This window comes from Diplotaxodon limnothrissa, linkage group LG10 (genome assembly GCF_057381915.1).
Source record: "Diplotaxodon limnothrissa isolate DT_005_m linkage group LG10, D_limnothrissa_male_GT1.1, whole genome shotgun sequence".
Classification (NCBI taxonomy): domain Eukaryota; kingdom Metazoa; phylum Chordata; class Actinopteri; order Cichliformes; family Cichlidae; genus Diplotaxodon; species Diplotaxodon limnothrissa.
This window is the reverse complement of record NC_140605.1, coordinates 5025029-5146924: the sequence shown is the minus strand read 5'-3', so window position 1 is coordinate 5146924 and position 121896 is coordinate 5025029. Positions and strand designations below refer to the sequence as shown.

The 121896-nt window shown below is 40.2% G+C and overlaps 4 protein-coding genes across 4 annotated transcripts in view; all 4 read left to right on the top strand.

The window, feature by feature from the left end:
* The first annotated feature begins 14490 nt into the window (after nucleotides 1–14490).
* msantd2 (Myb/SANT DNA binding domain containing 2) lies at nucleotides 14491–18814 on the top strand. The gene is made up of 4 exons (XM_085363355.1): nucleotides 14491–14922; nucleotides 17361–17616; nucleotides 17707–17770; nucleotides 17893–18814. The coding sequence occupies exons 1-4, from the start codon at nucleotides 14491–14493 to the stop codon at nucleotides 18812–18814; spliced, it is 1674 nt and encodes a 557-aa protein (XP_085219481.1).
* Nucleotides 18815–24606: 5792 nt separating this feature from the next.
* On the top strand, nucleotides 24607–76112 carry LOC146623780 (endothelial cell-selective adhesion molecule-like). Its single transcript, XM_085364289.1, has 7 exons — nucleotides 24607–25030; nucleotides 69585–69736; nucleotides 72721–72913; nucleotides 73018–73173; nucleotides 73360–73482; nucleotides 74359–74494; nucleotides 74970–76112. Exons 1-7 carry the CDS (start codon nucleotides 24961–24963, stop codon nucleotides 75505–75507), a joined length of 1368 nt encoding a protein of 455 aa, XP_085220415.1. The 5' UTR covers nucleotides 24607–24960; the 3' UTR covers nucleotides 75508–76112.
* Nucleotides 76113–92736: 16624 nt separating this feature from the next.
* LOC146623779 (endothelial cell-selective adhesion molecule-like) lies at nucleotides 92737–107033 on the top strand. Its single transcript, XM_085364844.1, has 7 exons — nucleotides 92737–92791; nucleotides 93160–93311; nucleotides 95775–95967; nucleotides 96072–96227; nucleotides 96414–96536; nucleotides 105280–105415; nucleotides 105891–107033. Exons 1-7 carry the CDS (start codon nucleotides 92737–92739, stop codon nucleotides 106426–106428), a joined length of 1353 nt encoding a protein of 450 aa, XP_085220970.1. The 3' UTR covers nucleotides 106429–107033.
* Nucleotides 107034–118797: 11764 nt separating this feature from the next.
* LOC146623778 (endothelial cell-selective adhesion molecule-like) overlaps nucleotides 118798–121896 on the top strand; it is a 6944-nt gene continuing 3845 nt past the window's right edge. The window contains exons 1-2 of the mRNA XM_085364843.1: nucleotides 118798–118915; nucleotides 121396–121502. Of these exons, the coding sequence (XP_085220969.1) occupies nucleotides 118798–118915; nucleotides 121396–121502 (225 nt within the window). The remainder of the gene's footprint in view (nucleotides 118916–121395; nucleotides 121503–121896) is intronic.

The following is a 121896-nucleotide window of genomic DNA, read 5'->3' as shown; positions in this document are numbered from 1 at the left end:
TGCTTAAAGCTGTAGCGCACAGATTACTTACAGCTACTTCCGTGCAACTGATATAAACTGTGGTAACCTGAACACAGCTTCAACCGTCTGTTTGTTGAAAAATAGTAACGCCACCGTGCCACTTGTTGTTAGTAATGGTAACGGCGTTGTAACGATAGGAATAGTAATTCGTTAGATTACTTGTTACTGAAAAAAGTACTTGTAACACCGTTATTCCCATCACTGGTTGCAAGTTCATTCAACTAAATTTGCAAACCAAGAAAGTTCTTCTTTCTGAGACCTAAGGACCTAAGCTAGGCTTCAATCGCCCCACTCCGCTAAGTGAATCCTTTGCCTGTCCACCCTTCACTGTCACTACCACCTGGTATCTTCATTGCTTACAAATTCACAAGTTCACAAAGAAATTTCAAACCTCTGGTGTCCCCCTACTTGGATTACTTTCTGCAATAGTTCACAAGAGAAAAGGTAACATTTGCCCTGATGTCATTCTTGGTTGTGTAATTAAAGAACTTAAACCTGCATTGAACATTTGGGTCTTGTGTTTGAGTACATCTGATCTTGCAGATATGACAGAAAAACATCGGTTATGAAGACTTTGTATCATTTGGTTTGCCACGAGTCAAATGATACAAAGCCTGTGTGTGTTTGTCAGTCGCTCAGACTCTGAATGTTCTCAGAACTCTCTAGTCTCTCATTATTCCAGTTTTTTTCCCTCCAGTCTCCTTTTTTCCGTCTTGGTTCATGTAGATTCATAAATATGGGATGCTTTTTGTCTCAGTTTGTTCCACCCCAAATTAATTTGAATCTAATCAGTTTTGTGTACAGTGTTACCCCCTTTAGTTACTGTGTGTGTGTGTGTGTGTGTGTGCGTGTGTGCGTACGTGCATGCGTACGTGCGTGCGTGCGTGTGTGTGTGTGTGTGTGTGTGTGTGTGTGTGTGTGTGTGTGTGTGTGTGTGTGTGTGTCCTTGCAGCCTGAATTCATAGGCGTGTGTATGTGTGTGTATGAGACTGCAATGTCTCACTGTTCATTCTGATGATTTTGGGTTGAGATGAATTAAATATCCATTAATTACTGCGTTTTCACACATTTGTTTTTACATCACAAATTATAATACCTTCAGTATTATGCAGCCTGAATTCACAGGCATTCTCACCATGTTTGTGTGCAGCTCCAGACAAACTAGCCAATATTAAGAGTGGGCTATAAACACCTACATCCAGCCATCATTACTAACCACAGTCCTCAAAGCACCTGTTGTATTTTCATGCAAGTATGTTTATGAGACCGTAGTGTTTCATAGTCAAATGCTGCTACAAAATGTGAAGGTCCAAGGTCCAAAACAAAAGAATAATGTGCACAAATTTGTGTTCTGTAGAGAGCACACTGCCAGGGACTAGGGTTGCCAACCGTCCCTTGAAAAACGGAATCGTTCCGTATTTAGAAACAAAAGTATTGTGCTGAAAAGTGATGCACTTTGTCAAATGGTTAAAAAAATAATTTCACACACAAAAACAAGTGCTAAAAAATTCCCCACACTGGGAAGGGTGAAGACAATCGGGTCGCCCAGCCCTGGCCATGAGGTGTCCCTTATTCATTTTTCAGGGAGTTGGCAACCCTACCAGGGACCGAGAATTTGAAATAAATAAGTAAATAAAAATAATGCTATTTTACTGGCATTCTATCAAATGAAAATAAAACCATCATATAGTGCCAAAAATACTGCAATAAAAACTAGAAGGTAAGTTAAAATGTAGTTTGAGTAAATGTCTTACATTTTGTAGGGTATCACAAAAAGGAAGGAAAACATTGTATGATGATACAGATACTTTATGATATAAATGTAGTGTGTTCAGATATCCGTGTATGTGCTTGGGAAACATCATTACTATATCACTACTGTGTATTACGTTGTTATATTATGAAAATGAGCACTTCACTCCCAGAGCAAACATATTATAAACTATGAATACAAACATCCCTTTATCTGTAAAACCCAATTAGAATTAAACAATAAAAGAACAAAACCATCACAGTGGGTTATGATACACTTAAATACATAAATAAAAACATACATAGCTCACAAAACCAGGCCGGTTTAAAAAAATAAGAGCAGAATAATCAGCTGTCAGTGCCAACTAAAGCAAGTATAAAGTATTTTAAAGCAAAATGAAGCTTACAGTGCTCTCACATAAAACACTGAATTGCTGGTTCTAGTCCTTGCTAGAGTTGTTTAATTTAAAATCTATTGTGGTAATGTACAGACCCAAACTAGGAAAATGTTACCTCTGTCCAAATATTTATGGACCTGACTGCAGAAGTGGCAGCCTGTTTTCATTCTGAGGGTGTCAACTAAAGTTGCTGGTGTTACTTATTTATTCCTAAGGTGTCCTTGTGCCATGGCACACAAGCTCATGCAATTTTTGTGACAGATCTTTCATTTCTAACTTGTCAAATATGGATACAAAAATGCACTGGTACTGCTGTCATTTAAATTTTACAACTTAGTTTTGATGTTTTAAGTTCCATAATTAAGTACATTTATAAATCTGCTGACATGCCATCTACAAACATGGTCAGTTGTTACTAGCAGTCTCACATAATGCAATTAAAATGATTTCTGCTTCTCAGCTTTGCTTTGTTTTTTGCAGATTATTAAGAAGGCAGTCTAAAATTACAAAACACAATAATGAAATGAAGTGCAGTGATGCAGTAAATACAGATACACTTTCTCCTACATCCTCCTGTATCACCAGTTATCATTTCTCGCAATGCCGACGACGAGTTGTGGCCACACTGATCAGGTCAGCTGCAGAGGTTAATGGTGTATTGAGCAGTGGACAGGCTCTGGGTCAAGAGGCTCTGGTGGTTCAGCTGTTCCACACCTGCGCTCCACACCGAAGCGCTTCTCTTCACCATGAAAGGATACATTCAAACCTCAACGGTCTATCTCCACAGCCTTTTTATGAACCCCACTTCTAACCAAACAACTGTCACTGATTAGGCTGTGGATCAAAAGACAGCAGTGACCATTAGCAGTCCTTTGTTCATTCATTTCAACTTTTTTCCTTTGACTTTCCACTGATGCCTGATATTTGGGAGAAAATACCCACACAAACTTCTCATATTGCTGATTGTAGAGATACATTAGGGGTCTCATTTAAAAAGATGCATAACCAAGGCTCGTTATAGAATTGCATTGTTAACTGGACATAAAATATTCCACTGGTCTGTTCTATAATAAAATTCAGCTGTGTACCACTGGAATAACCTCACAAGTCAAACAAAAGCGTCACTTCTGCATTGTGATTTATAGATATCCTCTGTGGTGACATTGCAAACTATATAGACACAAACCAATTATTTGCATCTTGATTTGCCATTCATGAGATGTTAATGAACTGAAAAATGTCCCTAATTCAAAAAGCTGTCTGTGCTATTTTGAGTTAATTGGGTAATGGTACGCAGCTGCCGACCATTTTGGATTGCATAAAACTTTCAGCTGCACTGGTTGGAACATATTTTTTTAGGTCCATCGTGGAAATTTGCTTCACTAACAAGACTGAACAGGCTGATTTTCAAAGAGGTGATGCAGATACTTTTTGGTGCTTTTCCATTAACACTAACTCAAGGAGCATAAATCACGTGTTTGCTGTTAAACAAGAAAGTGCAAACCTTAAACTGAAACCTGGAAAGACTTAGCTAAAACGATAGCTGCAGTAGCAGCTTTGAAGCATCCAGAAAACAAGCGTTTACCCTCTGAAGTGCTTCAACTTGGATTCCCTCACCTGGACACACTTCCTTTAGATGCAGGGAAGCATGACATGACTTTGGCCCTGACCCCAGCCCCTACCTAGATGTTTTGTTTGGACCGGGTGGAGATCAGATGTTTCTGGTCATTACACCACCCTTCATTATGTCTCCTGTCACATCCAAACAAACTTAATGAGACATTGTTTAATGTCCAGAGTCCCTCCCTGCCCCTGATCTGTGTGTGTTTGGGTGCATCGAGCCAAATTAGCTCAACGTCTCATTCAGTGAGGGCACCTGGGCCCCCTTGTCGCTCGGGGGAGGTTAGCTCAGGATAGGGGAATCCACTGGGAAGGTTGGGGCAAAGCTGGACCCAGCTGGAGGAAAGTAAAGAGCTAAATGCTGATGGGGAGGCTTGGATGAGAGAGGCTTTTGAGTTTCAGCATCAGGAGACTCAGCGGGGGGCTCATGAGGGTTCTTTTGTTAGAGGACATGTGGGAGAATCCAACATAATTGTAATCTAGAAAATGCCAGAGCCCGGCTCAAGTCAGTGATTGGACAAACATTTTAGTGGAGTTGGAATAAAATAAAGAAAAAAATGCATCTTAAACAGATCAGAATCTCACTGTGTGTGTGTGTGTGTGTGTGTGTGTGTGTGTGTGTGTGTGTGTGTGTGTGTGTGTGTTCTTAAAGTATTTGTGTAAGTAATTTCTATATCTTTTTTTCAATAATTCTAATAATGAATTCGCTCTTACAGCACACCACTGTAGCAATACTATATGTCTATAAAACATTTAATGACATGCAATATATCAGTCGTCCATATGATTTATTTTTATCTGCTCCTATTATTCCAGTTTTTTGTTATTCTGCTCTCTCAGTTCTACATCACAGTGGAGGATTTTACCAAATAAAACTTTTGTTTATTCGAATAATTAATCATTATAAAGTGTATACCAATGAAGTAAATTTCATTTGGCTTGAAATTTCATTTCAGAAAGATTTCTCTCTTTTATGGATTCTCAGAGTGATTTTGCTGTCAGCTGAAAAGCAGATGGCAGAGGCATGATTTCCTCTGTTTCTGCACTTCTTTTCACTGGTGTCTTTCAGACTGTGAGTCTACTGCAATCAGTGTCACTGAGGCAGTCTGTGCACTGGTCATTTCACACCTATCAGGTAAGGATCCAATCGGAGCTCTGAGATGATGATGACACTGAAATGGATGAAGATGGTGAAAACGCTTCTCTGAGACTTCCTCTTAGAGCTTTTTAGGAAAAAGAGGGATGGAACATTTTTGTTATTTTACTGAACAAAAATCTGTTTTAGCACCATTTTGAAGTTGGGTGAATTTCTAATGTGATGATAGAAGACCATAATGTGCTGCAAGAGCTTACTGGTGACTGGGTACTAGTTTACTTTTAATCATTAATCAAACTGCCCAATGTTTCCCCTTTACCATCAATTGATTAAGTTATGTGAAACAATTACAGCGGCATTTTGTATTTAAGCCAAACACTCATAATTGAATCACAGTTTTAAAGCAGTAAAAGAGACAGTCCAAGCCACCTAATTAATAAACATGAAATGTTATTATGTATTATTATTATTGCAGTATTCGTACTCAGTGTTTTATGTTGTTTCAGATTATTGCCAAGTGCAGCTTGAACCTAATCCTTTCAGAGCCTCATTGAAATGCAAAAAGGTTGATGAGAGCATCTGAAAATGGAATATAATGAGCGTAGGTGTTTAGCCATTCCTAATACATGAATATTACATTTTTGCAGAAGGCTAAGAGGGCTACATTGGCCAGTTGTAGTCTCACAATCAGCCCATATTAAGAATTTTGAGCTTGAGTGCTTTCTGAAATATTTGAATGTGTCAGTCAAAGGCATGAAAGTAAACTGAAGAAGATGTGCAGGCACGTGCAAATTTGATAGTGTGATTGGTAAAAACGCCATCAAATTTAAGCTGACAGGTCACACTTTAACTTCATAATCATTACGTCACCTAGCACATGTAAAATGATGAGTTTGGAGCGGTAAGTAGGGCTGCACTCAGATACGCTTAAATCAAAACACTGGAGGCCATTCCTGGCACTTTCATTAATACTGAGGCTCATGGGTAACAGATGTGGCCTAATCAAAGATGAGCATGGAGACAAAAATAAATCCATCACCTGACTGAAGGGGGAATCAGTCTTGCAACCTTCAGTAATATAAAAGTTCATTTTTTTTTACCTCCTTTTATAATTGCCAGGTTTAGAACAATTACAGATGGATGACACTTTTTTTTTACAGCCAACTGCCAGGTCAATGCGTCTGAATTGACAAGAAAATGTTTAGTTTTAAATGTGCAGTGACAGAAAACAAAAACATCTCGTTCAACTCTAAAAATAAATAGCACGAAAAAACATAATTTCCTTATAATGTTCTCCTTTATTGCTATCATGTCCAGTGAATTAACAATCAATTACAGTTTGAAATAATTTTGACTTTAAATTCATTAGGCATCCACAAAGGAGGTGATACTGAAAGGTGAAGTCAATGTCCTGAAATGTGTAAATAAAGTCCCATCTCATTAACTTTAAGTTATGTCTGTACATGTCCCCAGAATATAATGGCTCTCTCCTGATGGTAGATTAACACAGATCCTTGCTATTTTGTTCAGATGTGCTTTCAGGAATATTAAAACACAAATGAGGCCCCAAAGGGCTTGACCTTCCTGCTTCACAGCCTGGCAATGGCATACACACTTTTCTTATTATTGCTTTCTCACTGAGATCTCAGCTAAGAGAAATAGTTAGCAATGACACACCAATAGAGTGTGTCACTGAACATTTGAACTGAATTAATTTGTTGCAAAAGGAAAACCAGTTTTCAAAAGTGCACTTATTCACTTATTCTGCAGCTGCAGTTCACAGATGTCCTCTAAAGAGCAGCTCACACAACGTTACTTTTTTTTCTTTTGTTTATTACATAATGCTAGCATATCCTGGGGACTATTTTCAGCATTTTCCAACTATTTTCAACAGTCTTGATGAGTGAGTCATATTGAGGTGAAATATACTAATGTTTGTGCTCTCTTTAATACTACATCGCCAATACTTCTACTACTACTCTTTAGAAATTTAAATTTATTCCCATTTAGACAATTTTACTGACCACTCACAGGGCTTTATGCTTGTTTTATGATGCTGCACTTGTGTCCATTTTGTTTGCCTACAGAGAGCCTACAGATGTCTGCACAGAACAAACATGCTTCTATGCAGTCTTCTGAAAATCCAACATAGCTCAACTGTGAATAGGTCGAATGCTGATTGACTGACAGTCCAGCCAGAAAAGGAAAGGGAGCAACAGTTCACCAGGATCAGTAAAAGCATGAAAAAAGCCTTCAAGGGTCAAAACATACAGTATAAGAAGTACGCATGGTGTAGTAGACATTTTTCATTGTTTTTAGCATTTGGTGATGAGGAACAGTTAGAACGACCAAGGCCCTGAATGGGATGTGTACAATCGACAGAAGTGACTAACATCAAGTAATCCTACCCGGTTAAGAAAAGGACAGCACAAAGGCTCTGATTGTGGCAGCGTAAGAACATACTGTAAGCAACAGAGTCTACCACAGCTGACAGCACCCAAGTAGACTGTGTAGGGATCTGTGTTAATCTACAACAGGGATAGGGTAGGACTTTCTGTAGCTCCGGAGGTAGAGCACCTCATCTACAAATACTAAACCCCAAGGTCCTCTCTGATGCATTCATCTGTGTGAATGTTAGATAGAAAGCACTTAGATAGAAAACATGGAATACAAATGGGTGAATGAGGCAAGTTGTTTAAAGTGCTTTGAGTGATCAAATAGCTTCATAATAATTGTGTATATATTTTTTATATTAAATTCATATTATTTCATTTCAGTTCAAACATGAGCTACATTCCCAGAAAGTCTAACCAGTAAAAATACTAAACCTATTGTCATTGTTCCAGGATACTTCACGCATCGTCTTATCCTGACAGGAAACATGACATGTTGTGTTATTAGAAGCTACTTTTTCACACTGAAAGTTAGACTGTCGATTGTTTCCTGTCTCTGACCTTTAAATAGACAGCAGTCCACAGACCTCATTCAAAGAAAATTAAACAGGGTCCTGACCTATCTCTTATCTCTTTGGCCAGGTTAGGACTATGTTGACCACACACACACACACACACACACACACACACACACACACACACACACACACACACACACACACACACACACACAGCCAAGCACTGGACAGATGGCAGAGCTGGACTGAATGACCTGCAGTCCCTGAAGAAAGCCAATCAAACACTGTCACAGAGAAGATGAAGTAAATAATGCCACAATCAATCAATGGGGCCATGAAATAACCAATTATATACTCAAAATCCAATAAAAATTCTTGTTCACTGCCCTCTAACTGCTGTGTCATGTTACACGTTGCCCTCTGGGTGCAGTAGTGAGGATCAGCAGAAAAGGCACTCTGTCCCTATGTTTGTTACTCTGTTTATTTGGTGCTGTGATGTTTTTCACAAATATAGAATATAAAATCTTGAAGTAGATACTGCATAAGATCTAAAAATGACTTCAGTTTTACCTTTGACATTCATTTGCCCATAATGAAGTATAACATTGTTACAGTGGATACATAGACTGTCTGTGTAACATATCTGTCATTAATTACTGAAACTAACTGGTGAGATTTTTTGGCATAAAGGAAAACCACTTTAGGTAACACTTGATCCACTGAGAAAGAACGTGTAGATAAAATTTGTACCATTTTTTTAATCATTTTCATCAGTGACATAAAATATAAAGGAGATTGTCATTGAGACAAACTAAGCAAATCAACAAATCCATAAAATTATATCAGAGGGTTCCAACTTCGGGTGCCAATATACAGTGGGGCAAAAAAGTACTTAGTCAGCCACCGATTGTGCAAGTTCCCCCACTTAAAATGATGACAGAGGTCAGTAATTTGCACCAGAGGTACACTTCAACTGTGAGAGACAGAATGTGAAAGAAAAATCCATGAATCCACATGGTAGGATTTGTAAAGAATTTATTCGTAAATTAGGGTGGAAAATAAGTATTTGGTCACCTCAAACAAGGAAAATCTCTGGCTCTCACAGACCTGTAACGTCTTCTGTAAGAAGCTTTTCTGTCCCCCACTCGTTACCTATATGAATGGCACCTGTTTGAACTCATCATCTGTATAAAAGACACCTGTCCACAGCCTCAAACAGTCAGACTCCAAACTCCGCCATGGCCAAGACCAAAGAGCTTTCGAAGGACACCAGGAAAAGTATTGTAAACCTGCAACAGACTGGGAAGAGTGAATCTACAATAGGCAAGCAGCTTGGTGTGAAAAAATCAACTGTGGGAGCAATCATCAGAAAATGGAAGACATACAAGACCACTGATAATCTCCCTCGATCTGGGGCTCCACGCAAGATCTCATCCCGTGGGGTCAAAATGATCATGAGAACGGTGAGCAAAGATCCCAGAACCACACGGGGGGACCTGGTGAATGACCTGCAGAGAGCTGGGACCAAAGTAACAAAGGTCACCATCACTAACACACTACAACGGCAGGGAATCAAATCCCGCAGTGCCAGACGTGTTCCGCTGCTGAAGCCAGTGCATGTCCAGGCCCGTCTGAAGTTTGCCAGAGAGCACATGGATGATACAGCAGAGGATTGGGAGAATGTCATGTGGTCAGATGAAACCAAAGTAGAACTTTTTGGTATAAACTCAACTCGTCGTGTTTGGAGGAAGAAGAATACTGAGTTGCATCCCAAGAACACCATACCTACTGTGAAGCATGGGGGTGGAAACATCATGCTATGGGGCTGTTTTTCTGCCAAGGGGACAGGACGACTGATCCGTGTTAAGGACAGAATGAATGGGGCCATGTATCGTGAGATTTTGAGCCAAAACCTCCTTCCATCAGTGAGAACTTTGAAGATGAAACGAGGCTGGGTCTTCCAACATGACAATGATCCAAAACACACCGCCCGGGCAACAAAGGAGTAAGAAGCATTTGAAAGTCCTGGAGTGGCCTAGCCAGTCTCCAGACCTCAACCCCATAGAAAATCTGTGGCGGGAGTTGAAAGTCCGTGTTGCTCGGCGACAGCCCCAAAACATCACTGCTCTCGAGAAGATCTGCATGGAGGAATGGGCCAAAATACCAGCTACTGTGTGTGCAAACCTGGTAAAGACCTATAGTAAACGTTTGACCTCTGTTATTGCCAACAAAGGTTATGTTACAAAGTATTGAGTTGTATTTTTGTTATTGACCAAATACTTATTTTCCACCCTGATTTACGAATAAATTCTTTACAAATCCTACCATGTGGATTCATGGATTTTTTTTCACATTCTGTCTCTCACAGTTGAAGTGTACCTCTGGTGCAAATTACTGACCTCTGTCATCATTTTAAGTGGGGGAACTTGCACAATCGGTGGCTGACTAAATACTTTTTTGCCCCACTGTAAAACCTTATCTCAAAGAGTGACTGTTGGAATCTAAACCTCTAACACAGGGTGTGCTGTTGCCATACCAAGATCTAAAATGCTTTCAAGCCTTCAGAAAATAGATGTGCATGCACATGAGTCTTGTAGGAGATTTCATTTCTCCAAATTATTCAAACCATGTGTACAGATCTCGAAAGACAGTTTGCACAGGACACACTTCCCAGGAAAAATGTTTAGTGTCAAAGTCTGTGTGAATACAGTCAAAGGATATTGTAAAAATGTGACCTGCTTTGGAGATGTGAAGAAACAGACCATAACAGCTAAACTAAAGTTTAAATTTCAGTTTTAAAAAAATCACTATTGTGTTTTCACTTTTTGCTACTGAGACCATTTTAGTCTGCTGTATTAAACTCTTTTCCAAACCTTGGTGACTATATTTACAAACTGAACTGAAAATGAGCAAAAGTCTCTGTGATGTGTTTATTGTCAGTTTATGCTGGGACAAACACTTCCTGAATGGGAAATATAGTTTTGCATTGGATCAAATTGGACTCTGCACCTTATTAACTTCATGTTCACAAGATACTTGAAATATTAATGTAATTTTAAAACTGATAAGGTTTATTGTATAGTACTTATCAAAACCAGCAAATCAGTTAAAAAAGGCTAATAAAGACATGTGGAATGTCAAAATAAGATACAATGTGATTATTATAGTGATGAACAACTTAAAATTAACATAAAAATCTAAAAGAACTGAATGTTGTTAACCAAAGAATATCAAAAAATTTATTTTTTAAAGAACAAAAAAAAGCGTATAATATGAATGAGTCTTTAATAAAGATTTAAAAGCAGACACTGATGACATGTGTCAGAGTTTTTTTGTTAAACACTACAGCCAACACAAAGTCCTAGAAGGCTTGTTACTCTTACTCTCTTACTTTCAGCAACAGCCTATTTGTTTACTCGGCTTATTACACCCCAATTTAGTCGCCCTAACGCACTGGGACGGATGATGATCACACATCGCCTCTTTGTCTACTGCAGCAAATTGACACTGAGAATTCAATCAACTTGGTGAACAGCCAATTTAGATAAGCTCAAAAGTGCACATTTTGGTTTAACAGGTGGTGCTTTATTTCAAAATGACCCGGTTCTCTGTTCGCTTTGCTGGTTGAGCTCCCAGATCGCACCCAATCTGTCTTCCTTAGCCTCCTATCGGAATCCTGGACAAGCCCCCAATTGTAAATATCAACACTTCACCGAGTTCTTTTGATTCCTCAGAGGCATCCGATGGAAGACAAAACACTGCTCAGTAGAAAATTTAACACTTTATTACTTCTAGAAGGGAGATGCCTCCTGCATGACACATTGTCGCGGATCTCAAAATGGTGGTGGCATAGCATTATTGAGGCACTGCAAATTATTTAATCCCAACACCAATCAGCATCTCCAGAATTGATGAAGTCACTAAGGAAGCTGCGACTCCTCTAAATATATTTCATCACGGGCCACGTACAGCTGATTTTGGCCTTCCATGAGTCAGACCAGTGAAACTGCACATTTAATCCCTATGATTAATTAGTATAAGAAAAAAAGTGTAATTTTAACAATGCATGCATTTTTTTTCTGCATGATGAAATAAATGTGTCAGACTGGCTCTACGGGCTTAAATTGTAAGAAGAAAATGTTTAAAATTTACTTCTGGTAGCTCTTTGCCCAGACTGTCTTGTAATTACGAAACAGAAAATTGTTTGTTTCACAGAAAAAGTCCAATTTTTTCTACTACAGTCCCATTATTTAAAAAAACAAAACAAAAAAACTGTGAAAAATCTTTTCTGTTAATTAATTGTCTATCACTTACTTTACTACTTTAGTGTAGTATGAATGAAGCCTTGTGCAGGTCAATTAAGTCACAGTTAAAAATCTTATATTTATGCTCTCCTTTACTCCCAAAGCCATTCAGTAAGGCTAAATTAGAGTGTTTGCTAGGCCACTTCTGCTTCCTGTGGCCTTATGTTTGACACAGCTAGTCTAACAGCCAGGGGACTGGATCTATCAGCTGTGTTTGAGCTGTTTTTGATGTCTAGATCATTTTTAACAGAATTGTTATCTTTTATCATTTTTGTAAGTATTATTGCTGACTGTTTAGTACCGACCATACAAGTGCGTGCATTTGTTTTAACTGAATGTTTTTTTAGTTTATCTGATATGTGCATTTGCAGCTGTAGGTAATATCCTCCTGAAAAACAGCCTATTCATTTATGTCCTCTGAAATGGAGATTTGTTTTTGGTCTTTATCTTTTAACTTATGAGTCCTGATGTACTAAATAGAGGACATCCTGGGCTTTCCATTGATATTTCAGGTGTTTGGGTGGCCTCTATTACTTCCAAAGACGAAGGAAATCCCCCAAAAAGTTCAGTGGGAGGGCATGGATGCAAGTTGTTAACCATGCTTGCTAGCTTTAGATGATACCAGCAGTCCATATGGACCAAATGCATTCTTGTCTGGCAGCATAACAAACCCAAACCACTAACACCAAAGAACTAAAACCGTGATATCACCGTGACATCGTGGTCTCTATTTGAGGGCCATTTCCTTCTTAAATAATACAAGTTAAAATAATTGATGACTAGCAGGTTCTTTCACACTTCACGCCGTGAACCACCATGCACACTTCAGCATTCATTGGTCTAGGTGTAGACTGCTGGTGCTGCTTCCATACACTGCACATTCATAATATTGTCAATCCAAACACGTTATGTATTAATTATGTTTCTGTGTGAAATCCCAGAAGAAGAAAAAACCCTATACAAGGTGAAGGTCTATTAGTCTATTAATTTATGTTGTGGGGTTGGGTGTTGATACTGGAGTGCAAAAATACTGATGGATGATGGACAAGGAAAGGTCAAAGCCATCAGATCCTCAGTTTAGAAAAAAAGAGAAAAGAAGAGGAGAAACAAGCAAAAGATACAGGTAAGCAGATGTGTCTTTGGATAACGGCAGGTATTTTGTATCCTGAAAAAAGATAACATAACATTTATTAGTAGGGATTGGGAAAACTGTAACAGACTGTAGACAGCATAATATTAATTAGCCATTAATTGGAAGATGTGTAATGTTGATTTGTCTGCTATTCTCAATGTATGATGGCTGTTTGTTAACCATTTGCATGCTCTACTCTCTCTCTCTCTCTCTCTCTCTCTCTCTCTCTCTCTCACACACACACACACACACACACACTATCTAAAATATTTATCTGGTTAAATTCAGTATAATGTACAATCTTTAATGTGTGTGTGTGTGTGTGTGTGTGTGTGTGTGTGTGTGTGTGTGTGTGTGTGTGTGTGTGTGGAGGGGAGAGAGGGAGTGCTCGCCCAGGGCACCAAACAGGCCAGGACCGCCCCTGCTTGTTATTAATCTCTGGCTCTCTTCCACAGCATGTGGAAGAGAGCTGTATTCCTTCTGTCCTCCCAACCGGTCCGGCAGATGGCCGCGCTCCCCGAGCCTGGTTCTGCCGGAGGTTTCTTCCTGTTAAAAGGGAGTTTTTCCTTCCCACTGTTCCTATGAGTGTTTGCTCATAGGGGGTCATATGATTGTTGGGTTTTTCCTCTGTATGTATTATCATAGGGTCAACCTTACAATATAAAGTGCCTTGAGGCGACTGTTGTTGTGATTTGGCGCTGTAAAAATCGAATTGAATTGAACTGAACTGGTCTCATATTTGACGATTATTATTCTTACTGTTATGCGACGGTGGTTCAGGGGGTTGGGAACCTCATCTGTAACTAGAAAGTTGCCGGTTCGATCCCCCTCTGTCCTGGTTGTTGTGTCCTTGGGCAAGACACTTTATCCTACTGGCGTTGGCCAGAGGGGCCGATGGCGCGATATGGCAGCCTCACTTCTGTCAGTCTGCCCGAGGGCAGCTGTGGCTACAACTGTAGCTTGCCTCCACCAGTGTGTGAATGTGAGAGTGAATGAATAGTGGTATTGTAAAGCGCTATATAAATGCAATCCATCATTTTTTTTCATCTTTATATCAAATGTGGATATTTTGCTTGTAAATCCTGTTGGATATCATTTTTTATTAATTGTAGTTCTTCATCAGTGAGATAGCAACACAAATGCAATAACTGAGTGCAATGAGAAACTGGTTTAGACTACATAATCCCTCCAGGATCCACGCCGTGCTTTTTTCCAAGCCGGACGTCACTTTCCCTCCCCTTAGCAACAGAGGCAACATGGCGGCGTCCAGTAACACAGAGCATTCTCCAGAGATATCGACGCCGTTAAAGGTACCGAAAACCGAGGTGCCATCCCCTGAATCGGAGGATTTGAGTGACAGTAATCAATATCACTCTAATCCCTCGACGCCAAACCGCTTCTCGCCTTTGAACGTGAGCTCGGGGGCTGCGGGCCGGAACACGGCCTCATCCTCCTCCAACAGCTTCACGGCTTGCCGAGGGATGTCGTGGACGCCCTCCGAGACAAACGCCCTCATCGCGGTGTGGGGTAACGAGAGGCTGACGGAGGCGAGGATGCAGCAGCTGGAGGTCGCCGGCACCGTGTTCTCTGGTAAGGCCCCCGGTCCTGCCATGTACGAACGGGTGTCCAGAGCCTTGTCGGAGCTGGGATACGAGAGGACCCCGTCCCAGTGCAGGGAGAGGATGAAGGTAAATGAGCTTCAGAGGATGCAACAATAGCTTTAACATCACATACTAACCCTCCATCACCAGCACCTGGACCTGTAGCTGTGACACTGAGGTGGAGCTGCTACCTGTTAATCTACAGTGTGGCTCACACGCAGATAAACAAGTTCAATCATATTTTAACGTGTTGTTTCTGCGCTCTGTGGACATGGCTGCACTCATCCCGCCTCCCTCACATGTACAGGAGGCTAATTGCGGCTGTCATGCCTGTTATTGTGCATCTTCTGTTTATAACCACTTCAATTATCAGAAATGATATCCTTTATTAGAGTGAAGTCAGTTCCCTTTGATTTATTCATCTGACTTCCTGTAACAGACACACAGATGAATGTTGCACACAAGTCATTAGAAAGGTCCTTAACACTTTATAATGATCATCACTCATATATGTTAAATAGAAACTCAGTCAAGTGTTATATTACTGTTAACAAACTGTAAAGTGATAATAATATTTTCCAGTTATTAATATTGCAATTTATATTGATTCATGTCATTAGTTTATTCAATCAAATTTTATTTGCACCATCTGCTGCACCATTATTAAATGTTATTGTTGTGTCATTACTGAGATTAACATACTGGACAAGCTGCCGCTGGCTCTGCTTTAAACTGCTCTGAGATCAGCTTCCATCTATGCTTTGTGTGGCTACCATTAGGAAGTAAACAAGCCCTCCTCATCATCACAGATGGGCTTATTCTTGTTAAGCACCTTGGCCAACATGTGTGATAAGCAAAACTTTGCATAACTAGACAGGAAGTCAGCTCCTGCCATGCTCAGTTTAATAAAACAGCGGTTCACTTGTGGCCATTCCAGGCTCCAGTTGCCTAAGTGACCCTCTAATGTATTTACTAGCAGGTCATATGTCAATCAACGGTATTCTTCACTCTCACTGGTTGTCTCTTCAGTCGCTCGCCTGAAAGTTGAACACGGGTCCCACCAACTTTGCATCACATGCAGTTATTTCACCCATGGAGACTTGAAGTCGCCAAAATATATCATTCACTTTCTAGAGTCTCTGGGTACCCACTTTACTGTGAATCGTGCGTATGGAAATTAATGCTGTTCTCAGATTGGTTGTTCTAGGGTACTTACATTCAGTCAGACTCATTCAAACAAAAGTAAATTTCTATTTTTGGAAAGCTGCAGGGAACTCTAGTTTTCTGGACAGGTTTTTGTCCATGTTAACATGGCCTGTGGGAACACTCTAGTAGAACCCAATGGATTTATCGGCAGGTAGATGTTAACAGCAAATGTTTTTATAATTATTATTATTTCTTGAAACAGCAAATGTTAGCTGTTTGCTAATATTTGCAGTCTTTAAAAAGGCAAAAAGAAAAAAGTCAATTTAAAAAGAAAAGAGACAGAGACACGTCCTTCAAATCTGAGCGTTGGTGTTGTATAGTTTGTCCACCAGATGGCACTGTAGAACTTCCCTGTTTGTAAACACCTATTTGGAAGACAGCCAGCTGTTTGGAACAGGGCAGAGTGTAAATGAGTAAACAAATGATTCCGTATAACAAAGTCAGTTTATGTTTTGTGTGTATGAAAGAAGAAAATATATGGTGTATATATATATATAATATATATATATATGGTGGTATACCGGCATATTGGATTTTTAAATAATGAAATTGTATTGGGTTTTCGACTGCTACAGTGCAATCATAATCGCAGGGTTTTTTGTTTTTCACAGATACATTTAAAGCGCTAACCTTTTTGTCCGTTTACATACACAGTGATTTTGATTTGTTGACGTAAACACATACATCACATTGGTATGCGATAAAAACCTGATAAAGTGGATGCAGGCAGTGTCGTTCAAATTTCGATGTAATCTCCATTTAAATGGTGGTGCTGGATTTTTTCTTTTTGGTTTCATTTCAGTTCAAAATGTTGATGTTTCATCATCAAAAGTGCTGTTTTGCATTGTTTTGTTTTTGTTGTTGTTTCGGCATATGATAAGATCTGTCTCTGCCTTGGAGACCGATGAGGGCTGACCGTGTTGTGGCCGGATTAGGCATCTTGCTGAGGGTAGGAGAGGCAGGTGGTGAAGGAGGCAGCTAGGTATGAGCTGCACCTTTCAGGGCCAGGCATAGGTGTAACCAGCACCACAGCATTTGTCATCACAGTGTTGTGAATTAACTTAAAGAGCAGTAAAAAGTGTGATTTCTTAAATAAACGTGTACTTATTGTTCTGTGCATTTAACCAAACTAGATTATTCATTACCCTTAAAGCAACAGGTGGTGTTTTAAGAATGCATTTAGGAGAATTAATTGCTACACAGATACAAAAAACTTACCTACTGACTATGTCAGCTTTTGGTAACAATGTAAAGAAGCGTAAAAATTGTAAAAATGTTCTTAATTGTGAAAGATGTGTTCATCCTCCTTTTACAAACAGACGCTGCGGCGCTGCTACAGCCGTGTGAAGGAGCACGGCATCGGTAAAAGGAAGAGCAGCTACACTATCGAGCAGCTGGAGAAGGTGTTCGGTCAGGGAGGCTGGGACTCCCAGAGCTGTGCCCCTGTGCTCATCAACAGCAGTGGGCTGTATCAGGAGATGGAGTCTGATGGTAGCACCCTGGAAGACTTCTCACAGGAGGACTGGTGCAACCAGGTGCTGGACTCGGCATTCCAGGAGGGAGACATGGAGACCGGTGAGTTTGGTGTTAGCTAGCGGATGACATCCAAAAAATATACGACACAGCAGGTGGTTTTGAACTCAGATTTGTGCTTTTTCCTACCAGACGAAATCCAGTTGCCTAAACACAGAGTCCTACAGATCCAAGCGGAGCTGTCAGAACAAACACAGTAAGTCAACGAGAATCAAGACTTATCCATCCTTGTAAATGCAACTCAGATTATGTTGGTGTTTATAAAATCTGCATAACCTCTCAAAAGCTGACATCACTGCTTTTTGATATTACACACAGAAAAAGGGACACAATGCAGACAGTGATCCATATTCTTGAGTCTGTGCAGCTGAAGTGGGAGCACTTTCAGACGTGGACTGAGTTTTCCCGGCTACACCTCTCCAACAAGCTGGCCATCTTTGCTGTGGGGTACAACACGCGCTGGCGTGAGCACGTGCGTTACCACTATGCTGAAATCAGCTCACAGGTGCCGCTTGGTAAACGGCTGCGTGAGTACTTCAACCCAGAGAAGCCTGAAGGCCGCATCATCATGACCAAAGTTCAGAAGATGAACTGGAAGAATGTCTACTACAAGTTTTTGGACATTACCATCAGCGAGGCGCGTTGCCTTGAGCTGCACATGGAGGTGGACTGGGTCCGTGTGTCCCAGTCAAAGGTGACGAGCTGCAGCAGAGGCACATCCCACTACCTCCTTCCTGGGGACATTCCCAAGGCGTATGGACTATACGCTATTGGCTACGAGGCAGCGTCGCCTTCTCATGGCACTGCTCAGACCTCTTCCCCGGGTGACAGTGAAGACCACAGCTTACCTCAGAGTGGGTTAGAGAATGGGGCTCAAAGCCAGTTTCATGGAGAAGGAGTAGAGCGTGGTGACAGGACTGGGGCTAAAGTCACTTACTGCTACCTGGGCATAGCTGAGGACAGGACCATACAGCAGTGTCTCTTTCAGCACTTTCAGGGCTCTGGCAAACACTATGTCCATGGTGAGCCCTCCGCCGTGACGCGGTTCCTGCAGGAGAACTGTCACAACGCTGGAACGAGTCAGACGGACGAGGCAGGTGAAGACTCACCTGAGCGTTGTGCCATTTACATCAAATTTATTGAGGTGGAGCTGGACTTCCTCTCTGCAGGCTCCCTGGTGGAGTGCCTGGAAACTGCTGTTGGCTATTCCTTAAAATACAACAACAAAGAAACGTTTTAACCACTCCTCACTGTTTCAGATTTGTACTGTTATAACTAACTTATACAGCCAATACGGCAGCAGGAAAGGTGTCTGTAATAAAGCATGGATGTGGAAGTTTTATGATTATCGGCGGATTTTCAAACTATGATCTAGTGAATTGTCTAAAAATTGTGAAAGGTGACCAGGGAGATAAAATGTTGTTTTTTTTTTAAAGGGGACCTGTTCTGCTCTGACTGTAGGACCAGGGCAGCTCTTCAAAAAGGGCCTTGATCTTATACTGGTCCTTGGTGCAGCTCATCCACTGTCAGAAACAAACACCTTTATTCCTCATACCTTCGTCTTACTTTCTCCTGATTGGCTGCCCCTCACAAACAAAAAGTGTGGCACTTCTGTTCTCTCAGCCAGAACTGTGCGCCCACGATGCCCAAATGAAACATTTCCACTCTTACTGGCATCTCTGTGAGGCTGATTATTTAGAGCAGTTTGGTTGACAGCGACAGCTTGCACATGTCACGAATACAACGGTCTACATTTATTTATTTTGTTTGACAAATAAATGCCACAAATGATCATACCTGAAAAAGTTTAATGTGTTTGAAAGTAGAAGTCAAAATTATTGTGTATCACTAAAATATGTGCAGGTGATTTTCTGCAGATGAGTCTGATTTACTTGTTCGTTTGTGTTTCAGTTGCCTCAAGTTGAAATTTTTTTTATCAAGTCTAAAAGGAACAGTATACAATACAGGAAACATAATGTACAGACACGTATGCCTAACCTGTTACAGGGAAAAACAATACAAGAAGTGTGTGTACTGTGTTTTTTAGGCTGAGGTGCACTATTTAAGGATCTGCTGCTTTTCCAGTGTAGATACATATTGCCTCATCAGGGAATGTTTGGTTGGCAAGGTGACTATTGCAGTATGCATCTGTCTACCTCAGTAGGATGTAGCAAAAATGGCAGCAAAAGGACCATAGTGTGTATTTATTCTGAAACTGCCTTTTATTTGACTGTCACAGTGTGGACACGAAAGTGTCTCAGAGTGATTATTGGTGGAGTTATGCCTTAATTTTGCACATGTAAGAGGGCTGCAGGTCGGGATGCTTCGGTTAAAATTTCAGGTCAGAAACGAAGAGTAAATATTAGCAAGATAATCCATCAATGCACCCTTACCTTTCCAAACAATATGCTCTAATAGCACTAAATATTTTTTGACTGATGAATCCAAAAAATTGGCTTTTAAAAAATCAAAAATCTTACAACATGTAAATTTGACTGATTTCCATTAGAGGTCTTCTCACCAGGCATGTTTGCTACCAAGTTTATTTGATATTATTGACAGTAGAACAAAGACTGAACCACTGATTAATGTGTTGTCTCTTTGCCTCATAAATATTTTTCTTGATTGTAATGTTTAGAAATTAAAGACACCATTGGAAAAGTAGTAGTAAAATATAGAAATTCCCTGATATCGTTCTTTAACTGAACCGCCCCTACTGACTGAACTAAGCAGCAGATGCATCATACACCATTTTAACAGGAGTGTAAGACACTGCGCAGTACCTGGAGCATCTCTGTCTGCAGCCATATCCTTGTGGATAATTAGACACTCTTCAGATCATACTGAGAAGTTATTAGCACCTCCCACATTCTGCTTTTTGCAAAACTAAATGGTGCCTGTGTTTGTGAAGTGTGCTCGCTTGCAGGTTTAAACCAGGCACAGCTATAAGACTATAAGCTGAAGAGGGTAACTGATCCTTGACCAATAATCCTTTCTGAACAGGATTTCTGAGGGTATGTGCAATGTGCCAGGAAAGGACTGTGTAGAAAAGAAACAACAGGTAATTCCATTGTGAACTGATGTAAATGAAATGTAATATTCATTTATATATATATAAAGAAAATTCTGGCTTTAGCAACCTTGCAGTGTTCATTTGTTTGGGTATACAGTATATAAAGATGAATATGATATTTTCTATTTTATTGGTTGACACCATGTCCTGTATGTGATTGTTTCAAAGTCACTGTCTTGTATGTTTACATGTTTGAAAAACAATAAAGTGGACACTCACTGTCATTTGCCACACAGTGAGAATGGAGGTTTTGCTGATGTGTGTGTGTGTTGAGCTTTAGGTCAGTACCTTGCGTACACCACACATATGCTATTAGAAGAAAATACTGGTGCTGCTACTGGTGATTCATATTTGAAGAGGTTTGCAGGTATAAAGTGTATGTAAAGACAAAGAATGACAAGGCAATGAGCTCATGCATAAATCTCAAGTATGTTTTCAATGAATAAACAGGGTGAGAGTCTGTCACAGCAATAACATGAACAGATAAACAGAATCACTAGTTAACCTAAACCAGCTGTAGGTGGAAGCTGAAGCACCCAGACACAACTAATCCGGAGAACATACATGGGTTCAAACCAAGGGCCTTCTTTCAGCAAGGCAACAGTGCAACCACTGCAACCTGGGCATCCCTGGACAACTTTCCTTCAGGATGAACTGGAGAAACCCTCTCAGTGCACTTTTTGTTCATCAGGTCAGTGTATTTTGCAATGGAAGGGAAAGTGAAAGCAGTTAGGCATGCTCAGACTAAACATGTCATTCCCCCATGGGGCCAGCAGATGGCCATAGCAAGCTACCACTGCAAAACAACACAGTGTAGGGTACACCTGATGGTAATTTTGCATCCCTGAGAATTGACATGAAGTGTAGCCTGCTTACAAACAGTATAAACATGTGATGACATAAAATTAGTGACACAGGTGTGGACTAAAATGCTGAAGGAGACCAAACAACAACTGACACTGTACTCTATACTTGACGTGTATGCAAAGGGACAATGCCACTGACCTTTTGGAAAGCAGCATTTGAAACTAGGACAAATATCTAGAGATTTTTCAGTGTCCAAATATCTGAAACAATATCGAAATCAGAGCAGTGTTTCATGTTCAAATAATAATAAAGTTACTAATAAAGAGTTGGTTTTTTTTTAATTATCTTTTTAATCTTTTTATGATTTGTGCAGAAAGGCTCCAAATCATCCAGGCCATGACTATGTTTTGACCTGTTACATGACCAAAAACAAACAACATCGCCACCTTTATAGTTATAATTGAATGCATTACGCTTGAGATGTTAGTAATGTTCCTCTTGAACATGAATCTAGTATTGTTTCTCTTTCTGGTTCTTTCCATGGATAGCTGCTAAATGTACTGTTAGGTGTTAGATAGGAATATTTACCCTGTAAAGCCTGAACCATGAAATAATAATAATAATCTATTAAACCTTCGGCCATTTATTTTTAAATTAATTAAATATAAATTTGCATATACAAGTTTTTAATTTGTATCATAATTGTTACACTTTCTTTTTTGCAATTTATTGCTTAAAATGTTTTGTGCAATTTATTTAGACCAAAAAAAGTATCAAAAGTCAAACTTTACAAAACTTTATGTATCAAATCTATTAAACTTAAGAGGTCAGATCACTGCAGAATGTATTTGTATCTAAATATATATAATAAACCATTACAGTGGGATTATGTATGAACACATAAAAGATGTTGGACAGTCATATGTTTTTGTGTGTGTGTTCTTCAGGTTCTCTGCAGCACATTCAGTTGAGCAGCTCTTTGCTCCTATTACCAAAGAACAAAACAGAAAATTTGTACCATTCCAAATACTTCCGAACAAATACATACAAAACCTTGACGACATTGGTATAAATCAGTTTTCATGTTGCTTGCTGTTTTATTTCTTTGGGTTTGATTAAGTGTGGAGTGGATTGAGATAGGATATGTACAGGATATGTTTTGATGGGCTTAAAGAAAAACTAAACTGATAACAGGAGGAAGGAAATTTCTTTCATGTCTCGTTATAGGTCGTTAATTGGAGTGAGCAATATGTTTGGCCTCCAGGTGTCAGGTTTGTTTACCGTTTGACCAGCTCCTTGTAGCCGTTCGAGTTAGAAGCCTGGCCAAGAATGCAGCATGAGCCTCACTGATTTTTGCTCCTAAATACAAAACAGCATGTTTTGACAGCTTTTGCCTGAATGCTGTGGATTTGAGCTGGAGGCCCAGATGCAGTTTACAACAACACAACAAAATCTCATCCCCACAAAATTTGGACACTGCTTCTTTAGATTTAATCACGTGAGCAACCCCTGTTCACCTCTCATAATTGAGCAGTCTGCCTGCATTAGCCTCACCCTTGTTGCTGAGGCAACTGGGCAACCTCAGGAAATGAAATAAAGAGGTCTGACCACCTCGGAGAGGACAGGTCAGTCTTTCTTTTTGCAACAGGATGGTGAGCTCACCTTGGGAATTCACGTCAAGCCGTGTCGAGTCTGTTTCTCTGCTCTCAGAACCATGCCTCTTCACACATGATAGAACAGGAACTGAAGACTGGAGATTTTAAAGTGGAGGTGAGGGAAAAGGATGGAGCTTTAGATGTGGGGGGTTGAAAACAGGCTGATTGTTAGAAAATCTTGAGCTGTAGTGCAGTTTAAAACTGTTTATGTTCCTATTTGTATTTTTTAAATGAAAATTCAAGGACTCAGTAGTGAAGGAAGTAATGCAGTTTTTTATTTTTTTGTTGTTATTTGCTTTGGTTTATTACATATGAAATCATAGCGTGCCATTGGCTTCTCCAAGCAGTATGGTCATGGTGCTGTCCAGCAAATTCAGACATTGTTGGATGTCTGTATTTGTGACGTTCACTGGCTTGTTCTGGGAAGTTGCTGTGGTCTGCTCTTAGGTCCATCAGCCACTGGTGTTGATGGTGTGACACGTCTTTCTCCCAGATGTTCTTCTTGTATTGCTCATTTCATCTCTGTGTGGGTCTGCCATTGTGCTTCTCTGGTATATCTCTTCAGCCTAGTGGCAAGAGCTGTGAGCCCTGTGCCTGACCATCTCTCCAGTCGCAGTTTTGGATATAATGTTGTACCTTGTTTTCATCCAATACCTGTCTGTCATAACGCCCAGCTGCCCTCAGTTACCAAACTAACATCTTTAGGAGCTTCCCGGAATTTGGTTTCCAGCCTTTTTCTCTATGCTTCTGCACACATCCTTGATTTTATACCCATGTGCTCTAAGATCACAGTCACAGTGCCATATTGGTTTGTTAATTTCAATGACACTGGTAGTAGGAATAGTGCATGTTGCAGAGTCCACAACAGCAGAGATGGGGAGTCGTGCTCTTGGTTGAGTGACTATAGAGGCCGGTATCATCTAGCCCAGGTACATGTGCTCTTCCATCAGGCCTGGCTCAATACATCTATACTGCTCACTATTGTTCCAGCGATTAATAATAATAACAACTAATAACTAATAATTAAAAGCATACTGTAAGGGTTTTGGAAAGACTGATAAGTGATCCAGTTTTTCATTTACTCATCGCCACTTTGTTTGATTCAGCGGCTTGTTATCAGTAACCCACGAAGTCTGAGTAATTATCCAATTCGTTATTAGCAAAGTGTAGAAATGAAGTGAAGAAACACACACACACACACACACACACACACACACACACACACACACACACACACACACACACACACATTCGTACACCTGCCCCCTACTGAACCTGAGAACTAGCGAAACTGCGTCAAGCTTAATTTTACAGACAGTAAAATAATAAAGGTGGAACATTTTTGTTTTCAAAATAAAAGACATCGTCTAAGGCAGTCTTTCACGGACCTTATTTTGTTGGAGGCTTCCGGAAATTGCGCTCGACTGACTCTACAGCTCTACTGTGGAGGTGGCACGTCTCTCTCTCTCTCGTAGGAAAGGTCTCGGGATGACAACTTGCAGAGTTATAACCCACTCGCCGCCGTGTCGATAAGCAGGGAATTCTAGATGTTAAAAGGAGGACAAGAAGAGTCTCGGATGACCTTTGGTGTCGTTGCCAATCCAGTTTTCACTCCACTTTAATATTCGCATCGCTCCACCAAGTCAGAAAAGGGGATCCGTGCGTCAGTGAGATAAGACCCTTTCCACACTTCCTCACCTGAAGTGTCCCCTACCTTACCTTCCTCGGCCAGCGCGTGGAGATAGTGGGAAGCCCGCTGAGCAGACTTGAAGAGCTTTATTTGCCTGAGGCGGAGTGCTCACATAAAGCCTGGTGAAGGACGTTGACAACTGAGAAGTGTGTACATCAGCCATGGGAGCCTCCAGCACTACTTCGAGGAAACTTCCCCTGCTCTACTTTACCTTTCAGTGCGCGCTCACAGGTCAGCTTCTTCACCTGCCTTATATAAATGCCTTCTGTTGTGTTTCCTTGTTTGTTCACATTTCCAGAAGCATACACACACGCAAACAGTGGTTATCACTTTGTATTTCAGATCTTAAAATTTGCATCCATCCTGTTAGCATTAAATGGTAAATGGCCTGTATTTATATAGCGCTTTACTAGTCCCTACGGACCCCAAAGCGCTTTACACATCCAGTCATCCACCCATTCACGCACACATTCACACACTGGTGATGGCAGCTACATTGATAGATATTAAATATCAAAGCAACATAGTGTACATTAGAATGTGGGATTTACTGAAGTCCGACCACGCTGTGCTGACATGAGTCATAATCAGGAACCTGTAACTAATGACAGAAATGACAGCAGGGTCTGCTTCTGGGGGTTCTTTGCTGTATGTGTGCCAGAGGATGAAGGGCTGGATTTGAAGCTGAAACACCTGTTTGTTTTTCACAGGATTTGAAACAAGTGTGTTACACATGATTATGTCTTCCAGGGAAGAATAATCCCTTTATAGCTGCTGCAACACTGGCTCAGCCGTCACTCTCTCTAGCAATGTATTAAACTCCTACTTTCACTGATAGCTGTACAGTACAAGCAGCCTACTTTTCCCTCTCTTTGATTTAGAAATTGGGCCACGGTACAGCTGCACGAGTATTTTGCAAACGTTTTGGGGAGCAAGAAGTTTTTAAATGATTAATTCCAGTAAAAAAAGAACTAATGGCTGCACCTAGAAGGGAGTATTTTTTTTCTTTTTTTTCTGCATTTCAAGAGAATATTAATATTTCTTGAGTTTTGTGCAGTTCCTTCTAATTCGGAGACCTACTAGAGTTCATATAAAGGCACTACTGATTTAATAGTCATTCTCCTTGAAAAGCAACAAGGAACTGCTGGACGTTCATGAGCTCATGAATTTTGAATCATCATTTTATCGTCCCTCTTGTCTCAATTTAACCCTCAGCAATGACTGAAATGATTTTTTTTATTCAGTGTCAGCAATGAAAGAGTCAAACACTCAGTTTTTGGACTGCTCACATGCTCCACTCCACTCTCATATGGAGAAACTGGAAACATCTATTTAAGTTGTAGAGCCCCATCTGCTCCAGGTGAGCGCCTGTCACTTCCAAGAGTCTGGGTGCTGACTTTCATATTGCTCTGTGAGACATGAAAGCCAGTGAGAGATACACACTTTGCCTGAATTTGTTCTCAGCTGCCCGTAGCTTATGTGTGCTTTTCAGTGCTGTTGCCAAAACAGTCACATTCCCTGTCATTGAGGTAGTTTCTCTCTGAGGGAGTATTACCTGAGTAACACTTCCATTTTGCACCATCTAGGTTCACTGCGATGAGACAGTGAATTAAGTCATTGTAAGGGGTGACTGCAAGCAATGTCTGGCAACCAATTTTATCAGCAGGCTATGATTCAGGGTCACAGGACAACAGGAAGATACTGTATGAGCACAGTAGCTGACCTTGACCTCACCATCAATCGCCCTGCAGGTGTGTCCTGAAAACACTGAGCAGTCAAGACACAGAGAGGAAATGTTCATGAATAGCACCCGGTGGCAACAGGAAAACTGTGAGCTCTTTGAATCCCAGATGTGTGCGTTAGAGCAGGAAGTGAGCAAACCTCCTCCTACAAACAACATGGTGGTTCAGTTCAAAATCCAGCGCAGTGGAGAATGTTATCAGACTCGCAAGCAGCTGCTGAGTGATTGAGGATATGTCAAAAACATATGACTTCACTTCCATACTTGCTCTTTTTTGAGTGTGTTTGCACTATGACTGCATGATGTACTCATAAGAGTGAAAAAGTTACGTGCGAAAAATTCTCACCAACAGAAAAACGCAGGAGTCACCATGTGTGATGAACGATTTGAAATTCTGCTACTCCTCTAAAAGGAGGAAACCTTAATGAACAGAATATTGTCCTTTTCTGTCTCCCTGTAATCTTTACGAGTTACCACATGTTGATGTATAAATTATCTTTTTCACAGAATGTTCTGACCGTGTTCTGTGACCACGTCGGGTAAATAACTTGTTTCTAAAAACGATTTCATGCTTATTATTCTTCCTTGTCAGAAGCCTGGCGACTGCTGTCGCACACGTATTGTTGTTTGACCCATTTTCTCAGAAGGACTGCCTTTTTGTGTGAAAATCTATTTATTTAAGATTTCCGAAACAGTCGCTGCATTTCAAATGTCATCTCGAGGGCACAATTCGCCATGTTTGGAATCTATCCCAGCTGCCATAGGGTGAGAGGCGGGGTACATGCACAGGTTGCCAGTCTCTCACAGGGCCGACACAGAGAGACAGAAAATAGTCCACACTCACACCTATGGAACTTTAGAATCACCATTTCACCCAAACTAACTGGCTTCCTTCCTGTGGGAGGAAGCGGGAGTACCCACAACTCCACAGAAAAAGGTAGATTTAAACCCAGAATTTTCCTGCTGTGAGGAACACAGCAGGAAAACCGCTGTGCTGCCCCCTAAAAACAAATGCTTAATTGATTGTCCTGCTGCACCATAGATTTTGGTGCCAGTTCACGCTTTTGGCCAATGACGAATCATCGCAGGTTGAGACTGGACTGCATTTGGTTGTCCTACATTATAGCAGAAGGCCTGACTTCACACTCAGAAGGATGATCTAGGAAGGTTTAGAATTTTTCACTCTTTTTTTTTTCACTACTATTATAGTTGGCAACCTCTTATCCATTCTAACCCTGTACTTTGGAGAAGGGTAAAACTTGTAAAATGTAAATAGTTTTCATGTGTGTAAGCTGCAGTGATTGTTTTCTTTGTTCCCCAGTTTCTAAGAGCATTTAATAAAACCAAACGTTACATATTCTGATTGCCTGTGGGTAGATTTGGCGTTATGGTTAAGATCATCACCAGTGGCAACTTAGACCTCAAATGGTTAAAGAAGTCTAGACTAGGCACATTTACCTCTGGGAAAACAATGACCTGCCAGGTAGACAAAACTCAGCTCATGAGATGCTGTGTTCTTCTGCTCCACTTCAGGTAGAAACAAGTGACACACACACACACACACACACACACACACACACACACACACACACACACACACACACACACACACACACACACACACACACATTTCTGGTGTTGCTATCCTCGTGGGGACAGCTCATTGACATAATGCTTTCCCTAGCTGCTTACCCTAACCCTAACCATCAAAAATAAATGCCTAACCCTGACCCTTACCCTAAACCTAACCATAACCCAATTTTAACCCTGACACTAATTCCACATTTTGAGTCTCAAAAATGCCTTCAAACTTGTGGGAACCAGGATTTGGGTCCCCATAAGGGCTGTTGGTCCCCACAAGTATAGTAAACTTCCAACACACACACACACACACACACACACACACACACACACACACACACACACACACACAGACATTAGTAGTAGTAAGACCATCTGAAACAGCTGCACATAGTCAGCTTTACCATTGTGGCACAGTGCTGAACTTCAGTGTTGTCCTCTGTTTAATTCAGTGTTACCTTTCCTAATTAAACGTGACACTTACCTTCTGTGCTACCACCCATCAGTTGTATCTTTTTATATTAAGCTTTGCTAGCATGAACAGTTCTTCTCAGTCACACAAACTCATTAACATTGTCTCAGTGAAGTTGTGTTTGGGTCAGCTAATTTGATTATATTAGCTTAGGTTCATCAAGCACTGTGCCTAATTATTCACTCGTGTCTAATTGCTTAATTTGCCCTTTGTCTTTTTCTGAGGTAAGCTGTGTCAGTTGGCAGAGTTTAATCTTTTCCTGGTGTCATATCAGTCTTACCACTAAAAGTCCTTGTCGTGTGTATTTAGCGTTTTATTCCAAGAAGTATGTGGTTCACGCCCCTGCGTTCATGTTATCAAGGCATCCTGGTGAGGGGTGCAGACACAGATTCTGAAGAATAAAACTTTAAAGTCAGATTGTTGGCTAATATGATCGTAAAATGAAGGTATTGTAACTGAAAGAGTTGCTGTTTTAGCTCGTCCCAGCACCGTGTTCTAGCACCGGATTTACATAAGCACACACAATAATCTTGAAGCTTGACGTCACTTATCAAAGACCAGCGGCGGCGATGTATGAGCTATGCCTTATCTCTTCAGCAGCCGCTGTACAATTAATCTTGCATTCTGGACACACCATCTGGCAAGAGCGCACATCTTCATTTGTTTTCCAGGTGTGTCCTGTGATGGACGCTAGTTATTTAACAAGGTCAACCCATACAAGCTTCAAAATGCTCTGTTGGGAGGTGAGGCAGCGGTGTCCTCACCGCTGATGACTGTCAGTGATTTATAATATTAAGTGAGAGTGCTGCGATAATTATTAATAGTAGCATGTCTTATTTTAACATAGAGTCACTCTTGGCTATGAGCTTTCCTGCTTTAGAAGATAATAGGTATTGAAGCTTGGTATACTAGCACACTTGACATGTGGTAGGTTGAAGTTTCACACGCTATTTTTTACCACATTAGCGCTTAATTCCAAAATATGTTTTTAACTCTAAGAAGATGAAAAAGCCGAGCTATTCAATGCAGTTTCTCAAGCGTACAACTATGGCCTTATCTCTAATTGCCTGTTTTTTAGAATAAAACCAAATAGATGTGCAGCAAAGCCCCTTTTCAACTCTGAGCCGGGATTACAAGGGTTTGAAGGCTGCGCTCCTCACGTATGTGTCCCCAGCAACTGGTGCAATTTTGATTTCAGGGGGGAAGATTGAGGGATTTATCGGTACATAATGACATACATACAGCAGTGCACTCTTTCCTCTTTAGTGAGATAGTTTGTTGTCCAGTTGTCAGTCTGTGCAAGTGTGCCTTGTAATCTTTTATATTTACACTCACTTGTACCCTGTACAAAGCCCAGAAGGACAAGAACCGGAGTGGAGATTAGTTCAGATTCAATCTCACAGCATAATATATCAAATCCCAAAAAAGCCACAATGTGCTTCTTTTCTTTCCCTGTAGTTGTTTTCACTGTGTTTGTTCTTATTTCATATCTTCTTTGTGATCATTCAGCATGTTATTATCTACTGAAATTCAAAGAAGTCATGTTAAAAAAGTTTGAAGTCTGCACATCTGCACAAAGAACATGCTAACACAACGCTAGCGCACAACCCAGTGTGACATTAAAGCTGTTGTGCGTTTTTAAGAGATCTTCCCAAGAGGGCAGCAGCAACTATAACATCACATTTCCATAAAGACATTTTAAGGCGCTGGAAAAAAGGCTGGATTTAATATAATGCACGTCATAAAGACAGGTCATTTCTTTATTTTATATGTAACCCCTTCATAAATCCTGTTGACTATAGTCTATTTGCCATTATAAGCAAAGAAAAATGAACGGAAACTTTGGAAATCACTTTCTGACACCCCAACCCTGCAGCGAGACCTGATCAATGTAATGAGCAATCAGGCTACAGCTGAGTAATGACAAAGTAGTGTAGAGAGTAGTGTAACAAATTACTTTCTCCAGGGACTAACTATGTAATATACGCCTGCTTATGTTTAAGAGATGTAATGTGTAATACAATGACTCCAACGGCAGTTATCATTCTCTAAATCTTTGGTTTCATTCACGTTCTTCTTCTCTTAGTGGTCATTTAGCACGTCTGCAAGATTATTTTTCTGGTCTTTGTCTGAATGAGAGATGTTAACATTCACTTCAGACAGACAATCTCACATTGATACCTCAATCCCAGTCTCATACTGCAATTAAGTCTGGGGTCATGCAAACACCTTAATCTAATTATATTGCAGTAATTAGGCCCATTCACAGGATTAGTGACGTGATTGAAGCATGTGGAGCACTGCAGTGCTGGCTGCATTTTTAAGCGCTGCATTGACCTGTAAAGACCATGCTCAGTCCAGCCACTGGAGGTTTGATGATTTGCAACTCGTGCCCCACATTCACTGAGTTACTACTATTTATAAGTCCATACAAACATTCTTATTTTTAGTCTCAATATGGGATAAACTGTGGGAAAGAGACAAAAGAGTAACACAACTAGGCCTGTGTAATGTTACTTGGAAATGTGTGGATGTAATAGAGGAATTTTTCACCGAGAACATGGAAATAGCAGTTAGATGACAGATGTACAGTGAGACATGGTGCCAGCCGTGACTTTTACTGTAGGTGGCAAGTGCCCCTTTTGTGGGTTTTCAGTGACATCTCTTCTCCATCCATGGACCCAGAAGGAAGAAGGCCTCCTCTCTGGGGTCATGAGAAAATCACTTGGTGACTTTCCCAACGATCAGCTCTGGCCTGGGGACTCTTAAAGGCACAGACGCTCGTGCTTCTTTATTTTGTCTTTCTTTTTCTGTCTGTCCCTCCCCTTCATTCTTTCTTGACCAGAAACCTGGACATAGTGGCTCTTTGGGGGTGTTGATTGTTTTTTTTCTTTGTTTGTTTTTTGAGAACATTCATGCAAATTCTGATAGAAATCTTATCTGGACAGTAAACATATTGTTGTTTTTGATTTGGGCTGTTATTCCCAGCTGATATTTGCATTCAAACATTTATGACCCTTTGCAGCCCTCTATGTTTATACATAAATGTAAGGCGTGGAGGAGTTCTGTTGGTTTTATGGGGTCTTAAGAACATTATATACTGTGGAATTAAACACACATTGCAGACTGCAGTGTCAGCCTTATACCCACTGTTTAATTCAGGGTTGCCTGTGATGTGGCCAGGCTTTGACAGTATACTAGCTAATGACTATTTACAGCTGAGGGAGCCGCAGGAGGCTTATCAGGTGGTTCTTAAGGCCAGTCTGAATCCTTTGCTCTATTACCAGTGCATCAGCAGTCTGATGTAAATAGCCCTTTTATGGTAACCACTAACTGTTAACTAATAATTAAGTCTTTCACAGACACTGCTAATTGGAATATCTGGCTCTTGTCCAGATTGTCAGAATTTTCATTTCAGGCTTGTAAGTTTCGCTAAATTCCACAAAACATTTTCAACAACAACTCAACCCACCGGGGTTGGAGTAAGAAGAGCCTTGACTCCAGCCACTTTAGTGAACACATGCATCTTGCTTCCAGTGCTGCTAACAGATGTTGCAACCAGAATTTGTCAACAATCGCACATTTCCTTCACCCGTCCTTGAGAAAAACTAAAGCAGAAGTCAATAAAGCAGCTCACAGATGGTAGTGAAGGCATGGGCTTAGATGAGATATACCATGTCAAGTTATTCTAAATGAGGGTGAGGGTTAGAGGTTGATACTCTAACAACTTCACAGAGTCATAATCCTGGACATAATCCTAGGTTTTTTTTCTTCAAGTATTATGGCAGGTCATACGCACACTCAATGATTACTTTATTAAGTGAATAGACTTCATCATTTTCAAATATGAACTCGTTTGATGCCTGTGACACACACAAGAATTCTGCTACAGCATGTATCAGGAGCACATCACTGGTTGCTAACAGGAGAGCTAGCTTCCTCATCATGGAGGAAGCTAACAACAAAGGCACAGCAGTTCAGAAGTCGAGCTAGCCCAGCAGCTTTTATTTGAATTCTTCCAGCGCTTTTTAATTTAACCACAAACTGAAAAGCTCATACAGCAACCAGGGCAGTCCTCATGTCGTGTGTGAGTAAAAGGAGTTGTGATCAGACTGATGATAGGATGATAGGAGAAACTAGCAAAACCTGCAGCAGTGTGTCGCGTACACATATGAAATAAGACTAGTGCAAATTAATGAGGTTTGTATGTTTATTAATTAAAGTTAAAAAAAGAGTAACTAACGTGATTACATTTTTTAAACTCTTGAAATTCTGATGGCAGCAGCGTTTAAATGTCAGCACTGACATTTATTTTCAGCACTGCAATAGCAGGTAGAGGTGTAGTAAGAAAGAAAGATGTTAATTTTGGATGATATGACCCATTAAAAATCTATTGAAATATGCTGTTGCACTGATCTGTGACATCAGTTGGGACATATTAATGGTATTTCAGTCTGACAAGTAACTTTTGAAATGATTTCTTATGCAGCAAAATATAGTTTGGTGTCAAAGCTCTAAATGAATCTCCTCCCGCAGATTTACAGTTGTGAGAGCGATGAGTAAATATACCTACACATGGATTCTGCGGGTGGTGCAGGGGTTGAAATAGCAGGCAGGGAAAACTGATGAAGAGATGAAAAAATTTGCAGCTTGAATAGACCAACAAAGTGGGAAAGCGTGTCTGGTATGTGACGTGAAGAGATTGAGCTATATTACCGTGTAGGACACAGTGCAGCTCAACCTGCTTGCCTCTTTGCTCCGTTGAGCAGCCCTACACATATACCCCGAAAAGCCGTTAACAATTTTTCAACCATACGTTTTATATGTTTTCTTAAACATGTATCTAATTCGAGGTCACAGGGGGACTGGAGCATATCCCAGCAGGTGTAAGGTGAGAGATACTAGCCTATCACAGGGCTTTACCATATATTGCATTTAAAAAACAAAAATGTATCATTTTCTCATGATATCATTTGATACATACTAGCATGTAGATTACAATAAAGTAACCAGCGTGTGTCTTGATCAATGACGTTAGAACTACAGAACACACAGAGCATGTGGACAGACAGGGAATGGCCGTTTTTTGCAGATGCTGACACTGACACCTGTGTGAAGAGAACAATTTCTCCAGCTTTATCAAAGACATAATTGCAGTGTCTCAGTGGAAGTCAGATGGAGTAATTGTGTAAGAGGTGGCACTGGCAGCTATGTGGAAAAAGCCATTATAGTCACATTATTAAGCTGGAGCCTTCAGGCCATCAGAGGTTGGACTCGTGTTCTCAGCGAGGCAGAAAAAGCAAAGAGGTTCTGTTAGAGAGAGAGTGGGAGGAACAGGTAGGGTTTATGTCCCGTGTCTCTTCAGACGCCTCTCAGGATTAAATGTCATTCATCAGTCTGATGTTCGGTGCTATTTTTTAGTTAGCGTGACTCTTCATAATCCTCTGTCATCTGCTAATTTCCTACTTTTCCTACAATTAAATGTATCAGCACCCGAGAATCAGAGCCGTCGACTTTAGATAGCACATAAAAACATACAAAAAGAGACTGCAATTCTGCTTAAGAATAATCTGGGAATTTATGGTTGGGCTGCTTAACACAGTAATGCCTTTAAAAAAAGAAGAAGAAAAAAATAGATATAACAATAAATAAACACAGTAATCTAGGAAAAGCGTGTTAACAGAGTGGAGAGACTTTCAGCCCTTACCTTCGTATGGTGCATATAGCAGCATGCTGCTTCATTGCCAGTGGCACACACAGCCATGTGTATTGTTGGATTGCTGTGAACTTCAATTCTCTGACGTTGTGATGAAAGGTGCATTAAGAAAGGTTTCAGTAATGATCAACACTGTGTGAACGAATGCTATGATTTGCTCCTGTACTCCAAGACCACCAAAAGCATTAAGGAGCTGACAATTTCAGATCTATTTCAGTGGTTTTACAGGATGAAGATTGTGTCGACAGTATAAGAAAAACGGATTTCCACATACCTTTGGGAAGCATGGTTTTTTTGTTTTTTCCTAAGAGGACTAATAACGCTTAGTTAATCATTGATAATTAAGGTAAAAAGATAAGACATATATTCCATCCATCCATCCATTCTCTTCCGCCTATCCTTTTCAGGGTCACGAGGGAGGCTGGAGCCTGTCCCAGCTGTCTTAGGGCGAGAGGCAGGGTACACCCTGGACAGGTCGCCAGTCTGTCGCAGGGCTAACATATAGACACAGAAAACCATTTGCACTCACATTCATACCTAAGGGCAATTTAAAATTTCCAATTAACCTAATCCCATCAACAGCACATCTTTGGACCGTGGGAAAAAGCTGGAGTACCCAGAGAGAACCCATGCAAACATGCAAACTCCACCCAGAAAGACCTCAACCTGATGGTGGAATTGAAATAACAATAACAATAAAATTATTATTAAAAATAATAATTGGCCAATAATCAACATTTCTGTCAGTAAGGTTTAATAATGTATGCATTGTAAGATTTATCTATAAAAAGACACTCAGAGAATAAATAACTTAGGCCCCTTCATGTCACAGTTCTGCTTGTCTTCTACACGGACATTTATTCTAAGTTTGTGGTTGAAATTAACTGAATTTGCCTTCCCAACACATCCCAAAGCTACAGCAGTGTTCTGAGCACACCTACAGCTCAGCTTTTATTTGACAGACAGATATAGAAGCTGTTCATGAAGGACCAATGTAAGCGGAGCTTTTCCGTCATTGCAGTCCCTTAAGTCCTGTAACCACGAACATCACTGGCTCGTCTGTGACGTTCCAGAGGGCAGCACCCCCTGTCATCTCATAAAATGTTTTTCTGCCCAATCACCACCTCACGTCGAGTCATTAACAACAGCTTTATTCACCTCAGTTTAGATTTTTTTAAATATAGGACCACATCAAAACAACAGCCACCCGAAGACGCTTGACGTTACTAGTCACTGACAGAGCAAGAGTAAATTCTTACCTTATGGATCTCCTTTATTGTCCTTAAGATTTCAATAGTTTTTTCATCACAGACCACTGTGTCTATCAGCATGATTAAATCTTCCTCCCCCTCCTCTCTCTTCTTGCCCTTTTCCTTTTCATCTTGTTGTCTAGTCCTCCTCCTCCTCTTTTCCTCTTCTTCTTCTTCATCACATCTCTCCTGAGGCCTGCAGCTCGAGCATCTCATCAGCATCAGTGTCTCGGGTCAGCCGGGAGGATTAGAGTGAGGGGCTTAAGATGTCTGTGTAGTGTACATGTACGTGTGTGTGTGTTTTTGTAGTATTTAGTATTTAGTATTTATTTATTTATTGTCATTGTCAAGAACAATGAAATTGCGTTTGGGGCTTCCATACAACCCAAAAAAAGAAGAAAATAATAAATACCCCTTAAAACCCAAGTGTACATATTTAACCCAGTGTGACTCCAATGCAATAAGACAATCCTATATACATATTATATATGTATATATATTCCTCCTCCATTCTTTTACTTAGTGCTTTTAGTGTTTCTGCATAACTCTATCTGTAATACTTTCTGTGTAAGGATTTATATTCAGACCTGCATCTGCACTTCTTAGCCTCGCACTTTTCTGGATTTACTCTCCTTTTCTTTAAATTGTTACTCATTCCATATCTCCCTGTGTTTTTCTTCTTTTTCCACAGCTCCTCTTCTCCCTGGGTGGTGCATAATTATAAGCTCTTATCAATTTTTCTGTCACACACAGCTACACTCAGGAGAGAGCTCAGTTGATGTCATTATCTCCGATAATAGCTCAGTGGTGCAGCAACCCCCCACACCCCCATCTTCCCCAGACCTCACCACGCTCCACCATATACAATATAATTGCTGTTCATTAAAAAAAATATCCTCTGCACCGTGACCATATCTTATTCTATCTTGGCACCTCCTCACACACATGTTTTTCGCTGCTAATAAAGTTTGGGGTTTTTTGACAGTGTAAGGGGATCTCTGCCAATACTGTCATAATTGGATTTCGTTTTCTTCATTTTCAGTCCAAGTGACAACAGCCCTCTGAGAAAACATGGTTGCTGCCATCAAATTGCTCTAAGGCCAAAGTGCTCTAATTGCTCAAACTCTAATTCAGTCAAATCCACTGTCAGGCATCAGTGATATCAGTGACAGATATAACACAGATTATGTCATAAACAGCATAAAGCCAGAGGACCTGAAGTAGAGAAGGGTTGCAGAGTGGCAGTGCATATGCAACTCTGATTTGTGCAGCTGCAGGCTAAAGGAGTTTAAATGTCTGTGTTTGCTGCTGGGGGCTTCCCAACATTTAATCATTAGTTATTATAATCTCTGCCTCTCTATTGTCTTTTGTCCGTTTCTCCCTGTTTCCCTGTTAAAGGGGAGTTCTTCTTCCCCACTGTCGCCAAGTGCGTGGTCATAAGAAGCCATCTGATTGTTGTTTCTCTGTATTATTGTAGGGTCTTTACCTTATATCATAAAGCACCTTGAGGCAACTGTTCTTGTCTATGTAGTATAAATATTATTGGATTGAATTGAATACAGTGAAAAATGCCATCGTCAGTTTACACATAATAATGTCACTTTGATTCCTTAACTGGTCATAAAGTATCTGAATTTTGGGAGCGGGACCACGCCTCCAAACACATTCCTTCCCCTTCTCATCTATATATGTTCCCGCAGCTCTACAAGCTGTTTGTTCTTGTTTACATGCCCCTCCCTTCCTGCCCTTTTCAATTCTTTAACTTAATTCTTAATTCCTTAATTGAAGTATTTAGTACATGGCGGCCAGGCCCGGAAGCTGCCGCCAGTCCTCTTCGAGGCCTTCTCCAAACTGCAGAACAATTCATGTCCAAGCCATTCACCTTTATCAACTAAAACGCTGTCAAACCTCAAACGAGCACATGGACCCAGTGAAGTTGTCTATAGGACAAAGTGCTCTAATCCACAAGACCAGATGTGTGTGTGTCCCTACACTCTGATACAAATCATCAGTGGTGATTGTTAAGTTTAAGGAGAGCTCATTATATTTGTCATTTGGATTATGGGATATTTATCTTCTTAATGATAGTGACAGGCCTAAGATGTAATTAAGAAGACAGCTTAAAGTGGAAATGAACTACTTACTGCTTTGTTAAAGTTTTATCAACCCATCCATGTCACCTCCTCCTTTTTATGTTTGGGAAGTTTCACGTTGTTATTATTAGATCATTTCTTATGTTAGGACAGTATCCCTAATTGCTCCAGCTAGGGGGTTCTGTTAACACGTGTTTGGAGTAAACGATTGAGGGGGTTATTGTATTTGGAACAAATAATAGTATTCCTTTCCTTGTGGTGATCCCTTTGCTTCTAGTATTTCCAAAGCATTCCCTTTGCTTTTGGTAAATCTTACGATGACCTGATATCAGTCGCTCATGTCCAGCTGTCCTCACATGCAACCATTGTTAAGTGTGAAAATAGAAAAGGATCTATGGTCCTTTGAAAGACTAGTTCCGTTCTGTTGCAGAGAATGTGTGACGTAAGCTCTATTTTCTCCAGACTAAGTACAATGGTATATAAACCGACGTGTAGCTATGAGACAGGAAAGTGCAGAGGAAATACTGACTGTTATAGTATGCAGTGTATTCCTGAGAATTCTCCACACACTGCATCTACAACTCCTTCATAGATCTCATGTATCCGTATACAGGAGCACTCTGTGAAGTACAGTACAACAGACCCATGGAATAATGTATCATATAATCACCTCTTCACATTTTTTGAAGAGGTGGAAGTCTCTGATCCGAATGCTAAACAGGATCTATCAGGATTAAATCCAGGTTGGAGGCAGTTTAGCTTTTTGCTGACTCGATTTCACAACTGGGAATTTGGAAGTGTTTGCTACATGAACCACAAAGCGACAGAAATCTCGGTCTTTCACACTGCTGGGTCTGTTTTTTTAGAACATGCCAACAGACAAAAAGCCTTTCAGCTGAGTATCATTGATGTTTGGAGCATTCATTAGTGACTGGTCATTATGTTCACTGATTTCCTGAGGCCAGCCATCCGTGAGAGTCCATTAACTTCAGACATTAGAGTAATTAGGCAGAGTGCTCACTTTTTGTGCACATATTTTCAGTTTCAGGATTGTTTATGTGGATGTATGCATTGGTGTCCTGAAGCAATTGCAAATCTACATTAGGTAGGCAATTGACCTCTTGATGCTATCTTTCTGTATTTAAATTGTTATATAGCTCCATATTATCCCAGCAGAACACTTCAGAGTGCAGACTTACATTGGGCACCTAAAGTGAAGTGAAATGCACAGTTTTCAACTATCAGGGCCTTTTCCTGTTTGGTTTCAGGAGACAGATCGTTAGCGCTTTCAGCTTTTTGATAAAGCTCATAATAAGGGATGGATCAGATTACTCAGAATCATCACTTAGTTAACCATCTTATTATGGGACTTTCCATTTTTATGCCACTTTCACATGTTGTTTACTCTTTGTCTTACTCTCTCCTGTAGTTTTTGTTTTGTCCTGTCTTTTGTGCTTGGTCTCTCTGCACCTCTTTTCTGTCTTCTCTTCAGCTCCAGCTGGTTGTGGCAGATATATGTCCCTTCATGATCCTTCTCTCTTTCATTTAAAAGAGAGTTCTTCCTCTTCACTGTCTTCACTGTCTTCACCCAACAATCTAAAGGGATCTATAGATTGTTGGGGTTTTCTCTAACATTGTGGTGTCCTTATTTTGCGCTATAAGACCATCCATCCATCCATTCTCTTCCGTGAGGCGGGGTACACCCTGGACAGGTCGCCAGTCTGGCACAGTTATAAAGAATTGACTCAGCAGTAGACATCAGTAGGCACACTCAATTGACTTAGAGTATATGCTCTGTGCACATACATGGCTTTATTTATTTACAAAAGCCTTATAAAACGGCATCACCACACTGTCATGTGAAATGAAAATCCTCATTTGGAAGCAACATGTGTTCCAGCCCTATGCTGAAACACGTTCATTCTTCCCTAATGTTGTCGGACACCCCCTCCCAGCTCCCGTGAGACTCCTGCCAATTCCTTGGATGCGAACGGTTTAATCGCGGTGGCAGATCCATATATCCCTACGCCCCCTCCATCGGCGCGCTCGTGCTGACTTGCTTTAACACACACCCTCTGGGAGCACGAAAGGCAAGCCTCGTCTGATCCGTAATCGCTGTCTCAAGTTTTTTCCCCCCGCTCCGCTCCCGGTGCGCCTCCTCCACAATCGCAATCATCAGGAGAATAACTTTACAGATTCCATTTAATAGCAGCTTTGGCATGCATGTGAAACCCACAGAGGAATACAAGCTTCTGTCTCATCTCCCCCTCCTGTCACCGCCTGTCAGTGAGCAAGACTTCACACAGCAAGGCACAGGAGAAATGATCAGAACCCCCTTTACCGCCAAAACTTGTCGCTCATCTGCCTTTTACCTCTTCCCCGTGTTAAAAATAGACCCAAGCTGTCAAGTGTCAACCACATTTTTTTTTCCTTTCTCGGTTTGCCTCCACCGCCATTGCTCCCTCGGTTCAACGTTTCATAATTTGCTGGCTTTAGTACTTTTCTTGGTCATTAGAGGCCATGTGAGTTAATGCTTGTAAAGCTCGCAGATAATACATCTGACAGTACTGTTGTGGCCCTAAAAAGAGGGCTCTTTTTACAACTGGTATCACAACATTTCAGAGATTACAAATGAATTACAAATCGTTATTTGTGATTTAAATAGCACTGATGTAAACGTGCAGCTCCCTGCAGATACAAAGTCTCTATAAAGAAAGAATGTCTGGTGCTTTCATCAGGGTAGATGGTGATTAGACTTCCCTTCATCAAACGTTTGTTTATGTTTTTCCAGCGTAGTTTAGAACTACAGTTATGCAATCAATAACTGGTACAGTACCAGCAGCGTGCAGAGCGTGTGATAAGATTTGAACCCTGTTTTTTTCTGCTGTACTGAAGAGCTTCGTGTAACATGAGTGAACAGACACAAACTTGCACACTTACACACAGAATTTTAATCTTTGATTGTTATCACTAACAGAGGGCTCATTTATCTTCTGCTTGGTGTTTGATGAATGGGTTATGTAAATAGTTGAAACTGCAAATGTGTGTCTGTGTGATTAATTTAGCATGGCTTTGGAAATGAACTCTGAGGTTTTAGAGAAACTTTTCTACAAGGACCTTTGACTGTTCGCTAGGGCTGAACGATATATCGCATTTGCGATAATATCGCGACATGATCAAGTGCAATTTTCTAACCGCAAAGGCTGCGATTATACTCTGGACATGTCCAAATTCATGGGCTGCATCCTCCTGAGGCCGCATTTGTAGACCGATTACGTCACAGCGACGCGCCGAAGGCTGTCCAAATTCGTAGACTCCTCCGAATGTAGCCGACAAATGCGTCCTCCTTTTCCCCGAATTTGAAGGATGGGTTGGGTGTGTCCTTCGTGGCCTACCATATTCCAGAATTCATAGCACGGCCCAGCCAAACTCCAGTTTCCAACAATGGCGGCCGCTACTAAGTTTTAAAATTACTCATACTAATCTTTCTGGGTCACAAAATAAACTTTTAACTTTTTTCAATATTTTTCACCGCGGACTTTCGCTGCTCGGGTTAAACGTAATATATAAGTCACTTAGACAACCTAAAAATGTTATTGTTGGGCTTTTTTCAGTGTTTTGTTTGTTCGTAAGTAAATCGGTTTGGCTGAGATTAAAGTTATTAGATTAGATAAAATAAAACTTTATTAATCCCCCGGGTGGGTTCCTCCTTGGTTTTCACACAGCTGACTAAACGTCAAACAGAAAACTTATTAAACAGAAGTATGAGACAGTCGAGAATTGACACCAGTGTCTGGTTATATTTTAGATAGCAAGAAGCAGACGGCCGAGTTTATTAAACTCCACCGAGACAGCGGTGACGCTAATCAGAAGGCTAGACCGTCCAATTTCACGGCCGTTTACTTCCGGCCTACCCGACCGTCTGAGGACCAGTGCGGCCTCTTCAGCTTTGCCTCTGCCACTTGAAGATGTCGTGGAGGCAGAGTTGAATAGTTACCTGTTGACCCCTGTCATTGACGGAGAGGATGATCCCTTAGCCTGGTGGAAGGTGCACAACATTCACTTTCCACGACTGTGCAAGATGGCCCGCAAATATCTGTGTGTGCCAGCCACAAGTGCCCCCTCAGAGCATCTGTTCAGCACTGGAGGGAATATAGTGACCTGCACTCACTCATCCTTAAAGCCAGCAAAAGTAGATATGCTGGTCTTCCTAGCAAAAAACCTGTGAGCTAGCTGAGCCATACTCATTGTGCACTTTAGTTTGTGCTGTGTTGCTGTTACTTACTGCAGATAATCAAGATGTTCAGCCAGTTTTAATTTAAAGGTGTGTTTGTGTGTGTGTTTATACAATTGCTATTATGTTTGCACTTTATGTGTAATGTTACTGACTGCAGAGATCAGTAAGATGTGTGCATTTTTTATTTATTAGTTTTATTTATTTAATATTATTTTTTAATTGAATGACTGTCTAGTAGTTCACAGATGTCGAAAAACTGAGTGTGGTAAAGCCACTGATTTTTTTTATGTATATTTCTGCAATCTGCACATTGCACTGACTTTCATTTTAATGTTTACACCAGGGTTCCTTGTCAGCACTTTATGCTCAGATGTTTGTAAGCTAAAAATAAACTATTGTGTATGTTCAAATATACTGTTGTGATTGAAGAAGTTAAATAAAAATGTCAGTCATCAATTCATGCATCACCTCATGTCATCATAACAGAGGTCTGTCTTCCAGGAAAGAACAGTTTAAAATTAATGTAATATAGTATTGGCCATACTATATGATGTATTGCTTGTCTTTGTTTAATAATACAGAAGACAAAGACCTTAAAAAATAATCGCGTATCGCATCGCGCCTTGAGGCGACTTTTGTTGTGATTTGGCGCTATATAAATAAAATTGAATTGAATTGAATTGAATTGAATTGAATCGCAATCGCAATATTGGGGCAAAAAATCGCAATTAGATTATCTTCCATAATCGTTCAGCCCTACTGTTCGCCGATCTCTTCATAATTTCCGTTTTTTCATTTGTTTCTTTGCTTGGTTTTCTTGCTGTCTTTTCACAGCAAGAGGGTCGAGTGTTCAAGCCAGCTGGGAACTTTTTGTGTGCATTCTCTGTGGCTCCAGTTCCATCAAAACCCTGTATTGAATAGCTCAGGGGTGTCCAACTCCAGGCCTCAAGGGCCAGTGTCCTGCAGGTGTTAGATCTCACCCTGGGTCAACACACCTGAATCAAATGATTAGTTCATTACCAGGCCTCTGGAGAACTTCGAGACATGTTGAGGAGATCATTTAGCCATTTAAATCAGCTGTGTTAGAACAAGGATACATCTAAAACTTGCAGGACACCGGCCCTAGGCCTGGAGTTGGACACGCTTGGAATAGGTGGTTAAGAAAATGAATGGATAACAAGTTGTTCAGACATTTAAAACCAAAAAAGAAAGATTTTTTTCTAAGTCCACTGCAGATTTATTCTTGTAGATACTTTTGCTGTTAAAAGGAGCCTTTTTGAGCCTGCTATGGTTCGACCATGAAAAAACTACAGTGAAGGTGGTTGCACTTACTGACAGGACAGCTGATGTGGTACTTACATTTAAACATAGGCTCTACAAGACCATTCTAAAAGGTTTAGATTAGGTAAATCAATTAGGAGGATTTTTCTGTATATCAAAATAAGGAATAATAATTGCAGCTAAAAATCAAGCCAAGTATTAACACACAGTAAAAACAACATAACATTTTGGTACCTTGATTATTTTAAGGTACAATACAGGAATGTAGTGTAACATAATACCTTTGCATTCAAATAATGGTGAAACATCTCTTTACACTGAATGGTAATCAACGAATCGAGAGGCTTGTAAATGCAAAAAAATAAGTACGGGAATGCTCTTATCCAGCATGCATATCAGGAGGGAGATGATCAAAGATGATCTCTGGCAGCGGATAATCTTCCTTTGGCCATCCACTCACTTCTTCCCAGAGGACGCTGTCTGATTTCAGTGTTCTCTCTGGTACTTACCCACGGTCTTTTGTATGATTTTTCTATAGCATATTACAAAACTTGAACATCAAAGTTGAAAAAGGAATAAGTTTGATCTGCTGAGGTTAACACAGATGTCTATCCAGACTTGACCTTTATATCATTTTATCAAATTGGGCATTTTTGGTGAAATGCGGCGATAGTTTACCTATGAACGGAGTTATGGCCAAAAACGTGTTTCATTGATTTTCACCAGAAAATCAATAAAACATGGATCACATTTTACCTGAGCCACAAGAAGGATGTGACAAAAGCTTCTTGGGTATGCTAAGATAGAACGAGAGTTTAAAAGAAGACCAGAGAATAAGCGAGTGGCTTGACGAGAAAAAGGTAGATGAGACAAAGAAAGATAAGGAAGATTGTGTTTAGAGTCAAGAGGTGGAGGGAAGGGCATGGGACAAGAGAGAAGGGAGAGGGTGAAGGAGAAAGTGAGTACAAATGAAGAGTGCAGCTGATAGGGCCAGATACTGAGCTGGAGATTTGGTGGTTTAATCGAGTCAGTGAGGATTAGAGCCGGATTATGTAGGAATTGTGACATAGCAGCAAATTAGCCTGGTAGCTTTAATCTGAAAGGCGGACAAAACACAAGTACTTGACCAGACAGCTGTGTGTGTGTGTGTGTGTGTGTGTGTGTGTGTGTGTGTGTGTGTGTGTGTGTGTGTGTGTGTGTGTGTGTGTGTGTATTTATAGTGTCAGTTAAAACATACCACAGCATGCGCTCAAATGTCATTGGCAGATTAAGTAACATGAGCATGCTGCTATGTGTCTCTACGTTTGTCTGTGGACACATTTTGTAAGCACAAAATCTTTTTTTTCCCCTTTGAAACCAGTATAACAGCTTGCAAAATACCAGTAACAGGTTGCTACTGTAACATGAATGACTTGGTTATGTGGTTCATTTAGAGGAAAATTGATCTACAGCTGTTCTCAAGCTAGTGAGGCATTTTACATTTAAAAAAGCCAACGTATTAAATGTAAAATGAGAATTAAATGGGTGTTTTCTGACATTTTGTTTTATAGAAAAACAGTTACCCAAGTAATCTGGTATATATTCAGAATAATAATAATGAAATTAAATGAATTAATAAGATGCTGACTGATGAACCTTGCGGGGACAGGGCCCAGTGGCATTGCTCGAGTCTTCTTGTCCCTGCAGAGAGAAAACTGTCTGCAAATAATACAGAGCAGATCTGAGAGATCACATTTATCCTATGATGAATTTTTTATAATTTCCCCGATTACATCGTCCCCATCTTTGCGACAAAATGTGCCTTTACTGTTACTATATCAGCCTTAGGAGCAAGAGACAGAGAGGCTGTTCGCACCTCTCAAAGTGAGATACGAGAACAAATAGTTATGTTCTGTACAAATTAATCTTTATTTATTTGTTTGTTTGTTTACTGCATCTGAGAAGGCATGTAGGAAAAGTTTTACTCTGACCACTGAGCTGTAAAGGCTCTGAGACAGCAGGCATTACCATCCAGAGAAGACCTAAACTAAAACGAGTAGTTCCAGTCCCGTGAGCAGTCCGGCACAATGAAACCTGATCAGAGCAGGTAGGTCAGGCACCCGTAAAGGCAGAAACAGTCCAGTGAGGCTTCTGTACGTGGTGTAATCAGCAATGACTTGCCTCACAAGCAGGCATGCAGGCTCATGCCAGCTCTCACCTCACACACACACACTCATATCTCGTGGGGTCATCTAATTGACATAATGCTTACCCTTACCCTAACCATAGCCATAACCCAATTGTAATCCTGACACTAAAACTACATTTTGAGTCTCAAAAATGCCTTTAAACTTGTGGGGACCAGGATATTAGTTCACATAAGGGCTGTTGGTCCCCATAAGTATAGTAAACTTCCCATTTTTGGTCCCCACAATGAATACATATGAATACATGCACATACACACCTCTGGTACACTGTATTAGATTTATTGGTTGTGGGTGATAACAAACAAGTCTCCTGTCAGCTGCTCACCTCAGCTTAACTGACTCTGCTGGTCTTTAATGACAATTGATGGGGTTCAAAGTAGAGATAACCATTTGACATATGGCTTATTAAAATCTCAAAGATATGTGTGTGCCACTACAGAGGACAGGATGAACTTCCTTACATAAGAGCTCTTTTCCAGCCAGCAGTAGCACCTTGGACTTTATGCTTTGCCTTAGTCCCCCGGAGTCATGGCTGCCTCGTGTCCGTTTAAATCACAGTCTTTTCACCTGGACCCAGCACATTTGTTTCAAGCCCCGGTGCAGGGCTGGAGTTGCTAACAGGCTGCAGTCATCTTCGCATACTTGCACACATCAAAGTACACACACTTCACCATGGGCCGTGTGTGTAGTTGGCTTTCTATGACTTCATCAGATGCTTGTGTTTGCCTGCTCTTCTAACCCAGTTTGGGTAAGCTCTAAGAACAACTGGAGCAGCCTTTTGTTAGGCTCCAAACATTTGCTCTACACGAAGGACATATTAGCCAAATATGCTGACCATTTTTTTCTCTTTGTTCATGCAGAGAAAGCGATGTGCTAGTTAAGCAGCAGATTGTATCTGTGGAACTTTGGAATATACTTTACCAAAGCTATAGAAGTAGTAATTTACCATTTTTAAAGTGTAGTTGGATTAGGTCTTGATGCATGCTCAATCGTCCAGGTAAGTAAATCCCCAAAAGTTGCTTCTGTTCATCTGGATCTTTTCAGTACGTTTGAAAAACGCTACGTCCAGATGAACAGAATCAACTTGTAGTTGGATAAGAAATGTTTTTCTTCATCCATGTGATGTATGTTGCAGAAAACATTTAAGGAAAACAACCACTGTTGGTCTCTGTCCACACTATATATGAGCTAACTGAGCTAACAGATCCAAAGCTCTCTTTCTTTTAGATGTGTTCACACTACTGGAAGTATTCCTCAGTACCACTCAGTCCTTGTGCAAGGGCTAAAGAAATAAATAAGAAATTAAGAAATATATAAGTTCTGCTAGACCAGTGTTCCCAACTGTTTTTTGCACCATGCACCAGTTTAATGTCAGACAATATTTTCACGGACCGGCCTTTTAAGGTGTCGTGGATAAATACAACAAAATAAAATGATACGACCGAGACAAAAACTGTGGTATTTTGTAAATCTAATAAGAAACGCGAATTCACTGTGTAATTGTATAACTTTATTAGCAGCGCCCTCCTGAAATGCGCCAACAACATTGAGAGTAACGTCCTCCTCTCTGCCCCATAACACTCTCTGGTCACTATGGTAACGTGTAAATAATTCTTTCAAAATAAGACGCACAACTACAACACGGGAAAAGACCCAGACAAACCTAGTTAACGATAAAAACCTTGAAAACCATAAATTTCACACCGAGCTTCAACTATCGGGACCCAGTACCCAACAACTCATGGACCGGTACTGGTCTGTGGCCCGGGGGTTGGGGGCCGCTGTGTTAGACCATATATACAAAATTGGATGAAAAACTAAATAGAAAACTGACAAAAGACAAACTGAATCCGAAAATCAAATAAAACACAAAATCAGAACAAAGAACTGTTTGTAGTGCAGCTATGGGCTAGCTATGCTACATTTCTTATGCTTGTATCTAAAACATAATCTAAAGTGATTTAACACTTAATTCTTAAACTTTCTCTTATTATATGTTTTCCATATCTCCATAGTGGCTTTTGCATGTGTCAATAATGAGAGAAAAATAGCACTTAAAGAGTGCTGATCTTCTCAGAATATAGATTCATCAAACACGCTTCCAGGTTGATCAAACATATTTTTCTAAAAACCAGGGATTTGACTTGAATTTTATCCTTTAACACAGGAAACTCTCTCTAACTGCTAAGACGAGTGTACATGTTTGAAGCCTGGATGTAGTGCATACTTTAAATCACAGGGTCCTATCTCGTGGCTGTGGCAGCCATGTGTCTACATCCTGTTTGTCCTTGTTGGCGATTTGTTTGTTTAACAGTGGAGCAAAGCAATGCCCGCCATGCTTGAGCAGATCAAGCGCAAACAACTGACTTTCGAGTCTGCCGCAGGATATCACTATCACCTCCACTCATCACATAATTAAAGCCCCTCCTCCCAACAGGGCTCTGGTGGTTCTGGACAATGTGAGGAGAGGATGCACAAACTGTGAAGCCTCTGAACATCGATGGCTTTTTTAGAAGAAGGGACAGCGACATCCTGTTGAGTCTCGAGTGCTTGGTTCAGTGGAAGGAGAGTGTCTTGCATTATGCATGGTGGTTGTTATTTTCATCACATGGTGCTGTCAGGCATCATTGTCGTTCCTGCTCCGTCAGCACAAATTGCAGTATGTGTTCACAGATTGCTGTCGTGGTGTCTACTTTAACCCTCTCTGTTTTAGTCCCTCTGTACTTTGTTTTACTGGAGTTTGGAAATGGCGCTTTAAGAACCCAGCGGGTCCATTAACAGGTCCCATCTTCAGAGTGGTGGCTTCAGGTTTGGGGGAAGGAAGAGGTTTTAAAATTTTGAGCTGGTTGATGTGACAAAGCTGGTCCTCACTGTCAGGCCACTCGAGAGAATGAGAGGGAGAAAGTGGCCGTGCTCTGGAGTCCATGCATTATTTCACACACAGCAAGTGACAGCCCAGCACACAGGCACAAATGCCAACAAATGCTGGGGTGTCACTGAGAGGTATGTGTGTGTTTATGCGTGAGCATCTTTCATCTGTGCGTGTGTGTTTCCAGCTTCATGCCACTGCTGCTGTGAAAGCTGCCAGTGTACAGTATGCTTCACAGCCAAATAACCTGGATTAAGATGGGAAGGGATTTAGACAAGTTGTTTAAAGTGTTTTGAGGCCATGTTTTGTAAAAGATGGGCGTGAAAAGAACTGCTGCAGTGTCTCAGCGCTCTTTAACAAAGCGTCATAACTGAATGAACAAGACAGTAAGCAGAAAGTCATTGGTTTTTGTTCTGTCACTGGTTTGTCTTCTGGTGACTGGTAAACTTATCTGTAAAAGCTGTTGCAGAAATGGAAGCTATCAGAATCTACACTGGTCTGTGAAGGCCCTTCACCTGGAAGATTGACTTATTTGCCTTAAATGTACGCATCATTAGGTCGATTTACACCACGATAGGAAAAAAAGAGAGACGTTAGAAGCTGATAAGATAGAAAACTGTGATTTTTACTGTGTACTGCTGATGGAATCTTTCATCCATAAAAACTGATTGAAGGTTTCTTTAATTACATACTTAGTGGGGTAGGTTAATAACATATTAGGATCATATTAGTTTGTTCAGTGGATGTCTCAGCAACACAATCCCAGCAAACATGTTTGCTGGGACATTATTTATGAGGAAACACCATACAGTGAAATGTGACTATAGTGGGGAAGATGAAACCATAGAACATGTTTTATTATTTAGAGAAATATGACAGAAGGTCACTGATTCAAAAACACAGTTCAACCGTATCTTATCGATATGCTGCAAAAGTGAGGAAAAAGCTTTAGCTCGCATGTTGTATTAAAAACATAAAACACCACAGTTTTAGTATAGCTCTTGCTTTTCTGCACCAGTTGGGTTCTCTGTATATTATTCTTGCCTGCTTGAGTTCATTATATTGCAAACTCTTCTACTATATATGTTCCAGTCCATTTTTCATTTATTAGACCTCGATCACTATAATGCTTCAGTTTCACTATTTGTTTCTCCATTCAGTTTGAAACCAGCTGATAACGACAGAGCGAAATAGAAAGAAAGAGCGGGAAGAAAAAAGTCCAAAGTAGAGGAATTACATTGAAATCACAGTCAGAAGAAAGATGGAGGTTGTCTGTCTCACTTTCATTGGCGATTAGTCAGGAACAACTATGTGAACGCTTTGTTTGTGTGTTTGTGCATTACATCTGAGCCTAGTTCCTCTTTCCCCTCCTGACATTCCACTTCCCGTCACAGCAGCCTGGCGCTTCCAGATAAGGCCTTCCAGTACGTTCTTCCTTCCTGTCATTGCTCTCTACGCCATCCAGCACCAATTCCACCCCACAGAGATCAATCCCACTGATAACAGCTTGCCACCAAAATGAATAATGGCTTCTCCACACTTCAGTACAAAGACTGAGGTTTGTGGGTGAAAAGCAGTCTCAGTGTGGAGAATATCCACGCTGAGCATGGGGTGGAGCATGTGAAGAAGCGACTCAAGTCTGCTGCTCATACTATGTCAGAGTGGCCTCAGATACTTAGTGAGCATGGATCAATAAGTTGTAACCTTTTGTGCTTGATGCATATTATTAAGGTGCACCAAGGCTTCAGCAATGAACCTGGCAGAGGCTCAGTGAGAAAGGGTTTGTTAAAGCAGCTGATTAAGTGAGCACGTCCCATCCTCCTACATCTATATCCCTGCTGGTGAGGGGGAAGAGGGGCTCACTCGTAGAAAGAGAGAGAGAGGAAGAGAGGAAGAGCATTTGAAGCTCTCTCTCTCTCTGTTTCATTTTTACCTTTTGCACAAGCATACAGGTGCTTAGTAACTGAAGTTTGACCCCACTGTCTACTGTCCTGAGGGACTCTGGGTAACAGAGCAGGCGGTACACACAATGAGACTCTTACTTGCAAAGGAACAGCACTGACTTTGTTACCCCTCCTCCCCTTTTTACTCCATAACGAAGCATGAGCTGTAAAAGAGAAGTGAAGGGAGTGCTGCTGTGTGACGACTTTGTTCACTTTTCAAAAATATATTTTTCCCTTTCAAAATATGCAGAAGAAAAAACATGAAACATGGAAATCTGGTTTATAGATGTGCTTTCTGTTCAATATGCTGGTATATGTACATTTATTTATGTTGTTTAGAAATAAATCCAATATTATTTACTGCAGAGCTCACACTGACAGCTCTGGCTTCTCTGAAAAAATCAGAAAATGCAAATTAGTCTGGAAGTTTCCTCAAGAATATGTGCATTAGTTAATGCTTGCATACTGTGTGAGGCAGACAGTATTGGAGTAATCTCAGATTTGATTCTTTTTTTAAGCATGAAATAATTATTAGCCCTGCGACAGGCTGGCGCTCGGTCCAGGGTGTGCCCCGCCTTAGGTCAGGCAAGTGTCAGGCTAGCAATACTGGCAGAAAACCAGATTCTGATGCGTTTAACGTTGTCCTACAAGACAATACATGAATCACAGGGGACAGTAAAACTGAGTGCCTGATAGCTTCAGTACTGATCCCAAAATGGAATTAAAAGTTGCATCAGTGCAGCAGTATGAGTCAGTATTTAAAAATAATACACATCTATGAATTATTGCAGTTGTGAAAATATCCTAATAACCCCTTTAGCTAAATAATGAATGTATCCAGAATTAGTTCCATTTTTTTTGTAATGATGTTTAAGTAAAGATACAGTCATGTTTCATTCAACAAAAGAGACTAATTTAGCAGAAAGCCATTCACATTTTGCCTCCTGCAGCTCAGTGTTGTTGTCACAGTCACTGTCTATGTGTTCAGCACACAGCAGGCAGGACATCTGCTCATGCTGACAGAAAAGATCACATCATAGCAGCTCTCACATAACCTCACGGGTCACCTGTTGGTCCAAGTTTCTGGTTTTGTTGCACAGGCCACAAGCTTTGGCCTATTAATCCTTTGTTCTGAGCTTGGAAACCTAACCTTTTAGAGAGTTTCCTTACAATGGACATCAGATTCACCCTTAACATTACCTGGTGAGACCTCAGCAGATATTATCTTTTGTCTGCTCTTTTTTTCAGAGTTTTGCAGTAATTTTCAGTTCCTTACTCAAGGCACAAAATATATGGAGGAAACACCAGTGCTGTTTGGGGATTGCAATTTTTCTCTGTTTAATAAACCTGGCTCTAAAGGTTTAATGTTACTGATGCTGCATGTGAGAGCGGTGTTTATAGTCTGCCAACAAATTGGAGTCATTTCTATCCACAAAAATCTGCACTGATACCTTTAAATCTTACTATGATGGCAGTAGTACATATACAACATTTATTAATATTTGAATGTTTCAAAAGATTTATGTTGTAATGTTTAGTCAGTTCCACGTGTTAGCAGGTGGATGTCAGTGTACTGTTTGGATGTGTATGCTGTCTGCCAGATGCTGCCATCCATCTGCTCGAGCTCCAGATGTGTATGTCTCTTTGGAGAGTCTTACCACGAGCACTGCTTTTGAACATTGATGGGATTATGAGTGTTGAGACTTACCAAGGGGCCCTTGCTGCTTTCCCATCTTACCCAATCAACTCTGAGTGCAGCAGCGATGAGAAGAAAATCTACCATGGAAACACATCTGTCCTCATACACATGTGGGGTAACTATACATAAACATAGCCAATTTAAAATAATTGAATACTATAGTGCTATGTACTGTGATCAGTGTCACTTATGTATGCAGGGCCATTAGTGCCAGTAATGACTGGCTTTATGGCAGTAATAGTGGCTATAGCATAATTATAATCTCTCTAGCTACAACAATAATTTTAGTATAAATATAGGTTCATTCAGTGAGATCATTTTGTAATAGATTCACAAACTGCTGTTATAGCAGAAATGATGGCCCACCACCCCCCAGCAGGTCATGGCAGCCACATGCAAGACACCATCGCTATTATTATACACGTGTTTCCTGTTTTAAGGAATGATAATGGTATATGAGTCCAAACCTCTCCTGAACTCAGTCACTGAATGACAAACAGTGAAAGACAAACAGTGTTTTCAGGCTCAAACTTCAGACAGCATCTGTCAAGATAGTTCAGTTTTATGTTCATTGCCAGAATTATTTCTGACAACCGCAAAATCCTCTGGACACAATGATAACATCGCCCAGCTGAAGACTGACTGAAGCAAAAGGCAACATGAGCAAATTCAGTCCATGTCTGGATTTTCATGAGTGTGATTTACTGTTTCTAAACAAGACTGGCAGCTTAAAAATGCGATTCTGATTTGTTTGTTTTTTTATTTGGGGGGGGGGGTTGCCTAGCTTTGAGAATCTTGATATCCTTTATTTGAGTAAAACGCCTTATGAAGTGAGGCCAACTGCAAAACAGTACGAACTAAGAGTGCCAGTCTGAAAGTTTGCTGGTGCTGGTGGAGAGCACAGCCTGACACATTATTTGGGTTGAGATCTGGTAACAGCAAAGGCCACAGCATATGATTCCCATAGTTTAACAAGTCATTTGCTGGGTCCATTAAAGATGGGCATCAACACATTGGAAAAGCCCACTCCAATCATTATTATCTCCAACATTTGCTGTCTGAATTTTGTTATATTTTGCATCATATTTTATAAACTCATCTTGTGTTTAATGTTTTAAAATCTTAAACTGCACAATAACTAGTTACCCTGTCCAGCTGCCAGCTTAGACGTAACAATAATAATAATAATGATAATAATGCATGCTAATAATAATGTAGGGTGCCTGTTGAAGCACTCAATACATCTTCAGTTTATCAAGACAACCTGAAAAAAATCAAACATGATGTAAATTACAGTGAGAAAAAGCTGTTTCAAATCAATGCAAATTTTCATGTAGGTGTCACCATTAGAATCAGGATCAAAAGAAATATTCTCTCATTCTTTCTCATGGCAAACAGCAGATGATTCCTCTGGTTACAAGAAGTCCAGTTGTATAAAAGGAAAACAGCACTTAAGCTCCCTTTACTAGGACCTTAGTAAACACTTTCCTAATGTCTCAGCTGCTAGTTTAAAGTTCATCAGATTTATTTTGTCAGTTATTTTTTATTATTTTTTTGGGAGGCTAGGCCAGTCTTGTGTCTCGATCCTATGAGCGTGCAGGATGCCTCTTTTTCTAAGTCAAACATAGACAAAGATTGTGTGCTAACAGTTTTAACACAACAGGACTCTACTAATCATTTAGTGTCATTGCAGTGGCAATTCAATTCAATTCAGTTTTATTTATAAAGCATCAAATCACAACATCAGTTGCCTCAAAGTGCTTTATATTGTAAGGTAGACCCTACAATAGTACATACAGAGAAAAACCCAACAATCATATGACTTCCTATGAGCAAGCACTTTGACAACAGTGGGAAGGAAAAACTCCCTTTTAATTAACAGGAAGAAATCTCCGGCAGAACCAGGCTCAGGGAGGGGTGGGGCCATCTGCTGCAACCGGTTGGGGTGAGAGAAGAAAGGCAGGATAAAGACATGCTGTGGAAGACAGTGAGAGATTAATAACAACATCCATCTTTTATATACAGCATATGTTTTTGAGCCATGATAGAGCGAGTATTTTGTCCCTCAGCATATCTGGAGTAAGGGGCCAGTAAGGGGCTGAAGACTTGGAAATGTTGACAGGTAAAGAAGTATTTTAAAATAATAACACTCAAAATGTGCCTCAGAATCAAAAGCACTGTTTAGTTGTTCACTTCTGTTTCTGGTGTCCGCATTAAATTCTTTCCAGTAGTGTTCCCAGATGAGTGAAGTGAACTTTATACTTGTGGCCTGAAGGTGAAATCAATACTGAATCCTCTGAATGAGGAACACATCAGATCATGTTTTCCATTACATTAAAAGTTGGTTCTTTACTGTCACTTCCAAAGCCAGTTGGGGTAAAATGCAAATAGATAGCACTTCTGCCCCAGGTTTAAGGCAAGCAGACAATACGGAGTACTTGCTCAGAACCTGACTGAAGAAAATGAGCTTAAAATGAGGTTGTGTTTAATCCCAGCAACAATGCAAAGCTCTCCATTATGTTTGTCATAAGAATAAGAGGAGCTAAACTAAATTAAATCTGTGGCCAAGCTGTAAGGAAGGATACCATGTGCTCTAGATGTCCAGTCACATATTTCTGTATGAAATTTCTATCTTTGGTCATTGTTCCTGGTTCTCTGCCAGCACAGAGCTGACACTGAGCAAACTGCTATTTTTCCATAAACATTTCCTCCCAGTTCAGAGACTTACTTTATCAGACGGATGTCTCTCTAAATAATCTATCCACAAGTGGCTCTTTGATAGCTTGAATACCCAGGGGACTGTTACTCCTCTGTCCTCTCACTGTACTCAGCAAATAACCCAGTAACACTTGTTTATTGTGCTTATTGCCTCAATCATCAGGTGCTTTTCTTATTCTGAGGATGGATTTTCAACTTTCAACATCTTGTGCAAAAACAAAAAAGATGTTTCAGTTGCATTTAGGTTGGAAGGGATAAAGAGCAAAATGAGTGTTTTCTCTGGGGACAGTGAACTTTGCCTGTCACTTCCTGCCTCTTTGTTTCTGATGCCCTGCCCCCCCCCTATGTGTTCTCTCTGGGATTGTGTACTTGCTAATTAGGATATACAATGTCTTCTGTAAGACGGGAAGACAGGATGTTTTTGAGGATGCTGGGCGTGCCTTAACATACTATTATATATTTTATGTTGACACGGTAGATATACAGCACATCTGAATGAACACCTATCAGTCATGGCTCTCCTTGTTCTTTACAAAGGTGCTGTTAGCATGAAACAGCTGTGCTAGCACCTTGCATAGGTTACTGGGATTTTGGTATGCTCATTTTGACAAAAATTACACAAAATAAGCTTTAAACTAAATGCCCTTAATAAAGGCCGTTCAATTTAAACAGGTGGGTGTGTCTCTCTAATGCTTTCTCTCAGTCTCTCGTCCAATCACCAGAGTTCATTATGTTATTATATCATTATGTTCTCCATATGTTGTCCAAAATAATGGGATAATCCAGAACATACACTCAATACCAGAAACCCATCTATGATTTTCTCCTAGCAAGTTCTTTGACATCTTCAGTTAGCATTATTAAGCGTCAGTCGCCCCTCCCCCCATCCACACCACTGCGATATCTTTGTGTCAAAACAAGATGAATGCCTCTTGCTCTCTTCCTGCAGAGCCCTTATCTTCGATTCAGAGCGCCGTCCTTTCCTCTCTCCTTCCTCGCTTCTTTCAAGGGTGTGCAAGACTACGCTCTAAATTATGGAAAAACCCAAACCCGTTTCCAACACCAAATAGTTACATCTTAAAAGATGAGCAACACTTAAAATAAGCAAGATAGAAGCTGTGAATCCTAATAAGAGGAAACTGTCAGAATCTCAAAATCCTTTGGGAAATTTAATGAGCCTGCAAGAATGAGCCAATCGTGATGATTAGAATCAGACTGCAATGAAGAACATGTGTCTTTACTGCACACACCTGATTGGGCTTTTGCTCACTAATGAAACAGGTGGTTTTGTCTCTCTAGCATGCAAACACACACACACACACACACACACACACACACACACACACACACCTAACCATGCAAACATCAGCATCTGCCACTGCTAGTTCTGAGAGCAGGGAGGCAGTTCTAATGCAGGGTGTGCATTGCACCATGGGAGGACCAAATGGCGTCATTATGGACCGTGTCCGCTCCTTCAGTGCCAGACAAGTTGCTTTCATGTCCCCCATATCCTAGTCTTTCTTCTGCTCCTGTGTCTTTTACAGCATATCGCTGTGCAGCCCGCTCTCCCCCAAAGGTCAGCTGATTCCTGATCAAAGCATTTCATAAGAGTAAAACCTTTTTGTTGATGATCAACATATCTAATCAGTTTCACTTCACTTTGTGCTGGTTTAGAGCTCCGTGCTCAGCCGGCATCAACAGAAATGCATTATGGATCAAGTGCTGCGATAACACAGCAGCTGAAGGCTGCTGTGTTATCGCAGCATGTAGCATGTAGTTGAGAAACATGCACATGTCTGTTGGCGCTCGTGTTACTGTCCTTACTTTTTATGTGTTTATGCTTCCAGCCAGGCCGCCAAATCCTTTCAATGGCATCCAGAAACTCAATCACCAGAATCTTGCGAGAATCACATCATAATCACGTGTTTTCCCAGAGAAATAAGCCCGATTCCAAGAAAACTAATGACAGTTCTGTGTCCTGCTGCCCAGAGCTGAATATAAACACAGGAAATGCCACCTGGCGCGTGTGCATTTTTCAAAGTGACACTGATTAACCCAGGGAGGCACCACAGTCAAATACAAACCAAGGTCTGTTTATCAGTGCAGATGGCAGCTTACGTGACATGCTAACTCCTAATTTGTTATGTACAGCACACGTTTCACATGGACTTATGGATCTTAGATTAATGCTTACTGTATTGTAACTTGCAATTGACTGTTAGTGTACGGATGGAAATTTGCCCATAGGTTTCTTTTTCTCTGGGATTGTCCTGAAATCTGCATTTATCATCTTAGCTTAGCTTATCTATGTGGTGTATTTCTGGAAATTGCCATCATTCCAAATTTTGCTATTTAGATAGCAAGCAAGTGGCAAATTACCTGATATCACTGTGACATGCCCATATGGAAAAGAAATCGAAAAAACTTGCATCACATTTGGCCTACTTCATATAGTGAATCATGTAAGGCTTATATGATTTACTCATGAAAGTGGCCACTTTCTCATTACTTTCATATATTGTTTTAGTAAGAATCCAAAACATACAAGTTTCATTTATATAATTTTTCAATGGATCTTATATCCATTTTCACTCTTGTATGCTTTTCATACAAGTTTCACACAAGACAGATACAAACTTTATAAGATTTATATATATCTTTTCCATATGGGTGTTTATGTTAAAAACTTATTCAATCAGTAAGTTTCTACTCTTGGTTCACATAATAACAGTAAAGGGGGAAAAGCTGTTTGCTAGGCATATGTACTTGTCTGTATTTCATCCAGCTGTACGCTCAGGCAGTCAGAGAAGGACAAAGGTCCTAACATTGCCTACGTTGTGTGGAGAAAGGCATGTTTAATTATTGAAATACTGCAGTAGCATTTCTTGGAAAGCAAATAATTGTTTAGAGCTATAACAATAAATGTATTGTATCAAATATAAAAAATACAAGCTTTTATATAAACAGTAACAGTTGAGCCGTAAGAGTTTTTTCTATTATTCTTTGTAAAATAGCATATGCTACCCTTAAGAAAAGGTCAGTGAGTCAAATGTGGGAGTAGTCCAGCAGCTGAGAGTGTGTTAAAGGCTGTTGGTGTCTCTGTGTGGACAACTTCCTGTCTGACCCCGAATACTGGACTTCACTTTAATGCTGCCTACCAAGACAAACAGACTAATCCTGGAATATAGCTACGTCACAGCGCTATCAGGACGCCCAGCTTTTTCCTCCCTGCCGTCATCCACACAATGCAGAGGAAGTGTGTGTGTGTGTGTGTGTGTGTGTGTGTGTGTGTGTGTGTGTGTGTGTGTGTGTGTGTGTGTGTGTGTGTGTGCGCGCGCGCGTGCACTTGTGTGCAGAGGTTGTATGCGAGGGGCTGTCTGTGATTTTTATAGATGTATATATAGTATATAGTGTATATATAGCAGATGATGAGAACTTTCCCCTCTTCTTCCGTAAAGGGTCATTTTTCTATAAAGGCTTATTCAGTTCTACAGTCGTTTTAATCAAAGACAGTGCAGTCATTTTACTCCTTGCTCCTTTTCCTCTTTTTTGTCCAAACCTGCAGGGGAATTGGAGTTCCATTGTTTTCTGTCACCAGATAAGAAGCACTCTTTCAGACTGATGAGACTGCCTTTTTTTTTATCTGCATATGTTTAATAAGAGCTTAAAGCTCATGCCATTGGCATTATTTCGTAATTTTTCCTCCGTGGCCATTCCCACGATGCTTTGATCAGATGGAAGGAAGCTTCAAATTAACCAGAGCTGCCACTATTCTTGTTAAAGGCCTAGCTGCTTTCAAAAACCTGCACACCACAATGCAAAATAAGCACTGCCTCATAACATTAGAACAGGCGAATTATGTCTTATGTCACTATGTGATGTGCAGGATACTGGGATTACAATGATTGGGTGAATTGAAGGTGAGAGTTGTCTGTCTGTCTGTGTGTGTGTCTAAATTTCAAGATGTAAATTTTTGTTGTTTTTGTAAATGGTCTGTTGACCCATTTTCTGGCCTTTTTTTGCACATCGAAATCTGAGGCAACATTTATCTCTTTTTATTTAGACTATTAAATTTAGAGCTTGACATTTTCACTGGTCTTTCTTACAATAAAAATGAAATAGGATCTGTAGAGTTGCGCCAGTCACAACAACAGTCATCTCAAGGAGCTTAATAATAAAGTCTGAGTATTGGCTAGCTAAAATATGAAAAAGTCCAGCCATCCTGCAAAGTCGCATATTTGATAGAAAAATATAAAAATTAAATAATTTTACATTGGAAATTACAACAATGACAATTTGTGAATAGTAAAATACTTTTAGCATGAAGTTGTTAGTCAGAAAGTCATTTATGGACTGGTTCTTATGCAGCACTTTTTTACTGAGCACGCAAAGCGCTTTATACAACTTGCCTCGTTCACCCATTCACACTCATTCATACAAAACTTTTTGTGCTTAGTATCTGACATTCACTCACATTCATACTGTGATGGATGTATCACAGAGCAACTTGGGGTTAGTATGTTGCTATCTTCATATTTTTATGTGAATATTTTTCATTTTTTAAGACACGAATTGCAACAATCTCAAATCTTTAAATGTTTAGAATCACAGATTTGCATTCATTATAGACAAGTAACATAGACAAGACTTATGGTCGCTTGGATCTGCAGCTGTACTGTAAACAAACACTTCACCCCTCTTTGACCAGAATTTTTACCAGTACATCAGCTCCTTGGCTGGTAACTGGTGGGATACCAGCAGACTAGTGGATCAGAAGGCTAAAATTAGCTAATAATCTCTAGTGATTTAAGCTACATTAGCTAATGTTTTTCAGGCTATTTTGTGAACAAATAAAAGAAAGCAGTCATGGAAACATCCCTACATTATCAGAACAGTTTGAATTTTTGCTATATTCCAGTTAAAGTGTGTTTTAAATCTACATCACTAATTTGTGTCATGAAAATACCTGTGCGTGTTCTTTCTGCCGCAGCCACCAAAGCCTTTTCATTGCTATTAATGAGAAACCAGCCTCTGTGTGAGCGCACTGTAACATCATGACCTCAACAACACATAAAACCTGTTTACATTCTATCACGTACTGTTGTAAACATACAAGAAAATATAACATTTGAAAATGATTCCATAAAATAATATACTAAAATATGTTATTATTAGTAGACTGCTGTTTTTAGGGGTGCTCTGGTCAAAACGAATCTAAACTCGCCCCATCGCAACTTTTTTGAGATGTGTTGCTAATATCAAATTTAAAGTGAGCAAATGAAAACGGTCAAATTTTGCAGATTAAGCCATTTTTTTGACATTTGAAATGTTTTCCATTGTGTATAAATACAGATTTATGAGATTTGAAAACCCTTGCAATTTGTTTTTATTTACATTTTACACAACATCCTCACTTTTTTGGAATGAAGGTTGTACCAATTTAAAAATCACAGGCTGCCCTAAAACAGGTATGTCTTTGGCACTATGTGAGACTGACAGACACATGGGGAACATGCAAACTCCACGCGGAAGTCAAGGTGCAGATCGTTCATTTTTCCATCACATGTATCACAGCCGTGTAACAGACTGGTGACCTGTTGAGACTGTACCCGCACGTTTGCCCAATGAAAGCTGGGAACTAGCACTTTTAACCTTAAGTCAAAGAAGTAGTTAAGAAGATGATGGATGGATGGATGGATGGATGACCCTACCCTGTTCCTACATTCTATTATTACTATTATCATATATTATATGTAGGCAATCACTTGCATTAGTTGTATTTGTTGTTGACAGTTGCTGGTTTGTGTATCTGTCACATGAATAAAAGCAAAGTTCCTTCAGTTCTGATGTAGAATCGAACCGAATTGATCAAACGCAGTGTGTGAATATGGTGTAAATCCACTGGATAAATGATGATAGAGTAAAACGTAAGGGTTCCAGATGTAAAGGCAGAAACCGGATCACTAGAATTCTTTTATGCAAATGACCAGTAACATCTGCTGACATTTAGCTGGTATAATGGTTATCATGTTGACATCAGGGTAAGTGTGCTGGCATACATACACAGTACAGCTGAGACTCTTCATACACATTTAGCTGATGTGTCAAGCGTGAACAGCAACAACTTATGGTCAAAGCATCAGGACATTTTCTGATGCAGGTATCCAAAACAACCTGCAGGCCAGTATTTTAGACATCTGTTAAACAACAGGTACAGCTACTACTCTGCCTTTTTACTACTGGCCTAATTAGAGACAATGGTGAATTGGTAAATAGATAAATACATTTAAATTTATAGATGATTTTGATTGACATTTGAATTTAAATTCTTTACATTTTGCATAAATATGACAGTATTATGCTTGTATTAGGGAATTCTTTTGGCAGACTGACATACTGCCCTTAGGAGAGATATGACTTGTTACAACCAGCTTCTGATTCATTTTCCATTAGCCACCAGAAGGATTGTTTATGAAACAAAATCATATCAGAAGGGAAACATGTAAGGGCACATCTGATTGGCTAAAAGTTGCTGGTGATGAAAATGTTATCCGTACCCAAACATGACAAGCATGTCTACCATCTCCACTGCTGCCAAGTTACAATGAGCAATCACTTCTTCCAGATGTTAATTGGTTCGGCTCTCAAGGACAATGTGCAAGGACGGCGGAAGAACATATCAGCTGTGTCTCTTTGTAATTAGCAGTCAGCCCACAGGCTGAATAAGCATTCACTTTGCATCCCCAGATGTGTTTGTAGCTCTTTAGCAGACTGGAAGAGACCGGGATAATGGATACGTATTTTTGGTAGGTTGAAGGCATAAACATAAACCCTCCCGGCCTTTCGCTATCTCTGTTCTACCAATTAAGCAGCTGCCTTTGTCCTGCTCTCTTCTGTCACTCTCAGGGCATCCAGCTTTTGAGTGGCAGTTTGGTAGTTTGGCGGTTGAAAGAAGGAGACGACACATTCCTCTCTGCAGCAGTCCTAACATTGTGTTTCTCCTTTAATTATCCTGTGAGGAATGGCAGTCTCGCAGTTATCAGAAGATGAGCTCTGCCCCAGACTTTGGCCCTGAGCCCGTTGTGTGAATGAGAAGTTCTGTGTGTGTGTGTGTGTGTGTGTGTGTGTGTGTGTGTGTGTGTGTGTGTGTGTGTGTGTGTGTGTGTGCATGCCTGTTTAGATGTGTTTGTGGGGACCAAAAATTAAATTGGACGTTTACTATACTTGTGGGGACCAACAGCTTTATAGCCGTTATAGGGCCCAAAATCCTGATCGCTGCAAGTTTGAAGGCATTTTTGTGACTCATAATGTGGTTTTAGTGTCAGGATTACAATTAGGTTTTGGTTTAGGGTTAGGCATTCATTTTTGATGGCTAGGGTGAGCGGCTAAGGAAAGTACTATGTCAATCAGATGTCCCCACAAGAATTTGAATGTGTGTATGTGTGTGTGTGTATGTGTGTGTGTGTGTGTTAAAACTTGGACTTCTATTTTTATGAGGACTCGATGGGCTGTGGAGTGAGAATCAGAAAAAAAGTTCTGGATTATTTCTGCATATGTGTGGAGATTACAGCAAAATGATAGTTTGGGAAAGAGAGAACATTTTTGCTATGAATAACCTTAGACTTTGATGGATTTTTTCAGATGTTTTGAGGATACTGGACATCTTCACCTTGATTAAAAAAAAACTCTCAGCTTGAAGTTAGTTTTCAGTTTCTTCCTTAAATTTCCTCTTAATTTATGTTAAAAGATTAAATAAGATGCTTGGACAGTGCCACTGTTTCTGTCTTTCTTCTCATCTCATCTCTAATCAATTATTCATGGTGCTTTTGTTCTTTTTGTCCGTAAATGTGCTGTTAATGTTGCACAGACTGTGGATCTCAGTGGAACTAGCCAGACTATATTTGTGGACGGTGGAAAAAAACACATCTTTCTGTCTAGCTAAGCATACTGTACCACATCTTCAGAGCTAAAACTGTTCAGTCAGTATCTGTAATTACCGTGGTATGATGTCAAAGCATTATTTCAAGTTTAAAAGCACTGGGAATACTGATACAATAGTTGTCTACTGGTTTGTTGCAAGCCTTGTGAATTAGTGAGTTATTGCTGTCTTCTATAGCATTTCTTCATGGCCAGGTACAGTGCACACTGCCCAGTTCTGCTTTTTTGATTTTCTTTTCTTAAAGGACCAAAAAAATCTGCAACTATCAAATATTAATACACTGGATAAGCCAAAAGTCTTGTAGTAGACGTTAGTGGTATTGTTATGTGTCAAGTGTGAACAGCAACAACTTATGGTCAAAGCATCAGGACATTTTCTGATGCAGGTATCCAAAACAACCTACAGGCCAGTATTTAGACATCTGTTAAACAACAGGTACTAAGATGAACTTGGGGACTTTTTCAAATGTGAATGCAGCAATTCTGCAGGTTTTTGTCCGCTGGGGTTTTTTTTTTTGTTGTTGTTTTTTTGTTTTGGTTTTATTCATTTTATCGGGCAAGGCAAACATGAAGGATTTTCACAGGATGACCTTTGGTCATCAGGACCCAGACCATCTGGTTCTGTTGATCTTTAAGAGTTTTCCTCCTACTTTATAGATACAGGAACCACCAATCCAGCCTCAGATCTACAGAAAGTGGTCCAAGCCTTATCAGGGGAGGTTTATCTCCATGAGAAAGAGCACGTCATTGCATCTCCACCCATCCTCCAGAGACAGGGTTCAGTGGCAGTGGTGCTCCATGGAGACATCATTGCCACACTGTCATCTTCATCCAAGATCATGTGCTCTTTCTTCTTATTCTCAAATCTCTTAAATTAGCTATTTCTCCAAGTTAGACATTAAGAGATGTATTTGATGGTAATATTGCAACAGAGACATCACTTATGTTTGACACCATATCTTTTTTATTCTGTAGCTCACTTGCTTTAACATTTTAACCAAAGCAGCTGATAAGATGCTGACAGGAAGCAAACGACCCGCTCCACCCATCTTTTCAGCATGAAATACGTTAGTTAAGGTCATCCTCATCAAAGCATGGTTTCCGCTTTATCTACACTGAGGTCTGCTGAAGTAAACAGGGATCAGTCCGAAGGGTTTCCTGTAATTATCCAATTAGCACACACAGGAACTTGAGCATAGCACAGTATTTTCATCAAAGCAACAACTCTGGCTCTGAGATTACATTGTAATCTAAATTAGTGACTCCTGTTCTGCTTTTGAGTTTTCAAAAGTAGAATGGGAGGCCTCTCAGCTCCCAGTTTGGATTGTAGAACACTTTGGTATACAGAGTTCATGGTTCACTCAACAAAGCAAAGGGTCATCAGCAGAGATGGGCAGTAACGCGGTACTGTAATCCGATTACTTTTTTCAAGTAACGACTAAAGTAAGGGATTACTATTGCAAAAAAGGTCTCATGACAATGACGTAAGCGAGTGCGACGTTCGTGGAAACTCCTGTGTGCAGATCAACAATGGATAATATAACGGGTGCGGCAGAGAGTATGAGCGTGCAGCGTTTAAAGCGTGGAAGTACTGACCTTACTTTGAGTTTGATTCCGTAAAAAGTGACAAAAAATATTAGCGTACGCTGTTCCCTGCATGGGAGGAAAACTTCGCTTTACAGCGAAAAAACCCCTAAACTTCCGAGCAAGCACCGAGTGCGCTACCACGGAATGGGAAATTCACAGACAAACTCGCGGATTCTTCCACTGACCGCTGCAGCTCACCTGTACCAGGGCAAGCATCTGCCTGCTATACAAGTGAAAATAGAGCAACAGGACCGCTGAGTCTTTTATTTATTTATTTATTTATTTATTTTTTGCTGTGGTTCACTTGCATTTATTTGAAAGACTGCGTGTGAACACAAAAAATTTTTTCTTTTATGTGCTCGAATGTGCAGAAAATAGGTTTAAATGTTAAACAAATTTCTTCTAGTCAGAATGTTGCATATAATTTAATTTTTGCTTGATGCATAAAGTTAAAAGATTAAAACTAATAAAACAAGCTTTAAAAAGAGACTTTTCCATTTGATTACATTTTGTATGATGGATTCTGAAGAAAAAGTAGAATTGGGCTGAAAGATCTATTTCTTTATCACCTCTTCAGGTTGTAAATCGTGTTTTTAAAAAGTAACTAAATAACTAAGTAATTAATTACTTTTGAAAATAAGTAATCAGTAAAGTAACGGGATTACTTTTGGGGGGAAGTAATCAGTAACTAATTTTTTCAAGTAACTTGACCTACACTGGGTCCCTGTTTTCTGGCCATGTGGTTACCTGCTCACCCACTGAGCTAAACTGGCACCCAGTAGCTTCACTTTCATTTCATCTGTCCAAGGGACATTTTTCTGGAAGTCTCATTGTTTGCAGACCTTCTCCCATGTTCTTCTTAGAGAAGAGTCTCTCCCCTAACTAGCAACTCTAACAACCCAGACGTTCTAGTTTTGTCTTCTTCTTGTTATTCTGAAATTAGGTTTCTGTAGTGGTATCAAGAATGGTTGGAAGGACATTTTGCACAGTTCACTATTCTTGATAGTTTTTACCCTTTCAGTGTGGTTATCACCAGCTTTGCAAGTACTACAGAACTATAGCACTTATTACACTGGGGGACAACAGTGTAACTCCCACTTTTTTTCCAATTCAAATCTACCCTGTAATTAAGTCTGTCAACTCCATATCCAGCTTCCAAAGTGGTATCTCTACATATAGTGAAGAAACTGTTACTTTGAAAGAGAGAGATGAATAAAAGCTTCTCCAGCTAACCATAAAACACCTTGTTATATCAGACTTAGTGAAATAGCCCTATTAGATCCAGCGAGACCTATCCAGTCCTCATTACGCCCTTCAGTGAACTCGCTCCCATCTGCCCTGCCATCAGTCACCAAGGAATATTTAAAAGTAATTGTCATGAAGCGAGCAGAATAGATTTCAGACCTGCCACAGAGGGAAAGATTATGCCTCACTGACCACTTTAAGAGTAAATCTCAGTGGCCTTGTTCATTTCTCTATTTTTTCTGCCAAGTTTTTTTTTCTATACATGTTTCATCTTTTTTTTCAATGTAGTATGCTCTCATTGGAATCAGGAAGGATTTCTGTCAGAAAATCTTCTTAAAGCAGCACTTGGCAAGATTTTGATGGGGAAAAAATGCCCATGTGATCAGACTAAATCATGAAGCGCAGCTCATCCACACTAATGAGGAGCTGAAAATTTGGCCTGTTTTCCCCCACTGAAATGTTTGTGTCTGGGTCATCCCTGTTGGGAAGTCTTGTATTCCAGAGTCTTACCGCAAAGATTTGAAAGGATTCCGGCTAGGTGTTTTCCCAAACTTCTTGGCTTAAAAAGTGAACTTATCCATTGCTGGAGTTTCTAATTTGTGTCAAATAGAACAATTTCTGCATGGGCACACTATTCTCTGATCTAGTTTTACATCTATTCTAAATATAAACATTTCAAGATCTCTTGTTGCTGTTTTAGCTTTAGTAAAATCTTCTTCATCCCAGAGAGTCTCCGTTTCTCTTCCTTCCCTTCATCCAATCTGTGAGACATGCAGCAGCCTCTCATTGGGCTCCCTTTAAGCTTATAGCAATCATCAGAGAGCCACTCCACAGTGACTCATTGCATTTATATTTAAGCCTCTTTCTGTCATCTCTACATGTCCACTGATCCAACCATCCATCAGTCAGCACCTCTACAAACAACAGGCCTATCTCACTGCTGCACCAAATCTTCTTATGGCCTAAAGAGCCATTGACACAATGGATCTCTGCTTCTCCTTGTTTTCTCCTTTCACCGTTTTTAGCAACATTTATTCTTACGCTAACCTTCCACATCTTCCCTTATTTAGTCTATCTTATGGCTTCACTAGTGTGATTCTTTGTTAGAAGCAATGTTCCCAAAGGAGCATAGCCCACACATTCTCTCATCACTGTCACTTATCTACTCCATCTCCACAGTGACTGAGAAACTGATACCTACACCTCCTCTCTATAGAGATCTCTTTACATGGTGCATTGTTGCCATTCACGTTTCACCTGTATAATTTAGAGCTGGAGAAGCAATAAAGCACAAGAGATGTTCATTAGTCCAACAAGTCCAAATCCAACAAGATATTTTGCCAAATCTGTGATGCTTTAAATTGAGCTTTAAATGCTATAAATTTAGAATAATTCAGCTTATAATGGGTTTCAACTGTGTAAATTTCTATAGCTTTTGGCCACAGGGGGGCGCTCCTTGCTCAGTGCCAGAGACTGTCTGTTGAAAATAGAAAAGCTAAATACTGTAATGAAATAAGCAACTCTGTGTCCACTACAGAAACAAACCTGGTTGGCTTTATTTTGTTTTTATCATCAGCAGTCTAGTTGCATTAAAAGTCTGTTTTTCCGTTCTCAAATATTTTTTTGAGAAACAATTCAAAATTCAAATGAATTTTCTGAGAATTCATTTGATTGTGCAGTTGCAATAATGGCAGTTATTGATTAACAGTAGTTCTAATTAAACATTTGACATCCACAACATCATAGTGCTGTTTTTTAATATTATCTGTTTGTTAGTTTTGTGTTTCTGTTGCTCCAGAGTAGCCATAATGCAGTTAATTGACCTTAAAAAAGCCCAGATATTCAGTACATCATTGCACAATGCTGTATAAAAAACCTACAATCAATATTTTTTTCTGATTAAAACTATTTCAATTGTTAGGATTTTAATAACTACAAGTCACGTGCCTTGACCTCCACCCCTCTGCTTTGAATATTTAGCCACCACAGAAATAGTGAGTTGTTTCAGGTAATAGTTTGCTTGGGAAGCCTCTTGTTGATTGGACTTGATTACATCACTTCCTTTACATGTAAATAGTTTTGTTGCGGTAACAACTGTGGCATCTAAATAATGGTACTAATTAGCAGGAAGGTACTGCTGTGCAGTGAAGAAAGCTAATCCATAATGCATGACTTTTATTCGTGTATAAACAGCTTGTTTCAAATGTCTTTTTGAAACTATAATGTGGGGTATGAAGAATGTTTGTCCTGTCAATTTTTATAATGTGCCTACGCCTTTCAAATTTCAACATAAACAACTGCTGATGTGATTTGTTGCTATATAAATGAAACTGAATTGAATTGAACATGCCATGGTTCTAATCAATACACACAAACATACAGTGCACTTTAGACTTGGCAGCCATGTTCCAGGTGCTCGTGTCCTCGTGACAATTCACAACAGCCTCATGGCAATTTATATTATAAGGTAAAGCCCCTACAATCACTCTGTGCCCTGTGAGCAAGCACTTGGTGACAGTGGGAAGGAAAATCTCCTTTTTACCAGGAAAGACCTCGGATACAACCAGGCTCATGGAGGGACAGCCATCCATTGAGATAAGTCATGGGCAAGGGGAAAGAGAAGAGAAGAGAGTTCCCAGTTATTAAATACAATAGTGTTGTATAAACACACAGAGAGTGGAAAGAGATGTGTGAAGAAGAAACGTAAAGCGCCCTCAGCAGCCTAACCTTTGCAGCATAAATAAGGGAAGGTTCAGACTCAGCTGATACAGTCCTAACTAAAAGCTTTATCAAAAAGGAAGGTTTTAAGTGTATTTCAAAATTAGAGTGCACATATGCTCTTCATCTAAACTGGGAGCTAGTTCCACAGGAGAGCGGCCTGATAGCCAATGAAGAGCAGCTAATATGGGAAAAGTCCACTTAGTACTCTTGATTCAAACCACTCCAGTACAATTCCTTTAATACTAACAGTGTGTTTAAATCGCTGTAGTAAAATACTGTGGTCAACAGTATCAAATGGACAAGCACTGAGATGCTTGTCCATTTGATACTTTTTGACCACTGTCAAAAAGTCATGCTCCAGTGTGTGTGTGTGTGTGTGTGTGTGTGTGTGTGTGTGTGTGTGTGTGTTAATTTATATTGGGTTCACATACTTTCTGCATTTCTCTGTTATGGGTCCCTGAGAAAAAAAGGTGAGATATGTGGTTTCTGTTGACTAATTCCATGATTCAAACCACCCTCATTTTGTAGGAGAGACTGACATTCCCCTGAGAAAACCTTTGAATACAGTAAACACAAATTATGCACAGTTGGTGACTGGGGTTTATAGCCTCTGTCATTTATTTGTCATATTTATCAACTACTTAAATGAACACTTTAACTAATAAAAACGTGTCACATATAAATATGTAAGCGAAAACCTTGTTTTTTTCTGATTTGGTCGTGTGTGCTGCAGATGTGTTTTGGCTCTCTGCTGCCTCTCTGTGGTCTTAAATAAACATTACATTTCACTGTGATAGTGCTCTCTCTATTCAGCTTGATTTCATTATCACTATTGCGTTAAATCCAAATAACGCACAAGTTCATCTGTGATAACATCTGTGGTAATGTAACATTATAAACTGTGTAAGAAGAGCCGCATGCAAATAAAATCATGGATACGGTTTTAATAATGTCCTTGAAGCAAACTTTTTTCTTCAATGGCAATTATTAAAAAGAAGCTAAGCAGATCCTCATTAATCTTATAATATCATTCTGCTTATAACCTTTTTATTATAAAAAATATGACATCAAACATGAAACAGGCATGAGAAACAAAGAACAATCCAAACAGGTTTCCTGCTGCACCTTCAACTGTACAGGTAATGATTCAGAGTCAGAATTCAATTCAATTGAATCACAACATTAAGGCAGTTTATACTGTAGGATAAACCCTGCGGTATTACATAGAACATTCTAGCAACTGGAGCAAGCACTTGGTGACAGTGGGAAGAAAAAAACCTCTTTTAATAGGAAGAAGCCTCTGCTCTGGGAGGGACGGCTTCTTCTTCTACCACGTCTGGTTGGCTGTGAGGGGGGCAGACAAAAGACACACTGTCTGAGAGACAGAGATTAACAATAGAAATTAATATAGAGATTACAATTATTGATTACATGTACAGTGGTGTATAAAAGTAATAAAAAACTGTGATTTTTACAGTGTGTTTTTTCCCTTTCTTCCTTCATCCAGGCATATGGGCCAACTTTTTAATACCCCTGAAAAATGGAGAAGTGATCGAGGGTCAGTATGTGGAGCTGCAGGCCCGGTACACTGGCGGCAACCCAAATTCCAAGAGTATCGCCTGGAACTTTTTGATGCCTAACACCAGCCAGATGAAGATGGTAAGGAAACAATTACACTTAAGTCTAATATACTGTATATCAAGCCAAGACAAGAAAAGACTTAAAGGTTTCTAATACTACTGTGCTGTGCAGATAGATGATCCAAAAGGAGGATCACAATCAAATAGATTTAGGGGAAGAAAGAGAACTCAGGAAGGGAAAGGATACAGGGGTTTTTTTTATTATTTCCCTTAGTGTCTCACCTTACTTTACTCTTTACAGGAAGAAACATTCATTAAATGTAAAAACATTTTCACTGATAAAAGAACAAAACTTAACTGCAATCTATTCAGAGTCGTATGTGTTTAGACAAGATAAAGTGAGCAATTCCCCTCTGACAAATTGTTCAATTCTATTGTATTTTATTTATACAGCACCAAATCACAACAACAGTCACCTCAAGTCACTTTATAGTGTAAGGTAGATCGTACAATAATAGAGAGAAAAACCCAACAATCATATGACCCCCTATGAGCAAGCACTTTGGCAACAGTGGGAAGTAAAAACTCAGTTTTAACAGGAAGAAACCTGCGGCAGAACCAGGCTCAGGGAGGGGCGGGGCCATCTGCTGCGACCAGTTGGGGTGAGAGAAGGAAGACAGGATAAGACATGCTGTGGAAGTGAGACAGAGATTATTAACTAGAAATAATATGTATATAAACACATAGTGAGCGAGAAAGGTGACTGAAGAAGAAATACTCAGTGCATCATGGGAATCCTCCAGCAGCCTCAGCATAACTCAGGGTCACCTGATCATGCCCTAACTGTACTACTTTAGCAAGAAGGAAACTCTGAATCCTAATTTTAAAAGTAGAGATAGTGTCTGTCTCCCCAATCCAAATCTGGTTCCACAGAAGCGGGGCCTGAAAACTGAAGGCTCTTCCTCCCATTCTACTTTTAAATATCCTAGGAACAACAAGTAAGCCTACAGTCTGAGAGCAAAGTGCTCTAATGGGGTGGTATGGTACTAATTATGTAAGTAACTAAAATTTGACAAAGTGATATTTTTTCCAAACTGCTAATATATGTTTCCTATGCATAATATAATAATAGTAATATGGAGAAAATAATTGACAAGAACCTATTGTGCCTTTTCCAGCTCTTGGTTTTGTTTTTGAATGCTATTAGAGTTGCTTGGCATCATTTGTAGTTGAAAGTAATCATAAATACCAATGCATGAGTTCTTGGTGCAGCCCCTCAGTTCATCTTCTCTTTTAAACAGACAGTTTTTGCTCCTCACCGTTCTTACCTTTAAGGTAACAGGCGATGATGCGTTTAGATCACTGTGGAGTGATTTTGGCCCACTCTTCTTTGCAGAATGCTTTAATTCTTTCACATTGGAGGGCTTTTGAGAATAAACGGTCTGTTTAAGGTCTTGCCAAAGCATCTCAATCAGATTTAAGTTGTTTTCTTTTGCTGCTATGTTCTGGATCACTTTCCTGGTGCATAACTCAAATGTAATTGAACTTCAGAATACAAGCTGATGGCAGGAGCTTTTCCTTCAGGATTCTCTGGTATAAAGCAGAATTCAAGGTTCCATCAGTTACAGCAAGTGATCAAGGTCCAGACCATCAGGTGACTAGATTACTCAAAGAAAACAGATTTTAATCTAAGAACATCTTTACTTTTTACTGTAAATGATGCATCTGCCTTGAACCGTTCTATTTATACTGTATTTCAGCCCCTTCCACTGCAGAGATACATATGCTGGAACTAGGTTTTATATCAGGCTTCTTTTGTTGTGTTTTGTTTTTTATTGTACAAGAACCATGTAGCTGACGCTGAAATGTTTGTGTGGGTTGCCATGACAACACCAAAGTGAATCTGAGATCGTTATTGTTTTCTATTTGTTTTCTTTATTTGCTTCTCATGCTTGTGTACATTTGCAGTAGGAAAGGTAATCTATGAATCCAGTGATATATCCTGCTTATAAGAAATGTTTCTGTTAAAATATTATTGTGAAGTAGTCACTTCCTGTGAGTTGCGGGAACCGGAAGTTGTGCGCGGGAGAGACAAGACAGAACGGTAACACGGCGGACTTTTCGGAATATACAACTTTTCTACTGCTGGTTTTACAAGGCGTACACGGTAAAAAATCATTATGCTGTTATTTGTTTAACACTTGTGCACCTTGTGAAAGGAAATAAGTGGCTGAGATGAATATCATATGTGCTATCGATATTATTTTACTTGTTTCTAGTTTTCACGGTGCTCCATGATTGTGAGAGGAATAAAAGAATTGTGGACATCAGTACGAAGCGTGGATTCTTTCGACCAGAGTAGAAACAAGCCATATTCGTTAGAATGTAGTATTTATCTAACAATACAGACCTGCATAATTTGTGTTAATTAAATTGCAGAGAATGAGAGCTGAGAATTTATAGATCAGGTTCAAGAACATTAATATTACTGTTTAATTTGGCCTTATAGGTGGAAATGTGAAGGTTAGATTTTATTTTATTCACAACTGAACATAGAAAACATGTCCAATGTTTAAACTGAGAACGTACCTTTTTAAAGTGTGGGCTGTGAGTCCGCCGTGCACTGTTTACCTCACCTGCCGATATGCGTCATGTGTAGTTGCTTTGGAGGAGGCTGTAAAACTTTGTGTAGAGTCCAGTAAAGGTTGATGAGTCAGTGAAGCTAACTTCTGTCCAATGTCAGTGATACTAAGGTGAGTTGTTGAAGATGTCCTGAACTTTCCTCTGTAAGCACTGCTGATTTTACCAGTGTTAGTGAAACTTTCTTTTCTTTAAAGTCTTGCACTTGGACATTTAGCAAATAAATCTCTGGAAATGTTTTGGATAAATACAAAGTCCATTACATCCCTGACCTGGATGTCAGTGACACAGGTCAGTGATATCTGTTATGCACAACTACTTCTTCGTGTGCTTTCTTTTATGTACTAAAAGACCCCAAAAAACCCCCTTTTTTTAATCTTCTTTTTGTTTCATGTGACGCTTGCTTTCTGTCCTTCTGTCCAGATCATCTCCTACACCGACAACGAGGTGAAGGTGTTTGACGGACAGTTTAAGGGCCGTGTCGGTTTCCTACATCAGATGCCATCATCAGATGTGTCGTTCTACATCAACAACACCCGGGAGTCCGATTCAGGAAGCTACATCTTTCAGATTGTTAATGATGGTATTACTGAAACGGTTACCCTGGATGTGAAAGGTAAGGGAAATTCACCCGTTGCACAGCTGTACTTCTCAGATTCACTGTGAAACAGTAAAACAGAAAGTCTTGTAATAAAACATTACATAATCCTCTCCCCTCAGTCCCTCCTTCTGTTCCGAAGTGCTCTATGACAGGGAAGCCAGAGGTAAAAGGAAATGTTACTCTGATCTGCATGTCCAGCTCTGGGAAACCTATTCCTTTGTACAAGTGGAAGAAAACCAGCCCCACCTCTGAGGTCTTCTTCTCACCCATGCTCAGTGAGTGCACAGCGAAAAAACAAAGAGTCATTGTTTGCTATAAATGTGAATTATTGATAGAAAAAGCAGCCTGCACACCGTCTTTTGGGATTGTCACTTAGCACATCTTTGAGAACTGTTATACATGTGAAATAATGTGTCTTCATGTGTGTTTGACTGTCTTTTCCATGTAAACTGCTGTGTTAGATGAGAAGACTGGCACTCTGAAGCTGAACAACCTGAGCAGCAACATGTCGGGGAAATACGTGTGCACAGCCAGCAACACGGTGGCAGAAAAGAGCTGCGCAATCGACCTGCACATTACCAACTGTACGCAGCAAGTGTAACCCTGGTTATGGTTTATTAATAAAAATAAGTGATGAAAAATAGTTATGGACCACACATTCAGATACACTATTATCAAGCATGAACAGCGAGCATCGATGTAATTAATTATTTCTGTTGGACACGATCATATCCTACTAATTTCTTATGACTGCTGACACGTCATAAGAAAACTAAATGAATATGCAGCGAACTTTCTTACATATATATTAAAATATTACAAATATACAATAATTTAGCAAAAGTATCATTATAAACCCCTATCACTCATGACTTACACAGATTCAAAGTAAAAAACAAACCCTGTTTGCCAGACATGTTTAACGTTGCTAGCATAGGGCTGTGACATTTTACATTGTAACCATTAGCTTAGCTGACTTTTCTATTCAGCAGCTAAGAAAATTATACTTTTGTCAAAGTTGGCTGAATTTGTCTTACTTTAACATGAGTCTGGACAGTCAACCATGCCCAACACAACCTAGCGTCCTGGGAATATATAATGTTGCAGAAGCCTGAAAACAATGGACAGCGGTAAATTAGTGATCAACATCGCAGCATTATTGTAGTGTCTTTACATTACAATATAAAGCGCCTTGAGGCAACAGCTGTTGTGATTTGTCCCTATATAAATGAAACTGAATTGTAGCTTAAAACTGATTTGCTAGGTCACAGCACAACTGGTCACCTGATTAGTCCATCTCTATGTCAAACAGAAAGGACATCTTTACATGACTCGAATATAAAACATTAATCTGCTTTTCTAACCAGTGCTGTACAAGTACTATTGATTCTACACGAAATGAGGTAATAAAAGTGTTTTTAAATTCTTTGAGATAGTAATTGTATGTTCTTTAATTCCAGCCAATAAAGTGGGGGTGATTGTTGGTGCCACAGTTGGCTCAGTGGCTGGCTTCATCTTCCTCCTTTTTGTGTGCCTCGCTTTTGTCTTCGTGATAAGGAGAAGAAACAACGAGGATGACTTGGCCAATGAAATCAAGTGAGTCAGTGTGGCTTAAATGCAAGCAGAATTTTATCATTTAAAATTCGTAACAGCATCTCAGCTGGCCAGCAGATCTGAACCAGGACCCTTTTGCCACAGTGCTAAACAGTGTCAGTTCAGGCAAGTCATAAGTGGCAGCGTTGGTAGATGAAGTTCTTGTTGCTGCTGCTTTGAATCAAATTCATTTTAGTCCTTTGCAGATGACCCAGGTTTTACTTTTGACATGTACCAATTGCACAGGAATGCACATTTTGATCTTGCACATTTCTCAAACTAAAGTGATTCTATCACACCTGTTTAAGAAGCCTGTTTTTCAGATTTAATTTTCATATCCTGTGATAGCAGAAACAAATTACCATAGTTTCAAGATTTAATGAAGTACTCCATTTCAGTGTTACTGTGAACTAATTATGCATTTCTAAAAGTAATCTACACGCCACAAATAAGTAATCCTGCACCTCGATGTCTACAGGGAGGATGCTCAGGCTCCCAAGCGTGTGTCATGGGCTAAGAGCGGCATGGGTTCTGACATCATCTCCAAGAATGGCACCCTGTCCTCCATCGCCTCCAGCCCACACCACAAAGAGTCCTCCCATCACCACAACAACCACCACCACCACCTGCAGCAGTATCCACAGCGCCCCCCCTCAGACACTGCATCCATCATCACCGCCACAGGCAGCAATGCCGGCTATAGACCGTCCCGCCACCAAGGGGCCTCCACTCCCACCCATTACAGCTACAACAACAACACCACCCTGCCACGTGAACAGCCATTGTCCCCCGAGGCCGGCAGCAATGGCGGTTCCATGCCCAGACCCGAGCGCTACACCCAGTTGCCTCAGGCACAGGCGCTGCCGCAAACGTACAACCAGCCTCGGCTGCAGCTCCAGACCGCTCCCTCCCCGCCACCACTACCCACCTCCACCATCATGGCCTCCAACATCACCCGAATGGGAGGCGTGCCCATTATGGTTCCTGCACAGAACCAGGCCGGATCTCTAGTCTAGCATGAGCTAAGGGAATACTCTCACAAAGGATCAATTGCTGATTTTTCAAAGGGACTTTAATATTTAGCAAAGAATTTAAAATGAAAGGTCATTTACTGATGCCAACAAGCTCTCAGACACACTGTTTACTTCCTTTAAGAATACTTACTTATAGTTCTTTTGTACTCTGTATGCACTGTACACATTTGAAACTATGTATAGATATGATTTTCATACATTTGTCCAGTATCATCTTTTCTACTTTATGGATTTTAATGTTTTCATTTTTCATATTTAGATTTTTAAATGTAATTTCTTCCAAACTGTTTTCCTCCTGCCATTTACTAACCGCAGCTGGAACGCTGTGTGTGCTAATCTCACGGACAGAAAAAAAAGAGCACCAGCATGCTACACTTTATCCATTGTCTTTATTTAGAGAAACTACCTGAAGGACTCATAGGTCATTACTGTTTAAGAAGGAGAATGTTGCTCATAAACACTGGGTTTAATCTATGTATTATTAACTCTATTTCAGCACCAGACATCAAAAGACAACATAATGTGTTGTGTGATAAAGTTTGCCCTTGCAAAGTATCCTAATCCTTTTTCTTGGCTTTGCTTCTGTTGGGTTTTCAACTTGCTTTCAAAATGCTTTTAAACTCACTTCTTTAAATACAGATGAGCAAAAGCTTCTGATAATACTGAGCTGTTTAGGACTGCAGAACAGTAAATTTGCTTATATTCTTGACTAGTACTAATAACCAGTGTTGGGGAAGTTACTTTGAAAAGGTAATTAATTATAGTTACTAGTTACTTCTTCAAAAAAGTAACTGTTAGTAACTGAGTTACAATATTCTAAAAGTAATTAATTACTTGAAAAGTAACTATTGCGTTACTTTATAAAAATGTTTAACCCTCTGGGGTCCAGGGTATAATTGGCCATTTTAACCACTTCTGATTTGACCTCTACATTTCACCTTTAAAAACTGTTTACTTGTTTGGTATCATTCTTTTCAGCACAACCTCACGTGTCTGAATTTCCAGTTATGTTTTCATTTTGACATACTGTATTAACACAATTGATCTAAAATCAGACAAAAAACATAAAATCAGAGTAGAAAAAGTTATATTTTTTACTGTAACAACAACAAACATGTTTAATGAATTATATTTCATAACTTTAAATGCAAATATAAATTGTCAATTTTAAAATCCTATGCACAAGTTTTGCAAACAACAACGTTATTTGCATCCATTTACCTTTTACCTTGATTTTTTAAATAACCATTTCAAACTATTTACAGAACAATCAGTTGTTCTGCATTCAATAAGATGCAACACAAATTATTTGTGCCACTCCAAAAACACAATTTCTGTCCACTATAAAGGAGAACATCACAGCCTGATACCTGCAGGTCTGACAGCAGCAGGTGTATCACTCCTGTTTCTACCTGGAGACAGCAGTCGCCTCATTGTTCTGACACACAACACAAAACTATCCACAACACTACACACTAACTACACACTCCAAACACGCTAAACGTCACAAAACTCTCTCTCTCTCTCTCTCTTTTTCGTTAGACAGTGATCATGATTACCGTCCGCGGGAGCGCGCGCAGCTACTTAACGCTGTAGCGTCCACATTACTTACAGCTACTTCCATGCAACTGATATAAGATGCAGTAAGCTGAACACAGCTTCAATCGTCTGTTTGTTGAAAAATAGTAACGGAGCGCATTTTCTTGTTAGTAACTGTAACGGCGTTGTAACGATAGGAATAGTAATTAGTTAGATTACTCATTACTGAAAAAAGTAATGCCGTTATTCCCATCACTGCTAATAGCTAATAACTAATAATTTAAAGTTGCCTGCAGCATTCAAATTGTAAATATGTGAATTTTGGGGGGTAATTGGTAGCACGTTGTTGAGTGCAGCCTTTATGGACAACAGAAACAGGGGACGTGTTTGCCTTTATTACCACTTTGTGTTGGCATTCTTTTGTAACTTAGTCATCATCTGCGTCATCAGCATAAATTCATTACATACATTCATTATTTGGACCTGTTCTTCTAGACTGGCGCAAAGAGCTTATAGCATTAGAGAAAGACACCCGGTGATCACACAGTCCCGCACAGTGAGGATAAAGCTCTCGCTTTTAACAAGAGGGAGTAGGAGCCACCTTCTTTGACCAGTAGTGGATCAAGAAACTGAAAAAATATACAACCGGCCATCTGCCACAACCCAACCAGTCGCGGTAGATTGCCGCCCTTCCCTGAGCCTGGTTCTGCTGGAGGATTATTCCTGTTAAAAGGGAGTTTTTCCTTCCCACTGTTGCCAAAGCGGGTCATATTACTGTTGGGCAACTAACAATAATATGACTTTCTTTGTATTATTTCTCCGTATTATTGTAGGGTCCACCTTACAATATAAAGCGCCTTGAGGCAACTGTGATTTGCTGTATAAATAAAATTGAATTGAACTGAAGATCAAAAAGAGGCCACCAAATATATCAGCTAGCAGCAGAGCACCACTATGCATCACATCAGGATTAGAACCATAAGGCAGGTCTCCTTTCAAAATGGTCCACCACACTTCAGTACTTATGTATTTAAACTCCTTGGAAAAAAATTGTGGATATACAGTTATGTAGCACAAATTTGACAAATTTCTATAGTTTCTTTACTTGAGTATATCAAGTATTCACATTCTACTTAGAAATATTTGGGGAAATGTTAACAAGCGTAAAGCGCACGAAAGTCTGTTAAGAAGCCTCGAGATGCATTGTTAGGTCAGCAAATTTGAGCCATTTTATCAAGTTTCATTTAAGCTGATGGAGTTTTTGGCTAAAAACCTAAAGACTCCATCAACATTATTGCAGGACCATCAGTCTTGCACTACAGATATTCCTGGAATCTCGACCTCTTTAGACTTTCTTTATGCACCTTGGAAGTTAACAAATGTGTTTCAGTTTGCTTCTAATCTGAAACAAATAAACTAGATTTGGTTCAGAAACTATTTTCCATTTCCAAAATGTGTGGACATATTTTGAATAAAAACTGCTGTGAGGGAGGCACTGTTTTGTAAAAATCACATTTGTAAGAATGTATCCAAATAGCTAAGGTCATTTTAATACACTGAATGATTCCAGAACTTCTTTTCATTAGTTAAGAACTAAAACTATTTATTATGTTTTTACACATTAGCGCTATTTGTAATGTCTGTTGTTACTGAATATGATTTCGATTTGGAAAAGAGAAGAAAGTGTGGTCATATTCTGCTGTAGTGTAATTACACTGGAGCATATGTTTGTTATTTAAGCTTTTGGTTAATGTGCACAGATATTTTTACAATTATTTACATGACATTCTGAGATGAAGGCTGATGAGGTTGAAGGAAAACATACTGTAAAAGCATCTCATGCAAACCACTTGAGAATATAAGCTCAAGACTAAAGTCAAGATTTCATGAGGGAAGTTGAAAGAAAAGAGGAAATCTGTTTGCTGTGCATTTAAGACTCTGTGTCCTTTAAAAGTGTACATTATGGACATTCAAATGTATTCAACGCAAGCCTTTATTTTTATATTGTACATGTATAAAAAGCACATTAAGAAAAGTGAAAGATGTGCTCACTATCACACTGAGTTATAAACCAGTGTGGATTGTATAACTGCTGTGGACAAATTGGTGGCCAAACAAATATGCTTACTTATACAGACGGCCTAAACTGTAGACAATAATGTGCAGTGTGCACTTGTATCTTCCATATTTATGTTCATTGAAAATGCCTTGTATTATATTTTCAATTAAAATTTAAAAAGATCAGCTGTTTGTGAGTTTTGTTTTATTCTTGTTTTCCAAGTTTTACCAATTTTGTCTTCTTGGCAAGCTTGTAGAAGGAAGGAAGGATTGATGACTGAGCTTGAAAGGACACAGGGTTTTCCTTTGGCGTTTTTTGTTAGAAAAAAGCTGACAAGGATCTGTCATTAAACAATCCAGCACCAAGAGAGGACCAGCCACTCCTTTAAGTAGCGGTTCAGGACAATGTCATCACAGGCGTGTGGAAGTGTGGAACCAACAGGCAGAAAATCTCCACTAAGTCCCGCTGCTGCACAAAAACAAGCACACACACGTAAACACACAAACCAGGATAGCAGAGGAATTGAGTAGATAGCTGAGGTGGAGAGATGGACAGGAAGTAGGAGGTCAGCATGGAGAGGACAGAGGGAACAGATACAAAACTGATGAATAATCAGCAAATACAATGATGTCAAAAGTATGACAATCCCTTAAAAACATCCTGGGATCAGAGCTTTCTGTGTGAACTGAAAAAGATTCTTCATCTTTTTGCCAAACACATTTCGTTTTTCCAAGATCAGACCTATGCATCCTCTATAGCAGGGGTGGGCAACTCCAGGCCTCGAGGACTGGTGTCCTGAGACCTCTACTGAACCCGCAGTACTTCAACACAGCTCACACTGTTACACTGGAGGCATAAAAATAACCCCTAAAAAGAACAAACCCGGTGATTCTATCAGCTGTAATGGTATCATCTGTCCACAAGGTGTCAGATTTTATTGGTCGATTCACTGAGCAACCCTTTGATATCCATAAAGCTAAAACACTTCACAGCCTGATTGTTTGCTTTGCAACAATCCCACCAACTTCATATGTCTACATTATTGCTGTTGAGAGTTTGATGAGCCAGTACCTTCTGCTTCTGCATAGTCTTTATACAGCAATAAACAGCTGTGAATGTTATTGTGTATGAATTTTCTAGAATGAGGCTGTAGAGGTGCTACATAAATCCCAGTGAGGTTCAGCCTACCATGTTGTACTGGATGGGAGACGAGGAGGAAAGAAGCAAGCCTGCTGGAGAAACTCACACTGATTTACAACTGAAAGAAAAAAGTGCAAAAACAGAGAAAAGCCTTACATAAATGAAGAGCTTTTCCCCTCTGCTCCTCCTTCATCAGATCTCTTTCTGGTACAGGAAAATTCAGAATCGATTCGTGTTTATGGATGGATTTATGTGGATGGACCAAAGAAGTTCAAATGAAACATGGAAGCACATAACGGAGTGAGTAGAAACTAGGAAAGTGCTCAAAGCTTTAGCTGTGTGTGAAAATTAACCAAAACAACAATAATGTTTGTCAGGTTACATGGATGAAAATCATCACTTCATAAGATCACTCAGGAGTAACATGACTAAGTACAAGTTCCTGTTTGACTCTAAAAAAAACAAAAAAAACTTCATATTTGAAAGTCCTGAAGTGCACAGTGTCATGTAAAAAAATTAGACTCTAGAAGTAAAAATAGTATTTTATATTCAGTCCTGTATTTAAGAGGGATCCAGTGCAGAGGAGCCAGTGTAGGAGAAAAATGCTCTCCCTTTCTGTTCCCTGTCATTTTTGCTTTGTTTTTTAGGAAATCCTGAAAGTAACAAATTACAGTAGTCAACAGGGAAGCAGCAAAGTCTTAAACACCAGATGTGCTTATCCGGGATTTAAATCTTGAAGTTGGATCAGTGACTCTTGGCTGAATGTCCTGGAGCTGTATGTGAGGCATTCAGGGAACACCAGTCAATCGCAGCTACATTGTTAGCAGAGATTATATTCTTCATGAAATGAACAAAATACAATTACTATTCTCTTAAACAAGCAAAAAGGAAAACCCACAAAAAACAACCATGCTGAGTAAGTTTTTAAAATGTCCTTATAAGATCCCAAAAGATTGACTCTGTAAATCTCAACGTAGCGTTTTCAGTGGGAGAAACATTTTGTCACTCAACCAAGTCACTTCTTCAGTCTCAGCTGGCTACAGGTTTCCCCAACCTTTTAAACAGTACATTTCCACAATGACTGAAACTAGCACCACTGACAAACAATCGGCTGTGAGGTCAGTTCCTTGATCATTAACATGCAAATTGTCTGAGACTAAGAAAGTCACACATGTGCAAATAAGTCTAGGTTAGGTTCCCCCTGTGTCATTGTCCTCTGTGTACCTTTGTGTGTGTGTGTGTGTGTGTGTGTGTGTGTGTGTGTGTGTGTGTGTGTGTCCCCTCTTTTTCTGTCTCATCTCCCTTAACTGTTTCCGTTGTTTAGAGCACAGGATTTCCTTCTGTGCCACCTAAAGTTACGTAATATTAGCTGCGCTGTTCTGGCTTCTTTTTTGTAAGCCAATTGAAATTCCTTTGTGCCTTGATGCTTGCATAATATTTTTGCTTTCATTTATGCTCATGTTGCTTTATTATCCATCCATCCTCTTCAACGTATCCTTATCAGCCAGTAATGCAATTCATCCTGATCGGTGATTGGTCAAAAGTCTAGGGTGGCAGAAGGGGGGAGAAGAGGCTTGTGATTGGTGAAAAATGTGCAATAAAGGAGACTTCTCTTTTCCATTTCTCTTTTTTTCTTTATCAGGTGATGTCTCCAGCTCCTTTATCTCACCTGATGCCTGGACTGCCGTCTGTGGTCTTCAGTATGATCACAACGTGTTATTTATGTATTTTGACTGACTTACAATGACAGGACAGTAAGCATTATCAGTGCACATGCAATAAAAGCATGTAGTTGTCACTCGAACATTGATGAGGATTTTCCTTTGGCTCTTTTGAACCAAAACAGGTTGGAAAATCCCCTGAAATTAAGAGCAATCGAGAATGAATTGCTTTCTTCTCTTCTGTGTTATTATGATGTGCAAAGACTAGCCATAAAAGGAGTCTTTTAGGTTGCCCCGATGAGACGATGTAATATATTTATTTTATATTTATATATATTTTCCACTTTTATACTGGAAAATGCGAAGGATTATTTATACCATTGTACTAGTCATTTACAGACATGCAAGAAATTAAATGCATACCGTGAACTCTTGACCCGCACACGAAGAGACATTGTTGCACTTTGCTGCCATGTTAGGGTCCACTTGTCAAAGGTCAAAGAGCTGTAAAATCACGACAAAGATGCTATGAGAGATTATGTTTGTCCTGTGACAAAATATTTGAAGAGGGGTCACTGAATAGTTCATTATGAAAATGTTGTGATCATATACCTTTCACAGTCACTCGACCTCAACCAAGACTATTTGGGGGAAATTTGACTGTCATAACAGATAGATAATAGCTTTGTTATTGTTTCCGAATCAATTCCAGGAAACACTGAAGCTGTTGCAGAGGCATGTGTTGTACAAATACTTCAAAAACTTGTGTTTGCCACCTGCTTGTACACATTGCTTCTGTGGTTCCGGTCTGTTATGTGTTTTGTTATGGAAATTTTAACAATAACCTGCAACACACCCAGTGAGCTTGATTTGAAGTGGGTTTAATAAACACATTGCAATGTGGAGAGAGCATCCCAGTGAAACACTAGGATCATCCCACTATCTATTTAACGTCTCCCATTACAATGGCCTCACTGTGTTAACATTCCACATGCATGTAAACTGGTGATGGGAGTGCTCTTACTATAGTAAAGTGAGAAAGTGATATTACTATAACTAATGTGATATGATTAAACATGTGATTACTACATGAGAAAAGAAGTTTGCCTCCACAGTTTCTACATAGTTTTGTCTTCTGAGCCTGTTGGCAGAGAATGCTATTTGTGTGCAACTTAATAAAAACATATCAAACATATTTCTCTTTCTATAGATTTTATTTATTTATACTTGTATGTTTTGTCAGTGCCCTTACGATTATTGTGGTGCTGATTCAAAGAAGATCAGTAAGTCTAAGGCAGATTAAAGCCCAACTTAGGCATTCATTAAGTGAATCCACAACTCACTGTTACTATAACACAGGACACTTCATTAAAGTGGATGAAACAGGAATACAGGAAAACAGCACTGCAGGGTAGTCAATCAGTGAACTTGATTATGAATCCAATGCAAGGGGCTTTACATAATCAACTGTGTACAAAAAGTCAATAGTCCCTGTCAGGTACGCTGGAATCATACACGTTACCATCAACAGTATCATTGTGAATGTTACACACTTAAAGAAAGTTTACAATGAGCAACATGTACTGACAATAGCCATACACAGGTAAATGTGTAGTAAATGGTAATGCAGTAAATCTGCCTAGTACGATATTAAATACACGAACACTTACGACTTCATATATGTCACATCGTTTGTAACGAGCCACGGAAAGCACCACCGGGCACTGCAGACGTGAAGGCGCGTGGATACCGTCTGTGCCTGTGAATTTTTCTGTTTTGAGGACGGCTTCTTTTACCTGTCACTACAGATGGTCTGTTTATGTTTTGATTGAGAGCCTTTTTTTGGGCAGCTGAAGAGGAGAAGTCTATCTTATGGCCAACCTCTGGCTGTATCTTGGTCATATTACCCAGCAAAATCAAGTATGCAGGTTCATCTGTAACAGTCCTTGTGCCACAGATCCACACTGTTGCTTCTACTTTAAACAGAAGAGCAGAGACATGGGTGCAGGTCTCCGCGACTCTGGCCATACAGCTGCAGTGGGCGGCTTCAACCTTCCCTGTGATGCTCACAATGACCCATGGCTGCAATGCTGGTTGATTCAGTCTTTGAGAGTGCAGTACCTGAAACACACACAGGCAAAGTTCAAGACACGAACTTTAATAAGCCAAGGCCGACACAAATGTGTTGTGTCTACGTTCAAATACATTAATCATAAATGTAACAACTAAAGTGTTTTTATGTATCCATATATAGAAAGCTGCATGTTATATTTTAAATCTGCATGTTTCTTTTTAGAAACCTATCAGCAAAAAACTTAAGTATGTAATGCAAGGATGTAATCACTTTCAAGAGTGAGAAAGCATAAAGTTCGACTTTAAGTGACAATTGTGGACACTTAATATGATAAGGCGATTCTGCAGGTCATTAATCAATGTATAAAACTAAAATAAAATGTGTCACTAAAATGTATTTAGTGACACAGCACACAAACACGGAAGCAAGATGTGTAATTAGGATTATTTATAATAAATATGAATTAATTAGTGTAATTTCATTAACCATAGAGAATAACTAAATCCTTCAGGACAATGTCACATCAGTGCACTGAACTCACTATGGCATCCATCTAACAGAGCTTCCACATGTTCTCACTGTAATTTCCCCTCATGAATGAATTTATGCTGCACTAATCTGAATGTTCGGAGGGAAATCAAACGCATTTTACTCGTAGTACTCAAGCTGACTTCACTTGGTTTGAATGACGGCGTACTTACAATTGCACCCAGTCCTTGGTGAATTGGATGTGCGCCTCCAGAGATTTATAACGGCGAAATTGGTGCGCCGTGTATGCGCTGACTTTACAGACAAGGTACGAGAACAGATCATGCTAAGTCAACAGCGGTTTGGTCTTCAGGGTTTCTACTCCACTTTCATACGGGTCCACATTTCCGATGCACGCTACTTTTTGCAAGTACCGTCTCTTTGCATGTGGACACAAACTGTCTCTACACCGTCCTTTTCATTTTGAGCTACAGTGTGTTTGTTTTGATTCGTGGCCTGGTGCTCCCACAATGCATTGCGGCGTTACGTCAACTCCAAAGCCCGTTGCGTGCAGGAGAATATGCGCATGCGCATTGCCATGGTGATTTTAAACGTGCAAAAATTCTGTTTAGTAGTTGTTGCTGTTTCTTTCTTTCTTTCTTTCTTTCTGTCACTATAATTCATTCAAGGCTTTGTGGGAAATGCTTCTCCTGTAAAAGTTTCAGTCACCGGCGACATTTTTTCATCAGCAGAACGTTGACCGTCATCACAATGAACCAAATTCGATGACGTCACAAAAGTCAGCTCAAACCACAACCAATCAAAATCTTGACTTTGATCTGAAAATCCTTAAATAGCCGTTAGTTCGCAGTGTTCCTCACAGCAATCAGTTGCGATTAGTTCACATTTGCGTCGTGTTTTTAAACAGTTTCCTAAAGAGATTTAAACTCTTTTTCAAGGACATTTTAAAAGTTCTGTACCAATCAGCTAAAGTTTGACAGCTGTACCGACCAGTTTCCTCCAGTCTATTAAAGCAGACTGTTTTCAAAAAATGGATAGAGGAGACGGCTCACAAAACCATGACGATGGTGAACAAAACCATGTTGGTGTAGGACTAGCAGTCAATGAGCTGCTTTTGGCACTGCTGCAACAGGGAAATCTTAGAGCAGTTGACAGGATGTTCCCCTGGATTGAAATCAATCAGTTGCGTGGTTTAGTTGATAATCAACTGCCACAACAAGAGGAGGCAGTTGATGTTCCGGTAGGAGGCATCGAAATAAATCCTCCCCAGGAAATAGCAGGACCCTGGGAAAATTTTAGAGCAGAGATGGGAGTAGGCGATGGCATTGAAAGAAATCCACCCCAGGAAATAGAAGGACCCTTGGTCATTAATGGAGCAGAGATGGGAGTAGGAGATAACATAGAAAGAAATCCACCCCAACAGATAGAACGACCATTGGTCATTAATAGAGCAGAGATGGGAGCAGGAGATTACACAGAAAGAAATCCACCTCTAGAAATAGAACAACCCGTGTACAATAATGTAGCAGAAGAAGATCCAATTATTGATGAAATCAGGTGGTGGGAAGATGAGGGATCTGAGAGCGACACTGAAAGTGTTCCTGATAGTGACACAGATGACGATGGAGACAATGGCCAGGATGCTCCTGTGCTATTGCCCCCCAACCCAGTACCAGACGGTTCGAGGAGGAGACCAAGGGAGGAGGAGGATGAAGAAGAAGAAGATGGGAGAGCTAGGAAAATGTCTAAACACTGAATTTTGAGCTGAGCTGGACAGTCAGTGTTGCACCCATCTTCCAAAGCTACATGTGTCCTACATTGCGTTTCTTTCTGCAGAGGAGCTTGCTTCCAATAAAAGCAGCAGGAACAAAGACAGGAAACAAATAAAAAGGAAAAAGTGAAAAACTGCAAAGCAGAAAAGCAGAAAAGGAGGAAACAGAGACGCAACGAAGGAAGATAAATAACAGGAAAAAAAAGAAGAAAATGTCATGGCTGTGTGAAGGCAGGCAGGAACCCAAGAGCAGGACTCACAGAGGCAAATGTGAAGTCAAAACACCCGTCTTTATTGGGAGTTTGCCGATTGAACAGAAAACTAACTAAACTGGGAAAGCAACAGACAGGAAACCGGGCAAACAGAAAAAACAGAGTAGAATGAAGAACGACGCAACGACGAGCAGGGTGAGACTCAGACACTAAATACAAGAGGTGAACAGGACTGAAAGGACACAGCTGGGAGACACGGCTGACACTGATTACACAGACGAGACAGGGAGAGCACAAAACTGAACACACTGACATAAGACACAGACCTTCAAAATAAAACAGGAAATGCACAGACTGGACTCAGAGACACAGTAACAGACAGAGAACAGAAGGAACACATGGGCAGAAACTAAACAGAGGGAACACAGAACCCAGTGTCCTACATGTAACATGCTCAGAGACTGAATCTCGGCTGGCCCCCTCTGACCCACGGACTTAGTTTCCTGCCACCAGGGACCTGTTTACCAGACTTCCCATATACCACCCGTGACCCAATATGATTGTGCATACAAGTGGAAAGCAACATATGTGTCTCATATCACTGGTACCTTGTTAGATGGTGATAATTGTGGTCTCACTAGTCGCAGACATGGAGGGAGTGGTCCTATTGGTTGGCTCCCACATTAGGAAGGCGGGGTTGGGGCCTTCTATCACCATTGTGCTAACGTAATTATACAATAGCATTTACAACACCACCATCTTCAAATAGAAAAACACATTATGGAATGCTATCAGTTGTGTATTGGCCTCCCCAAACCCTGGACCTCAACATTAGTGAATAGTGGGATCATCTTGACAGAGAAGGGAAGGAAAGGCAGCCAACATCCAAAAGAAGAGCTTTGAATGCATGTCTTTATCCTGTCTTCCTTCTCACCCCAACCGGTCGCAGCAGATGACCGCCCCTCCCTGAGCCTGGTTCTGCCGGAGGTTTCTTCCTGTTAAAAGGGAGTTTTTCCTTCCCACTGTCGCCAAAGTGCTTGCTCATAGGGGGTCATATTGTTGATTGTTGGGTTTTTCTCTGTATCTATTATTGTACGATCTACTGTACAATATAAAGCTCTGTGAGGCGACTGTTGTTGTGATTTGGTGCAATATAAATAAAATTGAATTGAATTGAATTGAATTGAATTGTTCACACTGCTGACTCATGACTGTGTAGCAACACATAGTTCAAATCACATCATTAAGTTCGCTGATGACACGACCGTGGTGGGTCTCATTAGCAAGAACGACGAGTCAGCGTACAGAGAGGAAGTGCAGAGACTAACGGACTGGTGTAAAGACAACAACCTGTCTCTGAATGTTGACAAGACAAAAGAGATGGTTGTTGACTTTAGGTGGACACGAGGCGACCACTCACCGCTGAGCATCAACGGCTCCTCTGTGGAGATCGTCGACAGCACCAAATTCCTGGGCGTCCACCTGGAGACGGCCCTCGGCTGGTCCCTCAACACCAGCTCCCTGCACAAGAAAGCCCAACAGCGTCTCTTCTTTCTGAGAAGACTGAGAAAGGCCCGGCTTCCACCACCGATCCTGACCACCTTCTATAGAGGAACTATCGAGAGCATCCTGAGCGGCTGCATCACTGTCTGGTTTGGGAACTGTGCCATATCAGACCGCAAGACCCTACAGCGGATAGTGGGAACAGCAGAGAAGATCATCGGGGTCTCTCTCCCCTCTATTGAGGACATCTACACCACACGATGCATTCGCAAAGCCACCAGCATTGTGGCTGATCGGACACACCCCTCTCACACACTCTTCACACTCCTGCCATCTGGAAAAAGGTACCGAAGCATTCGGGCACACACATCCAGACTGTGCAACAGCTTTTTTCCACAAGCCATCCATCTCCTCAGCAAAAAGGGACTGACTGATAAACACGCACACACACACATACACACACACTAACATTATCACTCAGCTTAACTCAACTACCTCAAAACATTGAGACTGGACTGACTAATCAACACAAGCACAAACACACTGACCTACACCACCAAACCATCGCACACACCAACCTGTAAATGGTCTTTTGCACAATATTATTACTGGACTTTCTGCACTAACTTCTGCACTTCCTAATTTTTGCTGCTACACTAAGGAATGTTTACTGTTCCTCCACTACCTCAACTCATCATCACAAAACCTTATTATTATGTTACGTTGTGTTTTTTTTTTTTGTCACACTGTCACTTGCTGCTCTTGTTTGCACATTTGCACGTGCACTTTGTTGTCTGCTGTCTGATAACAAAAAAAAAAGTCATCCTTAGATAGTTAGATAGTTTTTTGTTAATTTATGTTGTAATTTATGTTAGGTCAGTCTGTCTTGTCTCTGCTAGCCAGCTAACTAGGCCTCTTAGTTAGCTAGTTTAGAGTTTTCTGTTAAATTATGTTGTAAATTTATGTTGCATGTAGCACCTTGGTTCCTGGAGGAACGTTGTTTCGCCTCACTGTGTACTGTTAAACTGTATATGGTTGAAGTGACAATAAAGCCAACTTGACTTGACTTGACTTGACTTGACTTGAATTGAACTGAATTGAATGTCCTTCAAGAAGCCTGGAGAACTTTTCCTGAAGACTACTTTCGCTATAATAAAAAAAAAGAAAAAATTAAAGCAAAGGTAATGACTAGTTTGGGTGTTGTAGTCCTTTAATAATCAAGGAAAAGTAGTAAATCCACAATTTAAAAAAAAAAATGCTTTTATTATAAATAATCCTGGTGTGGATTAGTTACTTACACATCAAACCAATGTTTTACAGGCAGAACATTGCTCATCTGAGTTTTTACAGACCCAGAGTGAAATTCACACAAGTTCAGCTTTCATTACCTGATCAGTGCGCCACTGAAGCAGACCCACTCTGCTCTGTCTTTGAAGATTCACCATGAGAAATTGGCATTCCTTGCTCTAACTGTCCACAATATGAAAGTCACAGGAAAAACCGACATGCCTTTTTTTATGTTTGTTTGTTTGTTTTAACCCACTATGGTGCCACTTAAAATCCCTGTGTTTGAACAGTACACTTCAATTCTGCTTTAACAGCAATCCTTGATGTGCAGGGAAACATCAGGGTTAGCAAACTCACAACGCGAGTCTTCTTTCTCTGGGCCACATGTGTAATATTTATGTTTTTGTCCATCGAGCCACTCCATAGAGCTTCACCGCAAGTCATGATTAATTGCAGCAGAGAATAAACACCAGCCTTCAGACCAGCTGCAAAACAGAAAAATAAACACGTGGACAAAATGCATAAATTTGCTGTAATGTAAGTTAACAAAGTAAGTTACATACCGCAAAAGCCAATAGCTCCTCCAGTCACACAACCACTGTTGCCTTGGGGCAGACTGACAGAAGCGAGGCTGCCATATCGCGCCATCGGCCCCTCTGACCACCACCAGTAGGCGGCAGGTGAAGTGTCTTGCCCAAGGACACAACGACCGAGTCTGTCCGAGCCAGGGTTCAAACCGGCAACCTTCCGGTCACAAGCCGAACTCCCAACTCTTTGAGCCACGATCGCCCCAAAGTTTTCTCCACTTTGGATGCCTCCAGTGAGTTCTGGCAAATTCCACTGGACCCCAGCTGCCAAAAACTGACCACGTTCATAACTCCCATGGGCAGGTTTTGCTTCAGGCGTCTGCCATTTGGCATAACGGCACCCGAGATCTTCCAGCGGCTCATGAGCACTTTGCTCAAGGGCCTAGATGGGACTGTCATTGTGATGGACGACATACTGGTTTTCGGGGCTAAGAAAGAGGAGCATGACCAACGCTTAGATGCAGTATTACTGACAATCAAAGCATCAGGCCTTAAGCTCAACAGGTCCAAGCAGCTATGGCCTGCATGCTGCACTGTTACAGGACCATGACGGGGAGTTTTGGCCTGTTGCTTTTTGTTCTCGCACTCTCACAGATGCAGAGAAAAGATATTCACAGATTGAAAAAGAGTGTTTAGCATCTGTCTGGGCCTGTGAACGTTTTTCCCGCTACATCCAAGGCATGGGTCATGTATGTGTACAAACTGACCATAAGCCCTTGGTGCCTTTGATCAACTCATACGACCTTGACCAAACACCACTGAGATGTCAGAGACTGCTGATGCGACTGATGTGATTCAGTGTCACTGCTGAGCATGTTCTCGGTAAACAGTTAGTGGTGGCGGACGCACTCTCCAGACATCCACTGCATGGATGCTATCAGTTCGAGACAGACAGCCGGGTCAAGGTATATGTGAGCAACGTAGTGACAAGCAAACCTATCAAGTCACATAAGTTGGAGGAAATTCACAGTGCTACACAGATGGACCCAGAGCTTCAAAAAGCAATCATTTTCATCAGACAAGGGTGGCCTTTGAGAATGGCAAAGAGTTCATCACTGCAAGGCTTCTATGCAGCCAGAAGCCACCTTTCAGAATCAGACGGTCTAGTGCTCTACCACGATCGCATTGTAATTCCCACAGCACTCAGACCCAGTGTCCTTGACCAATTACATGAAGGCCACCAAGGACTAACTAAATGTAGAGAGCGTGCAAGATCAACAGTGTGGTGGCCCACCATTGGACTTCAAATGACACACAAGGTGAGATCATGCAACTTTTGCAGAGAGCACAAGCCTACACAGCGACGGGAACCCCTCGTGACTACTCCTCTGCCCAATGGCCCCTGGCAAACGATTGCAGTACTCGAAAAGACATTGTTGCCCAGTCCAGTCAATAGGGACACGGTTTGCCAAAGGGATGCTCCAAAGGGAGACTGAGGACTATCTCCTTTCTATGTTCTAAGGGCAGAATAATACCTTATCAGGACTGAGGGTAGTCTACCCCTGTGATGTCGTACGTTCTGACAACACTGTTTTATATTTAAAGTACTTTTGTTAAAGGGGAAGATGTTGTGAGATTTATTTTTCTTGTACTAGTAAGGCTACTATGGGGCCGGCCACTAGAGGTCGCTGGAACACTGTATGTTTTTGGAAAATTGATGTAGCCACGTACACTGGTGCTACAGTTCAATAAAAGTAGTCCGTGCTGAATAAACCCTGCGTCTTATTGCCTCCTATCATGACAGAGCTTGAGCAAGATCTTACTATTTCACAGATGTGGCGTATGGCTGAATTGTGTAAGCCTGATTTATACTGTCCTCAATAAATCTGTGTTTGTTTAATATAGGGCAGAAATATGATAAAATACTTATAATTGTAGAGTTTGTTTTCATGGAAAGTGAGAATTTTTTTTGTTTTGAAACAAATAATAATCATTTTTAAATAATCTCTTTAGTCACAATAAATTTGCAGTGAGCAGGAACATTGTGCACTGAATTCCTGTTTTTTTCTAAATGTAGGTATTATCAGCATCCGATAAAGATCCTTCTCAAAAAAAAGTCTTTGCCAAATTTTAGACACATTACAGAAACATAAGAGCTTCTAAAAGCATCTTGGCCATTTGGCAGCTGTTGAAACACATCCAGACATATTGGAATATTAGGATATATATTATTGGACTGGAATATTAGAAACTACATGTGTATCCCCAGTCAAAATTGCACTCACACAGTAGTCCTGAGGAAATAAACATTTTTGTCTGTCTTTTTTGATAACTTGTAAAAGTCAAAGTTTCCAAAGAATAGATTCAAATGAAAAAAGAAAAAGAAAAAAAAACTTGTGTAATTTATCAGGAGTGATCATACTAAATGCAAAACAGAAGCAAATGAACACACAACTGGGGTAGAATGTTTATTAGAATTTGCAATTAGCGATGTAACATTCACCTACATGACACAAAGGAAGTCATAAATATGCTAATATGCACAACTCTGTTGAAATGAGCTTCTTTCATCGGGGGATGATATCCACTGATATATCTCCATGTAGTTGGATAGGGATGAATGCACAGATACCTGTCACTCTGATGACACAGTAAATAAAAGTACAAAATAAACAGAGTCCATATCAAATATTTAGATACACGTAAAAAGAAATTAGAAACAAGTCAGAAGAGCACTGGATAATTAGCAAAAAGCAAAAAGTAAAGAAAAAAAGCTTTGTAATTCACTGCACTGCACTGCACCCGTAATAGTATTGTTTCCGCTCCTGTACACGGAGTATCAATGGCAATTATTAAAAAGAAGCTAAGCAGATCCTCATTAATCTTATAATATCATTCTGCTTATAACCTTTTTATTATAAAAAATATGACATCAAACATGAAACAGGCATGAGAAACAAAGAACAATCCAAACAGGTTTCCTGCTGCACCTTCAACTGTACAGGTAATGATTCAGAGTCAGAATTCAATTCAATTGAATCACAACATTAAGGCAGTTTATACTGTAGGATAAACCCTGCGGTATTACATAGAACATTCTAGCAACTGGAGCAAGCACTTGGTGACAGTGGGAAGAAAAAAACCTCTTTTAATAGGAAGAAGCCTCTGCTCTGGGAGGGACGGCTTCTTCTTCTACCACGTCTGGTTGGCTGTGAGGGGGGCAGACAAAAGACACACTGTCTGAGAGACAGAGATTAACAATAGAAATTAATATAGAGATTACAATTATTGATTACATGTACAGTGGTGTATAAAAGTAATAAAAAACTGTGATTTTTACAGTGTGTTTTTTCCCTTTCTTCCTTCATCCAGGCATATGGGCCAACTTTTTAATACCCCTGAAAAATGGAGAAGTGATCGAGGGTCAGTATGTGGAGCTGCAGGCCCGGTACACTGGCGGCAACCCAAATTCCAAGAGTATCGCCTGGAACTTTTTGATGCCTAACACCAGCCAGATGAAGATGGTAAGGAAACAATTACACTTAAGTCTAATATACTGTATATCAAGCCAAGACAAGAAAAGACTTAAAGGTTTCTAATACTACTGTGCTGTGCAGATAGATGATCCAAAAGGAGGATCACAATCAAATAGATTTAGGGGAAGAAAGAGAACTCAGGAAGGGAAAGGATACAGGGGTTTTTTTTTTATTATTTCCCTTAGTGTCTCACCTTACTTTACTCTTTACAGGAAGAAACATTCATTAAATGTAAAAACATTTTCACTGATAAAAGAACAAAACTTAACTGCAATCTATTCAGAGTCGTATGTGTTTAGACAAGATAAAGTGAGCAATTCCCCTCTGACAAATTGTTCAATTCTATTGTATTTTATTTATACAGCACCAAATCACAACAACAGTCACCTCAAGTCACTTTATAGTGTAAGGTAGATCCTACAATAATAGAGAGAAAAACCCAACAATCATATGACCCCCTATGAGCAAGCACTTTGGCAACAGTGGGAAGTAAAAACTCAGTTTTAACAGGAAGAAACCTGCGGCAGAACCAGGCTCAGGGAGGGGCGGGGCCATCTGCTGCGACCAGTTGGGGTGAGAGAAGGAAAACAGGATAAGACATGCTGTGGAAGTGAGACAGAGGTTAATAACTAGAAATAATATGTATATAAACACATAGTGAGCGAGAAAGGTGACTGAAGAAGAAATACTCAGTGCATCATGGGAATCCTCCAGCAGCCTCAGCATAACTCAGGGTCACCTGATCATGCCCTAACTGTACTACTTTAGCAAGAAGGAAACTCTGAATCCTAATTTTAAAAGTAGAGATAGTGTCTGTCTCCCCAATCCAAATCTGGTTCCACAGAAGCGGGGCCTGAAAACTGAAGGCTCTTCCTCCCATTCTACTTTTAAATGAACTAGGAACAACAAGTAAGCCTACAGTCTGAGAGCAAAGTGCTCTAATGGGATGGTATGGTACTAATTATGTAAGTAACTAAAATTTGACAAAGTGATATTTTTTCCAAACTGCTAATATATGTTTCCTATGCATAATATAATAATAGTAATATGGAGAAAATAATTGACAAGAACCTATTGTGCCTTTTCCAGCTCTTGGTTTTGTTTTTGAATGCTATTAGAGTTGCTTGGCATCATTTGTAGTTGAAAGTAATCATAAATACCAATGCATGAGTTCTTGGTGCAGCCCCTCAGTTCATCTTCTCTTTTAAACAGACAGTTTTTGCTCCTCACCGTTCTTACCTTTAAGGTAACAGGCGATGATGCGTTTAGATCACCGTGGAGTGATTTTGGCCCACTCTTCTTTGCAGAATGCTTTAATTCTTTCACATTGGAGGGCTTTTGAGAATAAACGGTCTGTTTAAGGTCTTGCCAAAGCATCTCAATCAGATTTAAGTTGTTTTCTTTTGCTGCTATGTTCTGGATCACTTTCCTGGTGCATAACTCAAATGTAATTGAACTTCAGAATACAAGCTGATGGCAGGAGCTTTTCCTTCAGGATTCTCTGGTATAAAGCAGAATTCAAGGTTCCATCAGTTACAGCAAGTGATCAAGGTCCAGACCATCAGGTGACTAGATTACTCAAAGAAAACAGATTTTAATCTAAGAACATCTTTACTTTTTACTGTAAATGATGCATCTGCCTTGAACCGTTCTATTTATACTGTATTTCAGCCCCTTCCACTGCAGAGATACATATGCTGGAACTAGGTTTTATATCAGGCTTCTTTTGTTGTGTTTTGTTTTTTATTGTACAAGAGCCATATTCGTTAGAATGTAGTATTTATCTAACAATACAGACCTGCATAATTTGTGTTAATTAAATTGCAGAGAATGAGAGCTGAGAATTTATAGATCAGGTTCAAGAACATTAATATTACTGTTTAATTTGGCCTTATAGGTGGAAATGTGAAGGTTAGATTTTATTTTATTCACAACTGAACATAGAAAACATGTCCAATGTTTAAACTGAGAACGTACCTTTTTAAAGTGTGGGCTGTGAGTCCGCCGTGCACTGTTTACCTCACCTGCCGATATGCGTCATGTGTAGTTGCTTTGGAGGAGGCTGTAAAACTTTGTGTAGAGTCCAGTAAAGGTTGATGAGTCAGTGAAGCTAACTTCTGTCCAATGTCAGTGATACTAAGGTGAGTTGTTGAAGATGTCCTGAACTTTCCTCTGTAAGCACTGCTGATTTTACCAGTGTTAGTGAAACTTTCTTTTCTTTAAAGTCTTGCACTTGGACATTTAGCAAATAAATCTCTGGAAATGTTTTGGATAAATACAAAGTCCATTACATCCCTGACCTGGATGTCAGTGACACAGGTCAGTGATATCTGTTATGCACAACTACTTCTTCGTGTGCTTTCTTTTATGTACTAAAAGACCCCAAAAAAACCCCTTTTTTTAATCTTCTTTTTGTTTCATGTGACGCTTGCTTTCTGTCCTTCTGTCCAGATCATCTCCTACACCGACAACGAGGTGAAGGTGTTTGACGGACAGTTTAAGGGCCGTGTCGGTTTCCTACATCAGATGCCATCATCAGATGTGTCGTTCTACATCAACAACACCCGGGAGTCCGATTCAGGAAGCTACATCTTTCAGATTGTTAATGATGGTATTACTGAAACGGTTACCCTGGATGTGAAAGGTAAGGGAAATTCACCCGTTGCACAGCTGTACTTCTCAGATTCACTGTGAAACAGTAAAACAGAAAGTCTTGTAATAAAACATTACATAATCCTCTCCCCTCAGTCCCTCCTTCTGTTCCGAAGTGCTCTATGACAGGGAAGCCAGAGGTAAAAGGAAATGTTACTCTGATCTGCATGTCCAGCTCTGGGAAACCTATTCCTTTGTACAAGTGGAAGAAAACCAGCCCCACCTCTGAGGTCTTCTTCTCACCCATGCTCAGTGAGTGCACAGCGAAAAAACAAAGAGTCATTGTTTGCTATAAATGTGAATTATTGATAGAAAAAGCAGCCTGCACACCGTCTTTTGGGATTGTCACTTAGCACATCTTTGAGAACTGTTATACATGTGAAATAATGTGTCTTCATGTGTGTTTGACTGTCTTTTCCATGTAAACTGCTGTTTTAGATGAGAAGACTGGCACTCTGAAGCTGAACAACCTGAGCAGCAACATGTCGGGGAAATACGTGTGCACAGCCAGCAACACGGTGGCAGAAAAGAGCTGCGCAATCGACCTGCACATTACCAACTGTACGCAGCAAGTGTAACCCTGGTTATGGTTTATTAATAAAAATAAGTGATGAAAAATAGTTATGGACCACACATTCAGATACACTATTATCAAGCATGAACAGCGAGCACCGATGTAATTAATTATTTCTGTTGGACACTGTTAGGTATTTTAGTACCATGGTAGCATTTACTGGATATTGTTTTATAGTGACATTATGCAGGAAAACTCTGTCATTCAATAAGGCCCCTTTGTTTTAGTTATTTTTCTCTCTGACCCAAGAATTGATGTGTAAGACTCACAGGCTGGTACCCCAAGGTCGAAAACACCACAGAGATGAGACCACTTCCTTACTCCCATCCTCCCTTTTTCTTTATCTCCTGGAAAAGGCTCGTTAAAGGCTAGGTGGTTTGTTTCAGAATTCACTGATGAAAGAACTCTGTATTCTATGTCTAGGAGTGTATTTTGCTGGGATGATCATAAATTGTAGCTGAGCTGATAAACTACACACAGGATACTTCTTTGCTCACAAGGCAGGAAGACGTTTCCTTATTTGGTCTGTACCGGTTTGAACTGGGAAAGCTGACACACGAACCTTTTTTTCCTCTATATAAGCTGTTATGTACTAAATAAACCTTTGAGTCGATTGGGAAGGCAACCTAAAGCAGTCTCTGTTTTCTTGTTCTCCCAAGCTGCTCCCGAGCTCGTACTAACACGCTGAATGGCATACCTGAGTGTTACTTTAAATAATTAGGAATCTTAGAAGGAAAGGACAGAACTCTGCTTATCGCTCACGCCACGGAGGAAACCCAGGACGGCAATTTCCTTCAATTTTGGTGTCAGAAGTGGGATGACTGACAGAAGGTAAATATGCGTCTTTCATATTTATATAAAGACCTATTATACCTCTCTCAGTGATCGATCCATAAAAAAACGGGATATGCTGACGAAGTTTCACTTAGTGATCCAGAGAGATACACTGACTGACTTCCTCAGTCCCCGAATAAAGTAAATTAACCCTTGTGTGGTGTTGGTGGACACAGGAAGTTGCCTGTTGTCTTGAATATTTTAATTTTGTTTAAGTTGCTCACTCAGAAAGAGTGACACAGGAAGTTGCCTGTTGTCTTAAATACTTCTCGTTAAGTGAGAAGTTGCTCACCAAAGAGTGACACAGGAAGTTGCCTGTTGTCTTAAATACTTCTCGTTAAGTGAGAAGTTGCTCACCAAAGAGTGACACAGGGAGAAGTTGAACGGGTCTCACAGACCCGATTACCATACAAGGGTTAAAAGCAGTAAATTAAAAGCAGAAAGACACAGGAAGTTGCCTGTTGTTTTACGAGAAGTTGCTCGTTAAGCGAGAAGTTGCTCGCTAAGTGAGAGTTGCTCACACAAACAAAAAATTGCTAGCAATAAATTTAAAGTGACCTCAGCTGTGCCGCAGCGAAAATACTAACATAAATCCTCCTAGCGTGTAAACCCCTCTGGAAATCACTGAACATGAGTCAGAATTATTCAAAGACCACAGACAGGTCCGATAAAAAATCTAAAGTACCTGTAAAACCAAAAATTAATAAAATACAAAATAAAGTCTCAAATAACGGCTCAGTATAACTCCCATTTCCGGTTACGTGTAACCTACGTCCGCGAATCGGTGAAGACGTCCATGATCACGTATCCAGAACATGCGGGAGTGCTTATGTGACTGACTTTGTTTACAACTTAAGAAGTTCAATGCATTCTAATTTCTTTTCGGAGCCTTATCCCGAACGATTATCGCCAGAAAACAGGTCAGTAGAAATGTTGAATATCATTTGTGATAAGAAAAGTAGTCTGCTTAAAAAGTCCTGTAGAAAATATATGATAGAATGCCGCGACGTGATGCATCAAATGTTACCGCTATGGACAAAAGGAGGGTAAATAATGACAAAGTCGCCGATTTCTTTAAGAATCTAAAGAAATTCCTGCTAACAATGTCCAGAGACAAAATTGACTTAAATGCAGTAACTATGTGTAAACAGAAGCCTGATGAATCTATCCTAGTATTCATAAAACGCTTTATGCACTGTTGGACAAGCTAGAGGTGCAAATTTAGCTCAGTTTTCCAGCAGCCGCAGACACCCAGAGCAAAAATGAATTTGTGTATTTCATTTAACATAAAGGGTGAAATGTTTGCTGACACTGATAACAGCTTATGTTTTCTCTGCCCTATGTACCGACATGATGGAGAAGGAACATCCTCTGTGTCAGCTGGACCCTCAGCAGAGAATGAACTCAACATCCTTTTTGTCCGGTACTCTATGTCACACACTGTGCCAAAAAAAAAAAAACGTGTACAGACGCCACTAACAGGTAATCCCATGACTGGGAGCCACACTTTTGTTTCTCTCACACTGTTCAACAACATGATAACTGCTCACACAAGTGACGGTCAAACAGTGATTTTGTTACATAACTCAGACATAGGTTACGAAATATGTCGACACATAGATCTAACCTACCCTATCCACTGTACTATTTCTGCAGTTACATTGCCAGCTGAATACCAGAATATGACATTGTGGTCTAAAAGTGAGAATGATATAGGATTTATTGACTGTACACTTTATCACGTACACCTATTAAAACACAACAAGCTAGTATATGTCAAGCAACATCCCCTTTCCACGGAAAAAGCCGCAGCTCTAGATGTCATCATAGGAGATTTATTGACTACAGGAGTAATAAAGCCCACACTCCTGTCAATCCTGTGCCAAAGCCTAACAAACCTGGCGTATGGCGTTTCATACAAGACTTAAGGCAAATTAATGCAGTCAACATTCCTCTGCCACCTCTCGTTTCAGATGTTCACAGCATATTGACATGCATTGCATACACATTTTACCGTGGTGGATTTATGCTCCGCTCCTTTTTCTCAGTACCTGTAACACACAGCCGTTATTTGCATTCACACATAGAAATAAGCAGTACACTTGGACTCGTTTGCCCCAAGGCATGATAGACAGCTCTGCTGCTTTCTCAATGGTGCTTCACTCCTCCAGGGCTGCACCCTGATCCACATGTGGATGACCTCCTCCTCTGTGCTGAAAGTGAAAAAACTGTGTCAAACTGCTACACACATGCTTCTCCAGCACCTCCAAAAGACTGGCCACAAAGCATCTGCAAAGAAAATGCAGTACTGTCAGACTTCTGTTCAATATTTGGGATTCACACTGTCTCACGGAAAACGTTCCATGACTGCAGACAGGGTCAAAGCTGTGACCTCTGTCCCTCGTCCCACTACACAGAAGGAAATGTTGTCCTTCCTGGGCATGGTGAACTATTGCAGACAGTGGATACCAGACTGTTCTTTTCATGACCACATTCTGCGTGACTGTTGTAAAAAAGAGAAGCCTCCTCGAATACTGTGGTCCACAGAAATGACTGCCTCTTTCAATGCATTACAGGGAGTGCTGACCTCCGCCACTCAAAGGTGCTGCCTGAATTGTTCAGGAATGCCGGCCTGCCTGAGGGCAGTAGCAGCTTGCTCTATCATGATAAGGGACTGCGAGAAGCTCACACTCTCACATGACACTATTCTACACACCAATCACCAGGTCACGACCATTCTAGCAAACATAACTACACAACATATGCAAATCTCACTATAAAAGCGAGCAGCACACCTGATTCGCCAGCACATTTATTGATCCTATGCTGTGTTCTTCTGACCGACAGGATGGCTCAGACAGGCTTGACGATCATGACTGCATGACACGTATACAGGAATCCACAGCACCACGTCCAGATTTAGAGCAAACACCTATCTCAGACTCAGCCACGGTTTATGTGGACGGGTCCTGTTCAAGGCCGAATGACAACTCATTTCTTTGTGGCTATTCAGTGGTGACATTGCCTGACATCATACTAGAGGCTCACTCATTACCATTTCACTCAGCACAAAAAGCAGAGCTCGTGGCTTTAATACGCGCCTGTGAGCTCCATGTGGATAAGCATGTGACGATTTACACAGACAGCCGCTATGCATTTGGCGTTGTGCATGACTTTGGCACATTGTGGTGACAGAGAGGATTTAGATCTGCTGATGGAAAATAAATTGCTAAATTCTGATTTTGTTCAAAGACTTTTTCAGGCTATACAGCTACCATCGGCCGTTGCAGTTGTAAAAACGAAAGGACACAGTACAGCTGACACAGACGAAGCAACAGGTAATGCCTTAGCAGACGTGACAGCCAAGGCTGCAGCTGCATCACAGCTCCCACCTCCGCAGGAAGTATTATCTGTGCCCCTACAGCTGCCACTTGTTACACTCCCGGACTATTTAGACACAAATGTTGATTTAAAATTCATACAAGAGCAAGCCTCTGCATAGAATAATGACTGTACCTTAGAAGACAGAGATGGCCTATACAAAAATCTTAAGGGTTTGATTGCCCTCCCATATTCCCTGATGCCAGTCCTTGCCCGACATTTTCACTGTGTGAGTCATGTCGGACAAAGAGGGGTAATAGGGGCAATAAAATCAAGATTTGTAATTGAGAAAACATCACACGCAGTAAAACGCATATTAGCAACCTGTCTAACATGTGCACGAACTAATGTAGGAAAATCAAAAGCAAAACATCAGCATTTACCACAACCAGATTTTCCATTTCATACATTACAAATTGATTTTACACATATGCCAGCACAAGGAAGCATCAAGTACTTACTGGTAATAGTGGATCAATTTAGTAAATGAGTAGAAGCTTATCCAACCTCAAAAGAAACTGCAGAAGTAGTCTGTCAAAAGTTGAGCAATGAAATAATACCCAGATTCGGAATACCTCACCAGATTAACAGTGATAGAGGATCTTCATTCACATTAGAAGTAATTCAAAAGTGTGCTAAAACTTTAATGACCTGGGTCAAATTACTTACTTAAGTCCTGTGTGAGATTAGAAGGACTCAATCTGCAGTAACCAAATTATCTCCATTTGAAATAAGACTATTTCCAACACCATGGTCAGCTTCCAGAGGGGCACCGCTAGTAGAAGGTGATGTATATTGCATTGTCCACTGATGTTCACAACCTGGTAGAAAAACTGAATAATAACTATCAGAAAGTTTGTCTCTCTCAGCCTTTCCCCTCCACAGTTCCACCAGTGGAGACAAGGAGATGCATGTTGGAGAAGCCACTAAAACCAAGGACACTCTGGGAGGCCGCGCGTGTTCCAGCCCCAGACTGTACTGGCAGTGACGAAGAACCAGCATCCTCACAGACGGACAACCTCAGTGGATTCATGCCAGCAGGGTTAAGACCAGCCCAATCGGACCATCTCAGGCGTCGGATCAAGCAGACGACATCTCCGGCGAGCCAGCGCCCGGAACTAGAGCAAATAAACACACGGGTAGACGACATCTCAGGCGAGCCAGCGCCCGGATCCAGTGCACACACGCAATCACTGATTAACACACAACGCCTGAAAGAACAACGACAAGGTACTCAAACATCCAGCAGGAACAGAAAGCCAAAAGTACCACATGATGTCTAACCTGATAAAGCTAGACTCATTCCATCCTGATAATGGAGAAAATGAAATGCCCATTGTCATCATACGACGCTTATTCTGTGTCTCTCGAACCTGGGACCAGGCCAGGAGACAACTGAAGAACTGTTTTTCTTATATATTGTCTTATATATTTAGGTTATTTATCATATCTATCGCATTAACCTTAGGATTTCTCTTTGCTATTTTGTATTGTAAACTGCAACCATGTTCACATTTCTGCAGGTCATATTTTGCTGACTATACCTCATGCTCCATTTTGCAAGACACCTACTTAATGCACTCCTCACGTTCCCTAAAATCAGTAAATAGCAACATAGACGCCACTAATAAACCATTTTATGCACCCTCTAGAACAGGAGCTAACGCCTGGTATGAAAATGCCAGAACAGCCGCTCGTGATTTAGGAAACAGTAACTGTTATGTCTGTTCAAAGGCTAATCCAGAACAGGTAATAGTAGGATACCCCATATCCGGTTTCCCACTCACTGAGGGACTAGAGAAAATCGGTGGAGATAATGCTCTCCTTAAAGACACTTTACAGTTGACTCTGAGCCCTCTGGACTGCCTACTTAGACACACACACACACCAACTAACCCTGAGACTCCATTAGGCGAATTATTGAAGTTATCTAATGACACCGCAGGGACCTGTGCCCCAATGAAACGCCCTAAGAATAGGTTAAAGCCCTCACTGCCCTTAGGACAGATCCCTCTCCATTTTAATACTAGTATGATATGTCTGCGCAGACTAAAGTTAACTGGCCCAGACACACACATAGATTATACAAAGGATAACTATACATTCTTCTCTGACTCCCCAGGTGCACGCTGTAATGAGACATGGCTAGCTGTCTCCGTGGCTGAAGTTGTATCATATCTGGAGGAACACACACACAGTTCAAGTTCGAGCAGAGACTCGATCATTGTTCCCCCAGACGGTGTATTAAATGACACTGACTGGGGGGAGTTAGTTAAATCACACATGATCACGCGCCTGACCAGACCAATCCCACATGCTTATTGGTTGTGCAATAATACCCTTAGATTAGCTTTACCTGTTAATTGGACCGGTACCTGTGGTCTAGTAACCGTTGATGTATGCTGTACTTTCATTCCCAATAACACCGCTCCTAACGGTTCATTCACACAAGCTATGAATAAACTTGAAGCATTGCAGATAGAACTAATTGCCAATACAGGTCACGGTCAGTGGCTACATAAGTGGCTACAGGACACGTTTGGAAGATGGAAGGAACTAATTGTAGCCTTTGTAACCGTTGCAGCATGTTTTTGATGATTATTGTCTGTTGTGTGGTACCCTGTGTACGTTCAATGATAACCCGTATAGCTACTAGTACAGCTACTTCAATGTATTTGCAATTGGCACAAATTGACCCAGATTATGTGTCAGATGTTACCAATGATGTTCCTGATGTGTATATTGAACATTAGGTTGTGAACTATTACATTTTATGATTTGCTTTTTATATTATGTTATTACATTTGTGATTTTTCCTTTCTATTTGAGTTATTATTTTTAAAAAATAATAAAAGAGGGGAACTGTTAGGTATTTTAGTACCATGGTAGCATTTACTGGATATTGTTTTATAGTGACATTATGCAGGAAAACTCTGTCATTCAATAAGGCCCCTTTGTTTTAGTTATTTTTCTCTCTGACCCAAGAATTGATGTGTAAGACTCACAGGCTGGTACCCCAAGGTCGAAAACACCACAGAGATGAGACCACTTCCTTACTCCCATCCTCCCTTTTTCTTTATCTCCTGGAAAAGGCTCGTTAAAGGCTAGGTGGTTTGTTTCAGAATTCACTGATGAAAGAACTCTGTATTCTATGTCTAGGAGTGTATTTTGCTGGGATGATCATAAATTGTAGCTGAGCTGATAAACTACACACAGGATACTTCTTTGCTCACAAGGCAGGAAGACGTTTCCTTATTTGGTCTGTACCGGTTTGAACTGGGAAAGCTGACACACGAACCTTTTTTTCCTCTATATAAGCTGTTATGTACTAAATAAACCTTTGAGTCGATTGGGAAGGCAACCTAAAGCAGTCTCTGTTTTCTTGTTCTCCCAAGCTGCTCCCGAGCTCGTACTAACACGCTGAATGGCATACCTGAGTGTTACTTTAAATAATTAGGAATCTTAGAAGGAAAGGACAGAACTCTGCTTATCGCTCACGCCACGGAGGAAACCCGGGAAGGCAATTTCCTTCAGACACGATCATATCCTACTAATTTCTTATGACTGCTGACACGTCATAAGAAAACTAAATGAATATGCAGCGAACTTTCTTACATATATATTAAAATATTACAAATATACAATAATTTAGCAAAAGTATCATTATAAACCCCTATCACTCATGACTTACACAGATTCAAAGTAAAAAACAAACCCTGTTTGCCAGACATGTTTAATGTTGCTAGCATAGGGCTGTGACATTTTACATTGTAACCATTAGCTTAGCTGACTTTTCTATTCAGCAGCTAAGAAAATTATACTTTTGTCAAAGTTGGCTGAATTTGTGGGGCAGGGATAGCTCAGTAGGTAAAGTGGTCGCCCCATGATCGGAAGGTCGGCGGTTCGAATCCACTTAACGGCTACCCTGAGGTACCCCTGAGCAAGGTACCGTCCCTACACACTGCTCCCCGGGCGCCTGCTTAGTGGGCTGCCCAGTGCTTCACTGAGTGAATGGGTCAAATGCAGAGAAAAACAAGTAATTTCCCCATGGGGATCAATAAAGTATCCATTCTTATTATTAATTTGTCTTACTTTAACATGAGTCTGGACAGTCAACCATGCCCAACACAACCTAGCGTCCTGGGAATATATAATGTTGCAGAAGCCTGAAAACAATGGACAGCGGTAAATTAGTGATCAACATCGCAGCATTATTGTAGTGTCTTTACATTACAATATAAAGCGCCTTGAGGCAACAGCTGTTGTGATTTGTCCCTATATAAATGAAACTGAATTGTAGCTTAAAACTGATTTGCTAGGCCACAGCACAACTGGTCACCTGATTAGTCCATCTCTATGTCAAACAGAAAGGACATCTTTACATGACTCGAATATAAAACATTAATCTGCTTTTCTAGCCAGTGCTGTACAAGTACTATTGATTCTACACGAAATGAGGTAATAAAAGTGTTTTTAAATTCTTTGAGATAGTAATTGTATGTTCTTTAATTCCAGCCAATAAAGTGGGGGTGATTGTTGGTGCCACAGTTGGCTCAGTGGCTGGCTTCATCTTCCTCCTTTTTGTGTGCCTCGCTTTTGTCTTCGTGATAAGGAGAAGAAACAACGAGGATGACTTGGCCAATGAAATCAAGTGAGTCAGTGTGGCTTAAATGCAAGCAGAATTTTATCATTTAAAATTCGTAACAGCATCTCAGCTGGCCAGCAGATCTGAACCAGGACCCTTTTGCCACAGTGCTAAACAGTGTCAGTTCAGGCAAGTCATAAGTGGCAGCGTTGGTAGATGAAGTTCTTGTTGCTGCTGCTTTGAATCAAATTCATTTTAGTCCTTTGCAGATGACCCAGGTTTTACTTTTGACATGTACCAATTGCACAGGAATGCACATTTTGATCTTGCACATTTCTCAAACTAAAGTGATTCTATCACACCTGTTTAAGAAGCCTGTTTTTCAGATTTAATTTTCATATCCTGTGATAGCAGAAACAAATTACCATAGTTTCAAGATTTAATGAAGTACTCCATTTCAGTGTTACTGTGAACTAATTATGCATTTCTAAAAGTAATCTACACGCCACAAATAAGTAATCCTGCACCTCGATGTCTACAGGGAGGATGCTCAGGCTCCCAAGCGTGTGTCATGGGCTAAGAGCGGCATGGGTTCTGACATCATCTCCAAGAATGGCACCCTGTCCTCCATCGCCTCCAGCCCACACCACAAAGAGTCCTCCCATCACCACAACAACCACCACCACCACCTGCAGCAGTATCCACAGCGCCCCCCCTCAGACACTGCATCCATCATCACCGCCACAGGCAGCAATGCCGGCTATAGACCGTCCCGCCACCAAGGGGCCTCCACTCCCACCCATTACAGCTACAACAACAACACCACCCTGCCACGTGAACAGCCATTGTCCCCCGAGGCCGGCAGCAATGGCGGTTCCATGCCCAGACCCGAGCGCTACACCCAGTTGCCTCAGGCACAGGCGCTGCCGCAAACGTACAACCAGCCTCGGCTGCAGCTCCAGACCGCTCCCTCCCCGCCACCACTACCCACCTCCACCATCATGGCCTCCAACATCACCCGAATGGGAGGCGTGCCCATTATGGTTCCTGCACAGAACCAGGCCGGATCTCTAGTCTAGCATGAGCTAAGGGAATACTCTCACAAAGGATCAATTGCTGATTTTTCAAAGGGACTTTAATATTTAGCAAAGAATTCAAAATGAAAGGTCATTTACTGATGCCAACAAGCTCTCAGACACACTGTTTACTTCCTTTAAGAATACTTACTTATAGTTCTTTTGTACTCTGTATGCACTGTACACATTTGAAACTATGTATAGATATGATTTTCATACATTTGTCCAGTATCATCTTTTCTACTTTATGGATTTTAATGTTTTCATTTTTCATATTTAGATTTTTAAATGTAATTTCTTCCAAACTGTTTTCCTCCTGCCATTTACTAACCGCAGCTGGAACGCTGTGTGTGCTAATCTCACGGACAGAAAAAAAAGAGCACCAGCATGCTACACTTTATCCATTGTCTTTATTTAGAGAAACTACCTGAAGGACTCATAGGTCATTACTGTTTAAGAAGGAGAATGTTGCTCATAAACACTGGGTTTAATCTATGTATTATTAACTCTATTTCAGCACCAGACATCAAAAGACAACATAATGTGTTGTGTGATAAAGTTTGCCCTTGCAAAGTATCCTAATCCTTTTTCTTGGCTTTGCTTCTGTTGGGTTTTCAACTTGCTTTCAAAATGCTTTTAAACTCACTTCTTTAAATACAGATGAGCAAAAGCTTCTGATAATACTGAGCTGTTTAGGACTGCAGAACAGTAAATTTGCTTATATTCTTGACTAGTACTAATAACCAGTGTTGGGGAAGTTACTTTGAAAAGGTAATTAATTATAGTTACTAGTTACTTCTTCAAAAAAGTAACTGTTAGTAACTGAGTTACAATATTCTAAAAGTAATTAATTACTTGAAAAGTAACTATTGCGTTACTTTATAAAAATGTTTAACCCTCTGGGGTCCAGGGTATAATTGGCCATTTTAACCACTTCTGATTTGACCTCTACATTTCACCTTTAAAAACTGTTTACTTGTTTGGTATCATTCTTTTCAGCACAACCTCACGTGTCTGAATTTCCAGTTATGTTTTCATTTTGACATACTGTATTAACACAATTGATCTAAAATCAGACAAAAAACATAAAATCAGAGTAGAAAAAGTTATATTTTTTACTGTAACAACAACAAACATGTTTAATGAATTATATTTCATAACTTTAAATGCAAATATAAATTGTCAATTTTAAAATCCTATGCACAAGTTTTGCAAACAACAACGTTATTTGCATCCATTTACCTTTTACCTTGATTTTTTAAATAACCATTTCAAACTATTTACAGAACAATCAGTTGTTCTGCATTCAATAAGATGCAACACAAATTATTTGTGCCACTCCAAAAACACAATTTCTGTCCACTATAAAGGAGAACATCACAGCCTGATACCTGCAGGTCTGACAGCAGCAGGTGTATCACTCCTGTTTCTACCTGGAGACAGCAGTCGCCTCATTGTTCTGACACACAACACAAAACTATCCACAACACTACACACTAACTACACACTCCAAACACGCTAAACGTCACAAAACTCTCTCTCTCTCTCTCTCTTTTTCGTTAGACAGTGATCATGATTACCGTCCGCGGGAGCGCGCGCAGCTACTTAACGCTGTAGCGTCCACATTACTTACAGCTACTTCCATGCAACTGATATAAGATGCAGTAAGCTGAACACAGCTTCAATCGTCTGTTTGTTGAAAAATAGTAACGGAGCGCATTTTCTTGTTAGTAACTGTAACGGCGTTGTAACGATAGGAATAGTAATTAGTTAGATTACTCATTACTGAAAAAAGTAATGCCGTTATTCCCATCACTGCTAATAGCTAATAACTAATAATTTAAAGTTGCCTGCAGCATTCAAATTGTAAATATGTGAATTTTGGGGGGTAATTGGTAGCACGTTGTTGAGTGCAGCCTTTATGGACAACAGAAACAGGGGACGTGTTTGCCTTTATTACCACTTTGTGTTGGCATTCTTTTGTAACTTAGTCATCATCTGCGTCATCAGCATAAATTCATTACATACATTCATTATTTGGACCTGTTCTTCTAGACTGGCGCAAAGAGCTTATAGCATTAGAGAAAGACACCCGGTGATCACACAGTCCCGCACAGTGAGGATAAAGCTCTCGCTTTTAACAAGAGGGAGTAGGAGCCACCTTCTTTGACCAGTAGTGGATCAAGAAACTGAAAAAATATACAACCGGCCATCTGCCACAACCCAACCAGTCGCGGTAGATTGCCGCCCTTCCCTGAGCCTGGTTCTGCTGGAGGATTATTCCTGTTAAAAGGGAGTTTTTCCTTCCCACTGTTGCCAAAGCGGGTCATATTACTGTTGGGCAACTAACAATAATATGACTTTCTTTGTATTATTTCTCCGTATTATTGTAGGGTCCACCTTACAATATAAAGCGCCTTGAGGCAACTGTGATTTGCTGTATAAATAAAATTGAATTGAACTGAAGATCAAAAAGAGGCCACCAAATATATCAGCTAGCAGCAGAGCACCACTATGCATCACATCAGGATTAGAACCATAAGGCAGGTCTCCTTTCAAAATGGTCCACCACACTTCAGTACTTATGTATTTAAACTCCTTGGAAAAAAATTGTGGATATACAGTTATGTAGCACAAATTTGACAAATTTCTATAGTTTCTTTACTTGAGTATATCAAGTATTCACATTCTACTTAGAAATATTTGGGGAAATGTTAACAAGCGTAAAGCGCACGAAAGTCTGTTAAGAAGCCTCGAGATGCATTGTTAGGTCAGCAAATTTGAGCCATTTTATCAAGTTTCATTTAAGCTGATGGAGTTTTTGGCTAAAAACCTAAAGACTCCATCAACATTATTGCAGGACCATCAGTCTTGCACTACAGATATTCCTGGAATCTCGACCTCTTTAGACTTTCTTTATGCACCTTGGAAGTTAACAAATGTGTTTCAGTTTGCTTCTAATCTGAAACAAATAAACTAGATTTGGTTCAGAAACTATTTTCCATTTCCAAAATGTGTGGACATATTTTGAATAAAAACTGCTGTGAGGGAGGCACTGTTTTGTAAAAATCACATTTGTAAGAATGTATCCAAATAGCTAAGGTCATTTTAATACACTGAATGATTCCAGAACTTCTTTTCATTAGTTAAGAACTAAAACTATTTATTATGTTTTTACACATTAGCGCTATTTGTAATGTCTGTTGTTACTGAATATGATTTCGATTTGGAAAAGAGAAGAAAGTGTGGTCATATTCTGCTGTAGTGTAATTACACTGGAGCATATGTTTGTTATTTAAGCTTTTGGTTAATGTGCACAGATATTTTTACAATTATTTACATGACATTCTGAGATGAAGGCTGATGAGGTTGAAGGAAAACATACTGTAAAAGCATCTCATGCAAACCACTTGAGAATATAAGCTCAAGACTAAAGTCAAGATTTCATGAGGGAAGTTGAAAGAAAAGAGGAAATCTGTTTGCTGTGCATTTAAGACTCTGTGTCCTTTAAAAGTGTACATTATGGACATTCAAATGTATTCAACGCAAGCCTTTATTTTTATATTGTACATGTATAAAAAGCACATTAAGAAAAGTGAAAGATGTGCTCACTATCACACTGAGTTATAAACCAGTGTGGATTGTATAACTGCTGTGGACAAATTGGTGGCCAAACAAATATGCTTACTTATACAGACGGCCTAAACTGTAGACAATAATGTGCAGTGTGCACTTGTATCTTCCATATTTATGTTCATTGAAAATGCCTTGTATTATATTTTCAATTAAAATTTAAAAAGATCAGCTGTTTGTGAGTTTTGTTTTATTCTTGTTTTCCAAGTTTTACCAATTTTGTCTTCTTGGCAAGCTTGTAGAAGGAAGGAAGGATTGATGACTGAGCTTGAAAGGACACAGGGTTTTCCTTTGGCGTTTTTTGTTAGAAAAAAGCTGACAAGGATCTGTCATTAAACAATCCAGCACCAAGAGAGGACCAGCCACTCCTTTAAGTAGCGGTTCAGGACAATGTCATCACAGGCGTGTGGAAGTGTGGAACCAACAGGCAGAAAATCTCCACTAAGTCCCGCTGCTGCACAAAAACAAGCACACACACGTAAACACACAAACCAGGATAGCAGAGGAATTGAGTAGATAGCTGAGGTGGAGAGATGGACAGGAAGTAGGAGGTCAGCATGGAGAGGACAGAGGGAACAGATACAAAACTGATGAATAATCAGCAAATACAATGATGTCAAAAGTATGACAATCCCTTAAAAACATCCTGGGATCAGAGCTTTCTGTGTGAACTGAAAAAGATTCTTCATCTTTTTGCCAAACACATTTCGTTTTTCCAAGATCAGACCTATGCATCCTCTATAGCAGGGGTGGGCAACTCCAGGCCTCGAGGACTGGTGTCCTGAGACCTCTACTGAACCCGCAGTACTTCAACACAGCTCACACTGTTACACTGGAGGCATAAAAATAACCCCTAAAAAGAACAAACCCGGTGATTCTATCAGCTGTAATGGTATCATCTGTCCACAAGGTGTCAGATTTTATTGGTCGATTCACTGAGCAACCCTTTGATATCCATAAAGCTAAAACACTTCACAGCCTGATTGTTTGCTTTGCAACAATCCCACCAACTTCATATGTCTACATTATTGCTGTTGAGAGTTTGATGAGCCAGTACCTTCTGCTTCTGCATAGTCTTTATACAGCAATAAACAGCTGTGAATGTTATTGTGTATGAATTTTCTAGAATGAGGCTGTAGAGGTGCTACATAAATCCCAGTGAGGTTCAGCCTACCATGTTGTACTGGATGGGAGACGAGGAGGAAAGAAGCAAGCCTGCTGGAGAAACTCACACTGATTTACAACTGAAAGAAAAAAGTGCAAAAACAGAGAAAAGCCTTACATAAATGAAGAGCTTTTCCCCTCTGCTCCTCCTTCATCAGATCTCTTTCTGGTACAGGAAAATTCAGAATCGATTCGTGTTTATGGATGGATTTATGTGGATGGACCAAAGAAGTTCAAATGAAACATGGAAGCACATAACGGAGTGAGTAGAAACTAGGAAAGTGCTCAAAGCTTTAGCTGTGTGTGAAAATTAACCAAAACAACAATAATGTTTGTCAGGTTACATGGATGAAAATCATCACTTCATAAGATCACTCAGGAGTAACATGACTAAGTACAAGTTCCTGTTTGACTCTAAAAAAAACAAAAAAAACTTCATATTTGAAAGTCCTGAAGTGCACAGTGTCATGTAAAAAAATTAGACTCTAGAAGTAAAAATAGTATTTTATATTCAGTCCTGTATTTAAGAGGGATCCAGTGCAGAGGAGCCAGTGTAGGAGAAAAATGCTCTCCCTTTCTGTTCCCTGTCATTTTTGCTTTGTTTTTTAGGAAATCCTGAAAGTAACAAATTACAGTAGTCAACAGGGAAGCAGCAAAGTCTTAAACACCAGATGTGCTTATCCGGGATTTAAATCTTGAAGTTGGATCAGTGACTCTTGGCTGAATGTCCTGGAGCTGTATGTGAGGCATTCAGGGAACACCAGTCAATCGCAGCTACATTGTTAGCAGAGATTATATTCTTCATGAAATGAACAAAATACAATTACTATTCTCTTAAACAAGCAAAAAGGAAAACCCACAAAAAACAACCATGCTGAGTAAGTTTTTAAAATGTCCTTATAAGATCCCAAAAGATTGACTCTGTAAATCTCAACGTAGCGTTTTCAGTGGGAGAAACATTTTGTCACTCAACCAAGTCACTTCTTCAGTCTCAGCTGGCTACAGGTTTCCCCAACCTTTTAAACAGTACATTTCCACAATGACTGAAACTAGCACCACTGACAAACAATCGGCTGTGAGGTCAGTTCCTTGATCATTAACATGCAAATTGTCTGAGACTAAGAAAGTCACACATGTGCAAATAAGTCTAGGTTAGGTTCCCCCTGTGTCATTGTCCTCTGTGTACCTTTGTGTGTGTGTGTGTGTGTGTGTGTGTGTGTGTGTGTGTGTGTGTGTGTGTGTGTGTCCTCTTTTTCTGTCTCATCTCCCTTAACTGTTTCCGTTGTTTAGAGCACAGGATTTCCTTCTGTGCCACCTAAAGTTACGTAATATTAGCTGCGCTGTTCTGGCTTCTTTTTTGTAAGCCAATTGAAATTCCTTTGTGCCTTGATGCTTGCATAATATTTTTGCTTTCATTTATGCTCATGTTGCTTTATTATCCATCCATCCTCTTCAACGTATCCTTATCAGCCAGTAATGCAATTCATCCTGATCGGTGATTGGTCAAAAGTCTAGGGTGGCAGAAGGGGGGAGAAGAGGCTTGTGATTGGTGAAAAATGTGCAATAAAGGAGACTTCTCTTTTCCATTTCTCTTTTTTTCTTTATCAGGTGATGTCTCCAGCTCCTTTATCTCACCTGATGCCTGGACTGCCGTCTGTGGTCTTCAGTATGATCACAACGTGTTATTTATGTATTTTGACTGACTTACAATGACAGGACAGTAAGCATTATCAGTGCACATGCAATAAAAGCATGTAGTTGTCACTCTAACATTGATGAGGATTTTCCTTTGGCTCTTTTGAACCAAAACAGGTTGGAAAATCCCCTGAAATTAAGAGCAATCGAGAATGAATTGCTTTCTTCTCTTCTGTGTTATTATGATGTGCAAAGACTAGCCATAAAAGGAGTCTTTTAGGTTGCCCCGATGAGACGATGTAATATATTTATTTTATATTTATATATATTTTCCACTTTTATACTGGAAAATGTGAAGGATTATTTATACCATTGTACTAGTCATTTACAGACATGCAAGAAATTAAATGCATACCGTGAACTCTTGACCCGCACACGAAGAGACATTGTTGCACTTTGCTGCCATGTTAGGGTCCACTTGTCAAAGGTCAAAGAGCTGTAAAATCACGACAAAGATGCTATGAGAGATTATGTTTGTCCTGTGACAAAATATTTGAAGAGGGGTCACTGAATAGTTCATTATGAAAATGTTGTGATCATATACCTTTCACAGTCACTCGACCTCAACCAAGACTATTTGGGGGAAATTTGACTGTCATAACAGATAGATATTAGCTTTGTTATTGTTTCCGAATCAATTCCAGGAAACACTGAAGCTGTTGCAGAGGCATGTGTTGTACAAATACTTCAAAAACTTGTGTTTGCCACCTGCTTGTACACATTGCTTCTGTGGTTCCGGTCTGTTATGTGTTTTGTTATGGAAATTTTAACAATAACCTGCAACACACCCAGTGAGCTTGATTTGAAGTGGGTTTAATAAACACATTGCAATGTGGAGAGAGCATCCCAGTGAAACACTAGGATCATCCCACTATCTATTTAACGTCTCCCATTACAATGGCCTCACTGTGTTAACATTCCACATGCATGTAAACTGGTGATGGGAGTGCTCTTACTATAGTAAAGTGAGAAAGTGATATTACTATAACTAATGTGATATGATTAAACATGTGATTACTACATGAGAAAAGAAGTTTGCCTCCACAGTTTCTACATAGTTTTGTCTTCTGAGCCTGTTGGCAGAGAATGCTATTTGTGTGCAACTTAATAAAAACATATCAAACATATTTCTCTTTCTATAGATTTTATTTATTTATACTTGTATGTTTTGTCAGTGCCCTTACGATTATTGTGGTGCTGATTCAAAGAAGATCAGTAAGTCTAAGGCAGATTAAAGCCCAACTTAGGCATTCATTAAGTGAATCCACAACTCACTGTTACTATAACACAGGACACTTCATTAAAGTGGATGAAACAGGAATACAGGAAAACAGCACTGCAGGGTAGTCAATCAGTGAACTTGATTATGAATCCAATGCAAGGGGCTTTACATAATCAACTGTGTACAAAAAGTCAATAGTCCCTGTCAGGTACGCTGGAATCATACACGTTACCATCAACAGTATCATTGTGAATGTTACACACTTAAAGAAAGTTTACAATGAGCAACATGTACTGACAATAGCCATACACAGGTAAATGTGTAGTAAATGGTAATGCAGTAAATCTGCCTAGTACGATATTAAATACACGAACACTTACGACTTCATATATGTCACATCGTTTGTAACGAGCCACGGAAAGCACCACCGGGCACTGCAGACGTGAAGGCGCGTGGATACCGTCTGTGCCTGTGAATTTTTCTGTTTTGAGGACGGCTTCTTTTACCTGTCACTACAGATGGTCTGTTTATGTTTTGATTGAGAGCCTTTTTTTGGGCAGCTGAAGAGGAGAAGTCTATCTTATGGCCAACCTCTGGCTGTATCTTGGTCATATTACCCAGCAAAATCAAGTATGCAGGTTCATCTGTAACAGTCCTTGTGCCACAGATCCACACTGTTGCTTCTACTTTAAACAGAAGAGCAGAGACATGGGTGCAGGTCTCCGCGACTCTGGCCATACAGCTGCAGTGGGCGGCTTCAACCTTCCCTGTGATGCTCACAATGACCCATGGCTGCAATGCTGGTTGATTCAGTCTTTGAGAGTGCAGTACCTGAAACACACACAGGCAAAGTTCAAGACACGAACTTTAATAAGCCAAGGCCGACACAAATGTGTTGTGTCTACGTTCAAATACATTAATCATAAATGTAACAACTAAAGTGTTTTTATGTATCCATATATAGAAAGCTGCATGTTATATTTTAAATCTGCATGTTTCTTTTTAGAAACCTATCAGCAAAAAACTTAAGTATGTAATGCAAGGATGTAATCACTTTCAAGAGTGAGAAAGCATAAAGTTCGACTTTAAGTGACAATTGTGGACACTTAATATGATAAGGCGATTCTGCAGGTCATTAATCAATGTATAAAACTAAAATAAAATGTGTCACTAAAATGTATTTAGTGACACAGCACACAAACACGGAAGCAAGATGTGTAATTAGGATTATTTATAATAAATATGAATTAATTAGTGTAATTTCATTAACCATAGAGAATAACTAAATCCTTCAGGACAATGTCACATCAGTGCACTGAACTCACTATGGCATCCATCTAACAGAGCTTCCACATGTTCTCACTGTAATTTCCCCCTCATGAATGAATTTATGCTGCACTAATCTGAATGTTCGGAGGGAAATCAAACGCATTTTACTCGTAGTACTCAAGCTGACTTCACTTGGTTTGAATAACGGCGTACTCACAATTGCACCCAGTCCTTGGTGAATTGGATGTGCGCCTCCAGAGATTTATGACGGCGAAACTGGTGCGCCGTGTATGCGCTGACTTTACAGACAAGGTACGAGAACAGATCATGCTAAGTCAACAGCGGTTTGGTCTTCAGGGTTTCTACTCCACTTTCATACGGGTCCACATTTCCGATGCACGCTACTTTTTGCAAGTACCGTCTCTTTGCATGTGGACACAAACTGTCTCTACACCGTCCTTTTCATTTTGAGCTACAGTGTGTTTGTTTTGATTCGTGGCCTGGTGCTCCCACAATGCATTGCGGCGTTACGTCAACTCCAAAGCCCGTTGCGTGCAGGAGAATATGCGCATGCGCATTGCCATGGTGATTTTAAACGTGCAAAAATTCTGTTTAGTAGTTGTTGCTGTTTCTTTCTTTCTTTCTTTCTTTCTTTCTTTCTTTCTTTCTTTCTTTCACTATAATTCATTCAAGGCTTTGTGGGAAATGCTTCTCCTGTAAAAGTTTCAGTCACCGGCGACATTTTTTCATCAGCAGAACGTTGACCGTCATCACAATGAACCAAATTCGATGACGTCACAAAAGTCAGCTCAAACCACAACCAATCAAAATCTTGACTTTGATCTGAAAATCCTTAAATAGCCGTTAGTTCGCAGTGTTCCTCACAGCAATCAGTTGCGATTAGTTCACATTTGCTTCGTGTTTTTAAACAGTTTCCTAAAGAGATTTAAACTCTTTTTCAAGGACATTTTAAAAGTTCTGTACCAATCAGCTAAAGTTTGACAGCTGTACCGACCAGTTTCCTCCAGTCTATTAAAGCAGACTGTTTTCAAAAAATGGATAGAGGAGACGGCTCACAAAACCATGACGATGGTGAACAAAACCATGTTGGTGTAGGACTAGCAGTCAATGAGCTGCTTTTGGCACTGCTGCAACAGGGAAATCTTAGAGCAGTTGACAGGATGTTCCCCTGGATTGAAATCAATCAGTTGCGTGGTTTAGTTGATAATCAACTGCCACAACAAGAGGAGGCAGTTGATGTTCCGGCAGGAGGCATCGAAATAAATCCTCCCCAGGAAATAGCAGGACCCTGGGAAAATTTTAGAGCAGAGATGGGAGTAGGCGATGGCATTGAAAGAAATCCACCCCAGGAAATAGAAGGACCCTTGGTCATTAATGGAGCAGAGATGGGAGTAGGAGATAACATAGAAAGAAATCCACCCCAACAGATAGAACGACCATTGGTCATTAATAGAGCAGAGATGGGAGCAGGAGATTACACAGAAAGAAATCCACCTCTAGAAATAGAACAACCCGTGTACAATAATGGAGCAGAAGAAGATCCAATTATTGATGAAATCAGGTGGTGGGAAGATGAGGGATCTGAGAGCGACACTGAAAGTGTTCCTGATAGTGACACAGATGACGATGGAGACAATGGCCAGGATGCTCCTGTGCTATTGCCCCCCAACCCAGTACCAGACGGTTCGAGGAGGAGACCAAGGGAGGAGGAGGATGAAGAAGAAGAAGATGGGAGAGCTAGGAAAATGTCTAAACACTGAATTTTGAGCTGAGCTGGACAGTCAGTGTTGCACCCATCTTCCAAAGCTACATGTGTCCTACATTGCGTTTCTTTCTGCAGAGGAGCTTGCTTCCAATAAAAGCAGCAGGAACAAAGACAGGAAACAAATAAAAAGGAAAAAGTGAAAAACTGCAAAGCAGAAAAGCAGAAAAGGAGGAAACAGAGACTCAACGAAGGAAGATAAATAACAGGAAAAAAAAGAAGAAAATGTCATGGCTGTGTGAAGGCAGGCAGGAACCCAAGAGCAGGACTCACAGAGGCAAATGTGAAGTCAAAACACCCGTCTTTATTGGGAGTTTGCCGATTGAACAGAAAACTAACTAAACTGGGAAAGCAACAGACAGGAAACCGGGCAAACAGAAAAAACAGAGTAGAATGAAGAACGACGCAACGACGAGCAGGGTGAGACTCAGACACTAAATACAAGAGGTGAACAGGACTGAAAGGACACAGCTGGGAGACACGGCTGACACTGATTACACAGACGAGACAGGGAGAGCACAAAACTGAACACACTGACATAAGACACAGACCTTCAAAATAAAACAGGAAATGCACAGACTGGACTCAGAGACACAGTAACAGACAGAGAACAGAAGGAACACATGGGCAGAAACTAAACAGAGGGAACACAGAACCCAGTGTCCTACATGTAACATGCTCAGAGACTGAATCTCGGCTGGCCCCCTCTGACCCACGGACTTAGTTTCCTGCCACCAGGGACCTGTTTACCAGACTTCCCATATACCACCCGTGACCCAATATGATTGTGCATACAAGTGGAAAGCAACATATGTGTCTCATATCACTGGTACCTTGTTAGATGGTGATGATTGTGGTCTCACTGGTCGCAGACATGGAGGGAGTGGTCCTATTGGTTGGCTCCCACATTAGGAAGGCGGGGTTGGGGCCTTCCTATCACCATTGTGCTAACGTAATTATACAATAGCATTTACAACACCACCATCTTCAAATAGAAAAACACATTATGGAATGCTATCAGTTGTGTATTGGCCTCCCCAAACCCTGGACCTCAACATTAGTGAATAGTGGGATCATCTTGACAGAGAAGGGAAGGAAAGGCAGCCAACATCCAAAAGAAGAGCTTTGAATGCATGTCTTTATCCTGTCTTCCTTCTCACCCCAACCGGTCGCAGCAGATGACCGCCCCTCCCTGAGCCTGGTTCTGCCAGAGGTTTCTTCCTGTTAAAAGGGAGTTTTTCCTTCCCACTGTTGCCAAAGTGCTTGCTCATAGGGGGTCATATTGTTGATTGTTGGGTTTTTCTCTGTATCTATTATTGTACGATCTACTGTACAATATAAAGCTCTGTGAGGCGACTGTTGTTGTGATTTGGTGCAATATAAATAAAATTGAATTGAATTGAATTGAATTGAATTGTTCACACTGCTGACTCATGACTGTGTAGCAACACATAGTTCAAATCACATCATTAAGTTCGCTGATGACACGACCGTGGTGGGTCTCATTAGCAAGAACGACGAGTCAGCGTACAGAGAGGAAGTGCAGAGACTAACGGACTGGTGTAAAGACAACAACCTGTCTCTGAATGTTGACAAGACAAAAGAGATGGTTGTTGACTTTAGGTGGACACGAGGCGACCACTCACCGCTGAGCATCAACGGCTCCTCTGTGGAGATCGTCGACAGCACCAAATTCCTGGGCGTCCACCTGGAGACGGCCCTCGGCTGGTCCCTCAACACCAGCTCCCTGCACAAGAAAGCCCAACAGCGTCTCTTCTTTCTGAGAAGACTGAGAAAGGCCCGGCTTCCACCACCGATCCTGACCACCTTCTATAGAGGAACTATCGAGAGCATCCTGAGCGGCTGCATCACTGTCTGGTTTGGGAACTGTGCCATATCAGACCGCAAGACCCTACAGCGGATAGTGGGAACAGCAGAGAAGATCATCGGGGTCTCTCTCCCCTCTATTGAGGACATCTACACCACACGATGCATTCGCAAAGCCACCAGCATTGTGGCTGATCGGACACACCCCCCTCACACACTCTTCACACTCCTGCCATCTGGAAAAAGGTACCGAAGCATTCGGGCACACACATCCAGACTGTGCAACAGCTTTTTTCCACAAGCCATCCGTCTCCTCAGCAAAAAGGGACTGACTGATAAACACGCACACACACACATACACACACACTAACATTATCACTCAGCTTAACTCAACTACCTCAAAACATTGAGACTGGACTGACTAATCAACACAAGCACAAACACACTGACCTACACCACCAAACCATCGCACACACCAACCTGTAAATGGTCTTTTGCACAATATTATTACTGGACTTTCTGCACTAACTTCTGCACTTCCTAATTTTTGCTGCTACACTAAGGAATGTTTACTGTTCCTCCACTACCTCAACTCATCATCACAAAACCTTATTATTATGTTACGTTGTGTTTTTTTTTTTGTCACACTGTCACTTGCTGCTCTTGTTTGCACATTTGCACGTGCACTTTGTTGTCTGCTGTCTGATAACAAAAAAAAAAAGTCATCCTTAGATAGTTAGATAGTTTTTTGTTAATTTATGTTGTAATTTATGTTAGGTCAGTCTGTCTTGTCTCTGCTAGCCAGCTAACTAGGCCTCTTAGTTAGCTAGTTTAGAGTTTTCTGTTAAATTATGTTGTAAATTTATGTTGCATGTAGCACCTTGGTTCCTGGAGGAACGTTGTTTCGCCTCACTGTGTACTGTTAAACTGTATATGGTTGAAGTGACAATAAAGCCAACTTGACTTGAATTGAACTGAATTGAATGTCCTTCAAGAAGCCTGGAGAACTTTTCCTGAAGACTACTTTCGCTATAATAAAAAAAAAGAAAAAATTAAAGCAAAGGTAATGACTAGTTTGGGTGTTGTAGTCCTTTAATAATCAAGGAAAAGTAGTAAATCCACAATTTAAAAAAAAAATGCTTTTATTATAAATAATCCTGGTGTGGATTAGTTACTTACACATCAAACCAATGTTTTACAGGCAGAACATTGCTCATCTGAGTTTTTACAGACCCAGAGTGAAATTCACACAAGTTCAGCTTTCATTACCTGATCAGTGCGCCACTGAAGCAGACCCACTCTGCTCTGTCTTTGAAGATTCACCATGAGAAATTGGCATTCCTTGCTCTAACTGTCCACAATATGAAAGTCACAGGAAAAACCGACATGCCTTTTTTTTATGTTTGTTTGTTTGTTTTAACCCACTATGGTGCCACTTAAAATCCCTGTGTTTGAACAGTACACTTCAATTCTGCTTTAACAGCAATCCTTGATGTGCAGGGAAACATCAGGGTTAGCAAACTCACAACGCGAGTCTTCTTTCTCTGGGCCACATGTGTAATATTTATGTTTATGAGTTCTTGGTGCAGCCCCTCAGTTCATCTTCTCTCTTAAACAGACAGTTTTTGCTCCTCACCGTTCTTACCTTTAAGGTAACAGGCGATGATGCGTTTAGATCACTGTGGAGTGATTTTGGCCCACTCTTCTTTGCAGAATGCTTTAATTCTTTCACATTGGAGGGCTTTTGAGAATAAACGGTCTGTTTAAGGTCTTGCCAAAGCATCTCAATCAGATTTAAGTTGTTTTCTTTTGCTGCTATGTTCTGGATCACTTTCCTGGTGCATAACTCAAATGTAATTGAACTTCAGAATACAAGCTGATGGCAGGAGATTTTCCTTCAGGATTCTCTGGTATAAAGCAGAATTCAAGGTTCCATCAGTTACAGCAAGTGATCAAGGTCCAGACCATCAGGTGACTAGATTACTCAAAGAAAACAGATTTTAATCTAAGAACATCTTTACTTTTTACTGTAAATGATGCATCTGCCTTGAACCGTTCTATTTATACTGTATTTCAGCCCCTTCCACTGCAGAGATACATATGCTGGAACTAGGTTTTATATCAGGCTTCTTTTGTTGTGTTTTGTTTTTTATTGTACAAGAACCATGTAGCTGACGCTGAAATGTTTGTGTGGGTTGCCATGACAACACCAAAGTGAATCTGAGATCGTTATTGTTTTCTATTTGTTTTCTTTATTTGCTTCTCATGCTTGTGTACATTTGCAGTAGGAAAGGTAATCTATGAATCCAGTGATATATCCTGCTTATAAGAAATGTTTCTGTTAAAATATTATTGTGAAGTAGTCACTTCCTGTGAGTTGCGGGAACCGGAAGTTGTGCGCGGGAGAGACAAGACAGAACGGTAACACGGCGGACTTTTCGGAATATACAACTTTTCTACTGCTGGTTTTACAAGGCGTACACGGTAAAAAATCATTATGCTGTTATTTGTTTAACACTTGTGCACCTTGTGAAAGGAAATAAGTGGCTGAGATGAATATCATATGTGCTATCGATATTATTTTACTTGTTTCTAGTTTTCACGGTGCTCCATGATTGTGAGAGGAATAAAAGAATTGTGGACATCAGTACGAAGCGTGGATTCTTTCGACCAGAGTAGAAACAAGCCATATTCGTTAGAATGTAGTATTTATCTAACAATACAGACCTGCATAATTTGTGTTAATTAAATTGCAGAGAATGAGAGCTGAGAATTTATAGATCAGGTTCAAGAACATTAATATTACTGTTTAATTTGGCCTTATAGGTGGAAATGTGAAGGTTAGATTTTATTTTATTCACAACTGAACATAGAAAAC

Bases quoted from the DNA above. Each gene is read 5' to 3' on its own strand.
- msantd2 (XM_085363355.1), top strand. From the start codon at position 14,491: ATGGCGGCGTCCAGTAACACAGAGCATTCTCCAGAGATATCGACGCCG. The intron at 14,923-17,360 runs GTAAATGAGCTT...TTTTACAAACAG, and splicing joins AGTGCAGGGAGAGGATGAAG to ACGCTGCGGCGCTGCTACAG. The intron at 17,617-17,706 runs GTGAGTTTGGTG...TTTTCCTACCAG, and splicing joins GGAGGGAGACATGGAGACCG to ACGAAATCCAGTTGCCTAAA.
- LOC146623780 (XM_085364289.1), top strand. From the start codon at position 24,961: ATGGGAGCCTCCAGCACTACTTCGAGGAAACTTCCCCTGCTCTACTTT. The intron at 72,914-73,017 runs GTAAGGGAAATT...CTCTCCCCTCAG, and splicing joins GGTTACCCTGGATGTGAAAG to TCCCTCCTTCTGTTCCGAAG. The intron at 73,483-74,358 runs GTACGCAGCAAG...CTTTAATTCCAG, and splicing joins CGACCTGCACATTACCAACT to CCAATAAAGTGGGGGTGATT.
- LOC146623779 (XM_085364844.1), top strand. From the start codon at position 92,737: ATGAGAAACAAAGAACAATCCAAACAGGTTTCCTGCTGCACCTTCAAC. The intron at 95,968-96,071 runs GTAAGGGAAATT...CTCTCCCCTCAG, and splicing joins GGTTACCCTGGATGTGAAAG to TCCCTCCTTCTGTTCCGAAG. The intron at 96,228-96,413 runs GTGAGTGCACAG...CTGCTGTTTTAG, and splicing joins CTTCTTCTCACCCATGCTCA to ATGAGAAGACTGGCACTCTG.